We start from the raw sequence: 144,179 nt of genomic DNA, 5'->3' as shown, positions 1-144,179 counted from the left end.
GCAGTGGGTGCCTATCAGGGATGGTTTTTTGGTTCAGTAGACGATAGTCAATGCAAAGGCGTAATGTGCCGTCTTTTTTGCGGACACACACAACAGGGGCAGCGTAAGGAGACTTTGATTTGATGATCCAGCCTTTCGCCAAAAGGTCCTGAATGTACTCTTTTACTTCATTAAACAATGGCTTTGGGACTGAGCTGTAGGCTTTTTGTACAGGAATGTCATCTTTAAGGTTTAGTGACATCTGTAGACTTGGAATGCAGCCAATATCATTGGCATCCTTTGCAAAAGCAGCTGACTCCTCATACAACAACTTTTTCACAACTCCTTGCTGCTCCTCTGTAAGGTGTTTTACATCAACTGGTGGATGCCAAAGTAGCGGTGAGCAGTTTGAATTGGGTGGGGGGGTGGTAACACTCTGGATCTTTGTGTCTCTGTTTGGGAGTGAGTCAGTTTGGACAATTTTTTTAATGGGTTGGATACTGCCAATCAAAGATTTTCGAGGTAGAATGATGTCATGTTTTGTCTGGTTTCCCAGAGGTAGGTTCACATGGGGGGTTTTCCCCCTCTGAATTTCTAAGAGACCCTCACCTATGTCTAGCTGTTGTAGCTGCGGGCAGCTTTCCTCAGGTTCAAACAATACTAGCGAACCACAAGGGGCAAGCTGCGGTGGTACTTTACATTTTATCCAGGTTACGCTCCCAGCTGGGATGACTTTTTCTTTGTGACCTATCCTCAAGCGTCCCTGAGCTGAAACTGTTTTTTTGGTCTGTACAAAATGTACAATGGTCTGAGCTGTGTCACTAGGGATGGACATTGCTCCACCAAGTAAGCGAGTTAATGTGGGAGCTAACCTTTCTGGTTTTCCCTGAATCACCACTTCTATCACATTGAATCCCAAAAGTGGCACCTCTAATGGTAATGAGCTCACCAGGAAGGGCACACTGATCGATAAGTCTGGGTCTTCATTCCCTGGTAAGTTCACAGTTATGATGACCCAGCCATCAAAGGGAATTTGTTCTCCACTCACTGCATACACTTCTAATGTCTTTTTGTCCTCCATGAGTTCAATTAATTCAGCCAGTGGACGAATGTCAAGATCAGGTAAGTATTTTTCTTTCCAAGGTCGGTCTATTATGCTGACTTGGGCTCCTGTGTCCAGGAGAGCGTCAACAGCAAGGCCATTGAGAATGCACTTGGTCAAAGCCTTCCTGCCTATTAATTTAGCAACAGGCTCATTGGTAGATTCCATTATGTCTTTTGAAGAGTTATCAGTAGTTTTCTCGTAGCCAGACCTTTTGTTAACAACAGCTGTTTCAGTGGTTATTTTTGTCTTGCTGTTCCTAGTTTTATTGTGGGTGCTACCAGGTGCAGTTTCCCTGTGTGTGCATTGGGACTCTGGAAGAGCTCCGGTTACTGTTTGTCCCCCCACATCAACCGGTTCATGTTTCCCTGATGCTTAGGGAGTTTTAGACAACCTACAGCCCTGTGTCCCAGTTCACCACAAGAAAAACAGTGTTTACAATCTTGTAAACCCCCCTGCACACACTGTGGACAGCCGAAGCGGTTCTCTCTCCTGACTACTTGTGGCTTGCCAGGTGGACCGCTGCACATCTGCTTTTTCTCCACTTTCTCTGCCAGTGAGTCTACTAATTTGGTGAGCACATCTATTTTTTCTGCAAGTTTCTGTACTTCATTGGGCATAGTTTTATGCTCTGCCGTCTCTTTCTTTGCACTTGGCCGCTGCACACTCTCTCCCTCGACCTGCACACTATGTGCAGTAGTTTGTTTTGAGCGTTGTGTTGATCCCAGACGCCTTTGTCGCTCACTCTCATCACTGGTCACTCTCATCACATGTTTAAGGATTGTCTCGTCTGTAACTGTTTGGTCTGAAAGGAAGGGCTTCAGCTCCCGACGAATATCATTGTGCTTGTGTCCTATTCCCTGGTACACTGTGTGTAGAAAGACACCTTGCACTGTGTCTGGGCTATATCTAATATCAGTCCCTGGTTGCCTTGATTCAAACAAGATTCTTTGTTTCAGCCCAATAACTCGGTAAAGGAACTGTTGAGGGGTCTCGTGCTCTTTTTGCTTTGTGCACATTAGTTCTTGAAATAGTTCTGTGCTATTCCTCTCCCCCAAGTGTGACTGGAGGAACCCCCTGAGCTCAACTACAGTCATGTCTTCCTTATTAACCAGCATGTCCTTGAAGTCCCCTGGTTTTATTATCCTTAACACACCTCTTACAATCTCTGAGTCGGTAAAGTTGTCCTTTAACCCCTCGTCTATCTGTCTGCACACACTGTTATAGCTAATGTCAGAAGAGTGGTCCCCAATTTGGCCTCCTTGTACTTTAAATTCACGACGGTGAATATAGGCAAGATCCTTTAGGGACACTACTTGTTCAGGGCCTGAGGGTCTGGAAGTGTCTGTCTGTGTTTCAAAGTGAGGTAGGGTTCTGTTTGGCAGAACAGGCCGTATAGATGTAAGCTGGGCTGTGGCTTGTGGTGTGTGGATGTGCACAAGTTGGGACAGTTTTTTGCTTAAATCCTCATAATCTAACAGCATTCTTTGGACATTCTCTGGTGACACATTACAAGTAACATCATTCATGTCAGTGGCTAACTGAGCATTTGTTGTCACAGAAGTGGCAGCATTCATTACATCGGTTAATGGCACATCAGTTGTAGCTGATTGTGCTGACTCAATAGGTGGAGCGGTGCCAAATGTTGACACTGGCTTTAGATGTACATTTGGCTCAACAGGTAGAATCACACTACTTTGCGACTGAAAAACGTCATCAACAATATCTTTCAGGGCTAGCAGTTCTCCCATGCCCCTATCCTCAGAATCTAGCAAGTTCTTACTGTACATGAAGGCGTGGATGTACTCAAAGCATCCTTCTGCGTCTCCACTGGAGAGCTCTGCCGCATCCTTGCCTGGAACAGGGCCAACAGCAGAGGCAATCTTGAAAAGGTCGTTGGATGACAGCGAGAGCAGGATCTTCCTGATGTCCCACACCAGGCTCTTCCTCTCGTGGTCTGCCATGTTAACGTCTTCCACAACCTCCTGCAGCAGATGACTCTCAGGAACAGCTCTTCCTTCGCTTCGTCACCAGCTCACCTTCAGGCAATGAGCATCGAGCCACCAGCTTTACCAGTCACAGGTAATGTAGATTGTGGGATTAGCTCGTAACCAACATCAAGAGCCAATCCCGGACGAGCCCCCAAGAATCTGTAACAGGCCCCTGGCGAGTGGGCTGCCAACAGATTATATTTTGTCCTGAAAAGAACAGGAAAATCATGAGACGGACGACATCAGTGTGTTTCCTTCTCCCGCTTCTGCTGAGTCTTTATTTGTTTTACACATTCATGTGTCCTAAATGTTTTGTAAACACGTCTGTCTTCATCTATTACCAAAAATCAAAATAATATGGACTACAATTCAATATAAACTCAAATAATATAAACAAAATGTAACCAGTCAATAACAAAATATAAACTGATGTTGTTTGTAAGCAACCCAATAGAATACATGCTTGTTGTAATACATACTTTGTTTGTTACATACAATAAGTGCATAGTTACTCTCACATAGGTTTACAGGACAAACATTCCTGGGTGTACCACAGCAAGGGTACATTAGTGTAGTGGTACACTTCAATGGACTCAGCAATGCAAAGAGGATTAACATTACACTAATCATTAACAATCATTTCAAAGGCACACAGAACAATCGCTATCAACGCATCAACTTTGATACATGTACAGGAGCAGTGCTATTCAATCATTACAAAAAAAAAGGAAACCTTAGGTTTAGAAAAGAACACAATCATAACTCCCACGCACAGCTACAGGGTGTGTGGTGAGCTAAGCTAGCTCCTCGTCTCTTGTCTTAGCAGCAACACGTCACTTTTTAAAGTACAACGTAATCAAATACACATTCTGCTCTGATGAGCTACTGCTCAGGCGCTACTGTTACTCGGTATGTCAAATATAAGGATCACATATGTGATTTTGCTACTTACTAACCTGAAAAGAACAGGAAAATCATGAGACGGACGACATCAGTGTGTTTCCTTCTCCCGCTTCTGCTGAGTCTGAAGACGGAAGCGGAAGCCACACTAAGCCATCTCACTGGGGTGAAGGTGCCCCCTTGTGGCGTAACTCAGGATAGCACTCCATTTATCTTGTAACAGAAATCAGAAAACTAAGATCCTAATTTAACAAAATTACAAACAAAATTCACACAATACCACAAAGTCAAACCACATAATGTGACCACACATTACGGTGTGTCACACGAGCAAACTTAAAAATTCAGCAGGGGATCAGACAATTATTTCCCCCCACTGTATATAACCATCACACAAACCCTAATCTGTAGAAACTCCAGGACAAGAGATTATAAGTACTTGGCTCCATAATCAAGGTTGAGTTGTCCTTGAAGTTAGTGTGCAATTCATTGTGGTAAAGGCATTCACAGTCAATACATGTACCACAGATCCACCTGAGTAGCTTTAGAACAGGATTTGTAGTATTTGCCAACATTGTATTGGCATACACATTTCACATCTTTAAATTTACACTATTTAACTATGCACATAACATGATCAGTTTACCACACATTCAGGATAAGCTGTAAAAGAGCAGAGTGACAGTAGCTGTGCTGTGATAGCTGTTTTTCTTGCACTCTGTTGTTACCTTTGTCTCTCGGTTGCTGCACTTTAACCTGTCCTGAACCAATTAATCTGGCTCAGGACAGGTTTTGGAGCCTACATGGCAGGAGAGAACCATTTCTCTCTCTTCCTCCAGCTGGCACTTTTTTTTTTTTTTTTTTAGCCTGTCATGTCTGGTAGATCTTGCAAGCAGAACTGTGATCTGAATGCGTTGTTGTGCCAAACATATTTGCTATTTCAAGATGAGCTCTATAGGTTCTCAATAGGCTCTTCTTGTTGTTGTTTTAACCCTTTATTTTATTTATCTGAGTTATTTTTCCACATACTATGTAACAGCCAGAGCTGACAGGCTGAAGAAGAGGAAAATAAAGAGAAGAAAAAGGGAGAGAGAAAGGGAGCAAAAAAAAAAAAAAAAAAAAAAAGGGGAAAGAGCACAAGTCTATTAATCAGATACTTCATCACTTTAACATATAAAAAAATACTATCAATACTTGCAAAAATAAATTTGTGTGTGAAAAACAAAACTAACAAAGCATGTTACGCACACCAACAATTTTGTTGAGTTGTGATTGAGTGGGCGTTTGTGTCTGTGTCATGTTTGTGTCTGTGTCATGGAACGTACTTACCAATGAGGGCAAAACGCTGCAGCTCCACCCATCAGAAGCCAGAGGCAGGTACGGAAAGCCCCCGGAACCCCAGGCCACCAGCAGCCCACCAAGAGCCAGGAAGACCCCCGGCCACTCAGTCCAAAGACAACCGCACACCTACCCCAGCAGACGGGAGAGGGTGGTCTCAGACGGAGCCCCCCCAGTCGAGGAGCGAGGGCTCCAGGGAACCCAAGGCGATGAGAAGCCAGCCCCCCCCCAGCGGCCAGCCCCCTGCACTGGCCGGCGGCCGGGCTCCCGGGCCCACGGCACCCAAGGACCGCCCGCCCCGCCCCCGCGCCCCCCCCCCACGCCGAAGAAGCCAACGCAGCCCCGCACCGCACCCCCAAGGGGGGCAGGCCAGTACCCACGCCAGAACACCCAGCCCCACCCAGGAACTCCGAGGCACCCCCATCCCAGGGGGGTAGGGGGGAGGAGGCAACCAGCAAGGAGCGGCCAGGAGGCAAGGCACAAGGCCCAGACCCAGGTCCAGCCATACATACAAACACACCCAGACACCCGTGTACACATTTATACACAGATACTCATACATGCCCATACATACTTACCCACACACAGATATGCCATACATACACATTCACTCACCAACCCATACTCACGGAGACGGTGACAAATACACAAAGACACACATTCATCCATAGCTACCCACCCTCTGAAGGCGGGGCAAGTGGAAACCACCCCAGGGCCAACAGCGACCCCAGGACGCCACCAGCCCGGTCCCCAAGGAACCACCCGACCCCTACCCCGGGCGAGACGCAAGAAATCGGGGTGTAAGATGACCCATCCACCCCTCCTCCTCCCCAACTTGTAGGTCTATGTGTTAATGTTTGTGAGTGAATGAGGTGTATAGGGTGCAGTTAAAATTGAGGGGACAGTTATGCCACAAGCGCAAACTGTTGGTCGTCAGCGCTTGCCCACACTGCCCCCCAAAAACCCTCCATGTCTAAAGTGCAAATAAAATTTGGAGACAGACAGTGACGAGGATCCGAGTGGGGCCACCTCAGCGGCCCATCTCATCAACCTCTGATTAACATGCCTGCCCCAAAGGTCCTATGTGTATCAGGGTGTAAGTGTGTATGTGTTGTGAGTTATAATGACTAAAGTGCAATTAAAACGGAGAGGCAAGTGGTGGTGCAACTCTCCACGTGGCCTCTCCATCCTACATCTGTGAGTGATGTGTATTCTGTGTGTGTGTGTGTGTGTGTGTGTTTGTGTATGGGGAGGGGGAGGGGGGGGGGGCCATATGCCCAGGAAAAATCCGGGAAGAAGAGAGCCAGCTGGCCGCTGGCTCAATAGGCACCCCGACCTCCCACACCCCAGCACAGGGCAGGGGGAGGTGAGCCCGGGGCCGTGGTGACAGCATCCCGGAGCACTGCAGCACCCGAGGTTGGCGCCCTCGCCCCCACCGCAGAGGGCGGCCCGCTCCTCCTAGATGCCCATTCACTCAACAATAGACACAAACAGGCGACAGGACATACTGGCCTGGGCATGGAAATGCAGTGCCCAGTCCCCCCCAACCACCCCACCGCGGCCCCATCCCCCACCCCACCCCCCTGCAATGCAGGCACCCCAGGGCCCCAAAAGCGTAGACCGGACATCCCGACGTCAGGCCAACCCACCCCACCCGGCGGCGCGGCCGGGACAGCAGAGGCCCCCCCCGCGCCAGGGGGGGCCCACCGGGAGCCGGCGCGGCCCCAGTGCCGGGGCCCCAGACCCCAGCCCCCATGCCATACAGGGAAGACCAGCCAACCGACCGAGGGCCGGCACCACCCCCCAAGCACCCCGCCCACACCCCAGGACCGAAGGCAGCACCATCCAAGCCCCCAACACCATCAACCAGGACAGGCGCACAGACATCACCAGAAGGTCGCCCCAGGACCCCAGCCTCAGGAGGCTACCAGCTACCCAGGCCCCCGGAGTCCCCCCCCACCCCCCCACAAAGCACATCAGGAGCAGAGCCCGCAGCCCACCACCCCCACTAAGTAATGGAGCTGAGCAGTGGGAACCAAAGAGAGTCAAATTCCTCCAATTTGTTTTTAGAAGAAGCAGACATTCTCTCTAAACTAACATGATCTACTAATAAATTTCTGTACTGAGTAATACATAGTTTATTTTTTGTCTTCCAGTTCATGAGGATCATCTTCTTAGCGATGCACAAGGCAGTAAGAACTATGTGTGATATATTTAACTCCATAATTAATTCACTGACATCACCTAAGATGCATAGTCTGGGGGAAGTTGGGATACGACAGCTAAACCATGTGGATAGATCTTCACAAATCCTCTGCCAAAATCTCTGAACTGGTACACAAGACCACAGAGCGTGTAGATGATTATCCTCTGAATTGCTTGTACAGTGGGTGCATATGTTTGAGTGTGTAAGGCCCATTTGGAACATCCTTTGTCCAGTGTAGTATGTTCTATGGAGAATCTTATATTGTACAAGTTGTATTTGGGGTCTTTTAGTCATTTTGAAGATATTTAAACATATTTCTGTCCATAAATTTTGATCCAGGTTGACAGAAAGATCACGCTCCCATTTTGTAATTGGGAGGGAAACTGAATCATCAGTTTTTATTAATAATTTATATAATTTTGATAACAATTTTGGGGTACAGAGGTTAAGAAATTCTGTTACCCAAGTAGGCATTTCTAGATTCAATTGATTAAGGTTAAATCTTCCCTGTAGGACGGACTTAACTTGTTGATATTCCAGAAATCTACCGTTGCCAATTCTATATTTTGATATAAGTTCTTGGAACGTGATAAAATTTCCATCTTGGATAATATGTTCTAAGTTATTTATACCCTTATCACGCCATAACGGAAAATTCAGCATTTTCTTTTTCTGACAAATATCTGGATTGTTCCAAATGGGTGTTAGTTTACAGGGGATGAGTGAAGACTTAGTTATTTTTAAAAATTCCCACCAGGCTGTCAGAGAGGTATTTATACTAAGGACTTTATAGCAGTTATGATGTTTAATACTGGAACTAATGAAAGGTAAATCTGAGATTTTTATTTTTCCACAAAACGCCTGTTCTAGATCCAGCCATGGGTTGTCTAATGAATTGGATTTGATCCACTTTGAAATATACTGCAATCTACTGCTTAAGAAATAGTAATAAAAGTTTGGTAATTCTAGACCTCCACTGTGTTTTGGCTTTTGTAAAGTTTTTAAGCTTATTCTTGACGGTTTGTTTTTCCATAAAAATTTTGAGATGTTTGAATCTAGTGACTTGAACCAAGGAATAGAAGGTTTATTAGGGATCAATGAAAATAGATAATTAATTTTTGGTAAAACCATCATTTTAATGGCAGCAACTCTCCCCATGAGTGATATAGGTAAACTGTTCCAACGTGTGAGATCATCCTCTATTGTTTTTAATAAGGGGATATGATTTAATCGTACCAAGTCTGAGAGCCTGGCGGAAAAATTTATGCCTAAATATCTAATATTTCCTGACTTTAGTGGGGTCCTAGAGGTTCTCTGGAAATTACAATTCAGAGGCAAAACTGTTGATTTACTCCAATTGATAGAGTAATCAGATATAGATGAGAACTTATCTATCAGTGTGATAGTCTTCAAAAGAGAGCCTTGTGAATTCCCAAGGAAAAGTAATACATCATCAGCATAAAGGCTAAGTTTATGGTCCATATTTTCAGTTTGAATCCCTTTAATATTTGCATTTTGACGGATTGCTGCTGCTAGCGGCTCAATGAAAATTACAAAAAGAGAGGGAGAGAGTGGGCAGCCCTGCCTAGTGCCCCTCTGCAGACTGAAACTTTGTGAAATGAGATCATTTGTCCTAACTCGCGCATTCGGAGAGCTGTGTAGTGTTCTGATCCAGTTTATAAAGGATGAACCGAATCCAAATTTTTGCAGAACTGCTAGTAAGAATTTCCAATTTACCCGATCAAATGCCTTCTCTGCATCTAAAGACACGATTGTCGTCTCTAATTTGTTAATAGAACAATAGTCTATTATATTTATCAGTCGACGTGTATTATTGGCTGAGTGCCGACCCTTGATAAAGCCTGTTTGATCTGGATGTACAATAAATGGAGTAATACTTTCTAATCTTTTGGCAAGGGCTTTGCAAATTATTTTAAGATCTACATTAATGAGAGAGATTGGCCTGTAGCTGGATGGGAGTGTGGGGTCTTTGCCTGGTTTAAGAAGCAGGCTAATGTTAGCAGAGTTTAAGGTTGGAGATAAGATGTGGTCATTCTGAATCTGAGTTACCATTCTGAAAAAAATGGGAGCTAGCTCAGACCAAAATTCTTTATAAAACTCGGCTGGAAAACCATCTGGGCCTGGGGCTTTATTATTTGGGAGATGCTGTAGGGCTTCACTAAGTTCAGACAATGAAAGAGGTAAATCCAGAGCTGCAGCCTGGCTGTCATTTAGTTTTGGTAGATTTATATTATTAAGAAATTCTTCAATTTCAGTATCAGATGGGTTAATCTGTGGTGAATATAAGGCTTCATAGAAGTCTCTGAAAGAGTTATTTATTTGTTGTGGGTCATGAGTAATAATACCAGTCGAGTCTTTAATAGAAAAAATAGCTGTTTTTTCTTTATTCAGTTTTAATTGCTTGGCCAGGAATTTTCCAGATTTATTTCCATGCTCAAAGTTTTCCAAACGCAGCCTCTGCAACATAAATTGTGTCCTTTTATCAATTATTTCATTTAGCTCCAGTTTCAGTTTCCTCAGGCTGATAATTGTATGTTCTTGTGGTGAAGCGGCATAAGCAGTTTCTAAAGATTTAATTTTTTGTTCTAATTCTAACACAAGTGCTTTTTCTTTATTTTTCCTATGCGAGCAGTAAGATATTATTTTGCCCCGCATTACTGCCTTTCCTGCTTCCCAAAGAACACATGGTGATATTCCTGGAATATCATTATATTCTAAGTATGCTGACCATTCCTTTTTGAAATAATTAATAAAATCTTCTTCTTTAAGTAATGATGTATTAAATCTCCAGTTCCTGATTGGTGGTGTGACTCTTTTCTGTGTCAGAGACATAGACACCGGTGCATGATCGCTAATAGTGATAGGGTGAATCTGAGTGTCTGTGATATCCATCATTATGGAGCTGCTAACTAAAAAGTAATCTAAGCGGGAATGAGATTTGTGTACTGGTGAGAAATAACTATAATCTCTCAAAGTAGGGTGATGTGAACGCCAAGCATCGCAAAGTCCAAAATCCTTCATGTACTGTTTAAGAATGTCTGCAGACTGCCAGTTCCTCTGACTCACTGCTGTACTGAGCCTGTCAATATCTGCATTAAGTACCAGGTTGAAGTCTCCTCCTATTACAAGTGTGGTGTCAGAGTGATCTGAGAGTGAAGTGAACAAAGCATGAAAGAAGGAGGGGTCATCAACATTTGGTCCATATATACTAGCAATACATAAATCTGTATTCTGTATAGATAAATTAAGTATTATAAATCTACCTTCAGGGTCTATTGTACTGTTGCTAATGTTAAAGTTTATCTTCTTGTTAATCAATATAGCTACACCTCTTTGTTTGGAGTTATAGCAGGCTGAGTACGTGTGAGGGAACTGTGGAGAGGAAAGAGTGAGCACAGATGTTTTGGACACATGTGTCTCCTGTAGAAAAACAACATCTGCTTTTAAGTCTTTTAACCGATTAAAAATTTTTAGTCTCTTTTCCCTCGAACCAGCCCCGTGCACATTCCATGAGACAAATCTGAGTGTGCTCATATTTAAACTAACTGATGGACTGTTGTGTGCTCACTAAGGATGTGTGTGTGTGTGTACATATGTTCTGTATGTTGGCGTGTGCCCTTTATATTGATGTGTGCGTGTGTATGTGCGCTGTATGTTGGTGTGTGTGCATCTGCGCTGTATGTTAGTGTAGTAAACTGTAGCATTGTAAGTGACGTAAACATATTGCTGAGTGCAGAAAGAAAAAAGACGTGTAAAAAGTGACCTAAGTGACATAAGAATGAAATTAGATGAGGGGAAAACAAAACAGAACAAACAAACAAACGATCACGGTACTATGCTGACTCGTCGGCGTTAATGGTACTACTTAGACAGATTTAGACTATTTAATGGTACTGTTTAGATGGTTGAAAAAAAAACTCAGAAAAGAACGTTAATATGGACACAGATCACCTGATCGATCAGCTGAGCCATGGCGTGGTGTTTTTGTCTCGGTAAAGCTGTCCGTTTACATACAGTTTGTCCACGGCGATGACAGCCCGGGAGCCTCCCTGCATGAACTTCTTCCGGATGGGGAATAGGGCCTTGCGTCGCTCCAGAATCTCCTTTGGAAACTGGTCGTTGACGCTGAAGTCCGTCCCTCTCAGCTCCCGGCCGCGGCTCTTCACCAGCTCTTTTTCTTTGAAGTGTTCGAATTTGGCCACGATCGGTCTGGGTCTGCGTGCTCCGGGTCGCTTCCCTCCCAGGCGGTGGACTCTATGGAAGGCGATGGTCTTCACGGCGTCCTCCGGGAGCTTCAGGTGAGTTTGGATAAATTCCTTCACTGTAGCCTCCGGGTCCTCCTCTGCCTTCTCCGGGATACCTGAAAACACAAGATTTTCTCTCATGCTGCGGGCCTGAAGCTCGATAATCGATTCTTTAATTTTCTTATTTTCTTCTGAGAGCCGGGTCGTTTCCTCGGTGAGGGAATTCACCGACTCTCTGAGGACAGCGTTTTCAGCAGCCAGTGTTTCCACCTGATGCTGGCTGAACTCGACTGACTCCCGCAGGGCCTGAAACTCCTTGTGAAGGATTTCAACCAGGGCCAAGCGGGCGTCAAAGCTGGACAATTTGTTATTAATGGACTCCAGAATGTCCACAATATTGGTGGTGGGTGACGAAGTTGCCTCTGGGGAATCTTCTGGGCGGCTTCTTTTTGTGGACGGCGTTGCTTTGCTGGTGGAGGGAGTCGGCGTCTTGTCTGTTTTCCCCATGACGACTCGCTCAAAACACCCGTCGATGTACCGCAGCAAACTATCCAGGTCCTCTTCACCGTCCTCCAGATTGTTGTAAATAATTTAAGTTAGGCTAAGAAACTACCTATATTTTTTGGTTTTAAGCCTGTCTAGTTATAAATTGGCTAAAAAAAAAAAAAAAGGCTAATCACGCAAATGTTTGCTGATAGAGTCACGCCGCCATTAACGATACTGCCGAGATTCACAAAGTCTCGCGTGACTACAGCATAGTCTCCGTGACTCCGTCCTCCCAGCTCAATCCAGCTGGCACTTTAAGCACATCCCCCATTTCTCACAGTGTCTGTTTACTTGCTGTCCAAACCATTCGATCTGCCTTGATGCAGTTGCACTCTCTTTGCAGCATAGTGAAAAACATTTTGTGTCGTCTAACCACATTGGCTAGTTGTGCATCCATTGGGATGGCAGTGCTAGTTTGATGACTGCTTTGAAAACATTTTTTAAACTAAAGGATGACCTTTAGTGTCTTGGGTGGCCTCTCAGCTTTTCAGCAGCTGCTACCACGATGTTGAAATATTATGTTTTAGTAGAATATTTAAACAGATGTTGACCGATTAATACCGACATTAATGATACTCTGACTTTTCTGTTGCGACCAATGACTACAACATGGATTGAGCATGTTAATATGTTGATGTTAGTATTTAAGAGCTTTACTGTAGACTGATTTGACTGATTTGCATGTCTGCCAGTGCCCTTTTTCCAAGTTTCTCCTGGGAAACTCCCAGAATGTGTGTGAACCTCAAACTTTATTTTGAATAGTTGGAATACATGAATGAGTAAGTTTTGTGTGTTCATCTAATAGCGCACAAGTTACAATATTGTCTATGAAACACAGTCAGCCTACCCGGCTGTTACAGGGTGAAAGGCAGGGTGCACCCTGGGCGTGTTGCCAGTCTATTGCACGCAGTGAAAACCATCAGACTCAAAGAGCAGACTCAGTTAACAATATGTGTTTCAACAGTTTATTAACTAAGCAGGGCATTTACAATAGAAAGGGAGGTAGCACATGGAGGGGAGTAGGCAGGTAAGTGCTCAGGAGAGAGGGTTGACAGAGAGGGCTGTTCGTAAGAGCTGAGAGCCTCCAGCTGACACACCAAGAGAAAGAAAAGGGGATAAAACCAACTGGTAATTACACATGGAGTAATACAACATGAAGCAAGAAGAAGCATACTGTTACCACAAATGAAGCTGGACAGTCTGGCAAAGCTAGAGTCCATCAGTCGGTCCTTAAGTATGTAGTAGTTGAAGAAGTGCAATGCAGCAAGCGCCCCGGCAGCACAGATTGGAGACCATGCCTTCAGGCAACCACACAGGAAGAGAAAGCCTGCCACTCATGCACACAAGCTCAAAAGTGCATGGGGGAGAGGGGGGAGCGAATGGATGGAAATACAGAACAAGAAGGATGTGGGGGCATGAGACCAAAACCCAGGACCATGACAGCTAATTGCCACATCTGCATAAACCTATCTGATTTCAGAAATGTTTTTGTCACAATTATTAGCATTAACAAATTCAATTTGCATTGTTTTATATTTACAGCTTACTAAGAAACTTGCACACTAACAAAAACTGAACGTCTCAAAGTTACAGCAACTGTAATCTGCACCAAATATAACCAATGTCTCATTGGTTATATGCAGGTATAAAAATACCTGCAATCAATAATCAATGGATTCTTTGCTAAATAACTCATGAGTCTTCGACACTTAGTTGATGGTCGATTTTTCACTCAGAATAAATGATTCCCCAGTAGCTGAGTGAGAGACAAAGGATTTCTGTCCCAGGAGGTTGTAATCCTTTTTACATTCAAGTGACATGTGAAAGGGGCATTTTCTTGAAAGAAAGAAATCTCACTGAAAGCTTCTTTGACAGCTTAAGCACATGCATGGTTCTTAATGTGTTTTAACCTTTGCCACTTCAGTAATTCTAATGGTGGCAGAAATACCTAGGAGAAGATCTTAAGAATGGTGCTCAATATTTGATGCTAAAGTTCACTTTGCTTGGAAAAGTGTAGACCCTGAAAAATAGCGTCTGAGGTTTGAAATAGCTTGTCCTTTCTTTTCCCTGCCTTTTCCTCATGTTAATATCTTTTTCTTGAAAAAATTTAAATGAGAACCTTGACTTTGTATTGAAATATTTTGTTTGACCAACTATTCACCCAAACATTTTGTCTAAATTAAGTACTGTAATTTTATTTTATTCAGTGTGCCACTGAATTTTATAAAGGATAAAAATATGTTCTACTCCGGAAGAACTTTGACAGTATTCCAAGGGAGGTTGAGGACACTGTTCTGCACCTCCATTGTTGAGACCCCCACACAGAGCTTTGACAGCAGTGTGCTTGGTGTTTGTCATGGTGGTAATCCCTGAACTAGATGCTGGAGGTGAAGGGAGCCATCGAACTGAAGGAGTCCTAATGGGCTTGGTTAGCCTGTGGGACAGGCTAACCAAGCTGAATGAATCATCAGCTGATGAGTACCGGCAGGCCAAGCAGAATGCAGCTCAGGCAGTGGCTGAGCAAAACTTGGGCATCGGAGAATTTCAGTAAGGCCATGGAAAAAGACTTTCAGACTGCCTCAAAGTGATTCTGACATACTGTCAAGTGACTCAGGAGGTGAAAGTGGTGTTCTTCTCATACGATATATAGTATGGGTGGTGCGCTTCTGACTTCAAATGAAGATACACAGTACCAGTCAAAAGTTGGATGTGGTTGAGTGTGTTCAAATTTCTGACTGGTATTGTAGTCGGGTGGTGGAAGGAATACTTTGCCGACCTCTTTAATCCCTCTGACATGTCTTCTGTAGGGTGCAGGAAAGCAGGGTCAAAGCCTCAGATCCAAGTGGAACAATGCAATTTTCATCCACATTGCTGAATACTGCACCAGCTCACTATCCTCTCCTCTATATTCAAGTGTACATGGGAATTTGCCCATCCAGCCTACCTGTGTTTTGTGGTCTTGGAGAAGGCATTTGACCATGTCCCTCCGGGCATCCTGTAGGGGGTGCTGCAGGAGTATGGGCCGTCTGACCCATTGTTATTCAGTAACTGTACAACTGCAGCAAGAATTTGGTCTATATTGTTGGCAATACTCTCTCTTTCTGATGGGTGTTGAATTCCGCCATGGCTGCCCTTTGTCTCTGATTCTGTTAATAATTTTTATGGACAGAATTTCTAGGCATACCCTGTTCAATTCAGTTCAATTCAACTTTATTTATATAGCACTAAATCAATCTCAAGGTGCTTTATATTGTAAGGTAAAGACCCTACAATAATTTATTGACCTTAGAATCTCATCTCTGCTTTTTGCAGATGATGTGGTCCTGTTGGCATCACCAGATGGTGACATTGCTTTGGAGTGGTTCACAGCCGAGTGAGAAATGGCAGATGTGAGAATTATCTAGGGGTGCAGACATATGAAGGGGTGGTAGGGACGGCCCTACCAATATCAAATGATGGCTGTTATGTCCCTACCAGTATTTTTGATTGAAAAATCCCACACTCTGTGCTCCACGTCTGTAATTAGCGCCCTGCCAAATCCCCATACCCAATACCAAACCTACACCCTTGGAATTAGCACCTTCAAGTCTGAGCCCATAATTCTCAGCCAGAAAAGGGTGGAGTGCCTGCTCTGCCACATGTGGAGGAGTTTATATCTATACTGTCTACAGTACAAAATGAAATGATCAAGATATGATTGAAGTGCAGATTTTCAGCTTTAATTCATGGACTTTAATCTCCATTTTTCAGATGCTCAAAAGTAATTGGACAAACTAACAGAATTTTAAATACAGGAATTTTTGTTATATACTTGGATGAAAATCCTTTGAGCCAGTGACTGCTTGAAGTCATTTGCAGTATGCTTTGGGTCATTATCCGTTTGCCTTATGAAGCACTATTCACTATCAGTGAACCAGCTCTACACCAAAATAGTTATGGGCAATGGAGATAATTTTGACTTAGCCCCACACATTCACTATCCTGGCAGTATACAGTAATTCAGTTCAAGTCAAGTCAAGTCAAGTCAGTTCAATTCAATTTTATTTGTATAGCGCCAAATCACAACAAACAGTCGCCTCAAGGCCCTTTGTATTGAAAGGTAAAGACCCTACAATAATACAGAGAAAAGTTTGGACACACTCGCGAGTGTCTAAACTTTTGACTGGTGTTGTATATATGTGCATGAATACCATATGCATATTATTTAGTGTATTTATTGTATAGTGAGTAAGCTCATAGCTGATTACCACAGGTGATGGAGTTTTTATTCTGCATGTGTGCCATGCAAAGGTTTTTATTATTGGACAATGCATTTACTTTGTGTTTGTTATTTACATGGCATTTGTTTGCAGTTTTAAAAATGCATAATAGTGGAAATTTTATCCTTTAACCCTTTAACAGCTGGCGATCACTGGCGATAAACCTGTTACCTGGCCTTACTTGCCGTCAACAGCTGGTTAACACCAAGCGTATCACCGCTGAGATGTCAGATCAAATGCATTTTGAATTACCATAATTATGCGACCGTTTGTCCTATTGGAAAAATTCAAATGGTTTCTGAAAGCTGCCAAAGTGTGCTTAACACTCAACATAGGGTTACTATGGTAATTGTTGTTGGATGTCTGCAAATGGCGGCATTATTGTTAAATAAAGGGTTAACTTAACATGGTGGTTCACAATTTGAAAACACAGTGCCAGTGGATGTTTTTTGGGTCCTTAAAAGGCTTTGATATGCTTTAAAAAGTTATTCTAAGACATTTAATTTCTCAGACTATATACATGGAAATAATTCGTGGAGTAAATGTGGTGGTGGCACTGGATAAGTTTAACTCAACAGTCTTTCTAATAATGTGTGTGATTACCACTGAGATAGTGCCAAAACTGCTTTTAACCAGCTAATGTGTTTGTACCTATCTCATAAAAACCAATGCAACTTCCATCCCTTTTTTCTTTCACTTAACCCAAATATGCAATTCCTAAATACCTCAAACACACTAACCAAATGGCAAACACATCACCAATCCTTCCTGTACTTTGGTGTACCTTCAGTTTCATATGCCTGTGCTTGAGGCTTGCTGGAACCTTGCACCTAGTGAGTAATGAGAACAAGGTGAGGGGGCTCTGGAGTGTAATTATTTTCATTTGTGAGACAGTGGGGGGCTGCTCTACATTTGTCTAAGCCATACGTGACAGCTCACTATCTACCAGTGACGGTAATGAGCACCAGGCCCTCATTATGTGTTGGGAATGGAACCTCTGAAAGAAAAGGCTAAAAATAAATGTTACCTTTCACTGTCCACACATGACAAGAGAAAGAGAAAAAAAATACAGTGGAGCCACACATGTCATAAGCTGAGCTGAGAGAGTGTCTTGTGGAAATATTGTCTTTTGGAAAAGTGTTGGTGTACTAAAAGAAAGGATAGGTCAAAGAAAGGTGAAACTGTGTCTGGTGTTGAGAAGAATTTAATGACACGTACTAGAGCATGCTAGAGCAAGAAGCGTGTGGTTTTATTTATATCAACATTATACATGCACACACTTTTACTCACAAACACACACAACAACCACTAGACGGGACAGAAACACAAAGCAGCCTTTGGGAAATTTTGTCCCCTGTCGCTTTACATATTTCTGGAACACCAAGCTTCATTGAATCGCCCTCAACTGCATCCTGCTACAGACAATGTAGAAGAGAAATTCTATGGAGCATTGACCTGGTGAGAAGTATTTTATTATCTGTCAGCGGACTGACCTTGCTTATGTTAAAATGATTCTGGTTTGTATCGTTTCTCCCAAAAACTTAAAGAAAGCTCCCCCCATCCCCCTGGTCTCTGAACAACTCCTACTTAATTTTTTGTTTGCATGCCAACTCAAGCGTGTACTGAAGTTTTTGGCTGTTTAATACCCTATGTGTGCCATGCAGAGCTTGAGTATTCACAGGATATGAATAAATCAAAAAAATAATTGCTGTTCACTTAAGCTGGATGGGTGGTTTTCATTGAAATAGGCCAAAGAGTGATCTTAGTGGCATTCATTCAATTCTAATGTCTAAGTCTTCAAAAAAAAAAAAGACCTCTAACCTCTACCTCTGACATTTTTTTGTTTCAAATAGGCTTTATTTATTATATTTTATTTTTTAAAAATCAGGATAAGCAGAAGAGAATGGATGAATGAGGTCCCCATGTTATGGGTCAGTTACAGGCATCTTCTTTGCAACTAGGAAAAATAAAACTGGTGACTGCAAGACAGCAAGTCCAAAGGAAATAGTTGGAACCATCCCTTTTGATCAGAGGGCAAATGCATAGGTCACCTGGTGGGAAGCAACCTGTCTCTGATTGGTGAAGGTTTGCAAATAATTGCTATCTAATTTAGATACGCAGATTGCCAACACATTATAATCAGTTGGAGTCAGTCTATGTGTCTGAGCCAATCAGCCTCCACTCAGCGTGCTTCAAATATCACTGCTTACTTGTCATTCTCCCTTCCAGATTCATTTGTGCAACCCACTTTGTCCCCTTCACCACCCAAGAGTTCCTTCCAAGCCTCCATCTTGGTCTCCACCACCACCAGCGTCTAGACTGCCTAATTCCAATCTCTACTGGGATTCCCTTCAGCTTTGATGGGCCAGCGGAGCCTAATCACCAAATCAGCTATTTGAATTTTCAGTAAATCTTGTTCAATTTTTCCTAATGACCTTTCCTTATTGAATTTCTGATTAATTTGAATTCCTCTGTATGTAGGCAGCAACAGATTTGCAGTTTTTACAGATTTATCACAGTTAATTGCTGTATTATCACAAATTGATTGCATGCAATTACAACTTGACCCTGTTCAGCTGCAAACTCTCTGATTATTAGGGTTTTCTCTCTAAGATATTTGGGTCTTTAATTCACAATATAAAGCACCTTGAGACAACTGGGAATTGGCACAGTATAACTCAAATGGAACTGAACTGAATTAAAATAGGAGGCTTCTTTAACAAATGTGATTTTTGAAAAATAAGTATGATTTCCAGGGATCATATTTATTTCACCACAACCTACAGTTGAAGAGTTGCAATGAGATACTCAAGCAAACTCATCTACACTAATGTCAAAAGTAGTACAATTTCTAAATCTGACCCATGTTATAATTTTAATCATAGCTATTTATAGAGATCTGACTTCAGTCACTTCCATGAAATTATAGAAAATTAAAGGTGCAGTCCGGTGTCATTTCTAGTACCAACTGTGGAGAACTGCACTACTGCATTAATGGCAAACTCATGTTTTTGCAATGCATATGGCTTCAAACTGTGGTGACTGCTCACTTTAAAAGGCAGCCAATTAAATCAGCTCAACTATTGTTCTTTGCTAATTGATAAGGTGTGCCTGTTCTTTTGCTATGGGATAGCATTTTATGGATATTTTCTTTAAAAGTTTACATTTTCGTAGTTAATGGTGCAATTAAAACACTGAAACAAGTGTCAAGGAAGAAAAATAAGTTCTTTCTTAAATTTGCTTGGGTAAAGTTTTTCCTTTTTTGTCCGTCCGTCCATCTATCCATCCATCCATTCATCCATCCATCCAATTCAGGGTGTGGGGATGGGGGGTGTGGGGTGGAGCCTATCCCAGCTGTCACAGGGCAAGAGGTGAGATACATCCAGAACAGTTTACCAATTTGTCACAGGGCTTTTTTGTACACTGCAAGTTAAAATGTTTCTTTTTTCTTTAACTGTCTTTCCTTTTCTGTCCTTTCAAGCTTTTGGAGTGGTTAGAGAGGCCCTGAAAATTTACATAATTAAAAAAACGACTGGTTTTTTTAACCTAAAAAAAAAACAAAAACCAAATGTTGATGAAAAATTGATGTGTGTTTTGTTCAGGATTTAAGTATGATTTTCTTTCTCTAGCTGTGACGCTATTTCTTTCCCTATCCTGTTTTTTCAAATGTGATAAACTCACTCTCAGCATGAAAAATTGATGACCCCCTTTGTGTGCCACCCCCTCTGCTCCACTGTGTTTTGAACTGAAAGGTAAGTGTTGGCTCACAGCCAGTTAGCCACTAATGGCCCCGGACAGCAAGCTTCCACTGGGCCTCGTGGCAGGTAAGGTGCTGTGTTAAAAAGCCCATTATGCTAATACTCATTCTGCCGGGGGAGGGTGGGGAAGCTCGCTATGACACTTCTCATCTCTATCATTAGTGGCAGCACATAGAGAAGGAATGGAGAAGCTCTTTACTGAAACCTGAACCTTTTCAGAAGATTTCAAATGGGATCTGAGGGAGGTGTGGGTTCTACTCTTCTTAATGGGCAGAGCCTTGAGAGCTCATTTCCCCTGTTGAATGTAACACAGATAGCATCTGATGAAATTCTATGCTTATTCTGGAAAATCTATCAGTTTAGTATTAAAGGAGCAATCAGAGGAGCTGTTTATATGTGGAGGATGGACTTCTGCTTTTTCAAGAGATGCCTGAGATTGATGATTGTTATTTTCACATGCGTTTTTAACTGCATTATAGTGAAAACATTTTTAATGAATGTACAGTACCAATCAAAAGGTGTCGAAACGTTTGACTAGTACTGTAGATAAGATGTACCTCTGTGCCAAAGTTTGTTTCTGAACTGATTGTGTATTTTGCAGACAGGCAAACAGACAGAGGGTTTGTGTGCTACAGTGAGATGTGACTTTTTTTTGCATTCTTTTATTAGTTATTTAAAGTCGGTGCTAAGAAGTTCCAAATTGGTAAGCTCTCAACGGATGAACAAAAACATAATTACCATTCAAGGATGATCTAAAATGATTTCCTGGGGCATGACAGGGTCTGGGATATGCTAGTAGTCAGAATAGATTAATTATTGTAGTGAAAATATTAAATGAAGGAGAAAAATAGATGACTTTAAGAAATGCTAAATGGCCAGGGTCTGCGTGAGCGCTGTCCTAAGATGGCAAGGCTTGTGGGGTCTCTCTGATCCGCAGTGATGAGTCCTTACCAACTGTGATCCTAGGATTAAGAACAAAGTGGTTTTGGTTTATGTCTGATCCACAGTGACTTCAGTTTCCAGCTAACAGAAATTTGACAATCTGCTGCTTAGTACCAGATGACACAGGTCACAGTCAGATTTATTTTTTAGTTTTATGTTGAGGGTAATTAAAGATGTAATGACATTACATTTCCATCAAAACCAATTTGCTGTTTTAGTTTTTTGTGCAACATGAATGCACTTTCTAGACTAGGATGTCCCAGGCAACCGGCTCTTCACTTCAAACTAATGAAAAGGGGACCAGCTACACATATACGTGAGTGGGAGAACTTAAATATTTTATTCACACAGAGGTAGAAGAGACTGAAGGTAAGGCAGAGGGCACTATCAGTGAGTGAAAATATATCACAACAAAGACAGAGAACAGTACCTAAAACCTTCAAAATACACTCAAAAAACATTCACACAGGGAAGGATTTCAAAGAGGCCGGGATATCCAGCGTGTCTGGTGGCCCTTAGGTGAGTTGTTCTCTAATGCAAGTTAAAAAAAAAAATAATAAAATAAAATAAAACCTAGACATTTTTGACACATCAAAGGAATATTTTAAACCACCATTGTTACATAGGAAAATTTATGCTCTGGTCAGCCTGTTTTCTGAAGGACCTTTGAGCCTAGGCCACTTTTGTTGACAGTTTTTGGATCCTTCACCTTAAACTAAGATAAAAGGTCTAATTCACTTGTGCTAATGGGCTATTAGTATAGAGGACCACTGTCTGTTTGAAGTGTGTGTACTTCCAATTATTATCCTTCCAACGTGACACTTTGTCTCCACTGCTACAGTGAATTGGTGATTAAGTTTATGTGTTTTGTTAATTTGTCTGAACCAAAATAAAAACTCTTTGAGGTAGTCTGAAGATGCAGTTTCCATAGTTTACAGGTGCTATATTAGGTATATCTTGCTAGTACTGCATTGCCCCGAACTTTGCCTTACAGCTGCATTAATTCTTTGTAGCACAGATTCAACAAGGTGCTGGAAACATTTCTCAGAGATTTGGTCCATATTGACATGATAGCAGTTGATGCAGATTCATGATGCAAATCTTCTGTTCCACCACATCCCAAAGGTGCTCCATTGGTTCTTGTGGTTCCTAAGATACTTAAGAGTAGAATGGGAGGCAGAGCCTTCAGCTTTCAGGCCCCTCTTCTGTGGAACCAGCTTCCAGCTTGGATCAAGCCTATAGTTAGGGCTGGATCAGGTGACCCTGAACCATCCCTTAGTTATGCTGCTATATGCCTAGTCTGCTGGGGGGGTTCACATAATGCACTGTTTCTTTTCATTCGCCTTACTTACTTTGTTTATACTCCGCTTTGCATTTAATCATTAATTGATATTAATCTCTGGCTCTCTTCCACAGCATGTCTTTTCTCTCCCCTCAGCCCAACCGGTCACGGAAGATGACTGCCCCTCCCTGAGCCTGGTTCTGCTGGAGGTTTCTTCCTGTTAAAAGGGAGTTTTTCCCTTCAGTTATCAGTTGCTCGTAAACATTTGTCTCTGCTAACCCAAACTTTCCTTGTTTCCCTTAGTTGCCTGTTCACTGCCTACTCGGAGATCCTATGGGTCTGACAATACAGAGTCAAAACTTTTGAGTCGTACTGTATATTCACCCACTGTTCATGAAGGCCTCCAGCCAAACTCACTTCACCTTTTGGTCTCTATAACCTGTTCAAAAAAGGACTCATCTGCTCGCCTACCTGCCTACTCTCCACCTGCTTCCTCTGCTCTGTTCTGGAAATCTGTCGCCCACCTGCAAATTCCCCCTGAGCCTCTACTAAGTGAAATTCACTTTGTAAACTAACTTCTTCTTCTGGTAAGTTGCTAACTGTGCGTCTACTCTCTGATTGAGTGTTCAAATCCTTCAGAAACTCGCTGCCTCTGTTTCCCTCTTGAGAGTATTTTGCCATTCCTTAAGTCTAGTAAATCTGCCGATTTGTTGTCTGAGTTTGTTTTTTGGGTCCATCTCTTTTCAAACCCTGACAGATCCATGTTTTCCAGTTTTTCCAGTGTCCTGTTGCCTGATTTTGGTGAACCCGTGCAAGCTGCAGCCTCAGTTTTCTATTCTTTGCTGTCAGGAGTGGCACCCTGTGGCCTTATGTCACTGTAGAGTATCTCATCTGCTCCAAGTTTTGATGTGTTGTACATACCCTGGTTGTTACAGATGGTATTTGAGTTACTGTATGCACTGTATTTTACTGTAATGATGCTGATGTTTTAAAGAGTTCAAAGCTAACAAACTAACAGACTAACAAAATGCACTGCAGATTCAAGGGAGATGAAGTCCAACCATCAAACACTGGGCAGGAAGGCTAAAGATCAATAAATACCAGGAATGGAGGGGCCTTTTTGGAATTTCTGTGCATTCACATTGATGCCCAGTAAATCTCACGGGCACTGCAAGAATTTATTTTAAAAAATTGCCCATATCTAATGAAATGAAGACCTCCTCAGTGCCTATTTTTTTTAAATGATATGCAACCCTGAATATCAGAGTTCATGTCTGTTACTGGACGAGCTCCAACTCCAAATGATACAACAGTGCAAAATGTCAATGGTAATATGTATCAGGTGGCTGTTATGAAAAGACCAGCTCATCTTGCAATTATTCCAAGCAGTGAGCACACCACCAACACATAAAAAACATGAATAAGTCAAGAGGCATGTAGTCTGAATTTCTCCTCCACTCATTTTTTTTTTCATAGCTTATGAGCAGGTGTGTGAGAGCACTGGTTTGCATATCTAATGTGCATTGTCATGTCCCATTATTTACTTTGTCTGTGCACATGTATGTGAGGTGCCTATATATCTTTAATGACTGCCAACCTTTCTTCTTCTTGGGACCTCACACCTCTCAGCTCTCAGCCATCACCCACCCCCTTCACTTCTGAGGACTCCATCTCACAACCCCCATCCCCCACCTCCATCTTGTCCCTCTCAACTCATCATGTGAGGAAGGAGCTACGTAAGATCAAGGTGCGAAAGGCTGCTGGTCCAGACGGCATCAGCTCCAGGCTCCTGAGGTGCTGCGCAGATCAGCTGTGTGGCATCATGGGATACATGTTCAACCTGAGCTTGAAGCTGGGGAAAGTACCACAACTGTGGAAGACCTCCTGTGTGGTACCGGTACCAAAGACCAAACATCCAAAGGATCTTAGCAGCTACAGGCCGGTAGCCCTGACATCGCATCTAATGAAGACCCTCGAGAGGCTGGTCCTCAACCATCTACGCCTCATGGTGTTGGCTTCGTTGGACCCGCTGCAGTTCGCCTACCGGCCTGGCATCGGGGTGGATGACGCCATCATCTACCTCCTGCACCGAGCTCTGACCCACCTGGAGAAGCCTGGAAGCACTGTGAGGATCATGTTCTTTGATTTCTCCAGTGCTTTTAACACCATCCAGCCAGGACTTCTGAGAGACAAGCTGGAACTGTCAGGAGTGGACCACCACATCTCCGAGTGGATACTGGACTACCTCACTGACCGCCCACAGTACGTGAGGACACAGGGCTGTGTCTCTGACAGGCTGGTCTGCAGTACGGGGGCCCCACAGGGAACTGTGCTGGCACCGTTCCTCTTCACCCTCAACACTGCAGACTTCTCCATCAACTCCCCACGCTGCCATCTGCAGAAGTTCTCTGACGACTCTGCCATAGTTGGCCTCATCACAGGTGAGGATGACTCAGAGTACAGACAGTGGACTCAGGACTTTGTGGACTGGTGCCAGCGGAACCACCTCCTGATCAACGCCGCTAAAACCAAGGAGCTGGTGGTGGATTTCCGCAGGCGCAGACCCACCACACGGACACCGGTGAACATCCAGGGAGTGGACATTGAGATAGTGGACTCTTATAAGTACCTGGGTGTTCACCTAAACAATAAACTGGACTGGACTCATAACACTGATGCGCTCTACAGGAAGGGTCAGAGCAGACTCTACCTGCTGAGAAGGCTGAGGTCTTTTGGAGTACAGGGGACACTCCTGAAGACCTTCTATGACTCTGTGGTGGCATCAGCCATCTTCTATGCAGCAGTATGTTGGAGCAGCAGCTTGTCTACAGCTGAGAGGAAGAGGATAGACAAGCTCATCAGGAAAGCCAGCTCTGTCCTAGGATGTCCTCTCGACTCAGTGCAGGTGGTGGGAGACAGAAGGACTCTGACCAAAATAACATCACTGATGGACAAGGTCTCCCATCCCATGCATGAAACTGTTGCTGAGCTGGAGAGCTCCTTCAGTGACAGACTGCTGCATCCTAAATGCACAAAGGAGCGTTACCGCAGATCCTTCCTCCCAGCAGCTGTAAGACTTTATAACCATCACTGCTCCCAACAAAAACCACAATAGCCTACACAATGTAGGATAATATATAATATACTGTAAATAGTCCGGCACATCATGCACATTGTATATAGTGTTATTATTATTAGTAGTATTAAGGTTAATATTGTTTGTTGATTTTATATATATTCTTTTCTTAATAGTGTGAATTATTATATCTTTATTTATATTTATAATAACTGCGGCTGCTGTTACACCCAAATTTCCCCTCTGTGGGACAATAAAGGCTGTTTCTTCTTCTTCTTCTTCTTCTTCTATATATATATATATATATATATATATATATATATATATATATATATATATATAGCACAGCTTTCAAACGTGGCAGTGGTCCACCTGTCTAATTTGTGCAGTCTAGCTGGGCACTGGTCCCACCATGATTCCCAAAGAGGTATAACATGAGTTGTACAGGCACCTGCTTGATTGCACACAATATAGTATCTTATGTGTAGCCAAGAGAATTTGCAGCTTCAGAAAAGCAGATTGCATGTTTTTTTTGCCTTCTATATTTTATACTTGGTTAAGGTTTTGTAAAGTCGGGCCACATAGTAAAGATTTCAGACTGGAGGAATGTTTTTTTAAGCGTAAATGGATGTGTTTTACAAAAGGATAACACATTACAGATTCCCTCACAATGACAAGTCACAAAAATCCTTCAGCTAATTTTGGAGATTTTTTTTAAGCTATATGCCCCTTAATAAACAATCTGTACCAGGATGAGTGAGGAATCATCTATTTTTGTAAACGAAGCATCTGCCTTGAGGGCCCCGAGAGGCAGAGGGATGATCTGTTTTCCCTTCCTTTGATTTCTTTACCTCGTGCACATCATTCCAGCTAAGCTTCAGCTGAGGTAAATATTCTTTTGACTTCAAATACTATCTAAAATAACATTTAATAAGTGTATTAGATGCAAATCACTGATACTCAATGGGTAATCTGAAAAAAAAAAAAACATACATATCACAACTCAGTAGCATATAAAATACCATGTGAAAGGTAGAGAAATTAGATATTTTCAGTATAAAATTAAATCTCTTACTCTACAGCAAAGGTCCCAGTTGACTGAGAAATGTAGTGTGTGTGTATATATATATATATATATATATATATATATATATATATATATATTAGTGCTAAAGTTTGCTCTATGTGTTTCTGCCAACCACAAATAATCTACAATCTCATTGTTTCACAAACAAAAATGTTTCTTGTATTACCATTTGTAGATGTGGGTGTATACAGTGTTTTCATAGTGCAATGGGATTTAAATTTTTAATTTTTCAATTTCAGACCTGTTCCTCCTGATCCTGGTTCTGTGATAATTCAATTTTCTCATGCTGCCCTTTAGGTACATATATGACATTGTACAATAACTCACTACAATGAGGGACAACATGACAGAGAACGAAGGGAAATGCAGATACTATACTGTATACACAGGGAATGACGGGACAACAGGAGACAGCTGGAGAAAACAGGTGGACAGAATCACGCTCATGAAACCACAGGAAGTGAAACTCAACATGACACACAGGGAACAGGAGGCTAGGAAAATAAAAGAGGAAGTGCAAACTAAACATGGAAGGAAGAGACTCGACCAAAATACAGAGGACTTGACGAGAGGGAGGCAGGCACACTAAGGGAGAAATAAACAGGCACTGGAACATAGGGGGAACAAGGAGAGCAAAGGAAACCGGAGTACTAACAACTATTCCTGTTTCAACTAAGAACAGGACTCAAAACATAATGAGCTGAAACTCAAAACCCACAGGGAACTCAGAATATGATAACAAAACTTCAGAACCAAAACATTAAACACTGGCCAAAGCCCGGGACCGTGACAGTTGGCTTATCTGTACAGTATATGTGATTACACCCCGGTGCAACATCACTTCAATGTAAAATGAAAACAATTCAAAATTTTATTACTTCAAAATTAAACCCAAGGCTGTTTGTACTCATGAAGAATCAAAGCTATAGCATTCCAAAAGACTGTACTGAAAATACACATGGAATGTGAGAATGGTTTCCAGTTGGTGTCATTGGGTTTTCTCCAGTGTTCATCATCACACACTGACATCACAACATACATACAGAAAATCCCTGAAGAATGAAGCTAGCGAACACACAGGGAGCAAACCTAATACATGTTATGATAGTATAGTATTCTTGCTATATTTTAAAGTACCTGCTTTAAATATTTCCATGTGTAAACCTGTTAATTTGGGGAATGTGTCTGAGATGTGGGTGCAGCGTAGATAGCAAAAATAATGTATACTTCAGGGATTGTGGCTGCTAACCTGGAACATTTATACAGTTCATTGCAGCATGAACCTTTGTTCTCTCTCTCCTGTAGTTTGTCTTTTATCCTCGTCTCCTAATGCTCCTTTTCTCTCTTCTCTTTCCCCTCACCTCCCAACCAGTCCTGCAGATAGCTGCTCCTCCCTGAGGTTCCCTGACTCTGAGAAGGTTTCTTTTAAAAGGGAGTTCTTCCTTCCCACTGTCACAAAGTGCTGGTTCATAGGTGACTGTCAGATCACTGGGGTGTATTCTTGTAGGTTTTTACCTTGCAATAAAACTGAATTCAATTAAAACTGAATATTTTACCTCATTTATTTACTTATTTATTAAGCTGAGCCGTGACAGCATGCCTCATGGTGTTGATGCCTGATTCACCCACTCATCCACACACATTCCAAATAGCTATAGGTGACGTGTCTCACTAAAAATAATTTTTGGCATATGGATAGAAAAGACATTAATTAAACCACCAACTCAACAATTAGTTGACAACATGCTGCACCACTCTATCACGTGCGCCACCCAAAGTTGTCAAACATCAGTTTTAAAAATACTTCTACATGTCCCGATATCCTGACCCCAGAGACGAGAGATTTTTTTTTCCTTTAGACTGCTTCACTTTATCGCTAGTATCACTACAGTCCTTAGTTCTTTTTAAGCATATTTTTAACAACTGTCTGAGTGCCATGGCACATTTTTTATGTTTTTTTTAATCTAGGAAAGAAGGACAAGACAAAATGAAAGCATAGTCTTCCCAATCATTAGTTACAGTGAAACAACAAAAACTGGCTTGAAACAAGACCCACAGGTAGGTGATGTGTTTGGGTTTTTTTAATCCTGCAAAAGATGGTCTCTGTGATTCATCTCATTCATGCTTATAAAGCTTTACAGCACAGGAAACAGTAAGAAATACTCCCTTAGAAATGACTCATTATGTCATTCTGTAATTGCAGCTTGCTGTTTGCATCATGTTGCCGTATACTGTGTTGCAGAGCACAGCGAAGCTTCTCTCACATCACCATTTGACGTTTACTTATTTTACTCATTAGGAATACAAGTAGTGCTCATGGTGAAATTATAGTGGTAATTGTACTGATAAATGTATATATTTACATCTATTTTTTTTAAAAAAAAAAGCATATTACATGCATGTCAATGCAATAGAAGAGTTGTGGATAATGAGAGTTCCTGAGCATAAATTAATAAGAAATCCACTTAACTTAATGGTGAATAATTAATAACAAAACAATTAACTTAACAGTGTTTTGGATTTCATGATTATTTGTTATTATTCATTGGGCAAGATGTTGGGAGTTGAAAAATTAATGTTTCACCCTCATGAACACAACACAATTTGAGAGCGATCACTTGATAAAAACCACAGTACAGTCATGTTTTATTTCTAACAAGAAGCCTTCGGATCACGTGCACACTTATTTACTTTTTATCTTCCTCACAGTTGGTGTTGAGATTGCAGTAGAGCCACAGTTCAAATAACCTGGAGATGATCACATTTGCATGTACAGCACAGTTAAGCTCATAATCTAAAAAGTGCACTCAAAGCTTTGCCTGTGAATTGCTGTATGCTGTGTTTTTTTCCCATTTAAATGCATATCACTGAGCAAGACTGCATTAAACATTCAAAGATTTAAAGTTTCACAGGAACTGGCTGGGTGACAGCTGAAGGAACTGCCATCAATCGAGGTCCATCTTGGTGATGCAGCAAATGAAAATTTCCGATATGATTAACATCAAAAGCACAATTAAGAGATAAGCAGGAAAGAAACCAGACATAATGGGAATGCAAAACACCGAAGCAAAAACAATTAAGTACCTCCACTCCTAGGGTAATGGACTCATGGCTTAGTACCAGATTTAAGGACTAAATTACATGTAATTACAATTTTATTTTGTAAATTTGCATTCGTCTGCGGGTTTAAAGGTGAAGGACATTGTCTTTCAGCGCTGAGTGCTGAAAGACAGTGTAGAGTGTAACCATTCAATTTGTCCTTGCATTCTCTGTGTGTATCACAGTGATGTAGCGAGTCCTGTTCAAGGGTGAGAGCACAGAGAACAAAACAGGCTCACTTATTGGGACTTCCTTTTGTTGGTTTCATTATTGTTAGAAAGCATAATGAGATAGCAGCTGGGCTGAATTTTTAACAAGAACAAAACTACATACAGAGGATCTGAACCACAAACTTATTATAATTAATCCTGAGGTTAACATCAAAGTACATAGTATATTTTTTTGGCAGCACATCCAGTAGTTGAGAAGTTTCAGTTAAAAAAAGGAAGGAGAAAATAAAAAAGCCTTCCCATTTTGTATCTCTTCATTTAGGAGGTGTTCCTCAGATAACTGAAATGAAAACTGCGACCTGCTGGGGATCACCAGTGTCAGTAGGATTCCTCCTCAAGAGACCAGGAACATAACTATATTATAAATTCCAAATGTCTTCAGTAGCTGTATGGATCATTCAGTTCAGGATCAAAGTGTGGACTTACTGACAACTTATCAAAATTGCAGTCCCTAGAATCAAGGTGGTTGTGTGCTGTTTCAGTGGTCATACTAAAGGTTTGTGGTTTTTCAAATACATCTAAGTGAACTTTAAATGACTTCAAGCGGCAAGCAGGAAGATGAGACTAGCTGTTGAGTAGATACACTGTATGTGAATCAGTGCATCACACTTGTGAAAAAAGTATTGAAACACAGACAGTTGTGTTGGTGTAAATTCCTACTCCTAGCTTTCTAAGAGTTGTTTATAAGTTGCCAATACAGTAAGTCTCTTAAGATTATGTATGTTAGTGTTTTGAGTTCTATGATAACGTTTTAGTGGGAACTTTTAGAAAGATACTGTATGCAAATACTTCACTCTTTGCATTTTTGCTATTCTTGGTTGTAAATGTGAAGTTAAATTACTTAAAAATGTAAGTATATTTGATGTGGTATGTTTACATTTTAAGCAGCACTTTAACTAGAGGGTATAATATAGATTACACTGATAATGTGTACTTCTTAAATTATAACTGCCATAGGTGAATAACAAAAAACATTACTCAGTGCACAACCTGCACAATTACTCTTCAGTTATTTTTGGATGGTGTTATATAAATGTGGGGAGACCACTTTTTTCTCATGTAAAAATAACCTTTCATTTATTATAAAATGCTTATCAAGGAGTGCAGAGATTAAAACACGTACAACTATCTCTGTTCAGAAGTTTATTCTTCCACAGAGAGTTCATTATACCTCTTCCTATATCTACTCTGCCCTCCAGATAACGAAACACAGACCACTCACCCATTTTATAGAATATTTCTTTGAGACCTCCACATTGGAGGGGAAGGTCATCATTAAGGCTCCTCTGGGCCTGACCCTTTTACATGCATACAATCTCTTTCAATGTGGACTTTTCCTGAGGAAAGCACTGAGATCACATGTGCGAGGGACGACGGGTAGAACAGAAAAACTGTGTGCACGGTCTGCTGACCACAGTGGCAAACAGGTGGAAATAAACTGTTCAGTGACTTTAGTCTTCTACTACATGACACAACATATATTTAGACCTGCTACACACACACATACACACACACACACACATACATACATTCCTCCTGGAATAAGGAGATATCATCCTAAGGAGTAAAACAGCACAGAAATCTTCAAAGAGCAGCCAGAGCTTTGAAGGTGTCACCGGTAGCTTCAAAGAGCAACAGACATCTCCCAATGGGCTGGAACATCATAAGTGTGTAATGAGAGGTGCTGTGGGGGTTTCTTGAGACAGACCATCTAACTCTCACCTATATAATTTTACCAAAGCTTTCTGTGTAGTGAACTGATGAGAGATTCTTGATACATGAGGAGATGAACGATGGGATTTGTGATTGTATCAACTTTCAAAAAAAAAAAAAAAAAGGCTTCACTGTTGGTAAGCCAGAGTGTAAGGTAAAGAGCAAGGTAAGAAGATCCCCTATGAGATTTCCAACTTCAAAGTTCCCACCAGAGAGACGGAGAGTAAATGCTCTGAGCTTTGAACAATAGCCAGTGGCTGACAGATGAAATATTCTGCTTAATACATAAAGAGGGCACTAGCCATAGTAGAGCCAATAAAAAGTGCTGCTAGTGGTTCCATGCCCAGTATTTAATGTTCTTCAAACAGCCGCTGCAATAGACACTTTTATTCCTCTGCGCAGAAAAGTATAAAGACCAGAACTTCTGAGAAATTTCTGCGCCAAAACCTTTTTCTGATGCACCTTGAACTCGTGAATCTCTGGTAGCCACAGAGACAAATTGGAAGCTGCAGCAGGTGGCACAGCCGTTCTAGACATCATAGAGGTGCATTTTGCTCAATCAAGAAGAGTAAATAAAACCACAAAAGGAGAGGGGAGATACTGTTTATTTTTCTCTTCTTATAAAGCTGAGAGCTGTATTTCACAAAGCCACAACATTATTTATTTATAGGCGGCAAACTGACAGATTTAACACAACGTGGAAATAATCCTTTGATGGTTATATCAGTTGCACATAGGGTCTGTAAACAATTCATTTTTGTCGTTTGGCACTTTGTAGTTGTCAAGAAAGAGACATTCAAAGGGTTTCTGAAGGAAAAATAAAAAACAAACAATAGGTGTTAAGGAACTATTCTTATATCAAGCCCGGCCTTTCATAATGAAAGAAGGCATTGTTAAGGAAGCTTTAAAAAAAGACTGTCTGTGCTTTGAATAAAGTTCAGTCTGTGTCCATGCTCAGATTATGCTAATAACAACCCTTACTTTTCTTTTAATCCTTTTTTTTGCTTTCATATTTTCTCAGCCCCCCTTCGCCTTAACTTCTGAATATGCATGAGACTTCATGCAGGTAAATGTGCTTAACAAGTTCTTGAGGTGAATGACATTTTGAGTTCTGTAACACTATCCTGATGTGAGAATGTGAAAATGTGATCGAACATACTTAGAAATGGGCCATGCCTATTTGTCAGGTGGTTATCAAAGGGTTAGTGATGTCTTATCCAATCAGTGTGCTTATGATTAGCAGATTGTTGGAGCAGTGAAAATGATGATGGCGAGAAAATTGAGATGATTTATTCTGATAAGTAAACAAGTTAGTGAGAAAAAGCTCACAAAATTTTCTCACGAATGCTAAAAATGAGTTGGTGAGAAGGATGATTCTCCACAATGGGAAATATTCAATTCAGTCTAATTCTTGAAAGATTTTCTCAACAGAAACAATATGCAGATGATGTAGTGTTATTTGTCATTTTTAACCTCTGATCATATTTTGTGATATGCTTACACAGAACATGAGATAAATTTAATGTGTGAGTGTCTGTCAATTCTCTTACTTGCAAGTAAAATATAAGAAGCTTTCAAGTGAGCAGAAAATGTCTCTCTAAACTACAGTTTTAAAAACTAAAACAGTTATGTGAAAATAAAGATAAAGAAAGACAGAAAAAGAAAGGAAATTGCCCCCTAAACCTAATAACTGGTTCTACCACCCTTGGTAGCAAAAACCGCTTTAAAGTGTTTGCCATAACTCGCAATGAGTCTTTCACATTGCTGAGGAGAAATTTTGATTAACTCTTCTTTTGGAGGGTTTTAAACACGAGCAGCCTGTTTAAGGTCATGCAACTTGGATTTAAGTCTGCACTTTGACTTTTTTTGTTTTTTCTGAGCCATTCAGAAATGAACTTGCTGGTGTGTTTTATCGTCCTGCTACCTAACCCAAGTGAGCTTGAGGTTTAGGGTATGAACTGATGGCCAAATAGATAAAGAGAAGAATTCATGGTTCCATTAATTACAGCAAGTCGTCCAGGTCCTGAAGCAGCAGAGCAGCCCCAGACGATCACACTACCACCACTATGTTTGATTGTTACTATGATTTTCCTTTTTTTCCCTCCAAAAAGTTCAGCTTTTGTCTCGTCAGTCCACAGAATATTTTCCCAAAAGTCTTAGAGATCCTTAAGACCTTTTTTGGTAAATGTGAGACAATTCGTGTTCCTTTTGGTCAGCAGTGATTTTTGCCTTAGAATTATGAACTTGGACCTTAACTGAGGAAAGCGAGGCCTGCAGTTCTTTAGATGTTCTTCTGAGTTCTTTTTTGAACTCTTGGATGTGTCATCAATGCACTCTTGGAGTAATATTGATGGCTGCTCTTGTAACGTTTGATCGCTGTTCCAAGTTTTCTCCATTTGTGGATAATGGCTCTCACTATGGTTGTTTGGAGTCCCAAAGCCTTATCCTGGGACGTCAAAGACTTTTTTTCTTAGTTGTTTCTTCTGATTGTGGTGTTATGTGTTGCTTTTTGAGATCTTTTTGCCTACATCATTTTATCAGACAGCTTCTATTTAAGTTATTTCTTGATTCAACAGGTCTGTCAGTAATCAGACCTCTGTGTGGGCAGTAAAATTGAACTCAGTTTTCCAAAATATGTGGTTATTCACAGTTAATTCATGATTTAGCATGGGAGGTGATTACTTTTTCACATAGGGCCAGGCAGGTGTGGATGACTTTTCTTCCCCTTAATAAATTAAATCATTTAAAAACTACATTTTGTATTTACTCAGGTTATCTTTATCTTTAATATAAAAATTAGTTTGATTTGAACCAGGGTTATTATAGTTAACGAAAACGAACGAAATAACGAAAACTGAAATTGAAAAAACATTGTCGTTAACTGAAATAAATAAAAACTATAATTAAAAGGAAAAAACGATAACTAATTAAAACTGAATTGTGAGTTTACAAAACTAACTAAAACTAACTGAAATTATCGATAAGCTGACTTTCATTTACTTGTTTTTTTTTTTTTTTAAGCCTTGTGGATTGATATGAAATCATTGTTTCCGCTCTCCGAGTTTAAGCTGGGAGCACCACAGGACAACTGTGTGAGTGCGCATGTGCGTGCGCTCACCGCGCTGGTCCACAAAGTAATGGCTGCGGTCTGCCGAGAAAGCGGCAGAGTCCCGTATGGAGGTTCTTTGAGTACAAACACCTGCACACGACCACAAGGTAATTAACACTCACAATCCAGCTACACAAACGCGGACATAAATGCGGACATGAGGTCGGCAAGTTCCATAGGTTATGTACAGAGGCCGCAAAGACCCTGCAAGTTTAATTAGCAGCATCTAACCAAGCTAGCTCCAAAACGGAAGCAGCTTCCGGTGGTGAGAACATCAGGATGCAGCTGGATTTGAGCTTTGACTCCTTCAAAGAGTTTGTTTTTGTCAAACACCACATGTAGGTGTTATTAATCTACTGCACTGATGCTGAACTTTATTGTGGAGTTTATTGTAGAATTTTTTGAGTTTGGGAATTCATGTTTTTCTTTGTTTCTCCCTGTTGATGTTATGTGTGTCCTTAATATTACACAAATTTAGCATGTCTTGTGAACAGTTGGTTGTTGAATATATTTCTTTAAACTGTATCTTTTGTCAAGTTTTCATTACACAATAGTCACTTTTGCGCCTTGAATCTTGCACCTGATTAGGTATGAAAATACTAAAACTAATACTGAAATTAACCAAAACTAACTAAAACTAAGCATGAAACCAAAAATAAAAACTAATAAAAACGAGAAAAACCACTCTGAAAACTAATTAAAACTAACTGAATTAGAAAAAAAAAAGTAAAAACTAACTAAAACTAAACTATAATGTAAAATCCAAAACTATTATAACCCTGATTTGAACTAAATCATTTAATTACAATAAATATTAAAAAAACCCAAGAAATCAGAAAGGGGGCAAATACTTTTCAAAGGACTGTAATTGCTAATTAGTGCTAAGTAAAAGAGTAAGAAAATATTGGAATTTCACTCAGCAAAACTGACACGCAAACTTCTTGGCCACAGCAAAGATATCTGTCTTACTTGTCAGAGAATTCCATTAAAAAGGCCCAAAAGGCACCAACAACACAAACACCTGTCAATCAAAGCAGCCAGACTCTAATGGAGCCAGCCTCAAGTGGTGACTAGAGGTAGGCTGGAACTGTAGATTTTTGCATTTTGTGCATTGGCTTAATTTGTAAGCCCTGGAGGTAAAATTATAAGAAATTAATATTTATAGAGCATCATGTAGCCCAAAAGGATAGTAGATTTCTTTAAGATCAGTCATCAAGGTCCATCATTATTTCCGCTACACATTTGTGGAACTTATCTCACTTCTTTTTTCCTCTTACCATCCAGATCCCTGCACAAGCTCCTGAACATTGAACAAGAACAATGATATTTAATATGGAACCCTCGCAGATGCAATATCGCAGAGCAGTCATTACTATCCTCATCTCACCTCACATCAGTCCAGCTCTGAGATTGATAGAAAACCCTCAGGCAGACTTAGATTACAAGGGCATCATCCTGTGCAATCCCCAAACCAATATCACATTTTAATTCGACATGTTTGACAATGTGAGATCCACGTTAGTCCAAGGAAGACACATGCTATTCACAGAAGCCAGTCCAATAACGTTTCCATGTGGATAATTAATAACTTAGCTGCTGTTAAGGGCTAGTGAGTGGCGCTGTACATGAGTTACAAAATTAGAAAACGAAATTTAACAAGCTCTGTGTGAAGGTGGGGGTGATGTAATGCTGGGTATGAAATATGCAATACTTCACCTAAAATGCTTTTATATGTTAGAATTAAGAAGCAAATACATGGCACAGCTATGGATTTTTGCTAAGGAAATGCACACATAAATTTCGTAATAATAACTTCTGATAAACAGCAGCTAAACTAACTAAAATAGGATTCTGTGTCACAAATGATTGTTGTCATGGGACAGTACAATGCATAAACAACTACTATCTTTTTGATGAGTTCAGTCTGTGATTAAACTAATTTTGAGAGCTTTGGAGAGCTGTTCTGTAAGTATATTCTGAGTGAATAAAGAGAGTAGAGGAGGAATGAAATAGATTTCCATCAATCTCTCACTTGACCTTCCTGCTCTTCACATTTCAAAAAGACACTTACATATTGACTGACATACTGTCAACTCTGGCAGACGGTCAATGATTTAAAAATGCCATCCCCACATTTTGAGACAAAATGTAGGTCAAATTAAAACCAGGATGCTCTTACATAGGCTATTTACCTTGCCATAATGATGTAGGAATAAAGAGTTTGTATTAATTATATAAAAACACAGTACAAATAAAGCAACAGAAACATATAATTCTTGTAAATATAAGTTGAAAAAATACCAAAAAAAAAAAAATTACTACCAAATATGTCATTATGCATTATATAAATACAAGTCATATACTGATTAAAATTTAATACTTAGGCGACTAAGGGAGGGTTCAGGGTCACCTGAGCCAGCTGAGCCTGAGCCAGCCCTAACTATGAGCTTTATCAAAAAGGACATTTTTATGCCTAATCTTAAAAATAAAGAGAGTGTCTGTCTCCCGAAACCATACTGGGAGCTCCAGGCTCTGCCTCCCAATCTACTTTTAAATACCCTAGGAACCACAAGTAAGCCAGCAGTCTCAGAGCAAAGTGCACTAATGGGATGATACGGTATTACGAGGTCTTTAGATGAGATGGGGCCTGATTATTCAAGATCTTGTATGTGTAAAGAAGGATTTTAAAGCCAATCAGAGAAGCCAATATGGGAGAAATCTGCTCTCTCTTTCTAGTCCCTGTCAGTACTCTAGCTGCATCATTTTGGATCAGCTGAAGGCTTTTCAGGGAGCTTTTAGGACAGCCTGATAATAATGAATTGCAATAGTCCAGCCTAGAAGTAATAAATGCATGAATTAGCTTTTCAGCATCATGATGAGATGTTTCCAATGTTAGATATTGCACAAATGCAAAAAAGCAGTCCTACATATTTGTTGAATATTAAGGACATATCCTGGTTAAAAATAACTCCAAGATTCCTCACAGTGTTACTGGAGGCCAAGGTGATGAAATCCAGTCAACATCCATTTTGTGTGCACACACATATGAAGTGGATGTTGACATTTTTCTGTTCCTGCTGTTGTGCATTTTAATGGCAAAAAAACCACAAGAGGGGTCATTTTTTTACCCACTTGTGGAAGAGTGTAGGGTCCAGTCACTTGTGCATGTAAGGGCTAAGCACATATTTAAATGAGTCTTCATATGCTTTTGATTGGTTTATGACAGAAAGACAGGAACTGAGTGGCAAATATAACCTGCTAACCTACTTGTGTGTCTTTACCCAGAATCATCTCTTTCTCTTACTTTCCCCCTGTTTTCCCACCAGTGAACTTACCTGGATCTAATCTTAAAATATCTTTGAATCCCATGTGCACAGTATATAAACTGCAATATTTGATAGTCTAACACTTGGTAGAGAGCAGTTTCATTTAAAACAAGACAAAGAATAAGAATTATTTAAAACAAACATATAGCTCTGATTTAATACAAATCAGAGATATACACATTTTATCATCACATGCTCATAATTGTCAGCTATATGTTACTTATTTTATTTTGTTTTATAACTATTACAGTGTCTGTAAGCACCAGTGTAGATGGGTTAATAAAGGGGCTAAGGAGGAATTTGTCATTAACCCTTTAACTGCCTGGTCTGCCATTTAGTGGAGGGCTATATGTTTAAAACAATGTAAGAAAAATGTAAATAAATGTAAGTTTTTTGTTTTTTCAAAAAAAATCATTGATTGTGTTATTATGGAACCAAATGAGTAAGAAATGCAAAAAAAAAAATAAAACTAAAAAACTTGAAGCTGTTTTCCACCTAATGAACATCTCTAGACTTTGGCCTTTACTTACTGACTCTGTAGTAGAGACCGTCATCCACGCTTTGGTCACCACCTGGCTGGACTACTGTAATGGGGTCTTGTTTGGTATCTCCAGCAAAGCCTTGGATAGGCTCCAGTGTGTCCAGAACTTAGCTGCCAGGCTTTTAACATTCACTAAGCTCTGGCAACATATCACGCCTACCCTTATTAATCCCCACTGCCTCCCGGAAAAGTCAAGCATTACCTACGAGATCTTCTTCTCACTTATAAATTCAACAATGCCCTCAGGCCTCTCAGTATTTGTCCGACCTCCTTCACCCATACAGTCTTGGACACTTCGGCCCTCAGCCATGGGTCTGCTTTCTGTCCCTCGCACCAACCTCCATACCTTTGGGGACAGAGCCTTCACTGTGGCAGCACCAACCCTCTGGACCTCTCTTCCTTCTGAGCTTCGCAATGCCCCAGCTCTGGACTCTTAAGAAACTTTTGAAAACTCACCTGTTCAGAAAGGCCTTTAATCTTTAGTTTATTTATTTACTTATTTATTTTTTGTTTTTGTTTATTTACACTCTTTGTACAGCATCCTTCGGTTTCTTGAAAGGCGCTTTTTTATTATTATTAGCAGAGCAAAACAGTGAATGGTGACTCATTGCTGTCTGTGTAGTAGTTTGCTTTTCCAGCAGTTTCAATGACACATAAATCATTAAGCGTGTATCTAAAGAGAATAGTCTCTGGAACCATATAGTTATGTAACACTCATCCTGCTATGTGAAGATTTGTGAATGCAAGTACAAGTGCTTGATTCCTTTGTTCTTCCTTACACAGTGGGCATTCTTCTATGCACACTTTAGTTTGTGATACACAGTCTCGGATGACCTGTCTACTACAAAGTGTAAGGAACATATTTTAAGTCAAACCAGCTGGTACTAGGGATGTGTTCGACTAGTCATCTAATAGTCGCTATCGACTAATAGTCGTGGAACTGGCTATTGTCACTAGCCAGTTCCAGACGTACAAGCCGGTTAGCCTAACTGTTAAGACTGTAATTGATGCCCAGGTAAATGTTTGTCCTAAATGTTACGCAGATAGTTCAGCCACCAGATAGAGCTGCAGCCCTGACATTGTTATAGAAAATCGCCATAACTCTGTTAATCTTGGCCTGATATTTTTATTAGGATTAATATTGTTAGTCATTTTTGAAGTTTTAGAACATAACCTGAAACGCACCGCCCGAGAAACACCATCATTTCCTTCCATGCACTTCTGGTCACTTTCCCCAAGTTTGTACAAAGAAGTAAAAAGAATAGAGGGACAAATCTGTTTGCACCTTAAAAAAAATCTGATCACAGCAAAGAGTAGGACCCAGGAGGGGAAAAGTCCCAGAATATTATGTTTCTGTTTGCTGTCACCGCCGGTAAAACACCAGGACACGACCACAAGGTAATTAACACATTCAACGCACCTGCACAAGCATAAACGCAACGACATCGGCCTCTTACATAGATTATGTCGTAGCTCTACAAAACCCCAGCACTGAAGTCTAAGTCAGGGGTAAGCTGGAGGAGGGGAGCGGGAGGTCTGGGTTTCACTGCTCAGGATGATAAGCGGAAGAAAATGGGTGGATGGATGTTTGTATTGTATTGTTATCATTTTAGATTTTAACTTTCATTGAGACGCGTGTCATGAATTGTACAGCAACGAGCATAATTCATAATGCGCATCACAATGGGTCACACTTTAAAGTTGCAATTTATTCATTTTTTTGAATGTTCATTTTTCATATTTCAATGATGCCTAAACATCGTTTGCAGTAACGCGCTTTCATATATTTAATATCAATTGATTTTAAGTTTTTTCTTTATTGTTTAGAGCAGGGATCCTCACATCCAGCCCTCGAGGGCCGGTGTCCTGCAGGTTTTAGATGTGTCCCTGATCCAACACACCTGAGTCAAATAAAGAAGTCATTAGTAGGACTCTGGGAGAACTTGACTGCATACTGAGGAGGTAATTCAGCCATTTGATTCAGGTGTGTTGGATCAGGGACATATCTAAAACCTGCAGGACACCGGCCCTCGAGGCCTGGATGTGAGGATCCCTGGTTTAGAGTATAACGTGCAGTATGACATATGATGTGCGATGCCACACAGTTAAGCTGCATTTAAAGTGCAACTCATTATAGAAGAATACGATTAATGGTTTCAAATGCCTTTGTTTAGACAGTTTTTGACATTCAATTGTGCAGTCTTAAACTGTAACTTGATATCTGAGTGTTTGTTAGTTTTGGACTGGTCAATTAGTCTATTTTTTCCCCCTTGTTTAGTCAACTAAGAAATTTGTCACCTGGAACATCCTTTGTTGGAACCATGGAAACATCACACAGAGATCAAGAGACTGAAGACCAGTGGTTGTTTAGTTTGTTGATAGTGAAGAGACATGTAATGTTACTTCATTAGATGTCTTTCACGATTACACAACTAGGAAAACATCTTTAATGCAAATCAAAATGTAGGACTTCTCCATCACAACAGAAGAAAATCCAGAAATCCAGCTCTTACCTACATGCCACTGCGAATTAAAGAAAGTACACACATCAATGGTGTATCTTGAGTATAAACTTACAAGTACAGCTCAGTCAAATATGATACGTCAGTATAGAGTTGCACTACTTGCTTTGCACACTCCTGCCTGCAGAGATTTATTTTTAATTCCAGAACTCTTATTTCAAAATTCATGACTTGGCAAGAATATATACAGGAGGGAAATAAAAGATACTTGAGGTCTATATTTAACCAATAATAAAATCTGGCCCATGCACCGACACCAATAAAACTACACAATTATGTGTCTATGCTTGGTGCATGGATCTGGCATGTGTCTCTCACAATTCCAAAGCAAAGTGAGCATGGATTAAAGTATGCCTAAGATGAGGATGTACTCAGTAAATGTTGCAGATGGTGTACACATAGCTACTATTTTTTTTTTTTCCTGAGAGCTTGCTGTGGACCTTAAGGATTACTTCAAACTGTCAGCTGTTAGTATGCATGTAGACTGTAGACTGATTTTTTTTAACAGTGGTTAGAGATTTATTCTAACTAATGACTGCAGAAGTGATGCCTTCAGGACACAAAGGACACAAAGACTTTTCATATAATAAGAAAATATACAGATTTGTTGGCTTAGACCTGATCAAAGTTGATCAAATAATCATCTGACCACTGGGGTACAATCCGTGGCGCTACAATTCACAGTGCACCCATGTGGCTGTCAAAGATCTGATCTAATATTCTGCACCTTAGACATTGCAGGCATTCTATAACAGCAACTGTTTTGTTGTTATTTGACTCGTAGATAAAGACCCAGCTTTCGTCATGACCCTTAAGGTTGTGTCGTAGGATGTGAATAACAAAAGTAAGTGCTTAGAAACCTTACTCCACTGTTTAAATGTTTAATGACAGAAACATTGCATGACAGAGACATGTTAAGGCAAACAATTCCTAATCATTAAGGAGAGACATATGTTTAATCTTTAAGAATGCTAATTTGTGTATAATTTGCAGATGTGTAATGGCATTTTTGGTAACTCCTCAAATAAACGCAATGGTCATGCTTTAACCTGCTGATTCGATTACTTAGTGATTTCTTCAGTAGTGTAACACTATTATACAGCTGAGTTGGGAAACACTCATGGTTACAACTATCATGTATCACATGCGACAAATGCATACAAGAAACAAACAACTATTTTTTTAATACTTCTTTTGTCTGCATTAAATGAAGTTTTGGAAAATTGAAAAAGTATTAAATGTATTTCTTAAAATATATCTTCATTATTATCTTATCTCTTGACACCTTTGCTCAACATCAGATAGCCCTCTTTGATTAGCTAACAAATTCAAGGGAAAATCAGTAGCTAGTAGCGAAGGTAAACTGCTTGTTGTGCACACATTTTTAATTGTATATGAAACAGATAGTATATGCACCATGCCTGCATCAGGGCAGAACCACAAAGAAAAAAAAAATTTATATATATGTAAATGACTTTTTTTAGTATTGTTTATTGTTAGTGTTACAAATCGGTGCTTAAAAAAGAGAGACACATTTACTTTTTGTATATGTCTTTCATCTTGGATTGAGCTGAAAGGCCAACACTTGTCCAACATCCAATGAGAAGAAGTGAAGAGAGACATCCTGTTTGCAAACCTGGTAGAAACCTGGTGGGGAAGGTGATAAGGCTGTTTACCAATGTTGAGCCCAACGAGAGTATTTACATAAGCCCAGAGGCACATGAAAGCTGGCCAGCTGTGCCCGCGCTGTGGCGCTTGCTGTGTCTTTCTGGCTTGAGAAAGATGGTAATATGGTATGACTCTCCAGTATAATCTCACCTGCTGAATGGTACACAGTACAAACAACCCCCTGTGACCAATGGGTCTGGTTCATGGGGTTTCCAAAGAGGTGAATTAGGAAATACTTTGTGCACCAGGAAAAGTGCCCAGATTGCTTAATGTGTGGAACATTTTCATTGGAATATCAACAAACATGCAGAAAAAGCGACTTGTTATTCCAGAAGTGTTTACTTTTGTCAGAAATAAAAAGATGATCCAAATTATGCCTCCTGAAGAGGCAGAGCTTTTACAAAAATCCTTTAAAGATACAACATGCTTTGCAAATGATATGAGCAAATCTATACAAGACTTCCATCACTATCACATCATTTTCTGCTCACTGTATCCTGAAATCAGAACACATTTTTCAGTAGATGTGTTTGAGAAGAGTCTCCAAATCAAGAGCACACTTATTCAGAATGAGTCATCATTTGTCATTGTGTTATAGTGTAATTATGTGATGTATTTTCTATGTACAGTCCAGCCTAACCAGAAAGTGAAGACTAGTAGAGGTTTTAAGCAACCACTGTAGGCAATGTGGGCGATGCAAGTAACCTCTTGCATTCAGGTGAATATCTGGAAGAAAAATGTCCATTGTTATCGCCACCATTCATGATTTTGGTGAAAGCTTTAGGTGAAAGCAGGAAAAATGTGTCTTTAGAACTTTCTGCTAGAAAAGCCTCACAACATGTGGTTGTGAAAGGGTGTATCTTAATGAAGTTATTTTTTTCCTGACTAATCAATTATATTTAGTGCTTAAGTCTAAACAAGCCTGCTTTTTGACTGTGGAAGAAAGCCTAACTAACAGGAGAGAACCTATGCACTCCACTCCATTCTCTCACAGTGGCCAACAACACATATTTAAAATAAATACATATTTAAAAAGTATATGGATAAGAATGGTCCCATGTGGGATGCAAACCTCACTATCCTATGTGAAAGTCCTGTTTTTAACTTAAACTGTTAGACTTTTGCTTTAACTAGCATTATGTTGATAAATGTTGATTGGAAAATGTCAGTGATATATGATGATGAAGCCATTAGCATTTAGATTAGTTTCTCTATAAGCCTATAAGTCTATATGCAATTCAATCTGTAAACAAAAAACTAATCTCCTGGGAATATGAAGCATTGATTGTGTAAGTGAAACGGGAATACAAAAAGATTTTTTTTTCTTTCCTGCTAGCTGTTGCTTTTTGCCTCGTGGCTAAAATAGTGGATGGTGGAACAACTGGAGTAACTCTGGAAAGTGTAACAGGCAAATAAAAAGGCAAAGAAGGCCCAGGGGGTGTCATGGTTGCTGTGGCAGGCAGGAAAGGCAGACCCCAAAAGCAGGACTCAAAAAAGGAAAAAAAAAATGAACTTAAAGGTCTTTATTGAAAATGAGGACCGTATAAACAAATAAACTGGGCTGGTCTGTGGCCACAGAACTAAAACTAAGGGGTACAGGGACCAGAGACCCACACAGCTGGAACATAGACAACAACACGACAAAGAACAGAAGAAAACGGAGGGCTTAAATACACATTAGGTAATCAGGGAAAGAGGAAACAGCAGGGCACAGCAGGTGAAGCAAATGAAACTAATAACAGGGGAAGCAAAATTAAACACAAAGCACGGGGAACACAAGACTGTCAAAATAAAACAGGAAGTGACTAAACAAGGAACACGGCACAGGGAAACAGAGACACAGACATGGGACAGAAACGCAGACTAGTCACAACACTGGGAAAAAAACTCAATACGGAAACATAGACGGTCAGGGGTAAGACAAAAGGACAAACAGACACCAGAACACAGACAGGGATGAACGAACAAGAAAACCATAAATGATAAAGCCAGAACTAAGAACAATGAAAACCAAAACAAACTAGGAAAACACAGGGAAAATAAAATTAAAACACAAAACATGACAGGGGGAGACTGATCAAAAGTAGAACAAGAGTGAAACTTGGATGGGTAGCACTCAGCAGGGAAGACTTCATTGTTTCCACTGGATCAACAAATCCTGCTTATTTGTTGGCCTAATGCAAACATGGGTTTCAGAATGGAAAACAATTTGGGGAAGTTGTTTATAACAGTTATTAGCCTAAAACAAGTGGGTATTTTAAAATAGAAAACAAGAATGGCCTATGGCCGTCACCATTTGTTAAAGTGGCCTAATCTGCAATCACTGGAAACAACTAATTTAAATATGAGGACTGTTGTCTATAATATGTACCTGGTAGCTATTCAAGAAAATGGCAGCCCGAAATTAAATCTTTATGCTCCATCTATGTAATATTCATTCCAAAAAAAGCAAACAAAAAATTGCAGTGATAAGTTAGAGACCACGATAGAGAGTGTGATTTATGCATTTCTTCGGCACAAATTTGATGCTTTACAATGAAGCACCTGTAGTATTTCTATATTTTTTACAGCACATTATTCCACAAGTATGCACTTATATCTGCAATTTTCAAAAGTGAACTGCAACTTGGAAAAGATGCTTTTGGTAATTATAGATGTACATTTTTTTTTTTTTAAGCTGGCCAGAAAGAAATATGTGAATGAGGTGATTTAGAATTTGTGCATAAAGCTCACCTGCCTGCACCACACAAAATACAGAAGGAATAAATCACATTAGACAGCACTGGGTGACAGAACATCAATGTAATGTATACATTTCTTCCAGCTTCTTTAGTGCATTATTGTTTTAATGATGCCTCCCACGTCAGCTGAAGACCCTGATGCTGGCTTGTGTTGGTAACCCACTCACCCATAAAGTGTCAATTATTCCATCAGCAATTTATAGTAATATATTTCCATCACTGCATTGATTAACAATCTCTGGCAGGTCAATTATAATGATTTTCAGTCTTCTCTATACTGAAACTGTTTTTCAGTGCAATTTCTCTATGTGACACTGCAAATATGATTTAATATTATAGACGTCTCATGTGGTCTTATTAACTCAGAAATCAATGCACTAGAAATTGCTAAGCTACATTTGTTAAACTGATTATCCAGAAGGCACTTGATGTATAATATCTGTCTCCCTGCAGTTATTCTGATTTTAGTTTAAACAATGCTACAATTAGATTCTGTTCTAGTTTCACATTGCAGTTATTATCAGCAAAATAAGACTTTTTGCAACTATAATGCTTTTCAATTTAGATAACACACATTTATGGCTGTAAAGGAGCAATAAAAAAAAATCCTTGTCAGGTTACAAATACATTTATTTAAATCCTTCAGTGGCATAGTGAGGATAAGGCTGGTAATATTTTTTTTTCTTATTGTGAGCAAATGCTTCAAAATACAGGAAACCACTCTGAATCCTCTTAACAAGTATTGTTTTGTAGTCTATGCCTAAAATAAATTCTTCCACTAAACAGAACTCTGCCTATAAACTTTTAAACATTCATCAATAAGCTACATTATTCTACTAAGTAACCTATTCCTTCCTTTTTGCTTAGATTTAGGCACCAAAACTGTTTTGTTAGTTGCCTTGAATTAAAACAGACCATTCTTAACATAATGTTAGAAGGTAAACATCTCCCATCTGCAAGAAACAAACAAAATAATGAATTAAGATGTATTTACTGTGTTAAACTACACACATACAGTATGTATGTGTTGTGATGTTATATTCAGAGGTGGGAAGTAACGAAGTACAAATACTTCGTTACTGTACTTAAGTAGATTTTTCAGGTATCTGTACTTTACTTAAGTATTTATTTTTCTGACTACTTTTTACTTTTACTCCCTACATTTTTACACAAGTATCTGTACTTTCTACTTCTTACATTTTCAAACAGACTCGTTACTTTTTAACGTCAGAGAGAAATTTGCATTTCCGGTCAGTGCGCCTTCAAACATAAAACGATCTGAGCCTAAATGGAGGAATAATAACACATAAGAGACAATCGTACTGCGTATCCTCCATCACCGGGGCTGATCTCGTACAAAGGGATTAAATACGCAAACCCATATAATTAATGTATCATTTATAGCGCTATAATCGGGCCGGACCGAGTCCGTAAGTTGTGCTCGCGGGACATAAACAGCTTAGCTAGCGCTACTGAAGAGGAGCGAGCATGAAGGGAGTAACGTGTGGCAGGTAAATGCAACGTTTCTAAATGCTCAACAAATATCAGCAAACACACAAAGTGTGTGCAGTTTGTTACACAGTGTGTCTGCTAGCTGAAAGAAGAGCTGCTGTATTTCAGGGAGAGCAAAGAGAGAGAAGTTCACTCAGAGATGGAGAAAGAGGACAGGAGAGGAAGAAGAGAGGTTAGAGTTAAAGGTAAGGACTGGAAAACAAACTGAAGTATGCTGACTTTGTGTAATTCAAAGATTCTATGAAAATGGTGCAGTTTAGCGTGTAATAAATAGGTTAGTTTGTTGTACTGTATTTACAGTAAAGCTCTGTGTTGGACTGGAGCACAGAGTTTGTGTTCATGGTCAGAGTTACAGGTTACATCAGTGCAGCAGAGATGAGTTCGAATCAAAGCTGCTGATGCTGAGATTCATTCACTGAATCCAACATTTCTACAGCCTGTATGCTGTCAGTGTGGGGGATGGAGATCAGCTCAGATAGCTGTGAAATACTGGGTTACATCTTTGTGAGTTCAGTTCATCCACACAGAGCAGTAAACCTCAGAGCAGCAGCAGCAGGTCAGCTGATCACAGCCTGCACACCAACATCATTTACTGGAGCTCACAATAGAAAGCTGTGATTCTTCTCCCCATGCAGAGCCACTACAGATGATCTTAGGGTTCCTCCACCTTCTGAATCCCACTGTAACCCCTGAGTATCCTCATGTTTGTGTTTAGGTGGAGGCACAGTCACCCTCTACTATGGAGGACACAGAGAACAGAGCTGTGTTTAAATTCCCTTTCACAGTTTGTGTCCTACATAACAGATTCAAGCTGAGTGCATTCATTAGGATTAAAATTTAGATTGGAATAACATTTGTATTCTCATGTACTATTTTATATTATTACAATAATATATAATGAGGTTCGGTTTGTTTTACACAAAAATAGCAGGTAGAAACATCCTCCAAAAAACTACTTTTACTTTCTTACTTTGAGTACATTTCAGAGCCTGTACTTTTTTACTTTTACTTAAGTAGAGAAGTTGAACCAGTACTTCGACTTTTACTAAAGTATTTTTTAACATAAGTACTTGTACTTCTACTTAAGTACAGAATGTCAGTACTTTTGCCACCTCTGGTTATATTTGCATGTACAAATCTTTTTCCAGGAATCACAATGAAGAGATTCAGTGCTCCTGTAAGGCAGACTGTTAAACTGTCAGTACACTGTTGGCCACAGCTTTACAGAGAAACCTATGAAGAAGTATGGAAATATTTACATTTTCTGGGTATTTTTGTTACTTTTCAAGTTTTTTAAAACAATTTTGACATTGTTCAAATGTCTTGAGCCACACTTCATATCTTTATATTTTGCTTCCAGTAAGCCTGACTTTTCTGTAAATTTTAATGTGCTCTTGATCATTGTAATCAGAGATGCATCTTGCCCTTCAGTTGAGCCATCTACTGTTTACTGAAACCTCATCAGACAAGGTCTCATTGGAAGGGTGGCTGTTGAGAAGCCATTTGTTTTATTTCTTCCTTTATTTAACCAGGTAAAACACATTGAAATTAAAATCTCTTTTTCAAAAGTGACCTGGCCAATACGACAGCAACACAGTTTCCTGAGTTAAACACAAAAGCAGCAGAAAGTAAGCAGGATAAAATTACACCAAGAAATTCTAAATATAAGAACAGCATAACAATTAAATCATAACAAACCTCTACAGTTTAGTGCAGTAATGTACAACTTATTTAGCAATTCCTTAAACTCAATCACAGAGACCAATTCCTGAAGTCTAAGCCTCTTTTGCAGTTCATTCCATGTATGCGGAGCAGCATATCTAAACACTTTCTTGCCTTTCTCTGTCTAACCCTTGATACAGTTAATAAGAAACGGTCCTGGCACCTCAACACGTGAGCACCTGAGCACTTTAGATGTATAGGGGTTGGACAATGAAACTGAAACACCTGGTTTTAGACCACAATAATTTATTAGTATGGTGTAGGGGCTCCTTTTGCGTCCAATACAGCGTCAATTCGTCTTGGGAATGACATATACAAGTCCTGCACAGTGGTCAGAGGGATTTTAAGCCGTTCTTCTTGCAGGATAGTTACCAGGTCACGACGTGATGCTGGTGGAGGAAAACGTTTCCTGACTCGCTCCTCCAAAACACCCCAAAGTGGCTCAATAATATTTAGATCTGGTGACTGTGCAGGCCATGGGAGACGTTCAACTTCACTTTCATGTTCATCAAACCAATCTTTCACCAGTCTTGCTGTGTGTATTGGTGCATTGTCATCCTGATACACGGCACTGCCTTCAGGATACAATGTTTGAACCACTGGATGCACATGGTCCTCCAGAATGGTTCGGTAGTCCTTGGCAGTGACGCGCCCATCTAGCACAAGTATTGGGCCAAGGGAACGCCATGATATGGTAGCCCAAACCATCACTCATCCACCCCCATGCTTCACTCTGGGCATGCAACAGTCTGGGTGGTACGCTTCTTTGGGGCTTCTCCACACTGTAACTCTCCCGGATGTGGGGAAAACAGTAAAGGTGGACTCATCAGAGAACAATACATGTTTCACATTGTCCACAGCCCAAGATTTGCGCTCCTTGCACCATTGAAACCGACGTTTGGCATTGGCACGAGTGACCAAAGGTTTGGCTATAGCAGCCCAGCCGTGTATATTGACCCTGTGGAGCTCCCGACGGACAGTTTTGGTGGAAACAGGAGAGCTGAGGTGCACATTTAATTCTGCCGTGATTTGGGCAGCCGTGGTTTTATGTTTTTTGGATACAATCCAGGTTAGCACCCGAACATCCCTTTCAGACAGCTTCCTCTTGCGTCCACAGTTAATCCTGTTGGATGTGGTTCGTCCTTCTTGGTGGTATGCTGACATTACCCTGGATACCGTGGCTCTTGATACATCACAAAAACTTGCTGTCTTGGTCACAGATGCGCCAGCAAGACGTGCACCAACAATTTGTCCTCTTTTGAACTCTGGTATGTCATCCATAATGTTGTGTGCATTGCAATATTTTGAGCAAAACTGTGCTCTTACCCTGCTAATTGAACCTTCACACTCTGCTCTTACTGGTGCAATGTGCAATTAATGAAGATTGGCCACCAGGCTGGTCCAATTTAGCCATGAAACCTCCCACACTAAAATGACAGGTGTTTCAGTTTCATTGTCCAACCCCTGTATATAGGTCTGTAAATAAGAAGGAAGCTGACCCGGAATGCACTTATAAATAAAAATACACCAGTGCTTGAGTCTACGAATATGTAGGGAGGGCCATTCAACACACTCATAAAACAAGCAGCGATTCGTAAGAGCTGTAGAATTTGTAATACATTAAAACTCAATTCTCCATGAAACACGGTGTCCAGGGCATGATGACTCTGAGAAGAAGCATGCATATACAAAAACATCACCATAATCAAGCACAGCAAGAAACATTGCAAATCATTACTGTGCAAATCTCTGGATTGCCAAAAGTAGTGACTGGTGTGATCAATCCAAATTTGAAAATTTTGCTTCTAATCATTGTCATTATTTCTGGAGGAGGTTAGGAGGAACAACAGTGAGTGTCTGTAGCCATCTGTTAAACATGGTAGATCCTCTCTCATGGTTTGGGGCTGCATTTCAACCAGTGGCATTGGGGATCTTGTCAAAACTGATGGAATTATCAATGCAGAAATGCATCTGACTGGCAGCAACTTCATTTTTCAGCATGACAATGATGCCAAATACACTGTCAATGCAGTGTGGATAGGTATACACGCTGTGGAACACTAACAGGTATGGATTGGCCTCCCCAGAGGCTGGATGTCAAAATTACAGAAGCAGTGTGAAATCATCTCGACAAAGAACAGAACAGAAGGCAGCCAACATCCAAAGAAAACTTTGGAGTGTCCCTCCAGAAGCCTGGAGAACTATTTCTGAAGACTACAGGAAAAAAAATACAAAAAAGACAGTTGAGCCTGTGTTAAAGAATAAAGGTAGTCATACCAAATATTGACTTTCAAACTCATTAGAATTGTACAAACTCTATTTTTGCCCCATATAATGAAGTTAGGCATAAGGAAGATCTGAATTTACTCATCTGCATTGTTTACTGGGTGTTTGTCCACCTCTCTGTATGACATCACCTCCACTTTCCCATGCTGTCACACTCAATGCTGCCCACATTTCTTCTAGTCCAGTCATCTTTCTGCCCACCTTCCTTGAGCCAATCAGGTTCCGCTCAGCGTGCTTTAAAAATCACTGCTTATCTGTCATTCTCCCAACCCACCTTCTCCCCTTCACCGCCCAAGAGCTCCTTCCAAGCCTCCATCTTATTCTCCACCACCACCAGCATCTAGACTCCAGGGGATCCTACCTAATTCCTAACTCTACTGGGATTCCCTTCAGCTTCAATAGGCCATCAGAGTCTAATCGCCAATTCAGCTATTTGTATTTTCAATAAATCTTGTTCAATTTCAATTAATGATCTTTCTTTATTGAACTGCATTTCCATTTATGTTTGCACGTTTTAATAAACTGATGCCAACTTGCCCTTGTATCTTAGCAAAATATAAACATATGTGGGGTGGCTCAAGGCTTTTACACGGTTCTGTATATCAAGATAGACTTTTACCACATTTATAGAGTGCACACATTTTAGTGGAGCACCTGTGAGGACAGGTTATGTTCAGCTGAGGTTTCAATTTTCCCTTTCCCAATAAACTGTAGTCTGCTGTTATGATAGTCACAGGCCCCCGGTGGCTGCCTGCTGTGTGGGTCAGCAAAATAGTTAACAATAGTTGCAGCACTGCCTCTGTAGGAGGTTGAAACTTCCCACTGACAGAACACCAGTGGCTTTCTCCTAACTAAATATGTGAGCTCCATTTCATGACTAAATAATTACACTCATTATCTTCCCTGCTATCCGAGACATCGAGGGTCTGGATTTAAAGCATGCAGGATTCAGAATAATGCCTAATTTAATGCTAGAGTAAAGCCAAGTTCTTATATTTTTGCCAGAAATAAGTTATTTGTTGATATGACTATAGTACAATTTTTAATAAAAAAAATATATTGACTTATGTCATTCACAATTTTCATCACAATTTCCAATTAAATGTCCAGTGGAGAAAATGAATCTGGCAAAAGGACTGAAGTGAAGCAATAAATTTTACTTTCTGTCAGTATCCATGTTACTTTAGTTAATGCCCAACAGCCTCGAGGCCAGAAACAAGCACTCTGCCACAGAGAGAGCTGTTTTATCATAATGTAAGCAGCTAAGAAAGAGCACTATGGAGTTATACTCTGCACATTGTTATCAGGGTGCGTATTTTTCTCTTAGGATGTTGGTAGGATTGTCCTGCATTGCCTTGTCACCTTTCACTTTTCTATTTCTCCTTTCTTATTTTTCTATTCATGTTCCAGTTGTTTTTTTGTTTTTTTTCTCTCCATGTATCCCTGATTCATTGCTTACTTTAGGACTTCATTTGTGTTGTGCTATAAATGTATCCTCATCTGAAACAGTTATATAACTACAGAGCTGCCCTTGAGATCAATAGACTGTATCTCAGCGCTCCTCTTTCCATTTATCAATCTTTGACTATTCTTCTATTGTATTTACAAGTATCACAAACAGCACTTACTGGATCTTATGGAAACAAAGCAGTGTCATTTGTTATTTAGAAGGGATACCTACAAAAAAAAAACGTGAAAGTATACTTTTACATAGCTGGTAAATTATGGAGACCAGAGCATCAAAACATGAAAACTTGAGGTAAACTCGAGTGAGACAGAGCAGTTAGTCACTGATGGGAACAATGTATCCCTCTGCACTCTATGGCACAGTTCTGTACAGAAATATTTTGGTGTCACTGTCTCACTCTTGACCCCCATCAGAAAAATCACACACCTTGGCAGTTCTGTGAGCTCTTATCTGGCCAAAGGCAAATAAGCAACCTTTTGTGGCATAAATATTGGATAAATTCCAGGTTACTGACACTGTTTGCAGGTTATCAAGTTTTGTTTGTCTCTGTTATCCATGATATACACCGGCAGATTGGTTAACTTGTTTCACTCAGTGTTGACTATCCTTGCTTGATTATTCCTAACACATGGTGGAAATGCAGAAATTAGGCATATGCAACAGCATCTCTTCATCAACTGTTTGCTAAGCCCTCAACCCCTCAGATGCTGATATTATTACAAAACTGTATACTACACTGCTAAAAATAAAAAATAAAAATAAAAGAACACTAGAAACAGATCAGATCTCAATGGGGGAAAAAAATCTGAATGACTTTAACCACCACGCCACCGTGCTGCATGGTGGTTAACACTGCTGCCTCACAGCTAGAATGACATCTAGAAAGTCTGGGTTCGATTCCACCTTGGCCTAGACCTCTCACTGTGTGGAGTTTGCATGTTCTTCCTGTGTCTGCGTGGGTTTCCTCCGGGTACTCTGGTTTCCTCCCAGTCCAAAGACATGCCGTTAATGGGGTTAGGTTAATTGGTCATTCTGAATTGCCCATAGGTGTGAATGGTTGTCTGTCTCTCTGTGTTGACCCTGTGACAGGCTGGCGACCTGTACAGAGTGTACCCTGTGTCAGCTGGGATAGGCTCCAGCCCCCCCGCCACCCTGAAAAAGGACAAGCGGATGGATGGATGGACTTTTCTCCCGGGCGAACTGCACCCTTCCTGTCATGACCCTGTGCCTCACAGTTTGAGAACCACTGTCCTAATGACACGACGGGTGGTGTCCTGGGGGATCTCCTCCCAGATCTGGACTAGGACATCACTGAGCTCCTGCTCGCACTGGCTGGACCAAAACATAATATCCCAGAGGGGTTTTATTGAATTTGGGTCAGGCGAGCGTGGGGGCCAGTCAATGGTATCAATTCTGGTACGCAGTACCATTTTAAAATAGAATCTTTATTTTAAAAGGCTTTAAAAGTATTAGATAGAAAACCTTTTTCATTTCTTTTCATCATTGTTTTATATTTATATGTAATATTTTAAGTTTTGAAATTTTTTAAAAATTTAAGTTTGCTTGTTCTATTTATAAAATTTTTCATGGGCTTGCTCCACCTTCATTGGGTGCGTTCATCATGTTAAAATCAAATATTAGTGGAAGATTAACCAAAGCCTCTACTAGTGGTGATGGTGCAATACCTTTTAGACATCAACATTTAGTAAATAGGTGTTATCAGTTAAGGGCGGTGAGATTTGGAATAATATTCCAGCTGTAATAAGAGAATGTATTACCTTGAATAATGGCTGAAGAGAATCAGATTTGTGATCATTAATTCTATTTTAATGTGTTTATATTTGCTGTTTTGTGGGTTTTCATGTGCAGCTTAATGCTTTTGTTGTTTAGATTATATTGCTGTCTATTGTCTGGTGGTGTTTTTTTTTTTCTTCCTCTTTTTTTTTTTCTTCTCGTGTCTGTATGACCTGCCAAGGACTAGAGATGAAAAGTAGCCTTTTGGCTAATTCTGGCATGTTTAAATTGAGATGTTAATCAGTATGCCCTATCCCTTTTAATTATAATTTTTTAAAAAATAGTCAGGGAATACACATTTTTTACCTAGTAAATGGAGGTTTCCAGGGGATCACTGACCAGTCTCTAGACTGCATACAACAAATTCCAAGATCACCCAAAGGCATCTTCCAAATGTTATTAAAATGATGATGCAGTTACCATTCATAGCAACTTGTCTTCTCGTGTTTGTGTGTGCCTTACTAATGGCGACTGTAACAAGTCAAGCGAAAAACCTGCAAACCCAGCTTCATAAAAATACTGGTTGAATGTAGAGCCAGCAATATCAGGTTGATCTTCCTACACCTGGTGTATCGTGAATTTCACATGATGAAAGTGTGACGACCTGAACAATAAGCTAAAAGCTATCTTTTGTTGATGGTTAAGAATATCTTTTATTTTTTGCTGAAATTGGTGTGAAATATACCATTTGTCAGGTTGTTAAATCCAAAGGAATCCTGTTGTAGAGTAATTATTTTACTATATTTTACTAAATAAACAAATATACACTAATGGTATTTCAGGAAAGGTCTGTGATTAGAATGGTAACACTGTTATATTTTTCCACAATAACTGTAGCGGGAACATTTGATGCAGCACATTCCTAGCTACATCATGTCATGCTAACATAATAATGCACTCCCCAGCATTCGCATCGGCAGATCCGTGTAGAGAACATGAAATACTAATGCAGTGTTGCTGTACTGTGGGGCAGCTCCATGCTTTAACCCAGTCATTATAGCACACTGTTACTTCTCAGTTAACTTTCTAAAAACCAATAAAGAGCTAATTCTGAGTTAGTACCATCCCAGTCCCTGCTGTATTAATGTTTCAATCATGAACAGGCTTTTTTCTAAACCTATAACCACATGAGGAACCAGGAGAGAAAAAAAAAAAAACAAGTTAGCTAATGGTTTGCTCCAGGGCCTTGAAAGTACTGTACATAACTTACTTACAGACTTCAGCCAAAAGTCTGTAAATAACACTTTTGTTCTTCAAGTGTTTTGCTCTTTAGGGTAGAATGGATCTTCATCTTAACGCCGTGTTTTAAGACCTGTTTTCTCTTGTTTGGTTGGTGCACAGCTTGTGTAATGTAAGAGAGTCTTCAACGCACCACTGTTTCCATTTAAACAAATATTTTGCTTAGTTTTGTTGCTGCACTGTCAACAGCTGTGCTCTTTCTCATAGCATCTTACAGACACACACTGTTGTCATATTAATTATGACTGGAGCATTGTTGTTTAGGGTATGTATCTAGCAGGGTTAAATCATAAACCCTGAAAGAAATACATGATTTTCCAAAAATGGTCCAAGTGCAGGGTCAGGCAATGATTCATGATTTTCAATGAGGCACTTAATGTATGTCCATCTATATTATATATTCAGTATATAGGACACTCTCTAATCAGTGTTGCTTTGCTCCCCAAAAGCAATTCATAATTACTCTGGTTCTGTGATGACAGTCACAGTCTGTATTAGGATTGATACTGTGCCTGGAGCTTCACATGACTGACTAAGCAGCTCATGAATGAATGAACAATCACATAACGTTTTTTGCTGTTCTAAGAGAATAAGAACAATAGTGAAGTGAATGAAAGCCCTGCGAGACGGCTACTCCTGTGATCAGAGAGCTGTTAGCACAATGTCAGGTATTGATTCTGTCAGTCACAGTTAACTATGCTTAATCAACATATAATAGCTCATGGAAATAAAGCTTTTGCTTTCAGTCCTTTTACTCTGCATATTTAGACATATGTCTTTTGGTTTTGGTGGATTGGATTGGTGCCTGTGTGAGAGGTGAGGACAGTCATGCACCTCTATTATCTGCTCCCCATTTTGCCGTGTGACACATAGACTGCCTCGTTCTTTTTGTTAAAGGATGTAGAATACCTTTGCTGGAAGTTAGGCAGGCTCCTTTTGATGCCTATATTGGATGTGACACATTTGGAAAGGCTCTTTTCACAAGCTTTTTGTAAACCCACAACCAACATCTTAGAACCATCATTTAAAAAAAAAAAAAAACAAAGCCTGATCCTATTGTCAGCCCTGCTCCATTGTCATCTACATGCACGATTTTCCTTTTTCTTTTTTCCCATATCTATTCATTTCCTAATTATTCCGTCTGTCCTGCCTCCCCTGCCATTCACTACTGTTCTCTGTGAAGTATAACTGGTGGCACTCTCTTATCCTCTATTCCATTGGGAGCAAGGTAAAGCAACAAAGCAAAGTGTGGAGGACGCTGTGTTTCTCTCTGTGTGCTCATTCGTTCACATTTAATCAGCCACAATGTCAGTGACCATCATTCCCAATTTCCTCAGTCATTGGGCTGACAGCACAGGGACAGTAAAGCCGAAGCTTCATGCATGCTGATAAAAATATTACAAGCCAACAATTTCTTCCAGTCTCTCATGTCATACTCATGCAGTTGTGCTATTACACTGTAATAAAAAAAAAAAAAAAGAAAAGAAATTCTTTGTGTGTGGGGTGCAGTTAATGGAAAAAACAACAACAAAAAAAAAATCCAAGGCAACATGTAGGCATGTGAGGATTGGATTTTGTAGAGCCATACTTGTCCACAACGTCCACATAATGAGTCTGTTAACTGCTGTTGTTGGCGCTGGTTCTGTCAGAGGTTTTTTTTTCCTGTTAAAAGGACTGTTGCCAAGTACAGCCCACATCCTTTTGGTCAATATTTTGTTCTCTTTCTTTATTTCAGTCTTTGCTGCCATTTAATCATTTTTGTCAGATTGATTTTTTGTTTGTTTGGTTGGTTGTTCTTATTTTTGCTAAGAAAGTTATCATGTTGTCCATAAGATGAACCAGACTTAGTCCGTCATTAGACATTTTCTGCAGTGCCATGAATCACCACAAGATTTTGTACAGATGTTCATTATTTTTTGCCCTTTTTTCCAGCACCTCCATGAAATTTGAACAAACTCTTTAATACAATGTCTTCTTTAAGTTTGATACACATTTAGGCTTTTCTCATTCTGGGAAAACTACACATTCTGCACCATTATCAAGTCACATTTTCATTTTTTTCAAATTCTTTGATTCATGAACATATACAATGAAAGCTATAGATATTCCATCATCACAGCTGTACTGTATGAGCACTGCCATGTGGACATTAGTATTTAGCTCAAAGCACACATCTAATATGCCTGTCAGGGTCCTCTGTCCTCCTGGCCGGCCTGTCCTTTCTCTCTCTCCAAGCTTTTGCTCTCTCTTTTTGTCCTCTGTCTGTGTGAGTGTGTATGTGTGCATGGAGATTCTGCTTTGTGTTCCAGAGGCAGGGTATGTGAAAGGTCTCCACCCTTTAATCAAGCACCTGCGGTCCTGCACCTAATTACTCACCTGTTTGCTGTTGTGCTGATGAAGAATCTGAATATAAGAGACTGGACTTTCTCCCAGGTCGACGCCACATTGTTGCACTGCAAGCGGTAACACAAACTCGGCTCCTCTAAAATCTTCTCATTGCTTCGATTATGGTGTTCTCGGCTACTTACCTATTCACTCCCCTCTTCGGCGCACCAGCTGCGGACACAGAGTGTGAGACTGTAAACTCACTCACAGAAGAGCGAGAGAGATGAGTGGAGACCGTTTCCTCTGTCGCAAACAAATCCTGCTCTAAAAGACTGTTGTGTTTTACAATAAAGACTTGTTTAACCTTACCACCATGCTCTGCACATGTCCAGGTTCTCATGCAGCTTAAAAATGCCATTACCACCAATCCCATGTGTAACAACCCACGTTATTGTTATGAATTATAATCTGCAATTGGACTCCAGTTATTTTTATGTCCAGTCTTTTAGTTTTCACTTGTGTTCAGTCAGCAAATCACTCAGCTCATAGTGTATATACCTTATGCTGTTTGCCTACTTGCTGCCAGATTGTCTTTGCACTCACTACAGTTGAATATTCAGGCCCTTTCCTTATTTTTTCTGCATTTAATCATGTGTAATCATTATTTGTACCTGACCTGTGAATTATTTTGCTCTACTTTAAGTTCTTGTGTGTCATGCAATTTACAATTTGAGAGCGTTTTGCAGTTTGGCTTTTTGCCTTCTGCTTGCTGACTGCCTGCCTGCTTTTGTTTTTTTAATTTATCTAAACATAGCACAAAAAGCAAGTAAATATGTGTTTTGTTGATTATTTCTTTGTTGTAACAATGCTGCTTGGCATTAAATCTTATACCATTGGAAAGTCTGTTTATTCCACCTTAAATGGAGCCGCATTTGTAAGGAAACTGCATTTGTAGGTTGAGCAGCAGAGTTGAGTATGTGGGTTGCGCCCATGAAAGACTTTCCAAATCTTCTCTGCCAATGCCAAACAGCTTATTCTGCTATTGACTAATGTTTTGTGTTATTTGATTGGATGATTGAAGTCTGAAGAAACAGGACATACTGTCAATTTAACAATTTATTCATTTAACAAACAGGGGCCTCAATAGCATGTGGAAGAACCATACACAGCCACAACAGCCTGGCACCACCTCCTCATGCTGGTCACCGCGTTGGTCACACACTGCTGAAAGATGGCATCCCATTTTTCAACCAGCATTCGTCACAACTCAACCAGTGTGGTTGTGTTGGTCACTCTGACATGAACAGCACACCCAAGATCCCACAAGTGTTTAATGGTGTTGAGGTCAGGACTGCATGCAGGCTATTCCAGCAAATTCTGGAGGTGGTTATCTCTGATAAACCTCATTTTGTGTGGGCAAGCGTTGCCAACTTGGAGGATAGAGTTTGCTGGAAGACTGTGGAGATATAAGATCGCCACTGGTTGCAGAATCTAATCTCAATATCTCTGCATTGAGATGCACTCCAATGATGGCAAGCCTGACTGTGAAGAGTCAATAACAGAACAAGCTGTTTGGCACTGGCAGAGAAGATTTGGCAAGCTTTTCATGGATGCAACCCACATACTTATGACACGTCATAAGACGGCGAGGCAGGCAGGATTGGACCCAAATTCAGGATTTCAAGAAGGGCTTGGGAGGCTCATGTGAACTTTAATAAACTCTGGCTTTATTGCTTGTTATAGATGGAGTACATGGAAGCAGATTATCCACAGACTAGGAATGACAGAAAAACACAAGAGGTAACAAGGGAAGAGTGGAAACAGCTGGGGAGAACAGATGAACAGTGACATACTAACGAGATTGGGGGAAGCAAAACGGAATACTGAACACACGATACGTGGACTGTCAACGTAAAACAGGAAGTAAATCTGGAAACAGAAATGCAGACTTGACAACACAGGGAGCCAGGCACATGGAGAAAAGCAACACAGACACATGAATGAACATAAATATGCAAGAACACAGAGGGAGGAACTAAACTAAGCACTAGAAACTGAGAACATGATTAAATATACTTAACCAACCCAGGAGCATGACAACTCAACTCTGCTGCTCAACCCAAAAATGTATTTTCCTTACAAATGCAGCACTATTTAAGGGGGAATAAACAGACTTTCCAATGGTACAAGAATGATACAAGCAGCATTACAACAAAGAAATGATTGGCCAAGCACGCATTACTTTACTTTTTGTGCTGTGTTTAGTTGCCTGTCCACACTTCTCAGTCCTTCCTGGGTACCTGGTCTTCACACCATAGTGGATTCTTTTTCAAATTCCATCTAATTTGGACAAACAGAACACATGTCAGTTATCACCCAACAAGCAGTTTTGTGCTCATTCCAGTAGTGAGTGTCCAATAGTGTTATTACATTCTAATTATTTTAACTGTTTTTTAAATACACTTACAGTTAAAGTCTGATTCTGTGGAAATGTTTCCAATAGGGTAAGCTTAATGGGAAATGTAATGCCTACAGTAATAACTTAACATTAAAAAAAAGCATCACATCTAAAGATGCATGCTGATTTTGAAGCAATACTTTCAAATCACAGTATGCAACACAGTGTGAAAATAACCCAATATCGGAATGTATCATCAGTCATCAATGTTCATTAAATTACTAATAGGAGAGTAAGAGGATATTCATCACATTCTTTATTTTCTAATTCAGTGTCAGCATTGTTAGACAGACAGTATGTGAACGAGTGTTCATTATCAGGGAGCGACCCGTCCCATAATAATCACATAGGCATTCCTGCTGGTTGGAATTGCTAATCGAGTTTCAGGTGCCTGATTTACAGCTCTTCCTCTCTATGATAAAGCCTTCCCCTAATGTTATGCTATTGTGGTCTCCTGGGATTGTATTAAGCGTTGAGAATGTCAAATGGCAGTGCGAATGCCCATAACTAAAGCTAATTAGCAAGGCCATTTATTGCTACGAGATGTGTGCCTGTGTGCGTGTGTTGAATATGCAGCCTTGACATCCACATCAAATGTTATCAGCCCATTAAATGGCTATTATCAGATGTAACCACTCCAATACATATAGGTTCTATGTGCCCTATTGTATCTACTAGTAGGCCAAATGGTGTGCTTTAATTCATTGTGATTATTCAAAAACAGGAAGCAAACCAGGTTATAGGGACAGCATCACTGAGTAGTGTTATTAAGTGGATGTAAACTCTTACGTGGACTTATAAATCCGTGGGGGTGGAAACACTGCTCTTTACAATCTTTACCATCAAACGAAGTGATAATGGGCTACTGAACCTACAAGTTGATGCAGAAAGCCATCGTTTGGCCATACCTGTGGGAGTGATAATAGCTGATAATAACCATTTAATATGCTGATTACATTACATCACATACATAGAACAGGTGACCTTGGTTTAAAATGCAATTTCTATTTTTGTGAACATGCCTTTGTGTTTTCACCCAGAGAAAGAGACTTATTGAAAAAGGTGGCATGACTGGAGCAAGACGACCCTGTTCACTGTCCTCTGCTCTTGTGGAAAACTCAGCTGAATTAGGGTCATGGCGAGCAAACCACACTGCTCTAAGTCTAACCAACAAAAAGTAAAATGGTCATGTCAAGGATACTTAGCACACACTTTTTTTTTTTTTTTCTAATATTGCTATGTATGAGAGGCAAACAACCTGATATTGACGTGGTGTGGCATAACTTTCCCCCTGACTGCTTCCGCTTGACCATCAATCACCAAGAAGGCCCATTCATCAAGTGGCCCCGCTGGTCCGGCCCCCTTGTGACACAAAAACGTTTTTCCAATTTAAAATCTGATATTGATGGAGCACTACGTTGTGCTGCAGCCTCTTTGAGCTTTGCTACAGCCAATATTCTTATCCATATGCTCACTCACAAGCCTTGGTGATAATTCAAAACATACCATTTCCATAAACAACATACAGTGCAAAAGACAAAGCAAGAAATAGCCTGTTTTTGTTCAGTGACATGGGTCTGGTTTTCTGTGCTTTGTACTATTACTGTGGTTAAACCTTACTCAAGTTGGTCTTGTGAATATACTGCATCCATATTCTAAAAATGGGAGCTAGCTCTTAATTTTTGGAAACCTTCATTTTTTTTTGCTATATGTAGATGATATGTAGATGAATTGCCAATATATTTTATAATCATGCCTACAAACATTTTTCCCCAACTGTCAGAAATAACCATCAGACACAAATCCCATTAATTCCATTTGTCTAAGTTAGCTATTTGGGTTTTATAGGCCAGCATTATGGTGCATGCCCACTGATCTCATTTGCTTAATGTGCTGTGGCTTCCTGAAAATACTCAAATATTAAAAAAAAAAAAAAAAAAATGCCTTTGGCCACTTGGAGGCAGTAGTTACTGATTGATATGTCTGTTGCCTTCACAAAAGTTATTATGAACTTGTGAAGAAGAAGCGTACTTACATATCTAACATTTACAGAGCAATATTATCATTTCTTTGAAGTCATGCAGGTCATTTACTTTCTACCTACTCCTTGGGGAAAAGGCTAAAACGACTGCTTGCTAAGACTGAACACAAAACTGTGATAGCAGTGAAAGTGAATGAAAATAGTTACACAGCAGGCCAGACAGATAATCAATAAGCTGAAACTCAATATAAAGCTCCATAAAGCAGAAGAGACTGGCAGATTTGGATGATATTTCTCTGTACCTTTGTCACTATATGAGAGACTTGTTTCACATTGCTTGTTATCAGTAGTAATGGGGATTTGTTTTTACTAATATTGATTATGGATACCTTAAGGTGATAATAGTGTTGTTTTGCAGCTTCTTACAGCTGGCTGTAGTCGTGGACCTGCATTTCAGTTATTTAATTTGCACTCATATTAATTACTGGTTATGTTTCATATTTAAAAAAAAATGTATCTAAAACAATGTAAAATATTGTGAAATTTATGTATCTATCTATCTATGTAACTATCTAACAATGCAGCATATGGAGCATTGAAAACGTTCACCTACGTCTACCTAAGTTGTACTTACATAAGATTACATAAGATCATAAACCCTTCATGGTGTGTGTGTGTGTGTGTGTGTGTGTGTGTTTGTGTGTGTGTGTGTGTGTGTGTGTGTGTGTGTGTGTGTGTGTGTGTGTGTGTGTGTGTGTGTGTTTAAAATGAAATCTAGTATTTTTATAATGAGATGTCACAGTTTTAACTTTAGTAAATTGTCTGGATGGTTCTCCACTTCACTTCTATCCAAACTGAGGTAGAGTTTAATGCCTTGCTGTACATCAGCACAAATCTCACCTTAAATTTGTGTTGCTTAAGCTTTGTTAAGAAAAAAAAAAATCTCATTCTCTTGGCTTTCTTTTGAATCGTAGGTGTCAGTAAATCAACAATAGCTTCTGTGTCATTCCTTTAAAATCACTCAAAGATAGGTGCCTGGTGTTGATCGTGTTTGACAAGCGCGTCCAGCAAATATTACAGGCAAACCAAAGATCAGCATTACAAATCTCTCAGCTCTCTCAGTCCTCTCGGCTCTCACAGATACTCTTTCCTCTTTGCATGATGACATCAAAGTAAAGAGCACTCTGTTGAGATCAAACAAGCTAGGAAATCAGTGAAGCAAAGAAGGAAGTGTTCTGATGTATCTATTGACAAGAGCTTATGAGGGTAGCAGTTCTTATGAGGGTAGCAGTTATACTGGCATGCTGAATAGCCTCCGTGGTTTTGGTGTGCTGGACATAGCAAGTAAATACATTGGTTTAGGGTAAACAAATGTATGGACACTTTTTTCAGCTGGGATCAGTTTACAATTCCTCTATGACAGGTCTTTATTTTAGTGAACTCTGCAGATTTAGCATTCCGCTCCTATAACACTGTCTGATTTGAAATGGACATCTCGTGCTACTGTTTCTTTTCACACGTGCCCTCAATGCAACTCGACAGCTGACAGTTCTGTCAGAACTTCAGGTGTGTTACTCAGCCTCAGGCCTCAAGCAGCGATGAGGTCAGGTAAGCTCACTTCTTCTTCATTTCTCTTTTTTTTTTTTATATTGTCAAACTTAGAATCATCGAGCCCAAATATAACTCACTCAAGTAACAAAAGTCTTCATATAACTTTTGTCACAAATGTTGCCCAAGAATTCTTCCAGTGTCAGTCTACGAACTCAGAAGAACTCCAGCCATGCTTTAGCCATCCTGGATTAAACAAGACTCAGGAATAATAGCACTTTCCTCGGGACTCCCCTTTTTTTAAGGGCCTCAGGAATGTATGGACAGGTGTCTCCAGGACACCTGGTATTCTTCTGATACATCATTAGCCCTTCTTTCTGTGTGCATGTGTGTGCGCGTACATTTGTGCATACATGTGATCTCCACCAGTATCCAAATCCCTCCAGAAGCAGCAAAATGCATCTCAATGAAATTGAGCAAGTGTTAAGTGAACACTGAAATGAGGATAAAGAAACAAAAAGAAAAAAAAAACAGGCAGTGTGGTGATTTATGTTGTGAAGACACTCCCACTCTCATCAAAGTCAGCAGAATCATTAGAGGAGTCCAAACATCATAACACAGAGTGATGAGAACCCACATGAGCCCAGAAACCCCAAGTGGCCACAACCCACCTCAAAGACTAAGAAGGAGTGGACACGTGCATGCTGAGCCCTCATCAAGACCCAACAGAGGACAGACAGCACATACCATTCCTACCCCGGCAGCACTGGCACCCAGGAAGACTGTCAAGACTTCTCTGACATCCTAAGACGGTGAAATAAATTAAACAGGACATGTGAGGGCGAGTGAGCATACTGAAATATATTTTGTAGTAAGATATTATAAGTCTGTGTGAATCTATGGTTAACTGTTAAGTTTATGGGTTGGAGTCTGCTGATGGTGACAACCATAAATTAACATGCGACAGCTGTCTCATTCGACTGGAGCTAATGTGGGTGTTCAGTTGTGCCGCATCAGACATGTTCATTCATTAAGAAATAGTGCTTTGAAGCCTCACATGATGACTCAGAAATACCCCTATTACAGTCTCATGTGAGTCATGTCTATAAACACGTTAATCTTCTACACCTGTGGTCATTTGACATTTTATTTATTTATTTTTTTTCTTTTAACGTGAAGTATGTAAACTCCAGTGAAAACCATACTACACATATGTCTGTGTAGATTCTCAGTCATCCAGGTCATAGTAGTCTCTGGAGCTTGAAAAAGGCGACTGGACTTCTTTTTGTTTCTTGAAGACGTTTCACCTCTCATCCGAAAGGCTTCTTCAGTTCTCAACCAAATGGTGGAGAGACCCAGGTATTTAAACCCCTGTGGGCGTAGTCCCCTGGAGGTGGTTATGACCCTCTATTGATCATGTGTGTGAACACATGTGCCCAGGTGTGAAGGGGGCGTGGGTCATATGAGATGAGAGGTGAAACGTCTTCAAGAAACAAAAAGAAGTCCAGTCGCCTTTTTCAAGCTCCAGAGACATACTACACATAGTTTTCACTGGTTGAAAAGGCCAAAGTAGCACATTTTTAAAAGGGGGTCTTCAGGGTTGGACTAAGGCCAAGCCCTAAGCTCTTCTTTGTAAAGCCTCCCATTGGACAGCAGCCTTAATGGACAGGCAACATTCCACCTCTAAGTGGTTTGACATCTTGCTGCCATAAATAAACGCTAACAGGGATGCTCTATTAGGCTAAACAAGGCTCTGTGTGTCCCTCCAAAGCCAGGAAGTGCCCTCCTAATGGTTCACTAATGCCTTTATTGGATTACTCCAACATCTCCTATTCCAGTGTGTCACAACTACAGCATTCTGGTGGATTTGATGGAATGGAGATAGCCTGGGTAGGATTGATATCACACAGGCCCAAGACATCTGCAATTAAGCGTATTTCCAGCTCAAGATTATAGATGTCCGATTACAAAATTCATTTTTCAGCAACAGACATTGTGGCTCTTTTCTACAGTCAGAGCTGGTTTCATAATACACTTCAGTTTTTCAACTTGTCAACAAGTGGCCATAAGATCAAAATTGTACAGTATGCTTTGTACTCCTCACTGGGCTCATCAAAAAACAAGTTTCTAAATCACTTAAAGTCAAACTGTACTCATAGCGGATTTTGAAAGAATTAAATTAAAAACAGCATATGCAACAAAGGCTGGAATACTGTAGCTCTCATCTGCAAAACATTATTGCCTAATATAACATTGATTTTAGCTAAATCCACACACTGGTGCATTTGCGGAGATAAAAGTCTGTTATAATTTCCCCATTATTTACACTGCCCTGGAGGTTGCACATTCTAACCTGCAGACTGCAGAAGCAATTACTGTGCAAATAACGCAGGTGGTGCAACAGAGCACTTAAGAAAATGGTTTTTCCATTAGACAGACACTTTGGTCTCTATTAGGACCTGGGCTTCGGTGTCATCCACTTTGATGTGTGTTCATGTGTGCATGCATTTGTGTCCATACATGTGGGATTCTGCATGTGTGCTTGCTTATTCTGTTTGCGCTTTTAGTTGCCTTTGTCCTGGTGTTTAAATAATGCAAAGGTCTTGAACAACTTTTAGAGGCAGGTTTGCTGATGATCAAGTAGATATCTGTCCTAAAAATTAGGTACAATACTGTTTCCAACTGGTTTGGACCAATGCAAATGCTGACACACACACACACACACACACACACACACACACACACACACACTGAACTGTTCTCATCTTGCATGCTTAGTGCCCTGGTAATGGATCTTTTGCACAACCAGTTGAATAGGCCTCTCACACCCAGAGGAGTTTGTTAGTGGTGCTAAGAATAATGCTGATGGGGGCAGTTGCCTGAAGCATATGCTCATCTCCCCGCATTAATCTCCTTTTACTAAATACAGCCATCATTCACTCACCTCATCATTTCACCAATCAACTGTTTGTGTCGTGCTGGGGTGTATATCACCTTCAACAACAGAACTTTTCTTTCTCCAATAATAGCGCCTTAATTCTCCACAGGTCTTTAGAGCCACTTGACCAGATGTTTGTGTATTTGCTGACCTTATTTTCTCAAGCCTGAACAAGATGAAGCTCTGTCACGAGGTTGTACCTCATCCAAAAAAGCTAAAATCACAACTATTACCAAACATGGTTTGTGGGACAGTGTGGCTGCATTAATGCTTACATCATTGGCACTTGATTCCAAAGCTATTACCAAATTAAAAGTAATTTAAGTTAATTTTAATTTGCTTTATGTGGTATCACATGCCAACAGCACCCTCTGATTGGTTCTGCAGTTCTGACTGCTGCTCCCTGCAGAGCACAAATTAGAATGTACTTCTGCATGGCCAGTGATAATGGAGCTGTCCACTCTGACTGGTGCAGGCTGTGTAAATCATAGATGTTATGCTTTACTCTAGCATGCACTTTGGAAAATGGATTGTGTTTTTTGTGACCCAAGGCCATAGGCCTGCCTCATTTTGAAGTAATAGCAGGCAGTGCAAGTATTTGACTTTTCCCCTTGTAGTCTGAGAAAATAGGAAGGTGAAGGCTGTCTGAGATACTCTACAATAATGGATACATTATGTAACCACTAGACCTTTTAAGTGCAGGCAGAGCCTTCTAACTTTCTCTGCAGGTTGAGTGGATAAACGAAGACCACCTGTGCTCATATAGATATAGCTACTATGCATAACCTTTGCAAGTAAGTGTTTGTCCACAGCTGTGCAAGCAGCTCTGTAAGGCTGTACTTCCTCAGAGGAACCTTCCAACATAAAACTGGGGTTGATAGAAGTAGCAGTTTTGTCTACAGTATTTGATAATAAACCAAAGTATTTGGACAAGCATAAATTGTTAGCCAATGATAGTACTGGCTAGATGATAGGTCAGGGGATTTAAGGCTTTGGAAATTATCCTCTGGGGACCTTGAGTATGCTACATCTCGCAGCAAGCCCATTTGCCAAAAACAATATAAATAAATTTAAGCTTATAGTGTTATGTGAGAAGAAGTGAGGATTATCAAACGCATCAGAATCTAGTTTAAAGTGACTCTGAACATCGTGGCAATTGACGTACAACAAGGACAAATCAAGATGTTTTACGCTGCACCAAAAACTGACCTTACTCCAGTGAAAAATATACCTTGGTTATACTCATTACTAACCAAATCAAAAGATACTGATTTCCTTTTCCAGTAGGACTGATCACCTGCCTGCAGTGTGAATACTGCTACCAAATGGTTTGCTGACCATATTTTTTTGGTGTTTGATTGGCCAGCCAGCGTCCCCGATCTGAACCTCGCAGTGAATCTGTGGGTTATTGTCAAGAGGAAGATAAAATCCACCTGACCCAAAAATACAGACGAGCTGAAGGCTGCTGTCAAAGCAACCTGGGTTTCAGTTACACCTCAGCAGGACCACAAGCTGATCTCATCTTGATGCTACACTGCACTGATGCAGTAACATGTGTTAAAGGAGCTCCAACCAAGTACAGAGTGCATACACTAACATACTTTTTAGACATTTTGGACATTTCTGCATTGTATCCCTTTTTGGATTGATATTAGGAAATTTAAGACACTGCATTTCTGGTTTTCATGAGCCACAACCATCAAAATTAGAACAAAACAAACACAAAGGACTTGAAGTATTTCACTTTCATGTAATGAATATAGAATATACAGGAGCAGACAAAAGTGGGTGTGTCCAAACTTTTGACCGGTGCTGTATAAGATTCACTAATATAGTAAATTTAAGTTAAAAAATGAACCAGTTGATGCTTTATTGCATTATCATTTTATTCAATAGTCACATTAGTTGATTATAATGTAACATTTGGCCATCAGAAGATTTGAATGTGTGATTATCTGTATTAAAAATTCCTGCTCCAGTTGTGCTATATCCCCCGACTACACACATTTAAGCTCACTGCAAAATATTATAAAATACCAACACCATTATTAGCTCTGTTAGCTAATTTCAGGAGTAGAGTGAACTACTTCTGATTGTGAGTCTGCACAAGGGAAACAAGGCAAAAAGGGCTAGTGTCAAAGTATCTGGTACCCGGAGGTCTTCTGCAGACTTTTGGGGAAAGGTGTCCTAAATAACTGACAGTAGACTGATGGATGTACAAAGGAGCTGGGCCTATTATTGGACACAAGGTGACTTCTGCAGTGCTGTTTTCTCAGTCCTCTTCACAGGCATATTGTCATATCTGGTTCATGTGCTGGAGTGAAGAGATGAAACCTTTGAGGCATCTATTCATAAATGACTCAAGTAAAAGATTGGCATTGAAGCTGCTGGAAAAAAGAACAATCCAAAGAAATAAACTATAGAGAAGAGTTTATTAAGAATACCTAACTTGCTGAGCTGATATTGTGGCACTTGAGCACTGTTCTCAAGGGCTTATATGCATAACAAAAAGGTCTCTTTTTAAACTGCTCATTGCATTGAATCTCAATACCAATAAAAATATAAAAGATTTGACAGCCATCTTAAAAAATAGCTGCCAACAGTTTGTTATAATAAAAACTTTTCAGATACAAAGATTCTGAATGTATTCAGACAGGAAAGCCTAATTATGAAAGGTCATTAAAGCAGATTAACTTACTGTTCAGTAGATACAAAACAGTAAATCTTCCTAACCTTAATATAAAACAATGAACATGTTTTTTCTAACCATCCTAGAGTTTTTTTGTCACCATTGTATAATCATTAATCCATAGGCAGTAACTCTCTCAGAGTGCATTCCTTTTACTGTATGTGCGGTAAATATCCATCATCATTTCACAGTGTCTAAATTTTCCCATTTTATTTGCTCTAATCCCTCACAGCAGGTCAAGAGAGGAGAGAGGAGCAGAGGGAGAGTTGAGGGAGAATAATGCCATTTCAGGATAGGCCTTATTTAATTTACTGCAGGTCGATAGAGGTTCTCCAATTGCCTCTCCCAGATTAATAAGTAACCCACACGCGCTGTCCATCACTGTCCATCTCCCATTAGGCCTCTGAAATGGGGGCCCAAATTGCCTGGCAAGGTTGACTCTGATGGAAAACGCACTCTCTCCATCCATTGCTCTCCCCTACTTTTCTCTTTTTGCTATCAGGTTTCATTTTTAAGATGCAATCGCTGAAGAGCAACACCAGTGTATTAAAAACACACAATCTCTCATAAATCCCCCGTGATAGTGAAGTTTATGAAGTTTTTATTCACAGTTAGCTGTTTTTTTCTTTTTTTTTTTTCAATTTCAGATTTATTTATTTTTTGGTCATTTCTTCAGCTTTGTACAGAAATCTACAGAGGATTGAGAGAATCTGCTATCTCCTGAAAATATTATTTATTGGAAAGAGTCTCTGAGAGTGCTCGTGAGCAAGAAGCGCTGCTTCAGTATTGTGTTCCAACTCTCCTCTACAATTTCACAATGCACTTATGAGGGAGTGATTGCTCCCCTTGATGGTAAATGTTGCTTTTCTTGGCAGCCCTTGTAATTTGAAGTGAACATATTTCAGAAACCTTTTCATAGACAAACACAAAAATGAGACAACTGAGTTAAATGTGTTAGTCTATATGTTTTGTTTCATCAGCTGTGACAGAATGTTTTTTGTATACTTTTTCAGAAGCTATCATCTTTATGATTTAGGTCTAATTTAGATTAGACAACTAAATAAACAGCAGGTCAGACTTGTGATCATAGCTAAGGTGAGGAAATACTTGTCAAAAATAGGTAGAGCGGACCTAAGTGCAGGATGTGAAGGCAGGTTGAAGAAAGAGCGTTTTATTGGCTGATACACAAGAAGTACTAAGGACACTAGCAGAAGACACAGAATGCAAATAAGACTCAGGGTTCATTTTACCAATAATGGGTTATTCTGACAAAATGTCTTTAAAAATGATGTTCATTGTCTAAATGTTACATATAATTGACTCTATAGATTTATACTATGCTGCTTCTTTTGTACCTGTCACTGTATAATATTTGACGGACTTGAGTTGCTTCCGTTTGATTTAAGATGTCAAAATCACTGGTACCAGTTTATCTTTAAATATCATCACCCTCTTAAAACAATGACCTGAGTTCTTTTTTTTAGCAAAATTTCTATTTTTTTTCCCCATAAATCACCATATTCTCAATGTTTTGTCTTTTCTGAAAAGCCTGAAAAAAATGACATAGGCCATTATTTTAAGAGGGTGACAGTGTATTAATTTTGACCATCCTTATAGTCTAAAACATTTTCTTGTTCCTTCTCTTTCAAGTTATTCACTAAGAAGCTTGCATCAATTCCTCTTTAGCATCGTTTTTCTGTGGAAGCTTGTTTCCGTTCAAAAAAAAAAAAAAAAAATTGCCACCCGTAACTCAAAATTTTGAGTTAAAAAGTCGAAACTTTAAGTTAATAAGTTACATTTTGAGTTTATGAGTCAAAATTTTGAGAAAATAAGTTAAAATTTCAAGTTGATGAGTTAAAGTTTCGGAAAAATACAGTAAGTCAAAATTTCGAGAAAATACGTCACAATTTTGACTTATGTATCTCAAAATTTTTGCATTAATAATGTGAATTTTTCAGTTATTACTGCCAATCAGGAAGCTCCGTAAAAGAGGTGATTTCCTTGTTACCTGGAAGCAGATGACGTCAACACATGTGCACTCAAAATGTGGTAGCGACATTATCAGTGAGCTAGCAGTGTCTAGCAAACATGAGCACATTGTTGCCAGCATTTCAATGGTCAAAATGCCTTCTAGGGAAAAACAGCTGCATGAAAGGTATGGAATCAATGTTTTCATGTCAATCTGTTGGCTGCTGGAAATCTTAAACTCACACCTCCGGCAGAACTTCGACAACTTGGAGGAGCTGGTTGGGGAGACAAAGGTCTGCATTTCTCAGCTTAAGCTGCTTCCCACCACGACCTGGCCCCGGATAAGTAGAAGACAACGGATGGCTGGATAAATGGATGGATGGATGTCGATGATCCTAAAACAGAACGCTTACATGTATTTGTAGGCAACTTCTGGACTTTATCAGAATCAGACTGTAACCAAACAGACACACATACACAAAAAAACAGAGAAATGATAAAATACACTAAACATGATGGCAGAGACGGTGAAACACAGCAGGAAAGAGAATCAAAAAAGACTAGATTATTATGAAACTGACAACTGCTACAATACTTTAAATTGCTTAAATTGCACACTGTCACAGCTAAATATGATAATGTTGTCTTACAGTACAAAATTGCACTTTGAGTTTTTAAATATCCACCCAAATCTCCTCACTAAAAGCTTCATGTTTAGTTTAAGAAACCACGATACAGCTGCATTTTTTGATTTAGATTGGGGTTTATTTTATTTATATGAAAAAGTTAAACACCGAAAGCACTCTGAGTAATGATCATACACATGCACTATATGCATTCTTGCAAAAATGTTTGTTGAAACATGCACAAACGTATGCATTCATTTTCACAGTAATATTCCTCACATAGCTGATAAGAGGTTACTTGTCAATACTACATTTTTGTAGATACTGTGTATGTATGATTTAAACTGTATTTTCACTATAGAAAAGAGTAAATGATGTCTAACCTATATCTTATATATTTATTATAGTGAAATGATGCCTTTGGAAGGGAATATTCAGTAGAATTTCATACTTAAAGTCAAACTTTTACACTTCCACTGCTCCACCCGTCTATATAATCAGACGTTTTGCACCCAGAAGCATCATCACCTGCTGGCCATTAGGTTTAAGGCAGGTACACAACAGCTTACATGCAAATCTTAACGTCAACAAGTTCTCACTGTTAGTGGTCTCTGTTTTAGGGTTATACACCATGCTTTCAAATTTTTTTGTGGCCAGGAGGAAAAAAAAATAATCAAGGAATAAAATCCCCTTTGCTAGGAATCTGCACCTGTCATAGATACTTGTCAGGTGAAGCCAAAGGATTTATATATGCTCAGGATACTAAAGAACCCTTAGCCATGGTACTATTTTCTAAGAGAAATTACAGTAGGCAGTGACATTCATACATATTGATCTGTTGCCTCAAACATAAAAGGCTGGAGCTAGTAAGGTTTGCAGTATGAGTTACCATGGTGATGTACCCTGGTAAGAAACACCTTTGTGACACTAAAAACCCGGGGTTTAACCTGAAGTTACCTCACTAAGCCCCACATCAGCAGGATGTGGTGCAGGCCTTATGGCTTTGAAAAAGAACCAAAAGCTGCTTGCCTTTCTTTGGCCATTTCCATCGTTGCAGTTACAATCAACACAGAGGACAAACTTATCATATGAACGGATTGGCAAAGATAAAGTTTAGCAGTTCAAAATGTGTCTGTCACCAGTTTATTGTTTCTTTAAAGGTAGCCATGAGGGCATTTTTAATATGTAATATGTTACATTTTCACACTCACATTCACACGGCCTATGACAGCTGGAATAGGCTCCAGGGCTCATCAGGAAAGCTGGAGCTTGTCTAGGGTAAAAGGCAGGGGTATACCACACTCATTGGTCTGGAACATCTTGGACAAGAGAAGCGGTACACCTTAGACATGTCGCCAGCCTATCACAGGGCTAACACAGACATGCTGACAATCATTCATGCTCACAGTCAAGCCTATGGTCAACTTTGCATTTGAACTGTGGGAGGAAGCCAGATCAGTGGCAGAGAACACAAAAGGCACAGGTACAACATGCAAACTACACAGCAACTACACAGAACCTGAAACCCTCTTGCTGCTAGGCAACAGTGCTAACCACTGCATCACCATGTCACCTAATTGCAAACTAATTGATACCAAATGATTCACCATCAGCAGATTCTTGAGTGAATAATCTCTGATACTTATATCTGCTATGTAGTCCTGGATCAGGAGTCATTAGGGAAGTATTTATGGATGACACATTAGCTGTCAGATTGCTCCGGATGCTTAATTTCTCAATCATTCTTTACTAAATATGCAAATGTTTGTGCACCATACCATAGTTTTAGAGGAGCTGAAAAGAACTGACACCAAACATTTTGCAGCAATGTTCATAAAAATCCAGATAAACATTTAATACTTTAAGATATTGCATTTGTATTCCATGCCTCTGAGCCAGAAGATAGTTATCAGTTGAATTTATGTTTCAACACTACACAACATTTTGTAGCTTGTACCAGATAATCCAGCAGAGACTGAGGCTTTGGATCTCAGCAGTGATATCTCCCCACATCAGCTGAGTTGAATGAATATGTTTCCTTCAGAGTCATAAAGATTGATAAAGAGAGATAGGCTGAAGAACAAGATAAAAAAAAAAAAAAACAACAGAGGTGGTACAATACATGTTCCTTTTATATAAAGACTGTCCTGACCAGGAAACAACAGCACTGGTCATTTGTTAACATGCTTAAAATGGCCAGGGTTTAAATTTTCTTGACAAGTGACCTTGTTCCTTTGTACAGTAATGGCTGTTCTCTGTCAGTAGCACAGGAATTGGTGTAATACTGCAGAAATAGAAACAGATACCGCAGAAGGCAAGGTTGACCCTAATAAACACCTTGGTTCAATTTTCTGCAACTACCCAGATCTGACAAGCTAAATATCCAAATGCAAGTTAAAAGTCTTTTTTTTTTTTTTTTTTTTTTTTGTAACTGAAGATTACTTAAAAAAAAATTGATTTCTGATGTCACTTTGCAGAATGTTGGTGACAGATAGCTTAATAAAGCAATCTTTTTGAAACTCAGAATACTTCAGTCACTTTGACAATAAACCCACAAGAAGAGGTCATTGACAAAATGTTAATCTCACATTCTTTGTGTAGTGCAGTGTTGTCTCTTTGAAAAACAAAAGTTTTGAGGATATTTTCTTTCTTTTTTTTTTTTGACACATGTAAAGGAAATACCTCTAAATTTTTCTGCACTTTAGTGTCAGCAGCATTATCCAATAATGGTTGTCCTCTGGTGGTCCATCTTTTTTTTTTTTTAACTGAAAATAGGTAAGTGGCCTTCATCAGAGGAATGCAAACAACCTTGAGGCAGAAATAAAGTTAAGGTTTTTTGCACAACTTTCTACTGAGTGCTGTTTACCAAATCCAGCAAGAATATACAGCACTTGTATTTCTTTTGTATGCTTATGCATTATTTATATATCTATTTTATCAACCTATTATTGTTTCTCTGCATGCATTTGGCATTTTGTAATAAAAAAATTGCCATTTTTTTTTTTTTTTCAAATCTAGAAAAAGATACTCGCAATAACGAATAACTGCACTCTTGAATTGCATTAACATCTGTTGTTCTTGGCATCATCATTATGCAGAGATTTCCACTGTTTGCTCCTCAGTCATAAATAAAGGAGGCAACAGTGTGGGGGGTTTCTATCAGATGTATGATCACTCACACTGGCTGTGTTGTGCAGCTTTCTCCTTTTTTCAAAGAAGGCAACATTTGTACTTGTTGTTTAAACCTTGTTATAGAGGCTGTAATATATGCTCCGTCATGATGTTCACAAATCAGTTTTTCATTTGCGAACTTCCAAATCCCCTGTGATTCCTCCAGGTGTAGAGACGTTCACATTCCGTTATTGCAGCAGCACACCGGGCTCCATTACTGGTTTAATGCGGATGCCTGCAAAACTCAACAAAAGAAATGTAATATACTTCCATTCTGAGCTCCTACAGATAATCAACTCAGCATATTCCAAGCTTGTAATTTGACTGCATGACACAAACATACTTTATTAGTCTGGTAAGGACAGGGGGAGTAGAGAATCATATACTTATATACTTTTTGAAAAAACATACTTTAAAAAAAAAAAGTCAGTGGGTCTGCAGATCACTGAGGCCTTCAGAACTTTTCCTTGGTTCCTTGCAAATGGTTCATCTAAGAGCGACTTGTCTCTGGCTCCAAAACTGATTGAATTCAATTCAGCTTTGTTCATATAGCTCCAAATCACAACAACAGCCACCTCAAGACACTTTATATTGTAAGGTAAAGTGTCATGGTCCCTGGGTCTTGGACCCGGGGTTCTGAGTCTTGAATTTTGTGATTGTTTTGGATTTTAAATGGATTGTGTATAATATAGTGTGCTTTTGAGTTTTGAATATTCGGTACTTCTGATTTTATCTGGGTTCCTTGTTTTTGATTCTTCCTTTCCATGTCCTGTCTGCACTAGCTGCGTTTCTTTGTCTTGTGTGAAGCCTATCTCGTCCCTCTTCTGTCTGTGTCAGGTTCGGATGTCTTAGTCAAGTCTCTGTGTTTGGTGTCAGTTCCTGTTTTATTTTGTTAGTCTTAGTTCCCGTGTGTTTTGTGTCTAGTTTTGCTTCCTTCTGTGTCATTAGTGTAATTAGGTTCTCTTGTTGGTCTCCAGCTGTGTTGTGTTTCCAATTAGTCCCCAGTGTATTTTATGCCTCCTTTCCCAGTGCTCTTTGTCACATCGTCATCGTCATGGCTCCCTGCCCGCTGTGTGCACTCTATCAGTCTGTATTTCTGTTCAAGTGAGTTTTGTCATTTGTAGTGCTGGCTTCTGTCCAGCTCTGTAAGTCCCGTGTTTCCAGCAATAAAGCTGAGATTTAAGTTAAGCCTGCCTAGAGTCCTGTATTGGGGTCCTTAAACCTGCCTGCCACAGTGCTACATATGACATAAAGCCCGTACAAGGAGCAATACAGAAAAACCCCAACACCCAGATGACCCCCTATGAGCAGCACTTGGTGACAGTGTGAAGGAAAAACTCCCTTTTAACAGGCAGAACCAGGCCCAGGGAGGGGCAGCTTTCTGCTGTGACCGGTTCAGGGGTGAGGAAGAGATTGATAATAATTAATGATTAAATGAAGAGTGAAAAGAAGTGAGTAAAGAAGAAACACTCCCCATGCATCTTAGTCCTATTGCAGCGTAACTAAGGGAGGGTTCAGGATCACCTGATCCATCCCTAACTATAAGCTTTATCAAAAAAAGGAAAGTTTTAATCCTACTCTTAAAAATAGAGAGGGTGTCTGTCTCCCAGATCCAAAATTGGGAGCTGGCTCCACAGAAAGAGGGGCCTAAAAGCTGAAGGCTCTGCCTCCCAAATCCCCACAGATTCTCATGTTAAAATGATCCATTTTCAGCATTAAAAATGATCTTTAAAGTTTGGTACAAAAACGATTATGGACAAAGGAGCTAGGGGAGTGGCCACTTTGATTAAAATGTGTCCTGACACAGGGAGCTGTACACTGCAAAAACACCGATTTGATTAATATTGAATTAGTACATTTTTTATTGTTGTCCTAACTTTTTATAACCAAATTAATTGAGACAACAAGTATTACCATGTTTGCATGTATTTGTGCTTAGAAAAAGCCCCCCCACACACACACACACCCTCTGTCATACAATTCTAGAAAGTTCTAGATGAGCAATCACATTAGCAATACTTAAAGCAACAAGACTAAGAGACAAATTGTGGGATTTGTTGGAGAAGCAGGTACAAAACAGGTTCTTCAAAGGTGGCACAGACAGCAGCTAATGCTAACAGCAGGTTCATTTAGCAAATTAACCCAGGCACTAGCCAGCACACAGACACATAACTCTACATTTTCTGACCTGCACATTTACCAAATATCACTGGATTTTTTAACTATTTTTGGTTCATCCTGGTTATTTTTGATTTTACACAATATATAACTGTGAATGTGATGTGTTAACTAAATGTCAATGTGCAGTTTTAAAGAAGTTAAGTAAATGCAAAAAGATCTGTGCAACTAGTTACTAAACTTTTTTACTAATATTTCACCTTATTAAATGTAGTTTCTACAGCAGAAATGGTAATAACTACAACAGTAAATTCACTATAAAAACTCAGTAACAATAACAATGCTGGTATCATTATTTTTATGGTTTTTGTGTTTATGCAGACCCCGAACATCCTCATCCGACACACTTAAGTGTTCATCCATCATCTTCAAGGAATCATGCTGATCATGACGACCCACCAGGTGAGCTAATTTTTGGACAGTATTAACACATTTTTTAACTAAGCAGCTTTTTCAAACCTGAAAATGTGACCAGAGTTTTTAACCCTTTATGATCTGATAGGAACGTTTATGTTTAATAAACAATACATTAACCGATACCTGTATTTTTTGTTTATTTTGCTTTTGTTGTAATATTATGTTTAACTTCTGCTTCAGTGGTATTCTCTGAGGTATGAAATGTGTCACACTGTTGAACAGTTCACAAACTTTTTACAGTTTTCTTCATAAAGGAGTGCTCCTGTGAAGTCCTGCATCAGAGCGATGATGGAGGACCTGCTGGAGGAGCAGACTGTCCCTGGATCAGCTGAAGCTGCCGTCATTTTGGAGGGTGCAGATGTCTGAGGGTGACTGCTGCAGATTTTACGCTACACTCTCAGCACTGAACATCCAGAGAACTGCAGGTACACATTTAAGGCAGTCCAGAAGGTTTTGTTGGACTTGGAGAAACATGCTGACCTTGGATGTACCAAAATGTTCCATCACTCTGACTGAGTGCTGGACTGAAACTGATCAAACTGTTCTAGCTACTCTGTGGTGGACTGCTGACCTGTCCATGCATACATGCAGCCTTATCTCTGTGTTGGTGTTTTAACATCACAATTAATCATAAGTAATTAACATCATAATTAATGTTGTTCCAGCTTGTCAGCTTGTTGTGATCTTGTAGCTTTGCAAAGACAGCAGTAGGAGAAGTTTTCTGACAGAAACACTTTAAATTGAAACACTCTCAAAAGTCAGTTTGTTCATTTTCATGTTGACAACAGACGACGGTCAGCGGACCTGATCTGACATCGAGCCATCCGACGTCTCTCTATTTCTTGCTAAATTCGCTGCTTTTCAATTATTTATATTTGAAATCTTCTGAAACTTTACAAATACTCTTTGGGTAAGGCTTTACAAAAGAGAGGAGACTGATTTTTGACTTTTTTAAATTTATGGGTTTTTTTCTTTCATTTTCAAAATTTGTAAAAAAAATAAAACTGTAAATATCAGTTCGATGACAGTTGACCTGCAGCCAAATTAGTTTCCATTCCAATGTATCACATATTGTACACTTAAAACACTTGAGAGCGGAGCTCTGAAGGCCAACACGGCTCTTGTTTTAATATTTTTTACTTACAGTTTGTGCAGGTTTAGGCAGCAGAACTACTTGGTTAGATCTAGGTTAGTTTAATAAAGTGTTGGGTTAAAATCGACTGTTTTACAAATGAAAACCATGTGTTAGTACAGTTTGCTTTTTAAGTATAAACCCTGAAGACAATTTTTTTTTTTTTTTTTGTATATATCAAAGCTACTTAAGGGCAAGCCGCTTACATCTGTCGCCCATCTCCCACCTGACTCATTTATACTGGACATTAATACTGTTTCCCTCAGTCACATAGTGTTGCATGATGTCACAAAAATGTGATTGGAACAACATTAATTACTATTTAGTAATTAAAAATTAGTAATCAGTATAAAATATAGAATATGTAAGGAAGGAGAGACACACTGTTCAGTCTTTATGGACCTTTTACAGCACCTGCCGCCATCGTTCCACATATTTGGTGCTGATTGTACAATTTATGAAATCCTGTTTGTTGTTAAAGTGTTTTTCTTTGTGTTTTGCAAATTGGTTTATATGGTTTGTTAAGGGAAATGTTTGTGTATTTTATTTTTGGAGTAACCGCACTGTAATATTATGTTAGGCCAACTTGCTGAGAGAAGAACAGTGAGTGGGATCAACAACTGCAACAAACTGAGCTAACTTCATATTTTAAGTAGTATAACAACCGGGCCAACTGGACCCCAAAGAGAAACATTAGGTTGACCCAAGAACTATAATTAAGCTGCTCTGACTCAATATTTCACCTTGGAGAAAAGTTGGGCCAACTTTGGCCTGAGAGAAATAAATAAGTTGAGCTAACTTAAAAGTCTGAATTTTAAAGTTCTGCTGACTTAATATTTTGAACTTTGTACATGTGTCTGCTAAATGGCAATGAAAAGTTCTGTTTGTCCAACATTTTTTAACAAAGTTGAGTAAACTCAAAAGAGCTGTGCGTTGAACTACCAGATTTTGTTTTTTTTCCAGTGTAGTCAATTGCTGCCTCCTTCGCTAATTCAAGTCACTGAACTGGACCTCTCCACTAAGTTTGTGGTGTTTTTGCAATTTTTTACTGGAATTTAGATGAAATAAATAGTTAGGCTTGCTGTGTGGTACAGCTTTATGTTTGTGCCTCAGTTTTGGTGGTTTTATTAGACTGTTACTTAGCACTAATTAGCAAATATGTGTGTCAGTGCATAATACCTGCATGGTTTATGGATCCAGCTAAGTAACCATTTAAATGTCATCTAAATATGGAAAAGATGAGACTGTAACCATGGCAAAATAAACAATTTTAATCAATGTAATGAATTGATCTGGTGGAAAAAATTGTGTTATCCATCATGGAATTCATAAAATTCAATAAAAAAAAGAGTACAGAACCAACTAAAATATCAGTGTCTTCTGTGTGAAGCATTTATAGAGAGGAGACTGTGCTCAGAGTTAAACGTGATGATAATTAAAAGGTAACAGACACTCTGTGTCACATTACACTCACAAACCATTTGTTAAAGCGGTCTTAAAAGGTCATGGTCTCACCAGTGAAGTTGGATTGTCTTTATGCCCACCATGTTGCTGTGTAAGGCACAATCTCTCAACACCAGCTTCAGCAATCAAAACCTCATCCCTACCCAGTAATCCTAAGGTCAGCCATGTGTGTCCTATCACAGGTTGATCTCCTCGGGCAAATTAGCTGACCCACTATCTCGGACGTGTAACACTCATCCGCATGTAGCCCCTGTGTCACGTCCGGGAGATATTGAACACTTAATAAAACACACGCTCTGGGGCTCAAATGTCACCGTCCTAAGCAGGGCCCTGTCAATACTTCCCTGACCTTTCTCTGTGTTTACCCTTGTAGGATATCTGGCTTGGTGGTACAGCAGAATAGAAGGCAAACAGAGAAGCCGTGCTGTGCAAGAAGGCACAAGGGAGGCTAAGCACTGCAGGCATGTGAAGCTTTGAAAGCTACCACAACCTAGGGAGACATATAAAACCCAAAATAGCAAGTCACTCTCAGTCTCTAGTAATCAGATCATCCAATCAGTCTCCTAGAATCATCTGTGCAAAGCCAGAATAAGTTGATATGAAACCTTATAAACAAATGTTGTCCTCATTAGGCTCCCATTTTCTTGAATTCACACCTAGCTCAGCTGAGTGACATCAATTCCTCGTCACTGCAAACAAAATCTTCCTGATTTTTTTTTTTAAGCAGTTTTAGCAGCAAAATCCATCTCCACAGAATCCAATTATGTGAAATGAATGGCTTCTTCCACCTATTTCCATGCAGCAGAAATAAAACACAAAATTGGAAAAGCTGAACTGAGCTTATCTTTTTGTCTTTGAGAGATGGAGGGCTCATTCTACTTTTTGTCTCTCTTTTTTTGTTTTTGCCGTTGACTAGGAAACAAGATCCTGTCAGAATCACTTTCTTCAAGCAAGAAGGAAAGAAAGAGCTTACATTTGGCACAGGTCATATTAACAGCTTACAGCTGGACACATTCAGAGGGAGGGAATTGGTCAAGGAATGATTGTAAGTCATATTTTCACAGCCATGGGCTCCATATGCATATTAAATGGTTGATCTTTCACTGCTGTGCTTGTTTAGTAGAGTCTCAGGAGCAAACTTCATTTAAGGTCAAATCCTTCATTAACACTTTGTCTTTTCATAGAGTCATGGACAAGGAGAATGGGGAGGATTATTAGTGTAACTACATGATGCAGAGAAAGTCACATTACAATCCCACGAGAAATTGTTAAATAACTGCTCCAAACACTGAAAAACTGTGATAATCAAATACTGCAAGACAGTGTGCAGGAGCTGTCAGTTATAGACTGTTTGCCTTGTTAAATCAGTTAATTTAGCACTTTTAACAGATGCATCTGCAGTTTGGCAGGAAATGATTTGGCATCTGTTCTGGAGTGTCATGTTCCATTGAAAACCCATGAGTGATGAGTATCAGACTTTAAAATACAATATACACTGCTAAATTGCGCTTAGACATTTGTTAACAGAGCCAGCAATTACAGTACTGTACAAAAGGCTTGAGTCACCCCTCATTTCCTTATATATTGCTAGGAAAATGGAAAACAGGTGCATGTATATTCATATTTGAACAATTCGATTGAGCAGGGAGCCACTTTCATTCTTCAACACAGTCTGAACACTCTTAGGCATCTTTCTTGTAATTTCTCGGAGTAGTCATCAGGAATAGCTCTCTAAGCTTCTTGAAGGATGACCCAAAGCTCTTCTTTGGATGTTGGCTGCATTTTGTTTCATTCTCTGCTAAGATGACCCCACACTGTTTCAGTAATGTGGAAGTCTAGACTCTGGGGAGGCCAGTCCATGAGTGATTGTGACCCATGACTCATTGTGTGTTTTCCTATCCAGGTGTGCTTTTACTGCACTGGCAGAATGTTTATGATCATTGTCATGATGCAGAATGAATCCATTACTAATCACATGCTTTCCAGATAACATTGCATGGTGGCTCAAAATCTGACAGTACTTCTCTGTGTTCATAACCAACAGCCCCAACACCACTGCAGTCCCGAACCATGACAGAAGCTCCATCATGTCTTACAGATGGCTGTGGAGACTCACTGTCAAACTCTGTTATTTCTGTCATTTTTTTGTAGATTCAGCTAATGAAATATGAATAAATTATATGTTTTTGCACTAGGCTGCTAGGAACAAAGTACAATATGTATACCAGAAAACAGTTTCTGTGGGGCGCCTGGGTGGCTTAGTGGTGAAGCCAGCGACCATACATATGCCATGTTGCGGTGCGGGCGGCGCAGATTCGAGTCCCGGCCCGTTGCCAATTTGCCTGCGTGTCTTCCCCTGTATCCTTCCCCCATTTCCTGTCTCTCTCCACTGCCCATAAAAAGCAGCTGTGGCCAAAAATGCAAAAATAAAACAGTTTCTGCTCCTACCTCGTTCACTCACACACTCAAATAATGGTTACACTACACACGGAAGTGCCCGTCGCTCAAAATAAAATTTATATTTTTGTTACTTCTGTCACAAAGCTCTGTCTGTTTTTATGTAACCTTACCTCTTTTTATTAAAAATGTTCCTGTTCAGTGTGCGCCTGCCCGCATTCTTTTACCAGCACTATTGAACCATGACCAAAAAACTCATAAAGCTTTTTGAAAGCCTCCTGATAGTGGCAATCACTGACTTACCTGAGGATATAAAACCGCTATAAAAAGAGCTTTTCAACCAAAACATTTAAGCTAAAGCCTTACAGTTAATCCATTTGATTCCATGCTGTTCCACTGCTTCAACCCAGGCTTCCATTACAAATACTTTGATTAGAAGCGGTGAGTAAGATAACAAGATTAAGTGTTTCCAAAGGTTCATCACATTTTAAGAGAACAAAAACTATTGTCTTCACCTGCCCCTCTGTCTCTGTCTTTCTTGGTGACATCATTAAGATAGTGGAGATTATAACAGTGTGAGATGAATGGACACCCACCACTGCAGAACAAAGCTGGTCCAGGCACACAGGATCCCAGGTAATGAAGAAGCAGCGTGAGTTATGACTTCACGCGGGGCCAAGCAGATAAATTTGGAGAGCAGGAGTGGTCACTGCTGACTTATCACCCCTGTGGGGATGACTGAAATTCCCAGACTATGTGCTACTTTAGTATAATGACATATTTTAGCCAAGGGCATAAAAAACAGCACTTCTAATTTTGCTTTGTAAAACAGGCTCTCTCAATTGGTTTGACACATTTCTTGCAACATTTTTTGACATTCTGAAGATGTGTCCACACACAGCAATGTTTTTCAAGCATTAAAGAGCGAAAACATCTTTATCATAGAGGCTGAAGGGGCAACAGATACAAATGTCATGTCATACCAAAGTTAAGTCATCTGAATCACACATGCAAATGAAAAAAAATGACACTGTCCTTGGTATTACTTTTACACTTAAGTTCCTTTTTTCATGGTTTACTTTAATTTTCATTCACCATGTAGTTAGGCTGGCAACCAAAATTATTAATGTAGGTTTACCTAATAAAACTACTGTGTTAGGGTTAGAAAAAGATCATAGTTTGGAACTCAAGTCTTTCTAAATGAAATAACTTTAAAAAGCTTTCCCCCTGGTGTATCTATCTATCTATCTATCTATCTATCTATCTATCTAGATATCTGTCAGTCTGTCTATCTATTTTACCATTGCTTGACAGAAAGTCAAGTAAAGTACTGGGTAATATGGGGTAACAACTGTATGCAAAAGAATGTCCTTAGCAAGTTTTATAGCTGATAAACTGACATGGTGGCCATATGCAATGTGTCTGAGACTGTTCTATTCTTGTTTCTGCAGCCCTGCCCTTCAGCACTGTATTGGTCTCTGTGGACTTCCATGTGTGAGTGTGTCTGTGGTGGCCCTGTGATTGACTGATGACCTCTTCACACTGTCATTCTGCCTTCCACACAGTGCATGTTGGGAAATGTGTAGAAAGAAATGGTTTTATTTGGACCTGTCACCACTGATCAACACTGTCAGACACTATATATATATACACAGTGCCTTGCGAAAGTATTCGGCCCCCTTGAACTTTTCAACCTTTTGCCACATTTCAGGCTTCAAACATAAAGATATAAAGTTTTAATTTTTTGTGAAGAATCAACAACAAGTGGGACACAATCATGAAGTGGAATGAAATTTATTGGATGTGTCAAACTTTTTTAACAAATAAAAAACTGAAAAGTGGGGCGTGCAATATTATTCGGCCCCCTTGCATTAATACTTTGTAGCGCCACCTTTTGCTGCAAGTCGCTTGGGGTATGTCTCTATCAGTTTTGCACATCTCGATGTTTTGCACATCGAGAGACTGAAATTCTTGCCCATTCTTCCTTGCAAAACAGCTCGAGCTCAGTGAGGTTGGATGCAGAGCGTTTGTGAACAGCAGTCTTCAGCTCTTTCCACAGATTCTCGATTGGATTCAAGTCTGGACTTTGACTTGGCCAATCCAACACCTGGATACATTTGTGAACCATTCCATTGTAGATTTGGCTTTATGTTTTGGATCATTGTCTTGTTGGAAGATAAATCTCCGTCCCAGTCTCAGGTCTCTTGCAGACTCCAACAGGTTTTCTTCCAGAATGGTCCTGTATTTGGCCCCATCCATCTTCCCATCAATTTTGACCATCTTCCCTGTCCCTGCTGATGAAAAGCAGGCCCAAACAATGATGCTGCCACCACCATGTTTGACAGTGGGGATGGTGGGTTTCAGGGTGATGAGCTGTGTTGCTTTTACGCCAAACATATCGTTTTGCATTGTGGCCAAACAGTTCGATTTTGGTTTCATCTGACCAGAGCACCTTCTTCCACATGTTTGGTGTGTCTCCCAGGTGGCTTGTGGCAAACTTTAAATCAGACTTTTTATGGATATCTTTGAGAAATGCCTTTCTTCTTGCCACTCTTCCATAAAGGCTAGATTTGTGCAGTGTATGACTGATTTTTGTCCTATGGACAGACTCTCCCACCTCAGCTGTAGATCTCTGCAGTTCATCCAGAGTGATCATGGGCCTCTTGGCTGCATCTCTGATCAGTCTTCTCCTTGTTTGAGATGAAAGTTCAGAGGGACGGCCGGGTCTTGGTAGATTTGCAGTGGTCTGATACTCCTTCCATTTTAATATGATTGCTTGCACAGTGCTCCTTGAGATGTTTAAAGCTTGGGAAATCTTTTTGTATCCAAATCCGGCTTTGAACTTCTCCACAACAGTATCTCGGACCTGCCTCGTGTGTTCCTTGGTCTTCGTGATGCTCTCTGCGTTTTGAACAGAACCCTGAGACTATCACAGTGCAGGTGCATTTATACGGAGACTTGATTACACACACGTGGATTCTATTTATCATCATCAGTCATTTGGGACAACATTGGATCATTCAGAGATCCTCACTGAACTTCTGGAGTGAGTTTGCTGCACTGAAAGTAAAGGGGCCGAATAATATTGCACGCCCCACTTTTCAGTTTTTTATTTGTTAAAAAAGTTTGACACATCCAATAAATTTCATTCCACTTCACAATTGTGTCCCACTTGTTGATTCTTCACAAAAAATTAAAATTTTATATCTTTATGTTTGAAGCCTGAAATGTGGTGCTGAAGAAGTACAACGGGCAGTCCATATCTGAGGCCTTAGAGACTTCCAAGCAAAGAATCACAGCTTTGCCTAACCACTTGAAGAGGTATACCAGAGAGATAGAAGCCAGGAGAATAAACCAGATGTTCTCCACTGAGCCATCCAAGGTGTGCTCTCAGTGGCAGAGGAACAATATGAGAACAGCACCCCCACCATGGCTGAAGATGGAGCAATACTGGAAGAGCATACAGGAGAAGGATGCAATGCACAACACCACAGCTCAGTGGCTAGTGGATTTAAGAGCAGACCACAGCAACCTCCTTGAACAAGCTCCAGTAACCATCACAGTGGCAGACATCCAGAGAAGAGTCTCACATATGAAGAGTTGGACAGACCAGGCCCTGACATGATTCACACCTACTGGCTAAATCCAGAGAGCAGGAGGTTCAAATTCAGAAAGAAAGTGAGTCATTAACTCTTTGTTCATCAAAATTTTAGGAAGATTTCTTTGTCTGTCTGACAATTTTGATTTTGATTGGTGCTAAATGCCACATCTACAGCTTAGAGAATTGTTGGTTTTCACCAGACTGGAGATGCAACTCACATTAACACAACTCACACTAATGTGTTTGTGTTGTCACATTATAACACACAGTACAATACAAAGTGCTCACCTACCGCCAACACCACTGGTTTCTACAAATTAAATATAGGAAATCTGATCAGTGTAGTTATATTGAACTCACAAGAAGTGATTATTTATTTATTTATGTAAATGCAAAACTATTAAATATTCTCCTCAGGTAAGTCCCCAGGAAGTCACTTTAGCTGTAGAGGGCACTGCCACGTCACATAACATGACACAAATGAATTAATGAACTGCTTAATTAGAAGGGGTATATTGCTCATGTTTGCGGGGGTGTATTCACAGTCTACCACCCATGAGACACCAGACAGACTGTGGCTTGGTGTAAAAAAAAACCCAGAGGAGATGGAGTGTGACTGGCTGTGACACTGTAATGTGTGGTGCGTCATGCCAAAGGTTGTGCCCCCTCTGTCCTTGCCTGCAGCAAACATGTAGACCAAAAGAGCCTCTTCCCATAACATGTGGCAGGGCACATTACACGGCCCATTGGTTTCATCTGAGCAGTCCTGTGATCTGTTGTCCTGTCGTTTGCCCTTGTATCAGTTTAACAGAAAATTTTACTGTTTATTTGCTACTACTTTATTTGGGGTAGATTTATAGGTGGTTTGTACTATTAATTTGGATTAAATTTGAGCACAATATCTTTGCCTCTAACACAGAGTAATGGGACAATAACCACTTTAAAATATTTTACCCCACTACAGCCTGACATTTGTTCCTAGTTGTTGCCATAAAATTAAAGACATGGTAGCCTTCTAGTTAAATTTTGTTTTCACAAGTTACATCAAAATGGATTTTCAACACCTCTTACTGTGCCAGCATTTCTCAGTGGCTGTGTTGTCATGTGCCTGTGGCACTGGCTATTTTTAGTGAGTGGAGAAGCAATTCAGTCAGCCAACCATCAGCTGGATGGAAATGTAAATGAGATGTGACTGTGCATACTTAATCATTCATCCACATTGTTTGGCTGGGGAACTCCTTCATTGTTATTAATGTCCTAAATTATTATTAAAAATATAATTAGAGTAGAAAAATAAATAAATATATATAACCTTAGATGGAGGGAATGCATCAAAGGGTTAAAATCCTTTATATTTGGGATATTTTAGATTCCCAGTCCATACAACCACCTGTCTTCTACCGTCGATAGAATATTCAGGCCAAGATTTCCGTTTCAGTCTACCAGTCATTTCATTTATGATGTAATAAATAATAAATTATACAATAAGAAGATAGCCTGATTATGTTCACATGGACTGTTTACCTGCAGGCAATCAAACCACACTCAAATAGAATTAATCAATCGAACTCCGACTATAAACAGAAACCAGAAAGCTTCTGGTATCAGAATCCGGTCCCTTCCCCTCACATTCATATGCAAAATCTGTTTATAGAGATAAATGATAACGCTATTAGAGTAAGCTAAAATTAGTACAAGTCTACAACCAGCTCCTGGGGGAAATATAGTATCTGACTCATTTGCTACACTACATTAATTCAAGGTGGATGCTAATAGAGTCTCTGTACCAGTTTGGTAGTGAGCAGGCAGTGTAAAGTGGGTTTTTGGACTTTGTCTGATGCAATTCAGAATGACAGAGAAAGAGAGCTAAAACATAATTACAGGATGGACAATTAAACAGACTTTTGTCATTTTAATTTTTATGATTTCTTGATATTTCTCAGTTTTGCATACAAGAACTGAAATGAAAGCAAATGTATCTAATTATGTATAATTTTCAGAGCCTTTTGTTGCCTTGTTATAATTTAGATAATGTGCCGACTGTATTTTTTGAAACATCATAGCATGATAACCACACATCAGCCTTTGGGCTCGTAACCTAATGGAAAATATAATATTGGATTCTAGAGTAACAGTAATGCATATGTGTGAGCCTCACACCTACATGAATATACATATTACTAGGTGCACAGCTGTGAATTAGCCAATCATTGTAAAGCATACAGCTAATAAAAACAGGAGGTGGAATGATGAGCTTCATTTACAGCAGTTATTGCACCATGAACAGGTCTAAAGCCTGACTGTTGTGGCTGAAGGACGTTATCATCCTGCAGAAAGCTATATAGTTATGAGACGATCAGCGCTTGTGGGGTTTTGGACTGCTAGGACAGCTTAGCTATTGGTTATTCAGGTTATTACCCTTTTGCAGTGGCAGCACCTGAGGAGTTTGTCTTATTGAATAATAACTGGAGCACTGAGGTGAATGATCAGAGCCGGCCTCTCCTAGAGATTTTTTACGTTTACATTCAGTGAATTGTATACCTGGGGGTATGTGACAGGTCTAAGAACAGAGACTATGAAGAGGAAAATGCAGGAGTGTTGCCTGTGAGACAGGTACAGGCGTATTATCAAATAAGTCACACGATGCATTAAAATGACTGTTAAAACTTGAGTCATGTCGCTTTAATTCAGAGGTGGCAAGAGTACACACATTCATCACTTAACTCTTAGTACAGATACTTGTGTTAAAAAAATGCTCTGGTTAAAGTTGAAGCACTGATTGAAATTCTTTACTCAAATCAAAGTGTACTCTGAAGTTTTGCCAGTCAGCGTTGGCGCTATAGGTTATCCATGATGAACTGATTTATAGATTTTTTTAAAGAAATGCTTTAAACGAGTTCATGAGAATCTAATGATTATTCTAAACATTTTGTATAATACTGTGATATACTATAAAAGAGAAAGAAATTACTAAATGCAGAATGGTTTAGTCTTACTGACGTTTGCCTTTTAAAACATCGTCATTGCCTGGATTACAATACATAAGTAAAACGTCACAGACAAAGCACTTATTTTTCTCCATCTTCACCTTTGTTGGCATGATGCCATACATCTTGTTGTGGTACAACTACCAACTACACAACTTGAGAAGTGAAAAACTCCACAGGGCACCTTTCATCTGTAGATTTAACACTATGTTAAGTCTGTTATTGACATAGCCCCTAAAATTGTATCTTGGAAGATAAACTGGTGACTTCACACTGTTGTTTTTGAACCATTCAATGATTCATGATCCATCCATCCATCTTATACTGCTGAGTCAGGAAAGCAGCAGTCTAAGCAGAGATGCCCAGATCTCCCTCTCCCCAGCCACCTCCTCTAGCTCTTCTGGGGGTCCACCAAGGTACTCCCAAGTCAGGTGAGAGACAAAATTTCTACAGTGCACCTTGTGGTCTCCTCCCAGTTGGTGTTGCCTGAACTCAGCTGGCTTCTCTAGATTTGGAGCCAGATGTGGATCTGTAAAAATCCAAGATGAGATCCTGAGACCACTGAACCGACACCCTCCACCCTCTGACTCCACTTTGAAGTTCTGGCCATAAAAGTTCTGAACAGAGTCAGTGTCAAGGGGCGATTCTGGTGAAGTCAAAGACCTACCAGGAACAAGCCTGAGTTATTACAATGCAAATGCAATGCAAAACAAGCAAGCTCTCACTGTGCTATTAAAGGATAGAATAGCCCTCATCAATGGGCCTGATACCCCATACTCCCAAAGCACCTCCGACAAGGCACCAAGCATCCCTGGGAAAGTCTATTCCAGGGTTCTGGATAGGAGAAAAGGGTTTTACAGAAAGATTTGATCGTAAGTTATATGTGACTACAAACACAGATAGAGTTTCGTAGTTTTCAATTTAAAAAGAGAGCCCAATAAAGAAGTCATCATCAGCTTGAGGTAGGGGAAAGGGCACCTCTGGTAGCAAGAGACCTTGTGTCAAATCTTACCAGAGAACTCAAAAGCCTAATCTGTTTGGGTAGTTAATTTGGAGCGAGGAGTTCCATTGTTCATTGCACTTTATTCCATCCATCTCCTGTTTCAGTGCTGTCAGGTCCTCGTGCCCTTCATGCCTGAGAAGAGAAAAAGTACATGTTAAGTCACAGTGATCATGTAGTCGAGTGCAACTTAGTCCAGTGAGATTTCCCTCTCCCTCAGCTTTAAATGATGTTAATGCAAATCAAGTGGGAGTGGAGGACTAAGTGCAAAAATGTGAGATGAATATCAATACCTGCCGATTAACATAAAAGCCTCAATTCTTTTTAACCCACCGATGGTCATCGACATCAAGTGAACCAGACGTAATTCTCTAGCTTCTAATTCAAATAAATCTTTTTAACCCGCAGCGATAGTCAATTGAAAAAGATATCTATTATGAATAGTTTCAAAAATCTGCTTTAGAGATGATAGAAACATGAATTATGTTTGAAAGAGCATCCACATGTTGTCAACCAGGTTAATAGTGTGCAGGTGCCGACACTTTAAATAATGATCATGTAAAACACGAAGTCTAAGTTCCAAAGATTGACACAAAAAGCAGAGGTTCTGCACAGTCACCAACACAAAAAGCAAATATCAATAGCACCCCCCCCCCCCCCCAAAAAAAAAGAAAAAAAAGAAAACATAATGCATGACAAGACAAAGAAGACATTAAAGAATGTCAGACAAAACTCTTTATTTTTTTTTTTTTACACAAGTGCAATAATGTGACACTGGAGCTACAGGTTACCTTTCAGCACCACAGTATATCCAACACAATGATGGAGGGGCTTATAGCAAGTCTCCAGCTCTCCTTCAGCAGCATGGCCAAACCCTGACTCAAACCCTTACAAGTGTAGGTAGACGTGGAAATGACAGATGCACAAAGCTTGTAGGGACTTCCCAAAGAAGATTCAGACAGCAGTCTGTCCTAAATGCAATATCATATTTTTGAAAAATGGCAAATAGTTGGAAAATGTTTCTAAGGGCAGCACGGCCCAGGCCCCTCCCTCTCTCTCTGTGTGGAGTTTGTATGTTCTCCCCATGTCTGCGTGGGTTTCCTCCCACAGGCCAAAGACATGCATTTACTGGGGTTAGGTTAATTGGCCACTCTAAATTGCCCATAGGTGTGAAAGTGAGTGTGACTGGTTGTCTGTCTTTCTGTGTTGGCCCTGCGACAGGCTGGTGACCTGTTCGGGGTGTACTCTGCCTCTCACCCTAGGACAGCTGGGATAGGCTCCAGCCCCCCCCCCCCCCCCCGCGACCCTGAAGAGGATAAGCGGAAGCGAATGGATGTATGTATGTAAATGCATTGGTAAATTAATGAAAATGTGACTTTAATACAATGAAGCAGTTTAAACAGCTAGCTCTTTAAAGTGTTCATACACGTTTGATACTAAAAAGTATCAGAAAGTTCTCCAGCGCTTATATTCCACTGAATTTTTAAAATTTGCATTATTGGATATGACAGGCCAGGATCTATTTCTCTCTCACCTTCTCATTCAATATTTGAATTTTTCCTACATTTTAAATTAATATTGAAGTCATCCAGATGATGAAGTAACACATAAGGAATCAAAACAATAATCTTGATCTGTGGTGCTTAGATAAGCACAAACCTTTCTTGATGCATTTAACAAAAAAGAGTAAAAAAAAAATCTAGTTGGTAATTTTGAATAAAAGCACTTTTCCAGCTTTTCTTAGATTGTTTTAATGGACTGTCACAGACTAGGAAACAGCAGAGTTCCTAAATATTGAATAGAAACTTCTGATGAACTCTGATTCGTGTCAGTGGATCTCCAGGATTTGTTGGATAATTATACAGCAGTTGGTCTTGAATAGCTATTTAGTAAAGAGGCAGTGGCATAAGTGACATCATCCATTAAAAAGATGCCTAAATAACAGCAATCAAGTGTACATAAAAGAACTTGTGTGAATGATGATGTCCATCATTCTCTCTGTTTACCATGAAGACAACTCCTATTGTTCTAAAGCTTACTTTAGGAGGAAAATTTCTCTCTGGGTTTCTCTAGTTTTCGTATCTTTACTTATAACCAAAGAGAAAAATGAAAAAGAGCAAGATTCCCCTTTTCTGTCCACTAAGTGCCTCCAGACAGAACTGCCCTGGCAAGCCCGTGAGTTGGACACACAGGATACTCTTTCAGCCTCAGGGCTGTTTTGAGACCAAAGTGTCACTAATACATACTGTAGAGGCTCAGTACTGCAACACTTTCAGAATGGCTCAGTGTGACAGAGCATTGACATCATTCACAATAAAAACAAAACCTCTGACCTTTTGGTGTTAGGCTTTGTGTGTTTGCATGGATATTTGGCCTTAGTCTGACACATTAAGCGTGACTACTCTTGAATGGACACTATTTTTAGTAACCCGTCACCATAACTGCTGAGGAGCAGAAATAAGTTAAAGAACAACACTACTGTACCACAACAACACTGCTGGCTGGCTTCTTCTCATCATTATGGTTTCCTGCCACGATCCTGGGTTCTTCTAATGTATTTGTTGTGGTCTCTGTTTTGATTTTTATTAATATTCCTTATTGTGTGCATATTTTCGCAGGGTGTGGTTGAATGGACCAACAAAATTACCTCCTACCTTCTTTGCCTAATCATTTTTCCTTGACCTCAGTGAAAAATGTTTCTAGCTCGAGGAAAAGTGATTAGGCAAAGAAGGTACTAGGCATCTTTTTTCTTTTTTTGGTCTAGTCAGCCACACTCCGCAAAAATATAAAGATATGTATATAAGAAAAAATATTCATTAGGACGTAGGAAAAGAGAAGAGTGGTACACAGAGAATCTGATTGCTTTTCCACTAGAATCTTTGTTTTGGGTAATAGTGTTGAAGACCAATGGTGAAAATGCAAGTCACTACAAAAGAAAAGGAACATTTAGCTTATAAAATGAAAAAAATATTATGTTTAAAAAAATAATGTTTCCTTATTTTTCCTTCTTGAGAGTGATCCAGTATGACTGGATCACTCTCAAATGCTTTCTCTTCCTTGTTTAGATGTGACCGAAGCAAAGTTCACTCCATCAATCACTTATCCCAGCTGGCCCAAAATAAAATTAATTCACAATAATCCTAAAGACTAGTAATATGACAGTAGACATTATTAATACAAATGAATATGTGGTCTATTCAGAACATTTCAGCAGGTTATTGCATAAAATGGAAAACATGTTAACATTTATGTAATCTGAGCCATACTTTGTTAATTTTGTTGATCATTTTTATGAACGTTTGGATGGTGTTTTGCTATGAATTATGGGATGCAATTATCTCCTTTCACACAGGATGGTCCAAGTTATCCTATTCTACACTATTAAAATAAATAAATAATAATGAAATATTTCAGCAGCTGCTGTGCCAGAAAAATACCTGAAAAATTTTACATTTTCTGTTTCGTAAAAACGTGGAAATATTCTGATGCTTAGGTTGCCAGAAAAAGTATTTTAAAAAGAAATTACAAAAAACATTTTTGTTAAAAAAAATTGAACTATTCCACGAGCTGGGGTGCCAAAAATAAACAAATAAAATGTTGGAACACTTTGGTTCGATTTCTGGCTGTTCCGGTCTGCATTCCAAAGTATCCTTGGGCAAGATACCGAACCCCAAGTTGCTCTCCGATGCAACCGTTGGAGTGTGAATGTGTGTGAATGTTAGATAGCTATAGAAGGGAGTGCTTGTATGAATGGGTGTGAATGGGTGAATGCAAACATGTTCTATAAAGCGCTTTGACGGCTCAGCTAGAGTGGCAAAGTGTTATATAAGAACGAGTCCATTTACTGTTCTAATGCAATTAATCAGGCTTAAAACTGCAGAAACGTGCTGTTATTAGTTGAGCTGTTATTAGTTGAGCTCGTAAATTACAGAGTGACATTTTGTTTTACAAGGACAACATTTAAACAATTAGGAGACACTTAAATACACCACAACAAAAAACATCTAACAATTTGCTCTGTTCTAAAAAGCTTTTAATGAGCCACACAAACAAAACAAGAGGTACAGTTCAGAAACACAATTCCTCCACCCTGAAGGAAAGGTGGCCAAAGACCTGTTTTCTTTTCTATTGGTAGCACAAGGTGGTACAAGCAGTCCATTCAGGTTGCACAGGTAGTCCAGCTCAACCAGGATGGCATATCCCGAGGTGCAGTTACAAGGTTTGCTGTGTCTCCAACCACAGTCTCAAGAGTGTGGTAGAGAGATGGGCTATTACACAAGGACAGGACAGCACTGTAGAAGGGCATCACCGAGCAGCAGGACCAGTGTGTGCTTCTTTGAGCACACCCTCCCAGTCCTTTAGTGGGACTTGTGCTCACAGCCCAGCACCATGCAGATCGATTGGCATTCCCCAGAGAAATTGGCTGGTCTCCCATTGGCATTCAGTTCTCTTCACAGATGAGAGCAGGTTCACACATTTTCAGGGAAAGATGAGTATGAGCTGCCTGCTCAAAGTGTTGTTCTTCTCTTTTTCATCTTTTGCTGGAATTTATCTTGAAGAGGCATCTGCTGACTTAAGTACAAAAACAATTAGTAATCAGTAACTAAACACGGACTTTACTGTAATCACCAATAAAAGGAAAAAAGTGGGAATTTGCAAAATGCATGTTTGTGGTGGGAGTCTGCATTTCATTTGATCATCAGAGTCGTGCATATGCCCCTAAAGGTGCTGGTCATAAAATTAGAATATCATGACAAAGTTGATTTATTTCAATAATTCCATTCAAAAAGTGAAACTTGTATATTATATTCATTCATTACACACAGACTGATATATTTCAAATGTTCATTTCTTTTAATTTTGATTATAACCGACAACTAATGCAAACCCCAAATTCAGTATCTCAGAAAATTTGAAGACCAGTACAAAAAAAAAAAAAAAAAAAAAAAAAAGGATTTTTAGAAATGTTGGCCAACTGAAAAATATAAACATGAAAAGTATGAGCATGTACAGCACTCAGTACTTAGTTGAGGCTCCTTTTGCCTTGATTACTGCACTAATGTGGCGTGGCATGGAGTCGATCAGTCTGTGGCACTGCTCAGGTGTTCTGAGAGCCCAGGTTGCTCTGATAGTGGCCTTCAGCTCTTCTGAATTGTTGGGTCTGGCGTACCACAACTTCTTCACAATAGCCCATAAATTTTCTATGGGGTTAAGGTCAGGCGAGTTTGTTGGCCAATTAAGAGCAGGGATACCATGGTCCTTAAAGCAGGTACTGGTAGCTTTGGCACTGTGTGCAGGTGCCAAGTCCTGTTGGAAAATGAAATCTGCATCTCCATAAAATTGGTCAGCAGCAGGAAGCAGGAAGTGCTCTAAAACTTCCTAGTAGATGGCCACGTTGACCTTGGACCTCAGAAAACACAGTGGACCAACATGGCACATGTCTTGCCCTCCTTGTGCAAAGAGTCAGTGGTCATCTTTTGGACAACTGTCCAGTCAGCATTCTTCCCCATGATTGTGTAGCCTGCAGAACTAGACTGAGAGACCATTTAAAGGCCTTTCAGGTGTTTGGAGTTAATTAGCTGATTAGAGCGTGGCACCAGGTGTCTTCAATATTGAACCTTTTCACAATATTCTAATTCTCTGAGATACTGAATTTGGGGTTTTCATTAGTTGTCAGTTATAATCATCAAAATTAAAAGAAATGAACATTTGAAATATATCAGTCCATGTGTAATGAATGAATATAAAATACAAGTTTCACTTTTTGAATGGAATTACTGAAATAAAGTTTTTCATGATATTCAAATTTTATGACCAGCAGCTGTACATTCAGAGTTAAAAATGAGTAATCTCTGAACTGATTGTGTGTTTTGTTCTGTAAAAAATGTTTTGCATTTGCATATGCACTTGCGATCTGTTGTGAAGTGTGAAATAAGAGGAATGCAAATGCAGTACTCAGAACCCAGCAGGTTAAACTGAAAACTAACCTTTAATTAGGACGTATGCAGAAGTCCACAGAGGGAAACTAAACAGGAAAACCCAAAGTTCTTCAGCGAACGGGGAGTAGACGAGGGGAGGTTAACAAACAGCCTGAAAAAACTAACAAAACAGAACAAAAATCCAAGGAAAAAGGCAATAAATACACACAAGGGAAATAAGGGGAGTATAAATAACTGGAACAAGATACAGCTGGAACTATTCAAAACAGTGATACAAAGGAAGCAAAACTAAATACTGTACAGAGACAAATGACCACCAAAATAAAACAGGAAGTGAAAAAACCCACAAAAAACAAATTACACAAATATTTCCCACCATTTTGTTTATGAAAATGTCCATAATTACACAACATATCTGTTATTTAATGAACAAATCCATGGAAAATTACATTTTTTTTTTTTTTATTTTACACTCAGTGCATGAAATTTTAGATACATATTTACAGCATTAAACCAGAATTTAACAGTATTTTGTAAATAAATGTGGGATATTCATGAAATTATGTTAAATTTGTGACTGTATTTTTAAAGTCTTTGTGTGGAAATTTTTTTTTCTGTAAAAAAAATTAAAAAATGTAAATATCATGTTTATTCACAGATACAGGTTTTTCATTTTATTTTAAATTTGACGTGTTAATTCACCTGCTGTTTTTTTTTGATTAATTAATTAATTTTTTAAAATTGAAATATCATATATGGGTCACTCCACACTAAATTGTACAATTTGAGCCTCTGTGAAATACGATATATTTAATCCAAAGCAGCACAATTTTTTCATGCTCAATTTTAAATTCATACCAGTCAAAATTAAACACAAGATAAAATCAGCTTCAATAATTTTACATGAACCAAGAGAGAGAAATGTCCTTCCAGATTTGAAATCACTAGTGGACAAGATTTTGTTACATGAGTAAGGACATTGTGTCTTTAAATCCCTCTCCTAACACAACTTTAACAACAGGGAAGAAATGAATGCTGGAATCTTATTAGTAAAGACATAAAGAAAGATTGTCACTGCTTAAAAATCTGATGTTTGGCAACAATCCACTCAGAAAGTGTGTTCAAATTTTCTGCTGTAGGCGTGACCATCGGCGTCCAACTTTATTATATCCATGCACCCCTTGTGCTGCTCTTCCAAAAGTACTCAGCGTAGATCACATACTTGAAATGAACAGCGCTTCAGCCTTGCATTAATACCCTCAAATGTCATGGAGCAGTTACAGCACACTGATGAATAAAACAGTATTCAAGAAAAAAAAAAAAAAAAGGTGTCCCAACCAGCTGTTTATTCAAAATTAGAAACAATGCTGAGTTAATTCCATGAATTATTCTCAGTGCATTTTATGACACTGAGCAATCGAATTAGGCAGCCAGTGCATGAACACACCACTATTTGTCGTCCTGGACCCAACGTGCACGGTTGATCAGACTATTTGTCTTTGTGTCCCAAAAATGACGTCCTTGCTGCATTCGCAACGGCAGCTCCAGCTGACATTTTATAAAGCTGCCAATATGCTGAGGTCACTTGAATTATCTTCTAACTGATGCTAATGTGTCATTTGTCATTTTGGGGTAAACCTTCCCAGCTATAATGAAATACTGAAAAGGAAGAGTTTTCATCTGGCAAGGACCTTTTGAAGCTCCTTGCCAGTCAGCATTCTTGGCTACTGGACAGATTTTTTTCATTGGGAAACACTGAATGTTTTCCTTATTCATGAATTTATTTCTTCCTCTCAGTCTTATCCTGTGTGACATCAGCTCTTCCACACATGAGGCAATTTCCCCGTGTTCTTAACTACCTATTTGATCTAACACAAAACACTGCTGCAGCAATCACCCTAGGCCGATTCTTTGGACAGCTTTCATGTACAGATATATGCATGCTCGCTTGCTTGCTCTACTGGTGAGGTATGTCCAGTGCCAGCTCCTCATTAGCCAGCTTGCAGGTCAGTAACAGATGCATGTGTAAATTCTTCCTTCAGGGTATGGCTGAAGAGTGGGGGGGGTGCCATTTTACCCATTGGTCTTGCAGCAGCAACAGCAGCCACATGAGCAGCAGATAAGGTTCTCATTTTAGATTTAAATCATGGCCATCTGCTGTGTTGAGGAAAGTTTATCCTGCAATGGAAGTCATTATACTTTGCCAGGACTATGAGGGACTTTATGGAGAAAGTTTGACGGCAGTATGTGTGTGTGCTGGGACTGGAGAGCAGTCCTTATTTTTAGAAATCAGCATTTGGCAGGTATGGCTCCGCATCACAGCAACTGGTGAACATATGCATAGCTTTCTGTCTCATTGAGTGGGTGGCTCACAAGTAGAATTATACGGCATCTTGAATATATTTTTTTTTAACATGCTTATTCAGAAAGCAGCGCTAACATACAGCTGGTGTGAACAGAGCTGTTTAATGGAGGGTATAGTAATTCAAAGTTATTTATAGCTGGTTCATTGTCACTTCCATGCATTTCTAAATGCATTTTAGGCTCCAGGGCCCAGCACTGTTTAGTAAGTTCTGTCAAGTGGGATGAAAAGGGCTTGTAGAATGATAAAGGCTTCAACATATTTCAGCACACAAATAAATATGTTCAAACAAATGGCTTCGATTCTTATATGCAAACCCACAAGCTTGCACACATACTTACTAATGTACTGAGCACAAAAAATTCCCATGCACGTAGACCTTTTGAAGTTGAGCAATAACACCAAGATGGGGGTGTTTTTAGAACATGGCGGTACACACTGAATTCCAAATCTGTTCGCTTGGTTTTGTGCTCACTGTTCACGCTCCCTCTAGCAGCCAATTTTTTTTTTTTATCTGCGAGGCAAAGTGTTGCCAAAAAGCTTCAAGCATAAATCTTCCAGAAGAATGAATAGCCCACTGTTGGCATGGTCTGATTGTCCAACCATGTGTCTCTTTAAAGGGGCTAAATGAGGCTAGATGACGCGATTAGTGGGAGTAAATAAAATAAATGTTTGGATTGTCTTTCATATAAATGATGCGATGTATTTTTTTTTTTTTTAAGATTTAAATGCACTGTAATAATAAATCTGGTTCATTCCCAGCTTGGAATATTTCCCGTAAATGTGGCTATTGTGGCTCTATTCATCATGCTAACTTTCAACATGACGCCTCCTTCAACAAATGTGTGTCGGGGACAAACAGCCGAGGCCTCCTACAGCTTTTCAGAACATGCCTTTTTACATAAAACATTTCAAATGCTCGTCTGAATCTGATCAAAAGTAAACACAGTTAGTGGCTGCAAGAAAGATAATCACAAGTCACTCCACTTTAAATGTGGACATTTAATTGAACTCTGTCTTTTGATCTTTGATGGAAAGAATAAAGGCAGAGGAAGGAAGACCACGGGACATGTTCATGCCAGACTGAAACCCTTTGCAGACATGGCATATATGGCACAGCTGGCTTCATCTATCCATCGAATATGTCATTGTATCATTTAGATACTGGTCACTTCTAGGTTAATGTTCTTTATTGTGGTGGTGGAGGGGGATTTTCTCAGTTTTTTTTTTTTCTTTATTAAGATCTGTTCCAATGATGGCCAAAAGCTCTTACATGTCCTTGGAAAGCATTTAGTTGCTGTCAAATTCATGTGTTTCAGCTGTGGACAGCTTCACGTGTAAACAGGTTCCCTGGATGTCAGTCTTTGTACAATTAGCCATAATAGCTGTTCCAGGCAGCTACTTTCTATGTTTACAGTCAGCATCAGAGACAAGTGCTTGGAATGATTACATCCATCATCAGTTTTGCTCCATTCTTTTGACACTTAGAGATGCAATTGCTACGTTCATGTGGGACATGGCAGGTTGAAGTAAATTTGAATCATCCTTTAATGTGGAAAACAATGTCTGCAGAGGTGCAGAGAATGGTGTCACTGGTAATTGCAGGCTGCAGAGCCTCTCAGAGTAGCTGAGATGCACACCATCCAAATCGCTACAAGATTTATGCAGATGTAAGCATTAAGAAATTGAAAGGTACCGTGGGCATATACTGTGTTCTGGGGACAGGAAGCATATATACTGGGCAGTTAAGAATGGACAGTAAAGCTGGGAGAGAGTGCAGGGGGAAACATGCAGCAAATGGCCCACCCAGGCCTCTGCAATAGCCTTATGGCGTATGGCAAACAAATTAGGCAGGCAAAAAGGAAAAGCAAAAATGATGCAAAAGCTCCAGCACAGGGTTTAACTGTGCAAAGAAAACTAGAAATCCTAAAAGACTTGAATACAAGACTAATAAGCCGATCTGGCAACTGGGAAATGCAAGGGAGGAGGTATACTAGAGAGAGTGATTGGCTAATTAGAAACAGGTGTGAAAGACAATGCAGGTTAGACTAATCAGGGTGGGGCATACTGTCGTGAATGTGGGAGACAAGCAGCAAATGAAAGGGGACAGTACTCGACAGAAACCCAACATCATGACACACCTTTCTAATACTTCCCTTGGCCGTGGTGCTAATGGCACAGATGTCAAACCACACTTGTCTTCCAGCCCAAGCTTCATTTTCATCTCAACTACACACCCAAAGGGTTTTGTGATTGTATCTTGTATTAGTGCCACAACACATAAATAGTCCACAAATGTGTTTCCCGGCATCTTTAGCCTGAAGCAGGAAAAGGTACAGTACTGTATGTGAAGAACAGACATTCTAAAATACATAATGTTTTAGAATGTCAGGCATATGTGTGAACACAGTTATTATTCCAGTCGCTGAGACACGCACCTTCAAGCTGAAGTGCAACCTCATTAAAAGAACATGATGCAATTTGGATCAAATGTTGATAAGAAGCCACATTAGCTTGCCCATAAGGGACCCATACATAGTGATATTGTGTGCATTGTGCCAAGCACGCTATGTACTCCCGGCTGTGTAACCACATCAATTGAGGGGCAATTCAGTCCTTTCCTGCAGGACGATTTAATCCTCATTTTCCAGGGAGAGTAGAGTGCTTCCTCCTGCAAAATCTAATAAGCACTGTACTGCTCTAAGAACTACCCACCACAGCAGCAGGCTTATATGTAACACCAAATAACAATCAAAGGCCAAATTTGCTAAAGCGTCCAGGTGAAAGAGAGATGAGTGCACCTGGGCTTACCCCCTGTGGGTCTATTTCCACATATTTTCTGCAATTCTATGATCATTTGTCTTCCCCATTCTTAAAAGTATGTGTTTAATAGAGAATGGATCAGGGTTTTAGGTTTGTCAGGGTGTGGGGCATTAATAAAAACCCATTTTACCATATGTTAAAAGGCTAAATGATACCACCTTACCTTCACCTCCTGTCTTTATCCACTAACTCCAGTTTTTCTCACTTGGCTGTAGCTCTGATGTCACACATCTTCAGCCACTTCCATCCCCATCTACGCCTTCTCTTCCTCTACCTCTTTCTCTCATTATCGCTCTCTTGTGTCTTGGCCCGGACTTGTTCTCACTGTTTTAGTATCGATCGGAGGCTCCCTCTTGGGTGCGGGCCTGCCTGTGTCTGATCTAACGGAACCGAGATTTGTTCACATTTCTCTTCGCATCCCTGATGGGATTTTCTTCAAAATGTCTCAGCACCTGATGTTGAATTTTCTTTATGAAACCCCACAGCCATCTGCTTACTTTCAATTAGAAACAGAATGCATGACATTTCCTTCAATTGATTAAGCGCTGGCATGTGCATGTGCCTGGAGGGTGTACTTTAAAGTGTGTGGAAATGTGTTTAGCTTCCTTTAAGTATAACAGAGCTGAGCCGAGAATTTCCATCGTTCTCCGCCTCCATGTACAGTCAGCATACATATAATACCCATACAAAAGACTTGTGTTGACACATTTTTCATCTCAGACTTCAAGCTACTCTAAATGTCCCATTTAAGACATATTTTTCTACTCTATCACAGCAGTTATCCCTAAATGGTCACCTCAGGCACTCAGCTAAGGCACCGCTGGTAAATATTATATGTTGATACATTATGAATTAACTGATACTTTATATGGGGCAACATATATAAGAAGATTAAAAAGAACATGAAACCTTAGGATTGGCCTTTGTTTCGGTCTCATCTACAGAGGTGTCAAGTTTGTGACTGTGACTCTTTCTTTAATGCACTGACTGCAGACAAACAGAAAAATTACCTTAGCTGTTATTCCTTCTACAAAAGGTGTTTCTGTGATTACATTTTGCCTCAGTGACACACACACACACACAAACACACACACACAGTCTCACAATGTGAAAACAAAACCAGCCTTGCTGTCACAGCTGGTAATAAGTCCTAATAAACAGACAAAAACAAGATAAGGAGAACTCATATTCAGAGAGACAGAAGGGAGCTGTGTGTGTGTGTGTGTGTGTGTGTGTGTGTGTGTGTGTGTGTGTGTGTGTGTGTGTGTGTGTGTGTGTGTGTGTGGCTAATGTGTAATGTTCCTTACTTAGTATTATGGATACTGAGTCATGAGCATAGACTGTTGTTTATAAAAGATAGCCGTATCTTCTGGGTGTGAAAAGTGCAACTGCCTTAAACCTGCATTCTCTCTGACAGCCAGGAGGGGTCGACTCCGTTGGTTGCAAAAAAAAAAAAAAAAAAAAAAAAAAAAAAAAAAAAGTCCAGTTGGCCATATGTCTGCTGGAAGACAACCCTTCAGCCTTCATTTATGACCTCTGTAAACATATCTCTGTTGAGTTTATTCTCTTAGTCTTCAGTTTCACTTCTTTCTGAATACAGTGGGGTTCATTTAGTAATCATTTATCAGTAAAGCACATGCTTTAGAATGGGTCTACCTTGTGATTGACAAATCACTACTCTATAATCATTCAGTGACCCTCAATTTCCTCATTTAGACCCCTTCCTGGTTACAGTCCCAAGATGGTTAGAGCAAAAAAATCTAAGCTTCAGATTTCACAATAGGACTATAGATTATCTGAATACATACACAAAGCAATGCAGAGCATCTTTCTTTAATCACAAGTTCTCCAAATAATGTCACAAAAATTACAGACTGGGGAGAATATGCTTAGATGCAAGATGATTCAAGATGCATGTAATTAAAAATGTAAAGCTGTAGTGAGATGATTCCATTTGCTCACAACAGATGATGGTGACACATTTTTTGCATTAAGAGAAGACACGTCAATACAGACATTTTTCAAAAGATGTGCTCTGAATGCACAACGGGTGTTCTTTTTTAATTTATAAAAAAAAAAAAGGAGGTTTAATATTGGGAGAGATTTGTGTAAAGTTGAGACCTGGAGAGGAAGGAGAATGATTTTAAGGTATGGAAAAGATGAAGAAAAAAGATGAAAGATTTGATCCCATTTTGACGTCATCTCCTGTTCTTTTAATGTTACTAAACTTAAAATATTAAAACAGTAGCATGAAACTGTCTATTTTGATGGATAATATGCTATTCTCCAAGGTCTTTGAGTTGTCATGCTACCCCGCTCTGCTGCTGTTCTTGACAGGACCATGATGTTTCAAACTTCAAGCAATATTAACTGTGTATTCATATGTGTAAAGTAACTTATGTGTGAAGTTTAACTGCCAAGGCTTTGCTCAGTTGCTGTCTTTTCAGATGTGGCTCAGAGACTTGCTGAACTGACACTGGAAACTTAGCTTTAAGTGCATCTTGGCACCCAAATGTCAACTTCCACTGTGTGAAATGGTGTCTGTCTCCAATTACTGCTTTTATTCACACTGCTACTGGACATCTTTCTACAGTAAGTGGATATACCTGGAAGCAGATAAAAATGTTATAAATATGTTATAAATATAAGGGCTGTAATAGTACTTGTCACAATGATACACAGTGTAAATTATTGTGCAAGTGAAAAAAAATGATTAAAAAAAATGTAAAATGTGGCCTTTAAAGGTAAAATAATATACATTATTACACATATATTACACACATATATAATATCTAATATTTTACTGGCCTCAGGCAGCCATTAAATCAGCAATTGGTTAATATTTTAATAACAGAAACTTATTTTTTTATGTGAAAGTAATGTTTGTCATTTAATACAGCTTTCTTGATAATGTCAGCATGCAGGAGCACTTTCTGATAATGACACCAAAACATTTAATGACTGGCAAATCAACCCAACAACTTTGTTTTGTTTTTTAAGCATGTTTTCATAGAAATGTGGTTCAAATAAGAGATTTAGATATGAAATATTAGACCTGAAAGTATAGAAAATTGCTTGACATCCCCTTCTAGCAAAGAAAGTTTATGCTTGATTTGGATTGGCACTAACTTCACAACAGGGGGCTGCAGCAATCCAGTTGTCTGCAGTATTTGAGTCAATAGAAAAGCCCAGATGCTGCAAATATTAAGTCTGAATTTTCTCTCGGAGTTAGTGCTCTATTTGCCACAAATAATAAAGTTTCTGACCGAGTGATGGGTAACAGTTATTTGACATTTAATTATAAAGCAGCTGAGTTTTGCAAGGAACTAGGACACATTGCCCATCAAAGTGAAAAGGAGTTTGAAGTCTGCAAGAGGGAGAGAGGATAAATTGGGGCAAGCTTGGCCACAAAGACGAACCGTCAGTCACTGGCCTCATTTGTGGTCCACAGCTCACACCTGCCACCCCACGTGACATGCCTCTTTCTCTCTCTTTCACATCAGCTACTGTATACACACATGTGCCCACATACTAGCATAGGCAGTTGCAGAAAGGAGTTTGTGAAGCCTTTGAGATGTTGTATATTTCTAAATAAATTACAAAGGATAATAATGGAGGTATAATAACCCAGTTATTATACCTCCATTATTATCCTTTGTAAGTTTCTTTTAATCTAGCACAAAAACAGTGTAAGTGCACACTGTTTTTATCTAAATTTAAGACACACACACACACTTGAGGAAGTTTATCATCATATGGATAAAGGAAGTGATGGACCAAAACCACCGGTCTAAAAGCAGGGCATGTAATAGTCTGGGAGGTCACAAGGAGACCCCAGATAAAGTCCAAGCAACTAAATAGCTGTCTCAAACTGTTAAATGTTTCTAACCTCACCATCAGAATAACACTGAACAACAAAGATGTGCATTGCAGAGCTGCGAGAAGAAAGAACTGCTCTTCAAAAAGAGCACTGCTGCCTGTCTGCAGTTTGCTAAAAATCACACCCAGGAGGCCACTTGACAGAACTTTAATGGACTGAAGAGACCTAAAGAAAATTTTTGGCTTCAATGTTCGGAGAAAGGAAAGCACTGCATTCGAACATAAAAACTTTTTCCCATCTATGAAACATGATTTGTTCCTATTTTTGCTACATCTTGGTCAGGATGGCTTGTCGAGGAAAATGTCAGTACATTTGTCTCTGAAGCGAATATTAAGAGAAAGCGGGTGACAGAGCAAAACAATGACCCTAAGCATACAAATGGTTCTACCAAAGAATGGTCAAAGAAAAACAAAGCTGTTTGGAAATGGCAATTTCCAAGTCCTGATCACATGGTATTGTATTGTCATCATTCATGCAGCAAATGTACATAGGTCATTAAAAACACACACACACAAACACACACCTTATGCATGCACCAAAAGACAAACATGTGAAAGTTGCATGCACACAAACAGCTGAACACAGACATACTTGTCTCTGAAGTCCAGCTGTAGGGCCTGCTGCACTTTGTTGAACTCCCATGATAGTCGCAGTCAGCCTCTGGGTATCTCCTCTACCACAGCCCCCTCCATTTCATCCTCCACCCACTTCCCTCATCTTCCTTTCTTCTCTGTTTTCTGCCTGTCAGTGAAACAGATGTGCGCTCAGAACTGCACATGCACTAGCAGAGTCATCATTTGAAGTTACTGAAGATATCCAAATATACCGAGGATTTTAAGACAATGAAGCATGTGCATGTTCATAATACCAGTTATCTGACAACTGCCTGTTGCCAAGACAGTACTGTATCTTTTAGAACCCAAACCTAGTGTAAAGCTTTATTAACATACCATTTGTAACAGCACAAAAAATATACTGTGGATGTAGACAAAAAGACAGCATACACATTTCTTCAACACTATACTCTTCCTCCTGCCAGAATAACTTGTTTTGCCAAGAAGGGGGTGGCATTCAATTCTCGCTCCTGCATTGCTTACGGCAGGAAGGACCAGTGAAATACATAATTTATTATTCTGTTTTGCATTGATTCATTGCATCCATTGACATTCATGTATAATAGACATGGATGTGAAATCAAGGCTCTGGAGGGACAAGAAGAATAAAGCCTACCATTGTTGTTGTTGGTGGTGCTTTTTATTTTTTCCGCTTTTGTTTTTTACTTTTTGGGCGGAGGCACTGAGGCAAGCCTTTAAACGAAACTGAGCAAGGACCTGCGGCTGGGCCTGCAGGGGGTTTGGTGGTCCCGGGGTTTCAAGGCAGTTTCCATGACAAACAACAGCTGGATCCATCATCTTGAATTGATTGCTGCACTGCAGTGTATCTGTACTGTGCTTATTTTGAGACAAACCACTTTCAACTTGCCTGTTTTTCAAACAATATTAAACGTGTGTGTGTGTGTGCGCGCGCGCGTGTGTGTGTGTGTGGTGTGTTATGCCTGACATTTTAAGGAAAAGACATGGTACATAGTACAATTCTCCAACAATTGCGGTTGTTAAGAGCCAATAAACAGCTAAACCTGGAAACATTCAGACCAGTCATGTTATTGAGAGTGATGTTAGATTCAACTGTGTGCATTTCATCTCATTATTACTGAAACTAAGATGTAGGTAAGTGTACTTATTGTTTTTCATGACTTCCTGGGTCCATAACATGAATTAGCATGGCTTTTGTTTGAGTGCTGGTGGGAAGAGCCACAAACATCGTACTGGTGTTCTGGATTGAGCCATATTGTTGTGAAACTTTGTGCATGTATAGCTGCAAAAATAACCTAATTTCGATGTTATAGTTTTAATCAGATTTGACTGCTGATTTATTTATTTCTTAATAACTGTGTGACCACTGGAATCAAAGGGATCCTTCTCTCCATATTCATGTAAATAAAAGTTCGTTCTGCTCGGAGGCATAATAAAGTGGTGAGACATGCTTCGAGTAGGATATTGGTTGTGCCCTATAATGGTGATAACATCATGCTGTGTCATAGTCACATAATTCGTCATTAATTTTCCTTTTGTCAGCAGAGCTACACATTTATCTTATCATGATATCTCATCACTGGAAGTTCTATCCATGCTCAGCTACTTATGAATTATCTTCACTTTAACATTTTCCCTAATGTTTTGATTTATTTGAAGGCATACATACTTCAGTTATCTAATTTTCGCCAAAAAAAAAAATGTAGACATGCATATAGTACTGTATGTTCTAGCAGGCTGCTGCATATTTCCAAGTAAACAAACTCTTCCAGCAGACAGGTTTCTTTTTACAAAGGGGACGGTTAAGCTGTCATCTGCCTTCTTTCATTTCCTCAAGGGATTTAGGGAAATAAACCTTGGGCCAAGAATGTGGCTTAGTATATGTTAAAATTCAGTCTGCCTCATGGTTTTCATTATGGCAAAGCTATTTTAATATTGTCAAAGGAGATGCACAATTTATTATACAACTTTCTCCTTTTTTTTTTTTAACTTCGCTTTGCATCTGGAATGTACGCATGCACAGTAAACTGTTCACAGAACTCCAAAAGATTTTGATATCAATATGCGATATTTGCAAATCACTCTGCAAATTCGGGGTGTTTGTATTGACCTCAAAGCATATTGTAGCTGGATATCTGTTTACAGTACATAGTCAACACCAACATTTGGTATCCAGCTGTCAGCACAAAATCAGACAGATGTAAAAAACAAAAAAAACAGCAGAATAATCAGTGAGTAGACTTTTCTGTCTGTGCTCTAACTTATTAAAATGGATGATCATTCTCTGCTTTAAGCATGAAGACATGATCATCTAAAATACTTTTTGATCATGTAAAATGATGGTAGCTTTGGAAAGTGTTATGGTCTTATTAATCTTGCTTAATAATATGTGGCACATGAAGCATTAAAAGGGTTTTGGTCTTAAAACCAACCTGCTGTGTGCTCTTCAGTATAAAGGCAGAAAAAAAAAAAACTCGTTCACATCTGTCGTTCTTCCTCTGCTGATGCCTTCATAGCATTGAGAACATTTTTAGAAAGGGTTAAGAAAATTCACAGTACAAGTTTTATATAAATATAAAATTATATATTTGAGCAGATTTCTGTTTCTTTTTTTAAGTACAAAATGTCCTTTTTTAATATGTTTTCAGGGCTTGTCATATTTTTTCAAGCCACAAGGTAAGGTTATGCATGTGATCAGTTTTGGTTGCTACTTTACAACCACTATGGATAATAGGAATGATTATGATCATCAATAATTTCTTCAACGTACATGCAGAATATAAGCACTGGTTTAAAATAAACCATAATAATAAAAAAAAAAAAAAAAATAATAGTTTGCTGTAACCTATGATCAGTCAAGAAAATTATAGAGTATAGATATGACTGTCACCAATGCATTCTAATCCAAGGAGCTCAAATACTGCAGGTCGATCAGATGCAGCTGGCACTACAGGGATACCATAAGGTATTTTTCAGCATCACTGCCTCAATGCAGCAAATACAGCGATACTGCGTGTTGACAGATCACAGTCCTTTTTTAAAGAGTGAGTTTGGGGGGTAATTTTTAAAGAGTAATTTGGTTGGTGTCTTGGTTGGGATCTTCATGTTGTGTTGTGTGCATGTTTTCTCTGACTTTGTTTTCTCTTGCTAGCTCACTTTAGGCAACTAGAAGACTGTGAGAACATCCTTTCTCAGAGTGATGCTGAAAAGCTAATTCATGCATTTATTACTTCTAGGATGGATTATTGTAATTCATTATTATCAGGCTGTCCTAAAAGCTCCCTGAAAAGCCTTCAGCTGATACAAAATGCTGCAGCTAGAGTACTGACAGGGACTAGAAAGAGAGAGCAGATTTCTCCCATATTGGCTTCTCTTCATTGGCTCCCTGTTAAATCTAGAAAATAATTTAAAATTCTTATTCTCACATACAAGGTCTTGAATAATCAGGCCCCATCTTATCTTAAAGACCGCATAGTCCCATATCACCTCAATAGAGCACTTGGCTCTCAGACTGCTGGCTTACTTGTGGTTCCTAGGATACTTAAGAGTAGAATGGGAGGCAGAGCCTTCAGCTTTCAGGCCCCTCTTCTGTGGAACCAGCTCCCCGTTTGGTGACCCTGAACCATCCCTTAGTTATGCTGCAATAGAGTTCTTCAGATGTTGACAGATGTATGTTCTTGACAGTTATTTGGTTGATATAAGAGGGAAAACTTTAAAATATATAGTGCCAAATCACAACAACTGTCGCCTCGTGAAGAAAGTAGTGCCCTGTTGTTTGAATATTGTGTTAGGTTTTAGTCGTTTTTTTTTTTCTTAGATTTAATCTAAGAGATGCACAGAATTTAGATGAATAAGGAGGAGCAATTTTATTTTGATGCAATAATTTGTACCGAAAGCAGTGTTCTGTTTATCTGGCAGTGCAACAAATAACTGTGGCAAATAATTGTGATCTCAATATTGAACAAAATAATCGTGATTACCCAGAAGACACTAAGACTATGTGTTATCAACACTGCTTGTATAGGCTAGTTTTGTACTTAACTGCATGTGACAGCTTCAGCTACTGCACCAGTGAATTGAAGACAGTTGGAATCAGTATTGCATGTCAACACTGACAAAAAAATAATGCAATCATTTGCTGCTATACATAGTGAGTTGCTTTTGAATGATGATGTGTTCACTTACCGTTTGCACTGACTTCTCTTTCAAATGTCTGGTAGGACAGATGGGAGTGGACACAAAATTTGTTTTTGGTCTGTTACCAAGTAATACCAGTGTCAGGATCACCAGCGTCATTACCAATAGCTCAAATCTCCAAAGATGTCACGATTTACGGTTAAGATAGTCACATAGGTTTTTAGTTCTTCAATTAATAGTTACTACTTTAAGACACTAAATCTATGTGTGGGATCTATTTTGCCCTTTTTAACACATAGTTTAGGTATTCAGGAGTATCAGTCTTGAAATCTTGCCTTTGTATTTATGAGATCTACCAAAGGTTTGCATCTTGTGCTGAACCGTCTGAGGGTCAGGACAGGGTCAGGACAGGGTCACGTCTGCTCTAAATCAGACAATAGAACACATTAAACCTATGCCTTGGAAATCATTCTTGACTTGCGATACAGAAACTGTAGATTTTTCCTTCACAATGCAAATTATTTTTATCAGATTTTTCTTTTCTTCCATTCCTTTTTGATAACCTGTCCTGTCTGGTAGCTTTTGCAATCAGAATCACAATCTGAATGCACCCTTGTGCAAACCACAGTTGCTTTTCCAAGCTCTATAAACAATTTATTGTGTTTTTATCTTTCTTCTTTCTTTATTTTTTATATTTATTATTCACATGTATGCATGTGTGATAAAGAGATGACAGAGTTGACAGGTAGGAAAAAAAAAGCAGAGAAGGAGAAAAGAAAAAAAAAGGGAGGAGAAAATAAGAAATCCAAATACATCAACATCTGCTGCACCTGCAAGAAAACACATACAAAAAATAAACAGCATCTGAAAAGACAAAAATCAAAAGAAATGGCTACACAAACCAACAATCGTTTTTTTTTGTGTGTGTGTGTTTGTGAGGAATGAAAGAGTGTCTTTGTCTTTCTGATGAAACATACTTGATAATGAGGGTGAGAAGCTGTGACAATGCCCCCCAGGAGTCAGAGGCAGACAGAGAAAGACCCAGGAGTCCCGGGTCAGCCGTAACCCCCCGAGGATCACTGAAGACCTGAGGCTTCACAGCCAAGCACCCCGGAACCAACAGGTACCCACATCCTGGGGGAGGCAGCAACGATCCGTGGGGAGTGGTAGGTAGGGGTAAACACGACTATGACCCCCACCCCGCGTAGGGTGTGGGAAACAGGGGTGTGGGAAGATGCACCCGCTCCCCCAATACCCCCCACCCCCACCTCCTACGTGTTTGTCTCTATGGCATGTTTGTGTGTGTGTGGGGGGGCAAGATACATAAGTCTAGGTATGTAGGAGGTAGAAGACTACCCCCCAGAAGGAAAGAGTTCGCTAACCAACTGGCTTAGTGAGCACCACAATTCCCCAAACCCCACCGCTGGGCAGGGAAAAGCAAAAATAAACAATGATCAATTGATCATTGATCAATAATATGTATGTAATAAGTCCATAGTAACTAAAGAAATTGCTAGTGTAATAAAGTGTTATAAACCAAAAATAAATTGAAGATATCTAGATACAGAAATGTCATAGCTGTTTCCCTCAAAATTGTATGAGAAATGAGAAAAAGTTGCACAAAAGCCTTTTAAACCACAGATTTATTTTGAGTGTATTCATAATTTCATCTCTGAGATACACTCATATTTATAAACTTTTCAATTTTAATTCAATTTTATTTCCTTTTATCATTTTCTTCACAAACAGTCACCTTAAGGCACTTTATATTGTAAGGTTAATATTATACAATAATATCAGAGAAAACCTAACAATCAAAAACAACCCCCTATGAGTAAGTACTTAGTGACAGTGGGAAAGAAAAACTCCCTTTTAACTGGAGGAAACATCCAGAAGAACCAGGCTCAGGGAGGGGCACCTGCTGTGACCAGTTGGGGGGGATGGGGGAGAGAACAAGGCAAAAGATGTGCTGTGGAAGAGAGCCAGAGATTTATGATTAAATGTGGAATGGTGTATAAACAGAGTGAAAAGAGACAAGTGAAAAAGAATTACTCAGTGTCTCATGGGACGGACACCCCCCCCCCCCCCCCCCCCCCCCCACCCTTGTTTTAAGCCTAATCTTAAAAATAGAGAGGGTGTCTGTCTCCTGAATCCAAGCTGGAAGCTGGTTGCACAGAAGAGGAGCCTGAAAGCTGAAGGCTCTGCCTCCCATTCTACTCTTAAGTATCCTAGGAACCACAAGTAAGCCAGCAGTCTGAGAGCAAAGTGCTCTACTGAGGTGATATGGGACTATGAGGTCTTTAAGATAAGATGGGGCCTGATTATTCAAGACCTTGTATGTGAGGAGAAGGATTTTAAATTCTATTCTAGATTTAACAGGGAGCCAATGAAGAGAAGCCAATATGGGAGAAATCTGCTCTCTCTTTCTAGTCCCTGTCAGTACTCTAGCTGCAGCATTTTGGATCAGCTGAAGACTTTTCAGGGAGCTTTTAGGACAGCCTGATAATAATGAATTACAGTAGTCCAGCCTAGAAGTAATGATTGCATTAACTAGCCTTTTAGCTAAGACAGGATGGTTCTAGGAAAAACAAAATAAAATGCCTATTGTGCACAATTTGCAAAAAGACTGCATATGCATCAAAATAAATAATTTCCAATAGTGCAATCAAAGTTCTGATTGTCCCAGGAACTCATACAGAGAAAGATACAAAGTCAAATATTATTTTTCAATAGCACCAGTGGAGCTGTGATAGGCCTCATGTGATAGTTCATTCTGACAATGTGATGTACAAGACCATATAGCATGCATATAGTTCTTAGCAGAGTTGCCTGTGCAGTGGTTGCATACTCTTGGAACGCATCCTTGTCCTGTAAAATGAGTTCTATGGAGAGTTTTGTACTGTGTAAGTTGTAAGTTGGGGCTTTTAGTCATTTTGAAGGTGTTTAAACATATTTGTTTTCAGAAAGTTTGATCTGGGTTGATGGAAAGATCTCGCTCCCATTTTGCGGTATGGAGAGAAATCAAATCATCTGTTTTTAAAAGATTTTTTTTTTTTTTTAATAACAATTTAGGGGTGTAGGCATTTCATTTGAATTTGCATATCAACTATCAACTACCTCAGATATATTTCTGACTAACTTATTGTTTGTCAATATGACGAGTAAAGGAGCTACAATGTAACTGATATCTCCATCCCATTCTAATTGGCTACTTGCATTCAAGATCTCCTCAGAGGTATGCATGATGATCTGTTAACCTTGACCAAAACAAATTATAGACCCCAACCTAGGCTTCAAAAGGAACAGCAATCCCCAAACCAAGGCCACACCGATGTGTCCATTAAATTATGAATTTGAATGTTTTCCTTGACACATACAGAAATTATTACAACATTAAGCAGTATCAGCATCCAGTGATTTTATGGTGTTTGGGCACTCAGCCAGAGAGAAAATAAAAGTCAATTGCAATTCTTCTGAACATCAGAGAGTGGAGAACCTGGGAGGTTGTTGTCTAGGCTTTCACTCAAGGCTGCCACAGTACCACCCACACACATATACTGCAAGCCTTTTGTTTGAGCTGGAGGTGACCGACCTCTTAATCGATACACACCAGCATTGAGCTGGGAACATGATATAGCTGGTTTGTAGACACATGCACATACAAACATTATGTATGATCATACATAGATGCACACTAGGGTTTAATATTTTTCCCGAAAATGACATGAATCAAATCCCGGGAAATGACGAGCCATTTCCCGGGAATCCCGGGAAAAAGTTTATTTATTTTTTATTTTAATTAGGCCTTCTGTAGCCTGTGTCGGCCTTAACCTATTGTGATATTGTAGAGGTAGCTTTCCAGCTATGTCCTGTTATGCCCAGTAGGGGGTAACGTCAGCTTGATTAATGCAATAAAACCTACATCTCGACATTGGAGTGCTCGAGCTATGCGGTGTTGTATCGTTCCTCAACACTCCCTTAACAAATATAATTAGAATATTCCTCCATTGTACATGGAATTATACCAAGATATTTTACAACTGCTGGTGCAAAACAATACGGTTCATCTCCACAGCATTGATAAAGGCTCAGCCACGCTGTCGTGGCGACATCTGTTGCACTATATCTCCACCAGTGGAACGCTGTAATAGTCATTGAAAAGTTAACTACCGTACTTCACTATAATATGGCATAACACAGGGCCTTGAGTAATGCACTACGACTTGGTCATTGCCATTCTGGCAACAGCAAATTTATAACACCGTGTCTGAGGGTTAAAGTAGGTTCGCTGTGAATCGTCTTTTGAAAAACTGGCCAATCCTTATAGCCTAAAAAATATACATTTTACTCAACTCCATTTTAAAAGCGAAATATGTTAAAGCAATCTATTTCATGATCATTTCTTCACACATTAGGCCCGTATCCTAATTCATGATTGTTAGTAAGCGGCTGCAAACGAGGAAAAGAAACACTCGAAGTTAAACAGATATTTCTTTATTGTTCAGGGCAGGCATATTTTATAGGCTATATAATGCAATATAACAATATATAATAATATAGAATTATATAATACAAAATACCTTAGGGTAAACACATTGCCTACGATTTCAACAAATTAAAGAGGAAAAAAGTACAACTGTTTAATACCTCTATTAAAACGCTTGAGATGAAGGCTGAAGCCTTAAACGGAGGCTGAACGTGCCTGAAATGAAGAGAAATGCTTTTCGCATTAAACGAACCCTTCTCTCAATATTTCCTTAAATTTAACTTTCTGAAGCTTTCTTTTCTTTCTGAAAGTCAAATCGACGCGCGCGACTTTTTTCCCGGTTTCCCGTCTAACGTTTCCCGGGAAACGGGAAATGGTTCTGATCGCATTTCCCGGGAATCCCGGATCCCGGGATTAAACCCTAATGCACACACTGACTCAGGCACAAACAATCATATTTATTACTTGCCAGTATAAAACAGCAGCTACTTAAAAGCATCTTTCTCAAAATAACATTAAGCCTTAAAACTTGATGCTGGCCCAACAGCTAAACCCAAAAGGCGCCTCACATGTCATTTGCAATATAATTACAATCATATGATTTGGAGAAGTTGTTTTTCATTTTCTCTGATACATCATGGGGAAGACTGACAGCCGGCAAGCAAACAAAGAGTATTACAATGGAAATATGCATGCTGTAAAAAGACTTCTGTGCCAGGAAGGTGAATATGTCATAAACTAGCGCTGTGTGTGGCAGGTGAAGACCCCAAAGTAGGACTCGAGACAGAACTTAACTTCAGCTTTTAATTGCTGGAATACAGAACAAACAGAACTGGATGGGGCCAGCAGAAGAAACTAAAGAACTTCACAAAAAAGGATACAGACTGACGGTGAGCACACAGCAGGCAGGAGACAATAATGAGGACGCAACAAAGGACAAGGGAAAAATACAGACAATATATACATCAGGTAATCAGGGAGCTTGGACACACCAGAGAACACATCTGAACAGAATCTCACTGACAAGACAAAGGAAGCAAAACTGAATAGTACAAGACTATCAAAGACAGACTGTCAAAGTCAAACAGGAAAGACTAAATACAGAGACCAGGACTAAGAACTAAGACACTAGAACTTGAGATAGAAACCAGACAGACAGAGAGAGAGACAAAACCAGACAGAAACATCAGGGAATGAGGCACACAGAGGAAACACAGGGAGACAGGAACTAAATGCAAAGACCATGACCCAGAACAGAACTCAGAAATCAAACAAGGAATTCAACAGAGACAAAACAGAATCTGAAAGTCTGAAAACAGGAAACACTGGGTCCTAGACCCAGGACCATGACAGAGTCAGCCTTAAAGCTTGATTTTGCTCTTTGCTCTATGTTGTTTCCTGCTATAGTCTGAACTGAGGAAGTGCAAAATTGATTGCTATAATAAAAAAAACAAGCAAACAAACAAAAAACTAATCAATAAAAAACAAAAACAAATACGGCCTACATTGAACCTAATTGTAATTATACTTTAAGTTTGTTGTCTCATTGCTCTCTCCCTCACTCTTTATCTCCTTAATGTGAGGCACTGATGCATAATCACGATTGAGATAATTTGATGGTGTGTAGCAACTTTGAAGAAGCTGGTTATCTCTCATTTTCTATCAAGCACAAATGCTGCAAAATAAAGGAGAAAAAAAATCAACATTATTAAAATGCTTGTTGGCACTCTCAAATGTGAGATTTTCTGTATAAAAGATAAAGACAACTAAATGAAGGCTAACAAAGTTTCCACTCAAGTGAGGACATTTTTTTCTGAAAGACAGATCCCAGGTCAGTGCAAACGTCTGAACCCTGATAACAGCAGCCACAACCTATAAAAGCGGAAAACATTAATCCAACTGTGAAACTAACTGGGATGATGAGTGGATGCTTCTTCCTAAGTTCATGTTGATCCCAGAGGTCCAGTTCTGATATTGAGGGACAGCACTAAACAGGTCATTATGACTTTATTATAACACAACAGGGAGAACTGTGTTGCTGAAAGCCTCTTGGTTGCATAGGATGACTGTAAGTAAATGGACGTGAGGCCAGATGCATAAAACAACATGCACAGATTCACCACTAAAACGGTTTATGGACAAAGTCAGAACTGCATTATCCCTATTTATAAACATGTGAATATGAGGTTCATTCTTCTTTACAGATCATGAAATTTTTACAAATGTGCATCTCTGAGCCAGATTCCCAAAATCCACCTAGACGAGTGTCATTATAAGTTTGTATATTTATTTGTTTAGGTTTTAAATTTTATTTTTCAGTTTAGTTTGACTAGTATACAGACTGGGTCTGCTCAGTTCAGGCCAGTGGCTCAAAACCATGTAAACATAACCGCTAATAGCCTCTTATGTGAACCCTAAAGATGGTTATGCAGGAAAATCCCAGTAGATCAGCAGTTTCTGAAATACCCAGAGCAGCCTGCGTGGTACCAGTCACTTAATATAATATAATATATATGCCTAAATATACTGAGTTGCTGCCATGTAATTGACTGATGAGATACAGTGTGTTGGCAAAAGTATTCACTCACCCATCCAATTCAGGCATTCAATCACTTCTGTGGCCACAGGTGTTTCTACAAACATTTGTGAAAGAATGGGTCTCTCTCAGGAGCTCAGTGAATTCCAGCATGGTACCATGACAAGATGTCACCTGTGCCACAAGTCCAGTTATGAAATTTCCTAAATGTTCCACAATCAGCTATTAGTGGTATTATAACAAAGTGGAAGTGATTGGGAATGACAGCAATTCAGCCCTGAAGTACTGTAGTAAGCCACTTAAAATGACAGAGCGGGTTCAGTGGTTGTTGAGGCTTATAATGTGCAGAGGTGGCCTACTTTCTGCAGTCAATCACTACAGACCTCCAAACTTCATGTGGCCTTCAGATTAGCTTAAGAACAGTGTGTGGAGAGCTTCATGGAATGGGCTTCCATGGCTGAGCAGCTGCATCCAAGCCTTACATCATCAAGTGAAATGCAAAGCATCAGTAGTGTAAAGGACACCACGACTAGAAGTGGAGAGCAGTAGAGATGTGTTCTCTGGAGTGACAAATCATGCTTCTCCATCTGGCCATGTGATGGATGAGACTGTGCGGTGGTGGGGTATGATGTGTGGTTGATTTTCAGGAGTTGGGCTCGGCCCCTTAGTTCCAGTTAAAGGAACCCTTAATGCTTCAGCATACCAAGACATTTTGGACAATTTCATGCTCCCAACTTTGTGGAAACAGTTTGGGGATGGCCCCTTCCTTTTCCAACATGACTGCACACCAGTGCACAAAGCAGGTCCATGAAGACACGGATAAGCAAGTTTGGTACTTGACAAGACTGCACAGAATCCTGATTTCAACCTGATAGAACACCTTTGGGATGAATTAGAGCGGAAACTGTGAGCCAGGCCTTCTAGTGCAATATCAGTTTCTGACCTCACAAATGCACTTCTGGAAGAATGGTCAAAAATTCCCATAAACACGCCTTACCTTTGTGGAAAGCCTTCCCAGAAGAGTTGAAGCTGTTATAGCTGCAAAGGATGGGCCGACATCATATTAAACCCTATGGATTAAGAATGGGATGTCACTCAAGTTCGTATGCGTGTGAAGGCAGATGAGTGAATACTTTTGGCAGTGTAGCGTATTTGCATTAACAATCAGTTGAACAGGCATACCTATTAAAGTGAGTATAAATTCATTTTATCTACACTCAGTCATGTGTGTAGAATAAAGTTGAGCTAGTCTCAACTTTAGTTACATCTTTGTGTGCCAATACGGGAGGAGTTGATGGTTTATGCTTGCTCACGTCGCTGCAATTCTGTCAAAGAAATGTCAACAAGCCCTGAAGTAACACTTCAAAGGAAACATGGCGATGGTGAAACTGGTCATGCTTCTGTGTTTGGTAACTTTGTTGTTTGTAGTGTGACAGTAGCATCTGCCAAAACAACAGTAATTCCAATTCCAATAAATAGTGTAGAGACGAAATGAAACAGGATTACAAGAAAATAAAAGCGCCACAGCAAGACGTGACGCTGCATTATCACTTCAGGGTTCCTATTAGGGGTGTGAATGCAAACAGAAAAAAGACTTGAAGGATGTATATTTCCCACAGGACTATAGTCCCTGGAACTGTTTGGTTCAAAAGCAGCTTATATTGCTGCTCATATTCAACCCCAAATCACAGTAATTTAACAAGGTAGTGTTTGATAAACATTTCAGTATATGGCTGAAAAATATCTATAATAACTCACTTTTGTGTGACTTCTCCTGAAGAACTTACACCAGTCCGTCTGCACCACACCTGCAAGACAGCAATCCATAACAGCAGCGCTGAAGTAGCCATCAGTCGACTTGTGTCACCCACTGACGGTATGCAATGTGCGGTTTTGCTCAGGCATATTTTATTTCAACAGCAGACTAAAACGGAGGCTGAATGGAAGTTTCACCTGTCAGAAAGTAAGTGATTGCTTTAAAACTTTGTCACTATAGAGACTAGAAGTAAGCGTATAAGGGGCCCCTGGACAGGTTAGATCACTGCACTAAAAAGTAACCTTCTTCAGCTCTCTGTCTCTGTCACTCTCTCACTTGCTCACTTGCTTAGCTGTCATGATGGGTGTTGAAAAGCCGAGAGTGACACGTTCATGCATCTCTGAGCAGAAGTTAGAGTTTTGAATGCTGTACAAACACACGCATACACACACACACACGCATACACACACACACACACACACACACACACACACACACGCTCACCTAGTCTACCTTTCTGCTAATATGCTGCATTTTGTACCCAAGGAAGACCTAAGAGCATATGAATATGTGCACTGTTACCATGCCTCTGCAATACACACATACACACATGAAATTTGATATTAATAAAGCATTGATGGGAAACACTATCTTCTGTGAAATTTGCTGCATTTGTACTCATTAGAACCCATCCCAGCAACAGAAGCGCTATCTAACATACATTTAGAGTCCTGTTCACTGTTCATCCAGCCCATGTAATACTTCCCCATCAGCATGTGATGGGTCAGATAGTTCTTTCTTATCTTTTAATATTGCCTGCAGCTTCCAGTGCACAATAAATTGGATTTTCAAGTGATGAATTATGAAGCATGTCCCACACATTGACTTCAGTTTGTTAGATATATGTCTGGAGAAAAGCAAGCAGAGGTGCAAAAGTGTTTAAGTGTTTTGTAGGAAGTTGACAGTGATGATTTATTTTTTAACATTAGTGATATTTGCATGATATTTGTATATATTTAACACAACAGTACAAAAACACAAACCTGAACAAAAAATCATATTCAGAGCATCAGGAAGTAGGGTACATGCTGAGTAGAACATAGTACTGAAAAACATTAAATTGTGAGAGCGATAGGGGAGGGAGAGAAAACATTACAACCATGAACAGGTGGCTTCTTTACTTCTGGTCTCTGTCAGTCACAACTGAATTGGTAAAGAGCAGTAACCAGACCACTGCAGCTGCATTAAGCATACTGTGCAAATATTCTAAAAGATCAGACTAAAGCATGGTAACAGTGATTAAAAGTAGAACTTTTTTCAGTGTGACTGTATGTGGTCGGTGGCAGTGTGAAGACAGACTTTCACTCTAGCTAATTAGTTAGCTGACTGGACTGAGCTCTCTCTTATCAGGGGTCTGACAGGGTGATCGGGGCAGAGAAAGACCACTGGGTGATTACAAGTTTTGGCAACTGCACACTGCAACAGAAATATGACAGACTAATTGCTTGCACATTTTGATAGATGCAACTATTTTTTTCTTTTTATCCTGCCACAAACACTGAGCCCATTTAATGCATTGCCTGACATGTTTACAGTACTTTGAGTTATTGTTAAATACTGTATTTTCAAATGATACCTTTATAAATGTCACCTGTGTGTGCATAACACTAATTATCAAATGTTAGTATGCTAAAGTAAGATACTGATAACTGTAAATGCAACCACTACCACTGTGAGCTGTTGGCTTTTAACTAACAACGCCACAAAGCAAAGACATGTTAGCAACCCTCATAAATCCATAGTTTATTTACAATAGAACATAGAAAACATATCAAATGTTTAAACTGGAAAAATGTACCATTTAATAAATATTAGCTCATTGTGAGTCTGATGCTGAACCCTGTGGTTTAGCATTGTTTTGTTGAAATATACAAGGCCTTACCTGTATGGGAGCATATGTTGCTAGGTATATAAAATCTTTATACCTTTCAGCACAGATGGTGCCTCTCCAGATTCGCATGCTGCTGATTCTGTAGTCACTAATGGATTGCCATATCATTAGAGATGTGGGTGTTTGAACTAAGTTCTGATAACAAGCAGGACGGTCCCTCTCCTCTTTAGTCCAGAGGATGCAGCATCCTTGTTTTCCAAAAAGAATTTCAAATTTTGATTTGCATGACTGTAGAACCCTTTTTCACTTTGCCTGAGTCCATTTTATATGAGCTTTGGCCCAGAGAAGACAGTGGCATTGCTGGATCATGTTCATATACAGCTTCTTCTTTGCTTGATAGAACTTTAACCTGCATTTGTGGATGGCATGGTGAACTGTGCTCACAGACAGTGATTTCTGGAAGTGTTCCTGAGCTTGTGCAGTTATTTCCATGACAGAATCATGCCTAGGCCCAAAGTCCATGGGCATCAAATACTGACTTTCAGCCTTGTTCCTTGCACACAGACATGTCCAGATTCTCCGAATATCTCAACATCTATAGTACGTAATAGCATTAAAAGATTCAAAGACTTCACAACTCCACACTGAAGAACATTCCTCTGGTTCCACAATTTGTAGATGCATTTTTTTTTGGCAGATTGCTCCTTTAAGATGCTCTTTTTATACCCACTCATGTTAGTGACCTGTTGCTAATTAACCTAGTTAGCAAAATGTTCCTCCAACTGTTTCTTTCTGATATCACTTCCTTTTCTACCTTTTTTTTGCCCCATCCCAACTTTTTGAGACTTCTTGCTGCCATCAAATTCAAAAATGAGCAAATATTTTTCATGAAATAGTAAAATCAGTTTAAACATTTCATGCCCCCCCTTCTATAATGAATAAAATACAAGTCTGAGATTTGCAAATTTTTGCATTCTGGGTTGGATTTTTTTTTTTTTCTGGGGGGGCACAAATCTACCATTACACATAAAAATGTGCTAGAATGGTATACTACAGTATGGGCACGACCTTTACTAAATACTGGGATACGTGAAATAGCTCCATGATTAGCATTTCATGCTACAAGATGGCTGTATGTTGTTATACATCTTAACTGTTGTTTGAACTCTTATTAACTTGGGTCTGAACACTTTTTAATTGTCAAGATATAATCAAACAGTTAAAATACTTGAAATAGTAACATGCACAGAGGAGAGAACCCAAATGTAGGACACATGGATGGTGAGTAAAGACCAAAATTCAATTCTTTTATTCAACAGGCAAACACGGGAAGGCCGGCATGAAGGTAAACAATTCAGGTGAGGACCAGGCAAAGTCCATTAATAGTCCAAAAGTTCATACACAAAGAGAACACTTTGAAAAGACAAAACAAAACAAACTGTCACGGTAGGTGAGCAGGTTGTGTGGCTGTGTAAGATGATGAGGACCCAAATGCTCCAGGACTCCAGAGACGGCAGGTAGGGGTGATGGTAAATGAGGACTCATTGAAGTAGAAGTGCAGTGGCAAAATAACCAAGATATGGAGCAAACTGACAAAATAAACCTGAACTGGGAGCAAAGCTAGAAACATGAGGGAACCAGGGAGCCAGAGAGCAGACACAGCCATAAGACAACAACAATCCAACAAGAGACAAGGGTAAGACTAAGACAATAAATATACAGAAGGGGTAATTTAGGGAACCGGCAACAGGTGATGGCACAGCTGTAACTAATTAACCAGACAAGACAAGGAAGTAAAACTAAACACAAAGCACATGGGACAAGGTATAATCAAAGTAAAACAGGAAACAACTAGACAAAGACAGAAATGCAGACTTGACACACTGCACAGGAAGTAAGAAACACAACAAAACACATAAGACCAGAGACATGACAGAGGAACAGGACAGACACAGGGGTACCACACAGGGAACAGAGAAACACTATGAATAACTGTTTAATGTTCCATATTTGTTAGTTACAAAGTAAGACTCTAAATGAATAAACTAAGAAACACCATTAAACCGAACCATAAGAATGAAAACACAAAATGCTGGGCAAACGGCCAGGAACCATGACACAAACAAACAATAAAAAAAACAATCTGGACAGGAACAAACGGAGTATGTAATAATCTGATCAGATGCAGGTGAGTAATTGGCTGATTGGAACAGATGTGAAAGAAGACTCAGGTGAGTCTAATCACAGCAGGGCAGACAGTGACCAAGAATAGAAGATTAATAAAAGCAAGCAGGAAATCTAAAATGAATACACAACAGGCAGTGATCACAAAATAAATCAGGGAATTACTTGAATATAAACATAAACAATCCAAAACCATGACATGATTCAGATGTGACTCTACAGCATTTGAGTTTTGTGTTTGTTCAGAAAAGAGATAAATTGTATCTTGTGTCAGTTTAATAGCTTTAGATTGAATACAGTATAAGTTTGCATTTTTGCCTTATAACTAAATGATTATATAATAGCACTGCCACTTCTCCACCAACATAGAAGTCAGGTATATTTGTGCCACTTGTATCATTGCCATTTTTTTTTTAGTAGAGTAAACACTTGGCAGTTTTATTTCATCAACAGCCTCAATGATTTTTTTTTTTTTTTTTTTTGTCAATGCCAGATTTTAATCTTAAATTTTGTTTAAAGCAATTTAGATTACAACCAGAAAAAATCAAATTAAAAAAAGACAGTTTATTACACCCCAGTGCCAGTGTATCTGTTTGACCTGTTTAAAGCCCAATTACAACTTTAAAAGCACTTCGACAAATCCTTTTTTACAACAACACAATCCCACATGAAATTAGTCTGATCCAAATGTGGCATATTAAGGCTCTAATGTCCCAATTAAAATACAAACTTTATGCCTCATTTACCAACCTGTCAAAGCTAACATGAATGAAAAGACATTGTGTTGTGCTACATAGCAACATAAAATAAATGGATGATTGGAGACATAGTTTCTGTTTAGTGATGCACCTGAGACTCAGCACTCAAAGACACCCAGCCAACAGATGTTCTGTGCTGTGGGAGCACCCCACCACCCACCCCTTCTTGCCTCCACCTCTCATTTCTCTCCTCCTTCCACTCTTCTGCGTGATGTAAGGTCCCCCTGGCACTTTTTTTTTTCCTCAGCCTTGAAATTCATAAACAACGTCCTTGTAACTTATTTCTCCCTAAACTCCTTTCCACCATCTGTTGTAGAGCAGGTCATGTACTGAATGGAAGAGGAAAATGTTGAATAAAAAGGCTGGAGGAAAGGAAGACAAGCCTGATGGGCTCTTCACTACACTCCCAGGCATTTAGGGAGAAGTTCAACAAGAGCTAGCATTCCTTGTGTGTTGACAACAACAGAAGTACATCACAAGTCTGCCGATTTGCTGCTGCCAGTTTTTATTTGCTAACAAGCACATCAACTTCCCATTAGCAGCCTTCTAGGAGAGACAGGATGGCTCTGCAAAAAAAGGGAATTCAAGTCAGACTCTCATAAAAATTACATCAGATAAGGTGATGCAGCCCATTGAACCATAACTGTATTGGGAGCAATTTTGAGTTTCCATTAATAGTAAAAGACAGACGAATGTGTGGGGAAAATATCCTGAATTTTCTATTCTAATCAGTATTCAGGACTGCAGTGACTCTTCATTATCCTCTAAAAAGACTTAAAATAGGTGGATGAATATGTGAATTCCCACCATGGCACCTTTTCTTCTCCTCTCTCTCTTTCAATCCAGTTACTCTGTCTTAGCTTCTCACCCTCTGATATTCACCTTCTCTTTCCTCATATTTTTCTCCTTTCTCACTGACATTGCACCCTTTATCCAACATCTTGCTTCAACTACTTCTCCCCAAGGCCTTATCTCAACCCCACCAGCTCTGCCATACACTCACACACACTTAATAGTACAAACACACAGATGCGCGCGCGCACACACACACACAGCCCTGTCCTTCATTTTAGTTTTAGGCATCTGTCTCTTCAGCTCCAGCGGTGTAGCCAGCCAGCTAGCTGTCAGGGCCTGGGAGCTGTCTACCTCTGATTATGCTATCATATTGCCCTGCCGATGCAGTTATCTCCCATTCAGACCAGGAGGAATCCAGTTTCATATTGGCCATTAATGTTTAACGAGACAGAAATTTAGAGATGGGTGTGGAAAGCCAGTGACCCTGAGGGCTTGATCTGATTCAGCTTTGGGCGGGAGTGCGACATCAGTGTAACACATACTTTACGTAGGCAACATACATGTGTTTAATCTTGACAATGTTGGGCCAGAACATCATCACAACAAACAAGAAATATCCTTCAAATATCTAGAAAAATAAAATATCAAATTCCCAAGCTGTAATCCCATGATCCTGTTGCCTCTTGGTCCTGAGTTTGTGCACTTAAATGTTTTTATTATGAGTTTATTAAGAGAGCTGAGCACAGCAAGGCTGCATTAAGGCATCATGGGACCCAGGGCTACAACTTTTTTCAACAGCTGAAGCTTTGGGTAGGATTAGCCTACCACGAGGTTGAATAAAAAAACAAATGGAAGGAGGAAAGTGTAATTTTTAAAAGGAGAAAATTTAGGATTTTTTTTTTCCAAGGAAATTAAACTTTTTTTTTTATGAACAAAATGTAAAAATTAAGATATTTTTGAAGCAGGTGGTAGATGCAACAAATTCTACAAGGACAAAGAAGGCTCTGGACATGAAATGAAAAAACAGACTGCTTCTTATATAGCATTTTTCTACTCGAGCACTCAAAAAGCACTTTATACAACACGTCTCATTCACCCATTTAATCAAGCACTCCAATGAATGCATGGGAAAGCAACTTAAGGTTCAGTATATTGCCTAAGGATACTTTGGCACGCACACTTTACCAGCCAAGAATTGAACCACCAGCCTTCCAATTAGTAGATGACCTTCTCTACCTCCTGAGTTACAGCCACCCTGAAACAAATGAGCAATGGAAATGACCTTCCCTTCTGGATAGTGGACAACAGAAATCCACTCAAAGAGTTTCTGTTCCATGTGCTGGTCAGTGTTTACAATTGCAGATTAGCTAAAATCATCTTTAGACAATAGCTGATGGTTTTGAGATTGAATTTTGACAACAACAATCCTGCTTTTGCTCTCCACACAGATTTCTTGCTCAAATGTGATTGCTCAACAGAACTTGCATTACAAGTGGAACACAAACAGGAACCAAAATGTTTGACCCCTGTGTACAGATTTTGCATATTCATACAGGTATCTGTTTATAGAGAATAATGCATTCCTGAGGTAAACCATTGTTTCTATAAAAATGTCTTGGTTTAAATAGTGTTGGTTCTCGTTCTACCTGGCAGCTGGCCCTAGAAGTAAAATAAATTATAATAGTGCAGAGTATAGAAAAACAAAATGTTAAAATTTGTGTGTAGAAACATTAAAATGCCACAGGTCGATGATATATTTATAATACAACAGATGTGCCTGGTTGTGATATCAAACACATAGCAAACAACTGAAACTTCTGAAATGTGTAAATATAGATGATGGTGATTAAAACATTTGATCTTTGCTTCTCTGCATGTTTCAATAGACCAAAAAAAAAAAAAAAAAAGTTTAACAGCTGTAGTATCACAGAAAAAAATAAATAAATTCACCAATACCTCCACTCCCTCACCCTCTGAGCCACTGAGAGTCCTGATTGTCACAGGATACTTTGCACACTGCCCAAGACAGTGCTGAAGTGGCTTCAGGACATGTCTTCAGGCCAGACTTAAACCCTGATATAATGGAGAGAATTAAATGTGGCAATTTACAGATGTTTTCTATCCAATCACACTGGAACCTGACATGAGCTGTTAGGTAAAATGGGATAAACTGCTCAAGTCTAGTTGTGCAGTGCCACTTACCCTTGAAGAAAAGCTTATGGATAAAAAGACTTTTACCCAAAGAGTGTTAATATTTCAGTAAATATGCACATTTATGCCACTATTACATGTCATCAACTTTATTTCTTTAGTCTTGTACTCATTTTCCTCACTTTCATTTTTCTTTCTTCCATCTGTTAGTATCTCTGGCTAGTGGCCCCACCAAACTGCTCACTATTTATTTATTTTATGTTTCTCAATGCTCATTTTTGTTTTTGCTTACTCCAGCCAACAGATGCAGATGGCCGCCCTCCCTGAAGCTCTTTCTGCTGGTGATTTCTTCCTCTTAAAAGTGAGCTGTTCCTCCCAAGTGTTGCTAAATGCTTTCTAAAAATGACTTGTTTGATTCCTCTGTAGAACAACTCACAGGAAGAAGGTTCGAGGTTTGAAAGTCCTGTTCAGCTAGGGTCTTTCTGTGTTTCCTGTGCCTGCATCAAGTCTCTGGATGCTCCATTTTCCTATTATAGTTCAAAAACATGCACCTTAGGTTAACCAGGAATTCTAGATTGGCTGTAGGAGTGAATATAAGACTGCATGTGCAGTATTGTCTGTATCTTTGTGTTTGTGTTACCCCTGTGATGGACTGGTGATGTGTTCCCAGGTAACTCATGTCTTGCTGATGGATGGAGAAATGAGCTTGAGTTTACAGTTGATCTTGAAGTGATGTGGTCTAATTTATTATTTTCTCCTTTGTTCACTATCTTACATCACTAGTGCAGTGGCCATACAAAGTTCCTATAAGCTTTTCTTCATTAACACTGAGCTACATTTTATGTGGACACTTCACAGCTCATATCTCTCTACATGTGATTCTAAGTACATTGTCTAGGGCTGCAACAAATTGTTGTGTTTTTATCAATGAAGCTAACTTGTGTTAATTAATCTCTTAATGTAAAAAGAAATTAAATTTTAAATGTGTTTTTTTTAATATCCATAAAAGGCAAAAAGTAATGATTAATTGACACCAAAACACACTTTTTTTCCCTCCTTAACACTTTAATATTGTATTCAATCATCTAATTATCATTAAATATTTGATATATCACAGCTTGGTTAAAATATGAGAAACCTTGCTTGTTATTGTAACTGTACAACTAACAAAAGGAATTCTGCCTGTTAATAATGCTAACAAACCTATCTCTCTTTTTTTTTTTTTTTGGCTTTTTTCTTAGCTTTTTAGGTTTTTAGCAGCTTGTTCAAAAAAATTGTTTAGAACAGACATCTGTTCTGTAAGCTATAAGCTGTCTCATAATGTTTCTCAAGAACTACTCAGCAAAACTGTTTAAAACTCAGCAATGCACTTCTTTGAGTCTTCAACAATACCAACCAAATGTTTAAGGAGACTGGAGGAATAGTTGCGAAGACCCTTCTTTTATAAGGATGATAATGTTTAAGACCAGCAGTCCTCTGCAGCTTCAAATCTATTAAGAGCTCCTCATAACTCTCTCCTTGAGCTCAATTTTGAGCAATTCTGGCTGAGCTTAGGATATGTCATGAAAATACGACACATCTGCTCTTTCATTTGTTCTTTTGAGAACCTGTTTTATGTCTACAGTTTAGCTCAAAGTAGACTAGCACCATGAATTTCCATCTCATTTTATGACAGAAATCAGAGGTTATCTTGGTTGCTTGTGAAACACGGACTCATAAATAGATCTTTGTTCAACAGAAGAAAGTGCTTCAATAAGGATGGAAAAGTTAAAAAGATGAATGTGACCAATGTTCCACTTATTTAAGTTCTCATTTTCCCTGAGTATCAAATGTTGTTCATAGTCTGCAAAGCCATATCTGGTTTTCAATAGGAAAACAGCATTCACAATAATATTGCTGTTAATTAATGATGACCAATGACAAAGCATAAATTCTTTCTGCTGAGGGGTTCAGCTGTCGTTGAGAGGCAACTGAAGTGATGCCTCGTGTTGATATTATTATAACCACCTATAAAACTTCCATCCATCCATTTTCTATTGCTGATCTTTTTCGGGGTCAAGGTTGGGCTGGAGCTTATCCCAGCTGTCACAGGGCGAGGGCACACCCTGGACAGGTCGCTAATCTATCATAGGGTTAACACAGAGAGACAGACAGCCACTCACAGTCATACCTAAGACCAATTTAGAATCACCAGTTACCCTAACACGCATGTCTTTGGACTGTGGAGCCCACGCAAACACGGGGAGAACATGCAAACTACACACAGAAAGGCTGTGAGGCAACACTGCTAACCACCACGCCATCGTGCTGCATCTTTAATATTATTTTGTTGATATTTTGTATCTATAAATTTGCTTACCTTCTAATTCCTGAATGAATGTGGAGCTCCATTGGAAATGAATCTGTATTATCCATGCATGCTTCAAAGTTCCATCATCTCATATAAGATGAAAATGTTGATAACACTTTATTGGATGATTATCTGGCTCATAAACATGGCCGAAGTTTAAATGAATAGAATCACTGTTACTGTATGTATCCCTGTGAGTAAAAAGCTCAGGCTTCCAACAGCTCCAAATGATCCGTTTCAGACAGTTTTTCTGCTCTTGGCTCTTAATGTTGTTATTGAGAGTGGAGAGTCTTAATATGATTTAATATCTTTTAATATGCTCATAGTTTCAGGATGAGAGTTCTGACTGAGCAAAGCCTGTTTTGGTTCTCTAACTTTTCTAGTAGATACAGGGGTTAAAAACGTGAGAATAAAAGGTCAACTGAGTACTGAGGTGCTCCAATTTATCTCGTATATCTCTAGTAAAGGTCTTGTTTTTCAGGTATGTGTGAAATACGAGAAATTTTCATGCCTTAGTTTTGTGTTGTCTTTAAAGTAGGTTTGTGTCTCTTTAATTATTTGTGTTTCCTCGTGATATCCGTGCAGTTTTTTTTTTTGTCTCTATGGTCATTTTCTGTCTGTGTAGCCGTATCAGTTCTGTTTCTTTGTGGTAAAAGGTTCATTTTGTCCTGTTTGCAGTAATTTTGTGGATCTCCATGGGAAATTTGTCATATTTTGTAGTTATTTTACATCTATCTGTGGCTGTTTGGCATCTTTTCTTAGTTATTTTTTGAGAGTTTCCAGTGACTTTGCAACAAGAATTTAACTGTCTTTTGTACATCATTGGTTTTTCATCCGTGAACTCGTGAGGTCTCCAAACACCAGCACTACTTGTACCACGCTCCACACAACTGCTCCCATGCAGTGACTCTGACATGGACTAAAAGCAGATGCAGTGAACAGCCACACTAAGTTGGTCTGGAAATACAGCAGGTCTTCTCTGAGTGTTTGTTGATTCATTTATTTTTACCAGAGATGCTGATGTAAGCATTTTCTTTTTTCATATCATCACCTCTAGAATAAGTAAATATCTCAGCACAGTGCCTGCTACATGGAAACCGATAATAAGCTGAACTATTAGGACTGAAAACCATAATATATGCATCTACTGAACTAATTCTTTTGTTTGTCAGCCACATTATAGTCTCTCCTGCTGAGCTCCCTAGCTGTAAAATATGTATAACTACACATGCTTACAGAATAGGATAAGTATGAATATCAATTGGCCCTTAGCCTATATAGGGATTTCTATTGGCTCATTACACAAGACATGTAGGATAAGAGTAGAGTAGCTGACTCTTAACTTTAACTCCTTGTGATGTCCATAGCCATCTTGTCCTGATTGCCAAGAATCCTTCTTGTTTTTAATAAAAGCACACATTGGTCTAGACAGTCTTACACGTCCATTGTACAATGCATCATTTTAATCAAAATACTATGATTGTGTCATCCCTAAGTCAACAACTTCATCCATTTGGGATGACAATGTTTTTGCTGCGTTTCAGTTGAAATTGCAACATCCACAAAGGTTTGGTGCTTGTCACTGACTGAAGAGTAATTTCCTTTTATTGAGATAACAGTAACTCAGAGAAAAAAAGAGTTTTCTGAAGAATAAATACTTTTCTTTCAAACGTAACTGAAAAACTGTATGAAATGAACTGTCATTTTTTTCTCTGTATTTGTTTCAGAGTAGAACATTGTTTTGTTATAGAGAGGGGAAAAAAAGATTGATAATCTGATACCAGCTTTTGCTATAGTAGTTGTATTTACACTTTAAAATACAAGATGCATTGCACTATTTTTTTTACTGTTGGTATTGTTGACATGAACTCATGCTTGGGTACTGTAAGTGTTATTTCTGTTCTTGGCTAATGTAACAAAATATATTCTCTATCTCCTAATATTTCCTAGCTACATGATGATTATAGTGAAATAAAAAGAAATTCTAGAGTAAGAGCTCAGGTCAGCCTCAGATACTAATCACTCATCATTTTTTATCTGAATATACAACGTTCCCAAAAATAAATAACCCCGTTAAATATCCTCCATATCATTTTATTCTTGTGTGCAGGCCTTTGTGTTCCCATGAAAACCTGCTGACATGCAGGACGTAAGTCTAGACGAGGCACATCTGGACATTCATCTGCATTCACCAAACTGCATCCTTATGTCAGCCAAGAACCAATAAAGTAAATCTTGCTAACTTTCAGTGCCATTAGATTTTTCCATGCAATTCTGTTTCACTGGACCTATTCTTGTTTCATAAATATATTATTTACAAAATACTGTAAATAAAAGCAGCCAAAAGAAAGTCATGGATGGAAAGAGCTCAAAAAAACGAAGTGTTGAAACACTGGGAACGTCCCATGCAGTGTCTCTTGATGATTGACTCGACAGGTTCTCATAAACATGTGCTGAAGAAAAAGAAAAAAAAAAAAAAACTCCCTTCCTCGGTGCTTTGTCACTGTTGCCAGGCAAGTTACAGTCACGGGTTCTAGGAAAGCTATCTGGTTGTTTGGGTGTGGATACCATTCATTCAACAGCATTCAACACCTCGTGTGGGTTTCAGAGAAGAAGAGTATCAGGACAGGAACTATATCATGACAACTGATTGCACCGCAGACAATTTATCCCAAAGTATCAGAAGACAATAATGTTCTAAATAACAGCAACAGCCTCAAGACTCTGCTCTCTGGGTCTTTAAGTGAAGTAAGAAATTTAACAAGGTGTTCTGTATTGAATGGGCCGATACCTGGACGGATCTTGGCATCACTCATTGAGGTATCAGCCCCTCTCTCGTTTTGGCACTCTAACAGTGTCACTGTGCCAGTCGATCTTCATCAGTGTGTCGACGTACTCTAAGCAGATGCTTTTTGTTGTGGTTTGGAGGATTAGGAAAAATAATACATTTAAAAAAAAAATTCCATTATTTACATGCAGTAATGGGATTTTGCGCATTGTAATGTTAAGATTCTCACTACCTCATAAACTTGCAATATGAATCTATACTGAAAAATAAGGACAGTATGCCAGCTGGAGTGGGGAGTACAGTGAAAATACATATAGTACAACAATAATCAGAACTGCTGAATGTAATGTCAAGTTTCTCACCTCATAAACTATGTGAAAGCAATTTTGTTAGCATTTTTTTAAAGTTTTTCACTTATTTTTTATCTCTCTCTCTTCTTGTTCCCCAGCGGCCACAATAATCAGCAACATTCTGATCAATCTTTACTAACTTTAAGTTAGGAAGGCAACATACTTATGTAATACAAAGTAACCTCGTTCACTTCTCAATACTGAGAATGCTTCATTTGACCTTTTCTTTCAATTTGTTCATTGTTAAGTTCTCATTACTGAGCACATTTCCAATAAAACACACTGAAGCCTTTTCTCTGCACTTTGAATGGCTTTGACGAAGCCAGTAAGTCAACTCTTCCTCATATTCTCCATTTTACACCACGTATGTGATTGAGAAAGGGGAAAGCTTAGAAGGCAGAAAGTGCAAACATGTTTTCAGATACGAGAACAGAGAGAATGCCCCACACAAAGCATCTGAGCTGAACTGACAGCACAGCAATGCTACAGAATGCTACTTGAGATGAATTTACAATGACATTGTTATGTATTTTAATTTGCCCATTGACAACCCCTTAAAACCAGGTCAGTGGACCATTTGGGATGTTTGAAAGGCAGTAATAATTTTGGGTCAGTCTGTTGTAAATGTTCCTTTTTTTGAGAGAAATGAATGAAAAGGTGTCGTGCATTTGAAAGGCAAAATTTCTGCTTTGCTTAGGAGGTGGTGATGTAGATGAATTGAATCCGATTTTAATTAAATGTTTCTAAGCAAGTGCAAAGAGCAACTTTCCTAACACACTACACTAAATTGTTCCTTTGTGAATGAGAATCAGGAGGTCTTAAAGAGGTTCTGTGCAAGAAAGTGACTTATGCAAAACATAAAATAAAAATAAAGTGTTCTAAGGCCATGTTCACAAACAATGCAATAAAATGTGTCTAGACCCCCCCCCCCAAAAAAAATCATCATGTTCACAATCTATTTATGAATGTCATTTTGTCATCTGAGTCCTGTGGAGAGACTGAAGTTAAAGGAAATACAAAACATTAATACTGATACTGATAAATTCTGCTGTTAATATTAGCTCCATTAGATGTTATTAACATTTCATTGTAGCGCTGTAGTGTGTGAAACACAAACACAGTAAACAAACAAGAAAGGCAGCACTGTCTGACACACTTTTTTCATGTTGACATTTAATATTTTGACCAAAAAAAATCTGATCACTTTAAAAAAAAGAAAAAAAACCAAACAACAACAACTTTGGTCTCAGTGTCCAAAAGGCAGATTTTATATGACTCTGTGTCAACAGTTGGTGATATTTACACTGACAATTACTCATGATTTGTACTGGGTGTTCCAGTCAGACTCATGCTTAACACTGCAGCAATGATGAACAGAAATCTGCTTTTTAAATGAGTGAGAATGGAGACAAATAACTTAAAGACTAAAAGGTCCGTGTTCAGTTTGGGTTATTATTCCTTTTCTCTCCAGAGCAATTTTTCCCAGGACTGTGTATTCTGATAAGAGGCTCTATAACATCCCACATTTAAATTGCTCATCTTTCACACACACGCACACACACACACACACACATATATATTTTACATGTAAGGACCACACTGCGCTGTGAAGCATGTTTGTGTTTGTCTGCTTGCTCTGTGACATACAATCCTATGGTACATCAATAGCTGTCTGAAGCGAGACCTCCATTACTGGTTTTGTGTTGCATGCATCCAAGGCCCATTGCTCGGAAACGTCGGTTCCTTCTCTGATCTGTGTCTCCACACATGCCACTGTGGCACTATGGGACACCTCCTGGGGCTATTGGTGTTGACGCTCAGCAGCTGAAAACCAATCCATCACACAGAAAAAAAAAATGGTTAGGGAGGGAAAAGAGGGAGGAGAAAAGGGCAAGCCAGGAGGTGGTGAAGAAAACAATGGCGGCACTGCACTTCATGGTTTTAAAGGCTATTCATCACAATGGTCCCACTGTCAGGCTCCCTGCCTGTATATTCGTGGAGGGAATCAAACCCATGCCAAACTCATTAATGAGCATGGACGTGGAGGAATGAGCCATCATTAAGTCACACAGACAGACTGCAGGTGTCCATAGCCACTTGTGCTGTATCCAGTGTTGGAAAATAGGCATATTATATATATATATATATATATATATATATATTAGGGGTGGGACTCGATTAAAAAAATTAATCGAATTAATTACAAGCTTTGTAATTAATTAATCGAATTTAATCGCATTTTAATCGCATTTCAATATTTGACATGAGAAATATTAATTTAAGTTTAGTTGATGAATGAATCAATATACATAAGCTTAAACTTCAAAATTTTGTTTATTTTCCCACCAGTCTACTACACAGACCAATGAAGGGTGGAAGTGCTCCTGTGATAAGCAAACACCTGAAATTAAAGTTAAGCATCATAACTGGATAGTTTTATTCAACATTAATGTCTCACTTAATATAGTTGGAAATTAATCATTCGCTCAGCTGTATTCCTTGATGTTGAAATGTGTCATGCTTGTTTTAACAGCTTATTTTGAATTAAAGACTTAAATTTAACCACAAAAAGGAGAAAAAGTTCGTTCTCCGTTTAACCAGCTGCTTTTACACAGCTGTGCTTTGCACTCACGGTTGCTAGGTGACATGAGCTACGCAGAGGTGACGGCAGGTGACGCTGATATGAAGGCAAGCCGCTCACTTCCGGCCTTTGCGGTCTTCGTGGGCTGCGAAAGACGTGGGCCGGGTCCTTCGCAGGATTCGGCCCCTAATTTGGACATTGTGCGTCGATATAATCTGTATGCCTGGAACTCGTGCACTGAGAAACGTTCCACGGTGCAAAGTGCGATTAAAATGCGTTAAAATTTTTAACGCGTTAATTTCCCCGTAATTAATTAATCGAAATTAACACGTTAAAGTCCCACCCCTAATATATATATATATATATATATATATATATATATATATATATATATATATATATATATATATATATGGAATCTGCTGGAGCCACTGCCCCGAGTGTTCCGATTACCACGGGGACCACTGTTACCTTCATCTTCCACATCCTTTCCAGCTCCTCTCTGAGCCCTTGGTATTTGTCGAGCTTCTCGTGTTCCTTCTTCTTGATGTTGCCGTCACTTGGTATTGCAACGTCTATCACCACGACTTTCTTCCTTTGTTTGTCCACCACTACAATGTCTGGTTGGTTGGCCATCACACGTTTGTCTGTCTGTATCTGGAAGTCCCACAGGATCTTAGCTCTGTTGTTCTCAACCACCCTTGGGGGCGTGTCCCATTTTGACCTCGGGACTTCCAGGTCATACTTGGCACAGATGTTCCTGTATACTATGCTGGCCACTTGGTTATGGCATTCCATGTATGCCCTGCCTGCATCTTGCCCCTCGCTGTAATATGCTGGATTGTCTCAGGGGCATCTCTGCACAGCCTGCACCTGAGGTCTTGCCTGGTGTGGTATTATTGATCTTGTGCTCAGAGCTTGTTCTTGTGCTGCCATGATTAGTGCCTCTGTGCTGTCTGTCAGTCCAGCCTTGTCCAGCCATTGGTAGGATTTCTCTATGTCAGCCACTGCCGGTGGTACATGCTGTACAGAGGTTTGTCCTTCCATGATGGAGGTCAGGGGTTCGATTCCCGACCAGGGTGTACTTCCAGTAAGGGTCTCCAGGCTAGACCCCCCCATGCTAACCAAGCCTACCTCGGAATATGAGCGAGAGATACATGATTGAAGCCATACTGGCTCAGACGTTGCCCAGATTAACAAGGTCTGTGTCAGGTGTTGAGAAACCAGGGCATTCTGATGATAAGTGGGCTACTGGAACTACAAGGTTACGGCATAAGTGGACATGAGATGAGAACCAGGAACTGTTGGAATGCTACTACATATGTAATCCCAGCAAGAGGGGTTACATGAAGAGGATGTGGGACCCATGGATATATATATATATATATATATATATATATATATATATATATATATATATATATATATATATATATATATATATATATATATATATATATATATATATATTGCAAAGTACCCAGTGCGTGTTTGTACAGGAAACTTATGCTTACCAGTTATCATTGTACAGTCATTGGATTGCACATAAACACCATGATACATAAAGGCCTCACAATACTGAGGCATTAAACATTACTGAAGGAACTGACCAACAAACAAACTTGTGATGGCGGGCAAGCTGTAGTGATAGATGTATCAGTACCAAGGGATAGCAGGGAGAAGGAACACCAGAAGCTTGAGAAATACCATGGGAGCTAGAGAGGATGTGGAAGGTGAAGGTAGCAGTGGTCACTTGGGGCAGTGACCCCCAAACATGGAGAATGGCTCCAGCAGATTCCAGGAACAACATCCGAGATCTCTGTCCAGAGGAACACAGTCCTAGGAACAGCTAATAGACTGTGGAGGACCCTCAAGCTCCCAGGCCTCTGGTAGAGGACCCAAGCCTAGAGGACAAAAGGCTGCCCCTGAAATATTTTAGCTTTAATGGTTTGAGCCACCTTGGTGTGGTGAGAAAGGCAAAGTTGGTATTGACTGAATTATTCAAACACAAGTTTGAGTTTGCATCAAGATCCTGGTGTCTGTTTTGCCAGTCATATAGCTTGTTCTAGGTTGGCAATGTGTGTAACTCCAAATTAAATTTGTTGTGTTCCTCCCAATAGCTCTAAGGTTTTAAGATGGTGGACGGAGTACAGAAAACAGGCTGTTTGAATTTAAAAAAAAAAAAAAACATTTACTTTCTTCTGCTGGTCCCTCAAACAGTGTGCTGAACCTAGCAATGAGCTCAGAGTTACATCCTGGGTGAAAGCAGCTTTATACTAACACCCCACGAATGGAGGAAAGATCAACTTTAGTATATTGGTACTCATTTTTGTGTCCTGTGTAAGCCAACACCAATAAAAGCATTCTGAAATAGCCAATCTCTGTTTGCAAGAATCCACAAACTACTCTCAATGGATTACATGGATTACAAGTTTCAGGTTCAGGTAGGCTCTGAAGTGTCATCCTTCAATTTTCAAGTGCATTAATGGAGAATTATTTGTAGTAGATGTCAAAAATAATGATATTCTCATTAAGTATAAGTCACACAAAATGTTTTCTGATTGGACCGACAGATGGAGTACAGTTTTTGACTCAAATACATCAAACACTCCTCTTTTACTATCATGTGTCACTCTGTTTTGGGTGTAGCTCTCTTTCTGTCATTAATTTTTTAACTTCATCGCTAAAAAGCAGCAGTGCTATGATCTGCTTGATGATGCATTGACTTATACCCACATCACACAGAGTGCTGTTTTATGAGTGCATTAGTGTTTTACTTCCTTGCCAAAAACAAAAAGGGAAGAAATTCTTCTAGCTTCTAACTCGTGAAAAGTCCCATAATTGTGGTAATGTAGATTTTAGAAAGTTACAATAAACCCTGAATTTTATTTAATGATTAATTAGATTGGAAAACATGCTCCCACTGATCGTTTATTTTATAGATCAAAATACTTTTTAAGATTGTATTGTTGTCATTTCTGTTCTTATTGGATAGTGCAACAGGGAAGAGCAGAAGGAAAGTAGGGGAAGACATGCAGCTAAGGTCCACAGGTCAAAATCAAACCCAGGCCACTGAACTTCAGCCCTAAGGCACATGGCTGCCTGCTTATGCTGTGTGCTAATCTGGTACCCAAGATCAAAATAAATATGGGACTGAATGGATCATTTTAAAGCTTTCTCTCCAGTCTAAACAGTTGCATGGTGTAACAAATCTCTCACTGTGGAATTACAATGGTTAATGAAAACTTGAAAGCAAGGAGGAAATGTAATTTTTATGCACTTGGATTAGTTGGAGGCTCCTTCATTAACTGCAGAAAATTAAGGAATCTATTGCTTGTGTAGTTTTCACTTCGTTTCTGCTCGCTTTGCCAGCAGGTGTCTAAACAAAGCCGAGGCAGAGAAAGTGAATGGAGTGTAATAGGTCTTCAGCATTAAACGTTGAGTTTGAGGCACTGCATGTCCAGGGAAATCAATTTAAAGGGTTCTTCAAATGAAAGGATCTGGAAATTAATTGAACTCCCAGTGGCTGAACACGGTGAGTGTGTTGGCTCTCTGAATGGTCGGATCTAGAACAAGCAGCTGTGGGGAGTGAACAAATCTTGCCATTATTTTTTAATTTGTGTCAGCCCCTTTTCATGAATGGCGGCTCATAAACCCTCTGTTTTAACATTTTTGGCCTGTTCTCAAATTCAGTGCCCCAGTCTCACTGCATGATCCCAGCTTCTTAAAAAATATTGGAACATTAAGAGATGGGTTATGTTTAGGCCGAACAATCTAATACAACAAAGAAACCCCAAAAGTTTCACCTCCAAATCTGAGGCCATGGCCAGAAATGAGTGGAGTGCCCACTCCGGGTCAGGGATAACTGCCCAAGTGGAGGATTTTAAATATCTTGGGGTCTTTTTCACAAGTGAGGAGACAGTAGAGCAGGAGATTGGCATGCAAATTGGGGCCACAGCTTCAGCGATGTAGATTCTGCACTGGTCTGTTATGGTAAAAAGAGCTGAGCTGTTGATTTACCAGTTGATTTAAGTTCCTACTCTCACCTATGGTCACGAGCTGTCGGTGGTGACCAAAAGAATGAGATCCCAAATACAAGTGGCAGAAATGAGCTTCCTCCAAAGGGTGGCTGGGCTCTCTCTTAGCAAAAGGGTGAGGATTTCAGTCATCTGGAAGGGACTCTGAGCTGCTACGCCCTCCACATTGAAAGGAGCAAGTTGAGGTGGTTCGGGCATCTGACTAGGATACCTCCTACCGGGAGCAAGCCTGGGGGCAGAACCAGGACATGCTGGACAGATCATATGACTGGGAATAGCTTGGTGTACCTCTGGATTAGTTGGAGGAAGTGGCAGATAAAAAAGGATGTGTGGGCTCCTCTGCTTAGACTTTTGCCTCCAGGACCTGGGCCAAATAAGCGGCATAGAATGGAAAAAAAAAAAAAAGCAAAAAAAAAAAAAAAAAACTGTAGTTTGGGGATGAAATAAATAATCAATCAATAAATAAAATGCTAAGGAATTTGCAGTGTTGGAATCACTGACAGGTGAAAAAGGGTGTCACGTTAAATTGTTAACAGGTGATCAAACAGCCATCCTGAGTAACAATCATGTGTAACTGATCAGAAATACAAATTCTTACAACAGGGTGGTTGTATTCAGTGCCAGATGTGTAGGATTATGCAAAAAATGAGGACAGAAAAGACTGATGCTACCATCCATCTTGGGAGAGCAGTGTCCATTAAAAATGTTGTCTTGCCACAGTGGTAGTGCTTATCATTAGCAAATTTTAATTACTTTTTTCATTAGAGTATCCCACAATGCTTCCGCATGTGTTCTTTTACTGCCATATTAATGGAATGCACATGGCTAGTTTCTGATAAATGCCAAAATGTCAAGGTTTTAATGAGAAGTGGACCCAAATGCAGGACGCAGAGTCTCCGGATGAGAAGTAGGTTTATTTATTAACAGATATGAACAAAAAGGTGCAGCACAGAACTGGCAGGATAAATTTTATAACCCAAACAGGCAAGAGAACAGACTAACATCAATACTCCCAAGGAAACAAAAAAGAGTGGGTGCCGGGGGGGGGCACAAAAGCTTGGAAAACAGGGATGAACATGAGGATGAACTCAGCGAGAATAAAAGGGGAACACTGTACTGTACACTAAGGAGTGATTGTGAATGAGGAACAGGAGGCGAACAAGACACAAGTGAAGATAGTGAGGGCAATCGCAAAGGAAGAAGTAAAAGTAACACAAAACATGAAGGAAAACCAGCTTTCAGCTAAGCAAAACACCAGGATCATGACAGCAAAGGCTTGAGATCATACACATGGGCAATGTGGCCTCACATTGTTGACACTTGACCGTCCTGACATGGTGAACATCTGAGGTCAGCACCTCTATCTTGGTCTGAATTTCATCAAGAGTTTCAGAATAATTTAACATAAGCCTGTTATGTTTAATTGCAGATTCATATTTTTATTCTTGGATTTTACTGGAGCAGCTTTGTGAAAAGCTTATTCGGGACCTCGATGCAGTCCCTCAGTTTCCGTTCTCTAAAAGAAGCCCTTTTAGCTCCGTTTCCATTCTCACCATTGTAGCCCCTTAACTGGCAAGGGCCCGGTGACGGGCCGTTTGTAGTCCCTTTTATATGGCAGGCTAGACCCTCCCATTTTTATTGACACGTCATTCGGCCAATCATGTAACTGGCTGCACCAAATCACCTGACAAAGCTACGTGACGCCCTCTGAGTATTATTGGCTCTGGGAAACCCATTTCTTAACATGATTGGCCGAATGAGGTGTCAGTCAAAATGGGCGGGTCTAGCCTGCCATATAAATGCACTTCATTCGGCCTGCGGACCAGACGCAGCCGATTAATAGGCTATGAAATGGGTTGTTCAGAGCCAATAGTGACCAGAAGGCGTTATGTAGTTTTTGTCAGGTGATTTTTTTGCTGCCAGTTAAGGGGTTAAGCCCGACCTGCTGCCCGTTCCAACCAGAAGGTTTGAATAGGAGGTGTGTGGCACTTCTGACACTGACAGCATACAGAGCCAGAGGTAGACGAACCTGCATGAAAACAAGTATTTGGAGCAGTCTGAAGAACGGGCTTTGTATATACAGTACCAGACATTTTATTAGGTACACCTGTTCAATTGTTTGTTAACAGAAAAATATCTAATCACCCAATCACGTAGCAGCAACTCAATGCTTTTATACTTATAGACAGGGTCACAGTGATCTGCTGAAGTTCAAATTGAGCATCAGAATGAGGAAGAAGGATGGTTTAAATTACTTTACCATGGCATGGTTGTTGATGGCAGATGGGCTAGTTTGAGTATTTCACAAACTGATGATCTACTGGGATTTTCCCCACGCTACCATCTCAAGGATTTACAGAGAATGATTCAAAAATGAGAAAGTATCCAGTGAGTGACAGTTCTCTGGGCAAAAATGCCTTGTTGATGCCAGAGGTCAGAGAATAACGGTTAGACTTCTTTGAGCTGACAGGAAGGCAACAGTAACTCATATAACCACTTGTTACAACCAAGATAAGCAGAAAAGCCTCTTTGAACACGCAACATATCAAACCTTGAAGCACATGGGCTACAGCAGCAGAAGACCACACTGCACACCACTCATGTCAGATAAGAACAGGAAACTGAGGGAGTAAAAGAGAAAAGACACGGATCTTTTTCTGCTATGACAAATCAAAGTAATGAAAAGAAAAAGTCAAAGAAATGTAGTTATAAGAGCCCATTTATATGTTTGTGTGTCTGTGGAGCATTCACTATGGTATTAAATGATGCACAGACTGCTTTTTTTTCTATAGGATGTGAAACAGTCAGCCAGCTAGGAACATTTTCCACTGACATGAGTTGGGGTGACATTTTTATTACACTCTGGGTTACTGTAGTATTACATCAGCAGTTGTTACAGTGCTTCTAAGCAGATAGTATAAAACTAGCAAACCATAGTATTTGTACATCATTGGTATCGCACCGTGGCAACAAGGGTCTGACATGTTCATCTGTTTATCAGATGCACTTGTCATTTGCTTTGTCACTGGTGTGTAGTCAGTAGGTCCTGACGTGTTTGTGCAGCCCCCTTATGTAATCACCCTCTGGGCTTTACTTTATAGCACAGACAAGGTGAGTGGCCTTGAAAAGGGCCACTGCTGCCAAAAACTGTATATCAGCATCAGTGCACCGTAATAAGAAAGAATGATTACGGGTATCTCCAAGTGATCTTGAATCAAGTTTGACATATATTACATGAGAGCATAGTACTGTCTACTCTTACAGCTGCAGGTGAGACATACACACAAGCAGACATTATATATATAAAAAAAATGCCACTATGTAAGTGTGATGGAGACCAGGGGTTCCATTACCATTACCTGTATTTTTATTAGTTTATGAAGGATTGATATTAAAAAGCTATATAAAAAAAGAGCACACATTTCTTGTTTGAGATTCTTTATTGAGTTTACTGAGTTTGATATTTTGGGTTATATTATTTAAGTGACAGTAATGGAAGGTGAAGAAACAGAAGGGGACTGATCATCCTATCTGTGTTAAAAAGAACACCTTAGAACTGTTCACAACTTGCTTTTTTCTAAACCTCAGTTCCAGTGATGAGATGTACTGACCCGAGGTATTGAGAAATCCAGGAAGTCTTTTATAAAATGCGCATTGAGGCTTGCTTCTTTCAGGGCGGGTGACGTTTGAAGCCTTGCTGATTCAGGAAATGGTTCATGTTTTGGCATTATTTATAAAGTGCAATGGTTTCCCACAAAATTTGTGTGTTAGTGTTCATGCTGGCGTTGGTGTTTCTCCAGTTTGCCTGTGACATAGTGGAGCTTTTTTTATGGAGCCTACTAAAAGGTGAAGGGTTTGCCCTGTATGGCAACACTTTGAGCTGATCTCTCTTCAAGGAAGGTACTACACATAATACACCTGTGAAATGTGTTACTAATATAATATTCATAAATCATTTTTTTCATTCCAAAGTGAAGTGTTTCTCATGTGCCAAGCAACTGGACTACAACACATCATCTATTGGTATCATCAGTGCAGAGGTGCATTTATCCAAGCCTATACAGGTTTGCTGTGGGATACTTGGGCACCCCTGCCTCCTTAGTACCATGTGAAAGGCTTGTCTCCAAAGCCAGAGAGGTCATTTTACAAAAAGAGAAATCAACTGAGTTCAAACACAGTGGAAAAAATATTATTTCTTAATTAAAATTAATAAAGTCACCATCAAAGAAGTATTCATAAGCACAGACACTGTCCCATCTTTTGAAAACACTTCAGCAGCTTTAACTGTTCTCTTGTCTTATTGGAATTATTTAAACATCGACTAAAATCATACTGACAAGTTTGTTGACATTGATAGACGTCCATTACCATTACCCACACACAAACCTGTTTTTTTAAACAATTGGATGGAAAGCTTCAAGGCTTTCATGAGGCTTTTCTTACCATGACTACTCAATTAAATCGATTAAAACCTGTGTTATTGAATTAGTCACATGAATTTGCATATTATGCAAGTATTTCCTAATTGTGTTATTTTTTTGGTTTGGTGTTGCCTTATGTGGATGTTGGGTTTTTCCATTCAGTTTGCTGTTGGTTGTTGGTGTGTAGTCATGTTTGTGAATGTTCTTGCTCTCATAATAAAGACCACAAGTTGATGAATTAATTTTTTTCCAGCCTCATGCCTTTTGTTTAAACCTCAAGCTATGGAGTGTAAGTTTTGGTATATTAAGTGTATTTGAAAATGAGTCAATAACTTAAAAACACATTTGTGTTATATGCTTATCTTTCGATTGGGAATTCAACATTGTACTTCACTCAGCATCACTTTAGTCTAAAGAAGACTGGTATCTTTGTCTGTAGTAATGTATATTTGGCAGTCTGACTCTGTTCGGGAACATCCTTGCTTTTCAACGTACAAATGTGGAAAGCATTCCATGTCCTTCCATGTGTATATATGGAAAGCTGGAGGCAGGGAGAACAGCATCAAGGCCATAGCAGGCATCACTGATAACAGATATAATTGATTAAGTGAGAAACAGCACAAAGAGGAGGCGGAGCAGGGGTGGTTGGTTGGAAATTACCTTATAGCTGCACAGCAAATGTGGGCAAGCTAAAGTGGCTTAGATACCATGACCTATGAAAGATTTGCCAGTTTTGATGCATAAAACGCTATCAGCTGAGGCATAGGCTGATCTCCCTAT

Source organism: Archocentrus centrarchus, chromosome 21 (genome assembly GCF_007364275.1).
Source record: "Archocentrus centrarchus isolate MPI-CPG fArcCen1 chromosome 21, fArcCen1, whole genome shotgun sequence".
Taxonomy (NCBI): Eukaryota; Metazoa; Chordata; class Actinopteri; order Cichliformes; family Cichlidae; genus Archocentrus; species Archocentrus centrarchus.
This window is presented reverse-complemented; position numbering follows the sequence as displayed.